The 103,121-nt window shown below is 36.8% G+C and overlaps 1 protein-coding gene across 4 annotated transcripts; it reads right to left on the reverse strand.

Moving 5' to 3' along the window:
• Positions 1-5,783: 5,783 nt before the first annotated feature.
• LOC149776759 (polypeptide N-acetylgalactosaminyltransferase 5-like) lies at positions 5,784-91,259 on the reverse strand. 4 transcript variants are annotated; one of them, XM_089941433.1, is made up of 11 exons: positions 91,116-91,259; positions 86,503-87,015; positions 45,475-45,628; positions 38,091-38,257; positions 37,176-37,340; positions 27,412-27,628; positions 20,270-20,573; positions 17,976-18,104; positions 17,238-17,342; positions 6,458-6,589; positions 5,784-6,069 (listed from the first exon to the last, which is right to left on the reverse strand). In XM_089941433.1, exons 2-11 carry the CDS (start codon positions 86,957-86,959, stop codon positions 5,920-5,922), a joined length of 1,980 nt encoding a protein of 659 aa, XP_089797559.1. In that variant the 5' UTR covers positions 86,960-87,015; positions 91,116-91,259; the 3' UTR covers positions 5,784-5,919. The 4 variants fall into 4 exon arrangements, with proteins under 4 accessions (XP_089797559.1, XP_089797561.1, XP_089797558.1 ...); XM_089941435.1 differs by lacking the exon at positions 27,412-27,628 and adding an exon at positions 31,994-32,210; XM_089941432.1 differs by lacking the exon at positions 27,412-27,628 and adding an exon at positions 24,480-24,696 and having other exon boundaries at positions 91,116-91,258.
• Positions 91,260-103,121: the final 11,862 nt, after the last annotated feature.

A 103,121-nucleotide genomic window follows, 5' to 3' on the forward strand; every position in this document is an offset into this window, starting at 1 on the left:
GTCAGATCAATATGGGGTTTTCACCAGAAGATATCTAGTTGGTTCAAATGAAAATAGTGCTGAATGGACATCTATTATGGCTGCCACTGCTTGATATTTGAAAAGATGGATGCTCGTGTCAGCAAGGGGTTGTCATTAAAGTATCTCTTATGATGTAAAGTTAGTCCTAACTAAAATACCAGTAGGCCAGATTTACATCGAATATGGTGATCATCTTGAAAATCTTGTTATTATTAAAATTAAAGAATATCGGATATAATCTCAACATGCAGCAGTAACCAAAAATGGTCTCTGTTGGATTCCTTGAAATTATATTTGGCCAGGAAAGCACCAGTTTCTTCCAGGGAATCTTATTTTGTATGCTAAAATTCTATGCATTTTTAAAACAGAAGGTTAGTTAAAAATTAGTAGATTATGTGGGACAAAAAGACCCAAGGACACACTGCAGAAGCTGACCAAGACTTGCCTGGGTGGGTATCGAAGCTATGGCCATTGAGTTATGAATCCAAGACTCTACCAACTGAGCTAGCCTCATGATTCCAGTTATCAAACCAGAATATCCACTGTATTCATTTACATTATTAACATAGTTCAGTAACATGCTTCTTTGGGAATAAGAGTAAATGAAAAATGTTTCTTATGGGTATTTTTTTTCCATATAAAAAGTTATTCAGCCTAAAATTAGGATCAAGATGCACAGGATCAAATGACTTGGACACATAATGATGAAGCCCCAAGAACAGATACCCAAAGTATCCCTCAGATGGACACCAGCTGGTAAGTGCAAATGCAGATGGCTACAGATAATATGGTGAAGGACATTTATGATCAAGCTGGAAGAGGTGGTACTTTCCTGGGGCAAGGCTCGGTTCCAGCCTGACCTATATAGCAGAAGATAGCTGCAGCCTTATGTCCCAGATGGGATGAAGAGAAAAAACAAACTAGAAGTTGGAAATAAGAGCAAATTAACAAAGTTGTTTCATATCAGTATGTTTTTTTCTGTATAAGATAATTACTCAGCCTAATATATTTTTATATGAGACAGGGTGAGACAAGGTTACAGTATTATTTTGGCCTTCATAAAAACCAGTTACCAAACAGTGATAAAGATTGCTCTCTTATATTTATGATGGAAATCACAGGAAAAAAAATCTGTTTTAAATAAGGATATTTAACTGAGCTTTTTCTGTCCATTATAAATCAAAAGGAATATGCACGAAAACTAACTTAAAATATACACTGCTTATCATGTGTGTAAGAGAGTGCTAAACTACATCAAGGTCAAGCAGTGTTAGTGTAAATTTAGTCTGCCCAGTATTTTTCAGTGTGTTGTTTGTGTAAAGCATAGACAAGCTGCGATTATGATCCAAGCCTTTCTTGTCTCTTTATTTTCAAAATGATCTTGATGCTTTACATTGCTGTCATCAAATTTTATTTTTGAATTGTACTTTTTTTAAACTGCTGATATTACAATGAATACCATAATAAAACTATTAGTCAGGCTTGGTTAAATGTTCAAGGAAAAGTATTCTCTTGTTCTCTAGAAGCCTAGTATTGACCATTAATTGTACTAGTATTGACCACTAATTGTACTAGTATTGACCCTTAATTATACTAGTCTCAACCTTTAATTGTGCTTAACATGCTCAAAATGCCTTGTTGTAAAGGTCTAATAGACTACCTTAGGTTGGGGTGGGGTGCTCCCAGTATTATCTTTAATTATTACAGAAGACCCACCCTGGCTCGTTTTTGTTAGAAATTGAAGTAGTGATGGAGATGCAAAGCTCCAAGCCCCCAGTCAGCTATGCTGTCAGTTAAATTACTGAATACACAAAAGGTGAAATTCAAATAAACAACAAATTTAATGCCATTCAATAACAGAAAGGCCTTTCTCAAATGAAATTCAATATTCAAAACCCTATCACTCGTCTTTCACTTGACCAAGTGATGGCCTATTTCATCATCTGACTTAGTGTGATAGATTTTCCTCCTGTCCTGTGTTTCTACTCATCTGTAGTATTTCTTGACTGGTACCCAGTACCTCTTCAGTCCAAGAACCACATCCTTCACCTTTCCACTTCCTCCACTTTCGTTCTCTCCTTTTCTTGTCTCCCAGAGACTCGGGACCAACTGTACCAGGGTATTTCCCTTCTCTGTCTCATACAGCTCCTCCGGTCCCTAAAAGCTTCCTGTCCGAACACACACAAGGACATTAGTATATTCCTCTAGCTATCTAGTCTCACACTAAACAACAATCTATCATCAGATAAGCCATTACCTTCTTTGGTCATGCATTTGTGCACATCGAAATACCCATACTTTCTGGTATGGTATACACGGTATCAACTGCATATCATGCATATATCAATAGATTTCATCACATCAGTACATATAAATTCTCAATCTTATTATACAGAACAATATCACATAATCAGATGCATTTCTGTACATTACACTTCTACAAAGTCTACACAGATATCGACATATCCATGCGCTGATATATTCTTACACATTATACTCCTACAAAGTATACACAAATAGTCAAATACCCCATTTAACTAATGTTGCACACTGCAACCATTATACAAAGTTGTAATTCAATTCAACGTTTGCAAATCTAGAATATCACATGAATAAATGCAAGAGGTTACTACGAATTAACCAAATAGCGAATTACAATATTAATTCTTTACATAAACATTGCTCATATCTCAAAATATGCATGTAGATCAAACACTACAAATGAATCAAACCCTATAAATGGTAATTCTACATGCTAACGATTCTAGTAATGAAGTATACATGTTGCACATAATTAAAGTACAATTACCTTGCCGTAATAGATTGCGACAATCAAGCAAATGAGTCACTGACCTGTCTGAAGCTCCTTTGTAATTCCCAGAATAACAATGTTTCCTGCCAATTTCGAATGACGTCGGAGTAGCTTATAACTTCCTTATGTAATTCCCGCACGATGGTTTAGCGACTACTGACGTTTAGCTTCAAGACACTAGATTTAAACTTGCGTTTCCAATGATGGCCATGCCTTGCTTATTTCTGAGTGGATGTCGATTCACCCATGGTCTACATAATTAACAGACGTTGCCCCCTCCCTGGCAGTCTGTCAAGGGTGGATTTATGACCCCCACTTTATGTTCAATTGAGCTCAACAGTGGCAATTCATGCCACTTACCTGTGAATCGCACGCAGCCAAATAAGGCACCAGTAGCAAGTTCCTATGGCCATGTTATACACAACTGGCTTCCCACCCGTTCTTCTGATGTCAGTTTACACTATCATAACATAAGCCGGCCGGCCAGCTGTGTACACATCACTTTGACACTCATTGTTCGCAAGGCTGACACTCGCAGCATTTATGAAGCAAATAATTAGCCTCAGGGTCTAGCATATACATGTTGCAATCTGGCCATTGTTCCTTACTTATAACGTGACACTTTATTTGTATTGATCATCAGCTGTACTAGTACTGACCATTAATGGTACTATTATTGACCATTAATTGTACTATTATTGACCATTAATTGTACTATTATTGACAAGTAATTTAACTATTATTGACCATTAATTGTACTATTATTGACAAGTAATTTAACTATTATTGACCAGTAATTGTACTATTATTGACCGTTGATTGTACTATTATTGACCATTAATTGTACTAGTATTGACCATTATTGACCATAATTGTACTAGTACTGACCAGTAATTGTACTAGAATCAACCTTTAATTGTACTTGTGCTCAAAATGCCTTGTATTAGTATTGACCATCAGTTGTACTAGTATTGACCATTAATTGCACTAGTAATGACCATTAATTGTGCTAGCATTGACCAGAATGTGTACTCCATATGGCTAAAAATATAATAATTTAGGTTGGTATAAATTTAACAAATGGGAAAATGTTCAACACATTGTTTTAAGTATGGTCGAGTGAGCATCAGAGACAAACACCAAATGTAATATAATTTCTTAAAGAAGCTAACTTTCCTATCATAGATATTGTTTTTAATTGATTTTCAGAAGCAAGCAGCTCCAAATCAACTTCATTTGGATCAATGTCTAAATATTGGAATCAAATGGTTCACAGTATAAAACAGTACAATATTGTTTGACAAAGTTTATTTTGGCTGTTAGATCTCTATAGTTTACCCTATTATTTCTTGTGGACTTAAATGTCTTTAATCCAGACAAACCCCCAAAAATTCGTAATTAATGTTTGATTGCATCAATTATAGCACTATTGCTGGTTTATACAAAACATCAAGAAACTGGTTGTTTTGGTGTCACGTGCTCCAGGGGGTACTGCCGTTCCACAAACAGGAAGGGGAAGTAATACAATATTTGTCTGGTCATATTTCCCAAACATGTTGAGCTCAAATGACCTTAACTAGACATTTTGACCATTGGTTCAAGGTGCCTGTAATTAGACTATGTATGTGTTTGACCATTGTATTTTTCCTAATGCTTAAATACTAGTTGCAAAAAAAACAAGCCCAAAGAGTGTAATACTTTATCTCCTAGATTTAGCAAAATCTTGTAACTGAAAATTTAAGGTGTGTACTAGGGGTCTGTACTGCTGTTTAGACATTAAATCAGACCATCATTCCATGTGCTTTTTGGTTGTTATCTGAGTTGTAGTAACACATTTCAAATCTTAAAAAGAAAATATTTGTAGCCTAGGCAATAAATGAAACCAACAAATAAAATAAGAGAAACCACAGCAAACAGACGTTATCCCCATCCTTCAAGACTTGTTTATGAGTCTTGACCTAATGAAGTATATTGCTATCTGGCTTCATGAAGTATTATATTGCTATCTGGCTTCATGAAGTATTATATTGCTATCTGGCTTCATGAAGTATTATATTGCTATCTGGCTTGACTGGAAATGCTCATCAGTTAAATGTTTATGAATTCTGTGAAATCAGTTTAGTGGAAAGAAATTCTATTTTTGGGTAAAATTCTATAATGTAGTTTTATAAAGGAAAAAAAATTTAATTTTTAAAAATAGTTTGAGAGAAAACTAGTGAAGCACAGGAAGATAATGCTAAACCTCAAGCTAGAGCAAATCCTAGAAGGGAACATTCGTAAGCGTCATTTATGAGAATATTTAATAATTATGTATGTTATTAACAAAATACTATATATATAATGAAAGATTAATTTGACATATGAGGACAACCCGATAGATGAGGCAAATGTTTCACTGCTAATCTATTTATGTCATTACATGTATTTAGATTCCTTTTCTCTCATTGTATTGTTCCTGTAATTATCTACAGCCAAGCACAATCAACCTTATGTAAGGTAATTACTTTTTGTACTTTGTTTTTTTCCCCATCTCTGTAATTGTGTAAATCGTCCTTTGTATCTGTGTGCCCCCAAGAAAGAAATTGGTAGATATCAAAAGTTTGGACTAGTTTTACACCAGTCTTGCACTGCTGTTTGTAAGTTTCTCTTCATATATATATATATATATATCTATATATATATATATATATATATATATATATATATATATATATATATATATATATATATATATATATATATAATTACTAAGCATTGATTTAGGATCATTTGGAGCCAGTGTCCTTCCACATTCCCCTCTGTAACAAACTTTGAACATATTTGTACTGGAGCTGTTATCATATGTATTATTGTATCTCAAAATACTCATAGCAGTCTGTACCTACAGATATCCAATCTATTGTAAGGGTTATTGTTCAATATATATATCTCTCCTGAAGTCACAAATTCATAATGTTTAAGATTTTATTTTCTTGATAGAATTTCCATAATCATAATATGGGATGGATAAATTAATTGGTGACTCGCAACTGAATGATGCTAATCAGAATAAAACTCTGTACATTTTATATTTTTAACATTGCAGTCTATTCATATCTCCTTGGTCCCTTTGCTGAGACTCTTTTCCACAGCCATTTCTGTCGCTCATGATTGTTGCATTCATTCATCGTAATATTTTTGCCGTCCCAGCTTAATTCAACACATCTTCTGGAACCGGGGTGGTATATGGTGTCATCCTGAAGCAAATATTTGTATCTAAACTCGTATTCAAGTATCTCAGATAGGATTTTGAAATTTGAATTAGTCTGATTGAAATAGTGGACAGAATGATTTTTGCATGCCTCTTCAAATGAAAAGATTGTAGTGAACTTGCAAAATAAATTTTCAATGTTCAAAGTTTGTCTTGATATAAAGTATGGATACTTTCATACATTTTGACACAAAAGTACTCATATCTGAAGGTAAATATTAATTGTATGTGGAACTCATTAGCACCATAGAACATTGCATAATGCCATATATATATATATATATATATATATATAATTTCAGGATTGTCTTAAAAAATGTGTCCACATTATTTTTTTTTAAGTATGACTCTGAGTGCCATTTTCAAATACTTACGTCTCTGTATATCCACTCTTGGTTGCCATGTTGTCCATGACAACCATAAAGCTTTATTTCTGCTATTCCTCCTACATAATCCCAACATCCCGTGTCTCGCCGAATTTCATTCTCTGTACTCAGCAACCAGTACTGTAAATAGGAATAGGACTGAACATTGTTCTTGTTTGTTTTGTATTGAAATGAATGAAGGCTATAAGAGATAGGTGCATAACAAAGGGTCCCTCTTGATAGTAGTTTTACAGTAGGATTTAAGTAGGTTTTTTCATGTTAATAAATTGTGAGGTGTTCTGCAATAATGGATGATAATTCTGCAGAAATGATGATGTAAAATGCTGACAATCTTACTCATGCAAGAGTTCAACAATTTAAGTTACATAAAAATTTATTGAAATCTCGGACAATCCTGTTGTAAAAGACTAAGTTGGAAACAATAGGTGATCACTCCACTAACTAATGGAATTGCTATGTAACAATTAATTCCACAGAAGCAGACATCTGAAAAGTAAGCCTATATGAGGTCTCATCAATATAAAGGTACAAATCAAAAATGATTTTAATCTGACAATCTTAGGTAAGATTATGCTGCAGGAAAAAGATTAGAATGACAAATAACTATGAACCATAACCTTTGTAAATTATGGCATGTAATGCTTGAAGACGAAAATTAAATCAGTCCTTAACTCATCAATAAAACTTAAACTCTAAGGTAAGGACCTTAAGACATGTAAATGATATTCTGGAATGCTGAAAATAAGACTTGTAAGGGCCTTACATAATGTAAAAGATAGTATGGAATGCTGATAATCAGACTTGTAAGGGCTTTATGTCATGTAAATGATAGTATGGAATGCTGAAAATCAGACTTGTAAGGGCTTTATGTCATGTAAATGATAGTATGGAATGCTGAAAATCAGACTTGTAAGGGCTTTACATAATGTAAATGATAGTATGGAATGCTGAAAATCAGACTTGTAAGGGCTTTACATAATGTAAATGATAGTATGGAATGCTGAAAATCAGACTTGTAAGGGCTTTACATAATGTAAATGATAGTATGGAATGCTGAAAATCAGACTTGTAAGGGCCTTACATAATGTAAATGATAGTATGGAATGCTGAAAATCAGACTTGTAAGGGCCTTACATAAATGTAAATGATAGTATGGAATGCTGAAAATCAGACTTGTAAGGGCTTTACATAATGTAAATGATAGTATGGAATGCTGAAAATCAGACTTGTAAGGGCTTTACATAATGTAAATGATAGTATGGAATGCTGAAAATCAGACTTGTAAGGGCTTTACATAATGTAAATGATAGTATGGAATGCTGAAAATCAGACTTGTAAGGGCCTTACATAATGTAAATGATAGTATGGAATGCTGAAAATCAGACTTGTAAGGACCTTACATAAATGTAAATGATAGTATGGAATGCTGAAAATCAGACTTGTAAGGGCCTTACATAATGTAAATGATAGTATGGAATGCTGAAAATCAGACTTGTAAGGGCCTTACATAAATGTAAATGATAGTATGGAATGCTGAAAATCAGACTTGTAAGGGCTTTATGTCATGTAAATGATAGTATGGAATGCTGAAAATCAGACTTGTAAGGGCTTTATGTCATGCAAATGATTGTATGGAATGCTGAAAATCAAATGCTTTCAAGGTCTCATCACTACCAAGATGGATGCTAAACTTGGATTACTTTAAACTGACACACTAGCGTAAAGACTCGTACATATTTTAGAAATATTTAACTGTAAACATTTGCTGGCTATTCCTAGCCTGTTACTTCTCTGTTATGGAGATTGCCATGGTTGCTCATTTCATGAGCAGATGACTGGGACAGTAATGTATGTATGTATGTATGCATGTGCATGCATGCATGCATGCATGTATGTATGTATGTATGTATGCGTGTATGACTGACTGACTGACTGACTTTATTTCTCTTAAAAAAGAGATTACATCAGAATAAACAAATTCATGATAATACAAGATCATAAAATAAAACAGAAAATTGACAAAAATACAATAGTAATACTGTGTCAGCTACCGTACTGACAAAACGAAATATCTCAATACCTGCAATTATGCAAATCTGCAGTCATTTGGCAGAGCAAGGCACTAATCTTTTAACAGTTGCTTGATGATGATAATATTTCGAAAAGTTAATACGTCTATAGTGTTATGTGCTTAACATTAAGTTCGAGATAGTAACGAAAATGAAATGAAAAACTTATAACAGTGTAATTCTATATGTAGTTTTTTTCTTCATATGACGCATGTATTTATGCATATATATACTTGTTTGCACGTATGCGTGCGTGCATGCATTTATCTATGACTGACTGTCTAAATGATTTAGTTACCTCTTCAACAAAGAGTATATCAGGTTGCTAAGATACATATTATACATATCATAGAATTATGAGACACATCATCGACGAGAACGCAAGCATGATATATACATCGTCAACTAATGCATTTACAAAATGAGATATATAAATACAGAAAACCATATAGAAATCTCTTGGAAATAAACATAAACAAATACATAAACAAATACATAAACACACACACAAACAGCTGTCATACAACAAAATTTATGGATTTGACAAGAAGACTTTGACCTTTAATTGTTTATATTTAATGTTAATTTACTACTTACTTTTAATATCATGTTAGGGCATGTTAGTTGATAGTAGGGCACACATTTTATTGTAGAATGAAGCTATGCTGTTTGCGGTCACCAACATGAGCCTATCTGATACGTCATCGTCAATAGACGACATGCAGTCAACCCTGCTTCCAAGAAGTGTCTCCAACAATATATCGTCTTCTTGATTGAATAAGTTAACCCTGTCTCTCACTTCTAAAGAGTCAATCACTCTCTCAAAGAAAACGTTTCGTTCCTCAAGCAGCATTTTGCAGCCTAAAATAAGATGTTTCGCTCTGTCGTCAGTCTCTTTTCCAGAGTTTGCATACCATAACTTTACCAACAGGCATGATATATAGTTTCATTACTTCAGAGAGAGGCCATAACATGGATGGAAATTTACGCCCAAGAAACCATATATTACTTGGTTTTAAGTCCAAATGAATGTTTCTGAAGTGAATTAAATCACCCCTTAGTTCCATATTTGCTCTCCATGTACTTTCTTCATGGTTTTGGATAATATCAATAATATGTCGATTCCAGATGAGTTTTTCTTCAGTTTGTACTCTTTCTGCATAGTCTAAAAGAACACTTTCCCATACCATATTTCTTAGTTATTCTGTCAATATCAGGTATAAATCCTGTATGTATGTATGTATGCATGTGCATGCATGCATGCATGCATGTATGTATGTATGTATGCGTGTATGTGTGTATGTATGTATGTATTTAATATGTGTGTATGTATATATGTAAATATGGTATGTATGTACATGTATGTCTGCATGCATGCATGCATGTATGTATAATGTATGTATGTATGTATGTATGCATGCGTGTATGTATGTAAATATGTATGTGTGTATGTATGTATGTTAATATGTATGTATGTAAATATGTATGTATGTACATGTATGTATGTATGCATGCATGCATGTATGTATGCATGTATTTATGCATGTATGTAATTGTATGTAAATATGTATGAATGTATGTATATATGTATGTATGTATGTGTGTGTGTGCGTGCATTCATGCATGCATGCATGCATGTATATATATATATATATGTATGTATGTATGTATGTATGCATGTATGTATGTAGGTATGCATTTACGTATGCATGTATGTATGTATGTGTGTGTGTGTGTATGTATGTATGTATGTATGTATGTATGTATGTATATGGCACACATGCACGCGAGTGACTTTATGGTGCCAACTAAAGATAAAGTTTATAAAATTTAAATATGAAGATCTGCACAAAACATTAAGGAAGATAAAACCTTCCAAAAATGTTAAACATGAAGCATATTGAGATAAACAAAAATATTTAAAGTGTTACAATTCTGTAAAAGGTATCTGAAACAAGAAATAAGGGTAATACATGTCAAATCCTTAGCTCATGTGGTCCAGTTGTTAAAAATAAAGGGCATTTCTCAGAAAGTCCTAGACACAGTTCTGCATTGGATATCAAAAGATTTATATTTCACGGGGTAAAAGTTGACATACTCAAACATAAAAATGTGTTCCCCATTCAGCAAACACTGCAATGATATGTAGTCTGGTCGAAGTTCACCCTTCAGAATGCATGCTGGAGTTGGTTAATGTATAATACGCAATCGGTATAATATAATCTCGTCTCTGCGATTCACTCCGTACGAGGGATGCCATTATCCAGTAGAGGGTTTTGATGTTCTGAAGTTTGAATTCCTGTACTGAATTCATTAACAGTTAATAAAACTTCACAAATTTGGACATCATTTAATGAACAAGTGCATGAACATGTTTGTGAACAGTTCCTACAAAAATGTGATTATCTGAGGAACCAACAAATACAGATAGTAACATTTCCTCCTGAATCATGAAACATGGGCAGTGGGGTTCTAAAACAGTGAAACAATGCAACATATATATATATATATATATATATATATATATATAAGTCTTCTTTAATTACAGATAAATTTTTAAGATTCCACAAAAAGAACAAGTAAATTGACAGGTGATATTTATTTCTGACTCTTTTCGCAACATGTTTTGTATGTTCTGTAACTTTTCTATGACATTCTTTTAAAGAGATATTGAGGTGTATGTGTTTAACCAATTGTTCAAGCATATTTAATTTTGAATATCATGGGGCTGTCTTGGTGATTTCTTTTAACTTTACAGGTATCTTTTCTGAGACTGATGTTTTGGATATCTGAACCATTATGTCTTGACTGACATGGGTTCTCTACCACTTCTGACTGGAGGGTTATCTTCTTCTGGCATCGGGGTGAGGCGAGTTCAGTGTTACAATATTTAAAACATGAAGTCATTTTGGCAAATACTGTTTATATCTAATTACACATATACTAAAGTTCTATCCACCTATCCAAGTTCTACACCACAGTTTAGTTACATGGCTTCTTGATATAATTATCCACTCTCGCAATATATATCACTCCATAATATCTATTGGGTATTCTCTCTCTTCTATTAAGTTCCCATCTTGTATCTATTTTTGCATCTATTTCTTGTTCTATATGTCTCCATCTTTTTCTTGTAAAATCTTCTTCTCTTTGTATCCTTCAGTATATATTTACTATATCATATACCAACCCCACTTACTTTACATCCCAAATGTGATTGATTAACTTACTAAATAAAGGACAGCCCTCTACCTCCACAGACCATACCCCAACTAAATGTGCTGAAACAGCATTACATATGACCAGGTGACCCAGATTTTTCAAGATGCTGACCCATTTACTCAGATTTGTCATTGCTTCTTCCACAACCATCCAAGATAATGATATGTTTTCCAGATTCTCACATCCAACTTACTGCTAGTTAGAAACCTGATATTGGTACTCCTAAACTTTTAAACTGCCTGCCCATTCAAACTTGTATAATTTAACTTTTTCCACACAATAAAAATCCCTTTGGTCATAGATAACTCATCGTTTGTGAAGATCTTCTTGGCCATCAATTTAATCAAATCCCGCCAATTTTTACTACTGAATGTCTCTGTCTGTGTTATGAGATGTTCCATCTGATCACTGTTTGAATCCTTCAAGTTGCTGCAGCCGTCACTACTTAAGGTCTCTTGCACCTTCGTCACTTAAATTGTCCATTCAGATTTTCTTCCATAACCTCTCAACTTCATCCTCTAATTATTTTACTTTTCACTGTCTGATCTGAAGGAAAGATAAAGTTAGTTTGTTAGTACAGTTATGTATATTGAATTTAATTGTCTGTTTGTTAGTTTTACATTTCTTTATTTCATTACATGTTATTGTAATGGAACATTGTTTGCTGGACTTGACCTTGTCCAAAATTGAGTTCATTTCTGCTTGACCTGATTGACTTTTTTGAAATTTAATTTATGTAAACAACTAATAATAGCTTCATTATTCTCTATGTGTCTGAGCGTATTAACTGAATTATTATTCAGGTAAACAAGTGGTAAATATTTTGATCAGGATTTGGGTTTTGGAGATTCCTAAGTGAATTTTATAGGCTAGTGTGTTGTAGATAAACAAGGCTCATTAGATCATTCTAGAAGGTTATTTTCCATTGAATGTTTTTAGAAAATGCTAATGTGACCTGAGGTCAAATAGAGAACTATATTATCTTGTGACTGTGAGGAGTTTACCAGTTGTGCTTGAAAATCTAGGACTGTAAGTTGTAAAATGTTGTGACCAGTTTGGTCTGAATAATCATTTGTTAAAATTATTGAATTGAGGTGATTATTTTCTCTGGAAATACAAAAGTGCTCAGGTCTGACAAAATTCTTGGATAAAGACATTTATAGGAATTTATACTGAATTCAAACCTGGAATAATATTTCTGTGATTCAACAAGATACTGTTGACACATCAGCACTTTGCAGACCATAACATATACATCATCGCCTTCAATTTTGGATCTCTTCGGACTTGAACTGACTTTTATTCAGGACATTTTATTACTAGGACTTGTGTCTTTAAGTCTTGGATTATTTCTGGATATAAGTTGCAATACCGTAAGTTCTTTTTTTCCTCATTTTTCATTTTATATTGTAAGGAAATAAATTATTTGTTAAATTTTACAAAGCTTGTTGTCTTCACTCTTTTCTGTTACTTATTTCAAGAGCATATACTCGTAACACTACCTGTAACATGAGTTCAACATTGTCTTCAGCTTTATACACATTATTATTGAACCCCCACTTTATTTATTTGGAACAAGTAAGATCCAACTCATGTGCGTCTGCACCCATTTCGCCTCTAAACATGTATTGGCCTACATCCTCAAAACGTAATCGCTGACCAACACATGATTGCCCCACCCACCGACCCCCAAGTATTTTTAAGGGCGACCTTGATCCAAGTCAGAATTATTAAACAAATTTCACTTAAAAATAAGGAATAAAAAATCTATACCCGGGTTTCCAGGCGTTTACATTATTTGGAGAATTTTGCCACTGTTTTCATTACCTTTTTATTTTAATTGTAGCATCCTAGCCCTAAGTGAAGTCACACGAGTCTGACGTTTTATCAATATAACAACTGTGACAATACCGTTACACAAAATAGCCGCATATGTATAACACATACAATGTTATTTCGTGTTGTCACAATTTTTTCTCTCCATATTTTATTGATGAAACGCGTTGTAATGCATATGCTCCGATCCGCATGTAACGGGTATTGTTCCGGTTTAATCAGGTTGGTATTGGTGCTGTATTGTTGTATACAATTTGATACCTTAATTAAGAAGTTAGTGCTTTCATTTACCAAACCAAACATCTTATTATAAGAATAGTGATGTTAAAACGGAAAAACCCCCAACCCCCAACCCCAAACATCTAAATTCCTAGTATATGCATCAAGATCGAAATGTGGGATGTCAGGGACGTCATTTGTGTGTGGGGGGGGGGGGGATGTGGATGGGGGGGGGGGGACTGGATTTGCATGTGCTGTAAAATTGCTGTAGCCTATTTACGAAAATTAACAAGCCCGTCAAGATTTGCCCCCACCCCCCGAAAAAAGTTGAAATGACGTCCCTGTGGGATATAATATAGAATGAGGAGGAAGCCGAGTAATGTTTAGTGGTTTTCAAACAATTCTAAGATGAACTCTAAATTGGGTCCAAAAAATCACTCCCCATGAGTTACAATTAATATATAATATCTACATAACTTCTAATGAACTCATGAATGACCAAGTATACTCACCGGATGTTTTGATGATCCAGGCTGGCAATGCTTTCCCCCGAATTTCGCTCATACCAAATTAGCATCTTTACATTGTTCACAATCTCTTCTCGGCATTAATACTGACTTAAAACAATAATACTGAATAGACTATCCTCTTTCCATTCAAAGAGAGTCGATACATTTTGTTATAGGTTTTCACTCCATTCCGGAACCGTTTACGCGCTCTTTTGTTTGTGGGAAAAGGAGTTTCGGATGCAGAAATTACGCGCATATATTAAGGACTCAATGTACTAATTCAACTCCAACAGTAAAGATATGGAAACACTATCATATTCAAAATTCAATAATTTAAAATTTCTGGGTGCTGTTGATGAGACCTATAATTATCCATGCACATATAGCCTTGGTGCAAGCTTATGTTTCGAGAACACCATATGAGCCGCGGCATTTTGTTTATCTACATGTACATGAAACACATGTTATTGATTCTGCACCAAATGAATCAGGTGCTACTTTCATTACTGAGTACTCCTAAGTCAAGCCTGTAAAAATACTAAAATTGCATCAGTAGAAATTTGTCTATATTTAAAAAAAATTACATATAGGATAAGCTCTCAAAAGATATTTATACTAAAATTTCAATTTTCATTATTAACCAATTATGGGCCACCAAACCAGTAAATATTCTATTATTTCTTACCCATTTCTAGACTGGTTCACAGTTCTTCCGTATAATTAGTACCGTGTGTCCTTAACCAGTAATATCGCGTCTTCTTTCACTAACGCCGTCATGATAATGGATGTTTGCATGTTTCGATTTGTACGGTAAACAGTCAACAGAGTATGCTGTAGTTAAAGACAGTAATCGATGAACACTCTTTGAATGCCAACAATGTGATAGACTTCTGTTTCTAAGAACTCTGTTTTATACCATTTTTATTCTGTATAGAATATATCTGAAGACGTTACAACGAAATCTCTAAAAGCTATAATAGCAAGTACATTGTGTTTATGCTGGCAAGAAAATATTTACCCAAATTAATCTAAATTTCTCCGGTTAAGAACACAAGTATCAGAATAAAAAAAATTATATGAATTTCTACCTTATTCCAATATTTAAAAAAAATTGTTTAACCATTAACTTATTTATTTCCCAAACATTGTAAGTCTGTATAATGAATTTTCATGAACATTTTATGAATATAATGATATAGTAATGTCTTCAGCAGACCGCTCCGGTGGCCTAGTGGTTAGAACGTCCGCCTCGTATGCGGGAAGTCGTGAGTTCGATCCCCGTTCGAGTCATACCAAAGACTTACAACAATGGTACTAACAGCTTCCTCGCTTGGCGCTCAGCATTAAGAGATTATTGTTATGTATGGTTGGCCTGGTGTATAATGTGACTGAGTGAGGCATCATGCTACATGTCTGCGGTATGATACCCCATTGCTAGAGATCATTATGAACTGGCACACTGCAGACATCGTAGCGGTATGACTAAAAAATTGTTAAAGCTACTTAAAAATCCAACACACACACACACGTCTTCAACATTCTCAATAAATACCATAGTCACGCATTAAAGTTCTTGAGTTGTTAATGAACCTGGCTCATTACATTTCAAGAACTTGTAAGTTATTATTACAGTTCATAAAAGGTCGTCATTATGTCATGAATTCCAAGAATGATTCATCAAAATTCTTAAATTATTTTTTCATTGGCCCAAATGATGAACTGATCATGAACATTTGAAGAAGAGTTTATGCACATTCATGAACAGTTCATGAGTGTTCATAAAGTCATTAAATTGTTCTCGTCGCGGATTAAAGCTTTCGAACTGTTTGCATACAGAAAAATATGACTGTATCAGGTAGCTATTGTTTCACTGAATTTACTCTGAAAAGGGCATTTTGAAGTGGTCAGATCAAGTAATATTTTTTTAAGGGCGGGAAGTTGGTAACTATGCCGACAATTTTGGAACATAAAATTAAAAAATATTTCCAAAATAAATTTAAGCGATGTTTAAGTAAGGACGAATTTACATACCAAAAGTGGAATAAAGTATTCTTTCTGAGTTGACAGTATTTTGCATTTGGAATTAAAGACTTCATCACATATGATATTAAATGGATTTGAAGACTGTTTTGTAGTATACTCAAAAGTCAGTTTCGTTCGTTTACATAAAATGGTGGTTCATTTGCCTTGGCATAAAAGCTTTATCACATGAAAGTTCTAAAAGTACCCATAAAAACATTATGTTCCTGAGTGTGTCAATCGTCTGGAGGTAATATTTTGAAGGCTGATCCATCCACAAAAAGGTGAGCCATATTGAGGTCTGCATCGTATTAATGACATGTAAATGGAGAAAGATATTCAAATTTGCTCCACAACGCGTATTTGCCAGTGCGCTTATTAAATGCAGTATTTTTTTTTTTTTTAAATAGTTGTTCTTGATGTATCTACGTTGTAGAGTGAGAGTAGTTAACGCTTCAAAAAGGCCTTAAAATTTGGTCTCCTCCACAAGTGGATTTCGACATGCGTCAAGATAGAGCTCTAAGGTATTCAATAAATTGATGTAATCGATAAAAAATTACTCACAACAGGTTTAAGTTCCGAAAATGTGAACCATTTTATTCTACATATATCTCAACATCGTTTAGATTTATTTATAGTTGACGTTCAATAGCAAGGATACTTGAAGCCAGAGAGAGAGAGAGAGAGAGGTGTACACTTTTAGGAATGCCATCAATGCTTTTCGTAAATAGAGCTTTTTAAAGCTTGTATTTGACATGAATTGTGGCTGTATCATTTACGTGCTACTGCAATGGCTTCCTCTCCCATATATATATATATATATATATATATATATATATATATATATATATATATATATATATATATATATATATAGCACCAATAATTTCTTACCTGATTACCACCATCACCATGACAGGGATACGATATTAAAGGCTTGTTCAACTGATTTGCATCCACATTTCCATCAGCACACATTGGTTTTACCTTGCTTCGTATCTGTCATTAGAAAAGAAAGAACGTTGAGAAACTCTAAAGTCTATCTCTGTCAATCTAGTTCTTTTTCTATATAAGCTTACTGCCAAACAATAATAATCATTCAGTTGTACTGGAATGTATATGACGTCCATGTCACAGGTCAAAAGCTCACTCCTTTAAGCTTTAGGAATTTGTGAAGAATACATTTAATATTTTCCTTTAAAATGCAAGACCGAATGGGGGAACCGGAATTAGGAAATCGATAACTCATTGGAGGCAGAAGGAGTGGGCAAGTGTACACAATTCATTTGAACAATAATAAAGGATAATATGCGACATTTTAATCCTAGTCAAAGAAAGACACAGCAGTCACGAAGACATTTCAATTTGTTGCAATCTGTACGATCAAATCTCGAAACGTGAATAGTATGATATAGATTTAACTATTCTTCCAAGTCACATTTCCGTGCTTCTTCCCTCTTTTTACAGATATATGCCATAGTGTTCTTTGAGCATCATCATTTGTTTAAATGAAAGTTCTCTTTCTAATTTTCGATATTGTTTACTTTCTGACATCATTGAATCATATATTTATGTTGTTTCTTCTTTGACTTCAATCGAAGTAAAATCACTCCAATGATGAAACGTATTTACCTCCCCTGATGCTATTGAGTCCGATGGTATAAACAGTTCCGGGTAGACGTTGTTGAGGTACCATCTGAAACTCTTGCACTGTAAGTTGTCGCGAAGAGCTTTCCTGTCACTTATATCGCCATAGTCGCCCTAAAAAGAAGAATGTAAAGTATGACATCAGAGCCGGATTAAGGTCATAATGGGTCTAAGGCTAATAGGTGGTAAGGGACTAAGTATGCACTGCATATTGGCAACAAAATATTTAGAGTCATGTTTATTTAGTTACCTATGCAAAACAATTTTTTTTTATTCCACTCGTTAAATTCATCAAAAAGAACTTGAATATAGACTGGAGTACCCTAAAGAGGGTTTACAAAATATGAGGGCCTAAGCAGGACCGGTTTAACTCAACAGGCGAACTAGTGCGACGAGATGTGGGGGCGGGGGGGGGGGGGGGTTTGGGGTGGGGGTGGGGGGTAAAAAAACGAAGTACACTGTCATATTATTTCTTTATTATCATTAAATATATAGACTAAATAATCAAATTAATAAATTGTCAAGTCTGACACGTAGTACCAATAATGGACAGTTTAGAGACGCATAATACCCATGCAACGGCCCTTGACCTAAGGATGTAAGTTTATTAGCTTATGAGTTAATACAGCCCTGTATGACGTAATCTTCATGCTTCTTCCATTGAGATATAGTTCCGTTGAAATGGCGTAACTAGTCTGCCTCTCTAAGTATGGAAAAGATTTAATGGACCAAACGGACCTTCTTCAGCCTTCTTCCCATCTCTCTCCCATGTATATATTACCTAGAGTGCCGTTTTCATGCCTTTTCCGTAATGATAAAGACACTTGATTAAAATGGACATAATACACTTGTGCTAATTCGTCACCGCTGCGGATGTAAAGCCGAGCCAGGAAAATGTTACTTTGGACATAAGTTTTTCCTTTTCCACCTACACGGTAGTTTTATCTGAATTATGCCCAATTCAACCAATCTGTCTATGCTATCAGGCGCAATTTGTAGCTCGTTATTGGAGCTGGCAACACCTATTTCTCTCTCTCATAAATAAGATCTCTTAGCATTAGAAGAGTTACTCAACCAGACATTACTCCTAAGGATGGCGTATGATTAGGATGGATCTTTTGGGCTACTTGATTCAGAAAGTTTACTAATGAGCAAGGCCGTCAGAAACAGAAAACCAATTTCAACTTGGCCCAGCTCAGTCCGACAGTGTACTAATACCTCTTACGCCAGATAATGGTAATGAATATGTTTCGTATGGATGAGATAAAGAGAATAAAACAAAAAAGGAATGAATCAATTAGGTTATGAGTCAATTGGATTTAACAACTTGTATAAATATACGAAGATGGACAGCTCTTATGATGAAATCAAATGCATATAAAAGAAAATAAATGAACGATGGCAAGCAGAATTATACAGATTACAAGTTAAAAAGATTACAATTATGTTGGGCATTCTTCAAACATCCTGACAGCATTTCGAAGGGCTTCAGTTGTGAAGAAAACATTAACATTCTTTTCTATACCACTTCTAAGCATTTTGGCTTACTAATGTAAAGTACGTTGCGTCGATTTAAGTTCGCGGTTGTGGTTCTTTTTGTATACATGTCTATTTCACAAAAATGTGTAAATTTATGGTTCGGTGATGCTCCTAACTTTTAAACAAATTTGACTAAAAATAAGAAACCTCGGTAAACATTAACTAAACCAACTTTGACAGAGAGCTACATTTCATAGAGGTTCCTTAATGTTGGACAAATAATTCTAACGCGCCATAAAATATGCATAAGACACCATAACATCCGGTTTTTATTTGTTGATTAATTTGAACTAATTTTACCCACTAAGTGCGACCTTCTAGCCGTCCCAACATGTACTGATTTTCCTTCAAGATCCTGGCTGAAGAATTGCATCATGAAGGCCGTCTTCATAACCGGTCAGTTACTGATTCAGACTAAACAATGGGTGAGTACTTTTGATTATATTGTTGATTATTAATATTTGCATAAATAAATATTATCCGAGTTCTAAAATCCGGCTGATTTCAGCCACCATCATTTCAGAGAAAAGGAAACAAAATGGTCAGAATTTCTTAGAATTTCGGAAAATGTGCTAAATAGGTATTGTAACACTGTTGAATAGGTATGGACCTAAATCATACAATAGGGAAAATGGATGTATACGAGTATGGAAAGAGAGTTCAACAATAAAACAGATGAGAAACTTCTTCAAAATGTTCCGTACTAACTCAGGGAACCATGCCTTGCTCTATCCTCTTACCAGATTGTGGTTGATTCTGTCGTAGTAATATTCCTTAAATTCATCCAACCACACTTCAGCCAGTCTGACGGTGTTCCGTTTCAGGACGTTAACGCCGATTCGCCATTTGTACGGGCTGCTCTTCCGAAATATATGACCAACGTGTGAACATGGAACCGTCTCCAATGTTCCCCCACACATCCAGGTTTTGAAAGAGAGTTCTAAATTCTCTCCTCCCCAGATATCGAAGCCAGGATCGTACTTTCCTAATTTTTCGAAGAATTTTCTGCTGATGGCGAATAAACCACCAGCCATGGTTGGAGTCCTAGGTCATGAAAGACAGGTACTGAATATATATATTTATATATATATATATATATATATATATATATATATATATATATATATATATATATATATATATATATATATATATATATATATATATATATATATATATATTTATTTATTTAGGAGGTCTGCGGGAAGCATTTCAATCATCTCTCTGAACATCTGTCGCTCTCTCTGTCTCATTATTCCACAATCAGCCCCCCCGTGTGTGTGTGTGTGTATATATATATATATATATATATATATATATATATATATATATATATATGTGTGTGTGTGTGTGTGTGTGTGTTTGTGTGTGTATGTGTTAGTGTGTGTGTGTGTGTGTTAATTCCATTATCATGCCATGCCTCAACAACAACTGGTTAACTACACACTCAAAGGTTTCTCCATTTGCAGCAACATATAAAACATATTTACTTCTCTAGAGGTAATGGGAATCTAATCCCTGAATATATATTTCATTCTTCCTAACATCAACTATGTTTAAGCCATATAAAAAACACATCAACGAAAAACATTAGACCGATGATTCATTGCACTTTTAACTGTTAGATGCCATCATTCTAGCAAAGTATTTACCATTTGCAGCAAGCAGTTAATCTTTACATATCGATATTTTTACAAGTATTACTTTTGAGTACATCCATGGTATTAGAGGATAATATTGTTTAGAATAAAATGCAATATTCGTCATCGACGTTTAACTTTATCATTTTCTTATCATGAATAAGAATATATTTAATATTTCAATATGTTGCCATGATTTAAAAATGAAGACCATTACTATATAGTATATAATTTAATTAAAACTATATGAGGTGTGTTGAATTACAATTTATTGCAGTCAAATTGAGTGAGGAAAAAGCTGTATAGTTTGGCGTTTATCAGTTGTAAATTATGGTGTCATAATATCGATTATGTCAACATTTTCACAATGAGATAGAAACTTATCCGTTTAATGTAAACATCTCTCAAAAGGTAGAGGAAGTTTGGCCGGTTGTTTCCTCGGACTGTTATCTGCAATTTTGTTTTGATATCGAAAGAGCCTAGTTAACTAAATCTTTGGTCGTGCGAGGCTTATATCGTTATGAACTAGAGAAAAACTTAAAACACAACACCACGATTTATATTTGACAATAAAAGGTTTGGAAAAATTAAATATAATGACGAAAAGAGTGGGAAAATGGTAAAAATTAAAATATGCAACAAATATATTGTACCAAATATTACGATCATTATACTTGGGAATAATCATTAATTAGAAGCATACAGTGTATAAAACGTTCGTGAGACACGTTATGATCGTAAAGTTATCAGTCCATGAACATATGACACTTTTTACGTTACCCAACGTTCTCAGAACAAGGAATCGAATAATTTCGAAAAATTGAATTAGAACAAAACATTTTTCATTATTAAAGTTAAGAAGACTAATTCATACAATAGTAATTGAAAAAGGTTATAATTCTGCATTTTAGCTGTTTATAATCCAAATAGGGAAACTCAGAAATTTATCAAAAACTGAAATTATCTCCCGGTCAGATTGCTCACGTAAACGTTTTGAACAGGATGAATGAACTGCTAAGATACGTTCAAAGGATGTTGTAGTAAATTCATAATGTAGCTGACTGTATAAATAAGTTCAACTATAATATTAAGAATATAGTTATGAGTGAAGAAAAAAGCATCTGTGTTCAAAATTGAAATTATAGTAGAAACTGATTATTAAGAGACGAGATTTAAAGAGCTGATACTAGAAAATAAAATGCTCGCATTGACTCCACAGGTCTTTTTGCTACGTTGCTCTCAGAATGCTACGGCAATTACAATACCATGAAAACTAAGAAACTGAAAATAGAACATCAGAATCGAACTCTACGTTCCATATCTATAACTATCTACAGTGGCAAGATGCAGAATAAGATCATGGAATGCAGTACTGATTACTAAAAGACAAATAGTGCTGCAAACATTTGCAAGAGTTCACACAATACAAACACCGCATGCAAGAAATTTATCATCTGAAAATACTATTAGCAGTCGATCTAATGCAATCAAGATATACGTACTAAGGAATTCCTTATCTCTTTTAGAAAGTATAGCTTTCTTTCTGTGATTACCAAACCGTAACAAGTGAATGTCTTAAATAGAGTTTAGATTTGTTACATGTAAAAACCAAATACAAACTATTTCATTTAATTTCTTTTAGCTTTAATTTATTTATAGACTCTACTATTTAAATCAAGTCAGTTAAAATACGGTTAAACACCACATGGTGCAAAATAGGTATGTGTAACAAGTTTCCTGCTATTTTAGAAAATGTAAATAAATAATTTTTTTCGATAAAGGAACTAGATCTTTTTTTTAAAGACTAACATTGCTTTTTGGATTTTCGTTCCTTGAACACACTAATCTTTTGTAAATCACAACGTCATCAAGTGTCAATTTCTTTTCAAATTTTCATTTGTTGGATTGGCATTTATTTGTTTGAGAACTTTTTTTCCATTTCCTGCCAGTGTCTTTGCATGCATCATCAAATCATGACTTCTTGACACGTCCATGAATCGCTAATAGTTTTGGTATTTTATTTCCACCAACATCATGGAATATCTGTGTAAGTAAGTGCATTAGATCCACTGCACTGTCAAAATGAACACCTAATTAAACTTCTCCGACAAAAATGTAAATCTTGTTTTAGTGACTAAAATTTTTATGTTCCTTATTACTCTTTGTCCCTTTAGTTGACCTTTCCTATTGTGCAGTCATGACAGCATAAAGTGTCTGTTTTATACTAATTATTACATGTCAGGTGTTAAAGCTATGTAGAGATTTATGACATTTGATTGATCAGTTTTAAATCAAACCTTACTTTCAGCCAATCAGATCACTGGATTCTATACAAGTCTAGGTCCAGCGTTTACTTATGCTGTTGAAATCCAGACCAGGTCATTGTTTTGTCAGAGTCATATAATTTCCATTTAGTAGTAGAAAATGTAGTTATGATTGTGTATCTATTGCCTCTTTCATGCTTTCAATTTATTCTCTGCAACCAAGTTTATTTATTCAATGTATTTTTCCAGACACATAGCTTGTTCGAATCTTCCATGATCGCGTATTTTTACTTTATTTATTTCACAAGCATCGTTTGTTTCGAATTTACTTGTAAGAAACACCTTAAAACTGTACAATTTGTTTCCATTCATTCAACGTTGATTTCTTTATACAACGCTCGTTTGATTGTCTAGGTAAAAGAGACAATTATTATAAAGATGCTAGACTACAAACTACATCTACCTGCCGATCGATCGGAAATATAAACATTCTAGTGTATAATCCCTCACCATCTAGACTAGTAAAGCCTTTATAACGCAGAATACTTTCCTTAAAAAGGAGCGATATGCCAACAAAGAATTATAAAACGGATCCTGTTATTGTATGAATAATATGGGTTAAAATAGAACAACAATTTTGATATAAGGATGATAGGTATGATTGACTTGTCATGCCATCTTTCTTTATCATACCATCTTTCTTTGTCATTAAATCTTTATTGTTTTAACTAAGTGAATGTCATAAGGAAATGAAATTGTCTTTATAAATATGTTTTCCAATAGAACGAAGCCTGGCGTTCTGATGAAGAATTCATATTCGAAAAATATACTTTACAAAGACAACAGTTAACAATTTGTACTAATAATGTAATATCACATACACTCTCCTTAATCTAAATTTATATAGTTTCTCCTTATGTAAAGTGTATTGTTTTGATAATAAGAAAAAGAGTTTTAAAATGTTATAATATTTTCATAAATATGTTGGTTTTTCTTATCTTGAAAATTACTTTAGCTCTAATTTGCATGTTACAGTGGAACCAAACCTGAAGGGAGTGTAGTCCAAATAGTTTCGCCTCTTTCTCTCATTGTCAGGTACATAATGCCAATTAAAAATAAGATTCCAATCAAAGCCTCCGGCTTGTGTATGTTTAGCGGCGCTGTATCGAATTTGAAAGTTTTCATCACTGATTACATCGATTACTGGAACCACAACATTTGTGTAATTTCTACCGATTGGATCAAGCAGCGGTTCGAGCCAACCTGGGAAACACAACAATAAGAAAATAAAATAACTTAAGAACGAATGGCGCATATGTATAACATATGAATCCAACTCACTTGGTAGTTCCTGAAAATTGTTTTTGGTTGGTACCTAATGGATACTGGTTGCACGATGAAGAAAGAATGATATATTAGGGTAGTAAAACAACGCTGGAATAACCATTTAGGAAACTTAAAAGGTAAATATGTTCTCTTTCTGCAAATGAGATCAGCTAAAAACATGGACGTAATTCAGCCGTTGGATTAAAGAAGATGCATTCCAAGGGTCTGATAGAACAACTTAATACCTTTCAATTGATACTTACTGTTTGCCAACACTCTGACACCTAACCCGAATCTTGCAGCTGAAAAAGGTCATTCCACCGAGACAGATCCACACAAGATGAGAGAGAAGAGTCGAAAACTAAGATAGAAAAATTAATGTATCGAAGAACTGTAGATATGCCAAACGCAGCAAAGAAAAAAGTCATGCTGTAAAATTGAAAATAATTTTTTTATCCAGCCACTCAGTCTTTGTTAGTGCACAATGAACGTTTCAACGGATACGCCAACAAAACAATGCAACATTTTAAGTACTGGTTGATGTCAATTTTTACAATAGCAAAATATTAGATAAATAATTATGGTGATTTCATACTAAAACGTAATGGATGCACAAAACATGATATTATTTACCCCATAATTGTAATAAAATCCATTAGAACTCCTTACATTATATAACATTATAGTTCAAGTGAAAATGTATATGAATAGGGATTTAATAAACAAATAATTAGTTCCTATCTAAGACCAGTCACTTCAGTCCATTTGTTATCATAAACAACAGTTCATCAAATAAAAGGAATAATTTGCTTAAAATATTCGTTGGAACTAGTATTTGCTCATTGACGTGGATAAAAACATTATTTTAGAACTATGTTAAACTCATTCAAAGATATTCTGGATTGCATCACTGAAGTACAACAGGACATTCATGGTTATTGGTATTCGAACATTCGATATATTTGGAATTATAATAGGACAGTTAGGATTATTTGGGGGCTTTAATTCATAATAATGTAAGCTTCTTTAGAATGTTGGCTCTGTATTGTAGATAAATAAATAACTTGGTTGGTTTAGTTTAATTGTTAGTTTGACTTCTTGCTGTTATGTAATGACTAAGACCCGGAATCGTAACATAATATGGGGGGGGGGGCGGGCTGTGATTTGCATGTCTTTAAAACATTTCAAAGATCCTAAAATTGTCCTTTAAATTGGATTTGTTTCGGAAACTTCATTCTCCCTGATAAGGAATTTCATTTCACACATTTGAAAAATCTTTATTGAAAACAGCAAGCCTTCTCAGTGTCATCTAAAGTCTAAACCTCAGTTTGGAATTCTACACAGGATGGATTAGAGGCCATTGAAAAAGACGAGTTGCCAGACATAGTAACTTTGCTGAGGCAAAAGCATCTTTAACAAAGCAAGTGATAAATAATTTGATTCAGTATTTTTTAATAACGGAAATTGTAGATAATAGTGCCTTGAGTTTGATATGTAAGTTTTATCTGGTTTTGATAGGAATTGAATGGGATTACAGTTTTTAAAAACCCCCAGATGGAATTGGAAATAAGGAAGTTTCAGCTTAGGAATGGAATTATGGAAGTGTAAATTTAGACAAAGGAATGGAGAGGCAGATACAGGGAGAGAGGGATACAAGAAACATATATATATATATATATATATATATATAGAGAGAGAGAGAGAGAGAGAGAGAGAGAGAGAGAGAGAGAGAGAGATAACAGCATATGCATAAATGGAAATGTAATGTAGAATCAAGAATCAAAACTGGCTGATTGAGCTGTTACCTCCCCTTTATACACCAGTTCATCTGTACAAAGAGAATTATATTTTCCATCTCTGACTGACATGCTTGTATCACTACTCCAGCATTAAATTTGATTTTGTTGCATCCACTTATTTCAATAAGAAGCCTTATTATTGCATTTGGCACTTTGTTACTGTAACAATTGGAGTTGTTGAAAATATATGTATTTTATTAGCCACACCTCAAGTTAGAGCTTTGTGTTGTTTTCATGGTGTAGCAAAAAGACTTTAAGTGCAGTAGATAGCAATGGGTCCCTTGTCAGGTGGGGAGGAGGGAATCAACATACTTTCCAATGTTGCAATGTTTTTTCGATGCGAAGTATCAAACATGCATCAATAGAAGACACATACCTGTGTGAAAGATAAATACATAAGACAGTTATGAAATGCACCATCTTGTGGCTTGAGCACACACGTAATAAACTATTATTTATGTCCAACGATGTGGCTGGAACCGAGAGAAGATGCTATCGGAAAGCAGAACGATTCACATAGATTTTGACTATGCCTCTTAAAAAAAGAAAATATGAAAGCAAGACACTTGTTATTAAAATGTTGAAATAAACCACTTACATCTGAAATTAATCTGGCATGTGACAAAAACTATATTCATAATAGAAGGTAATATTTTATATGACATACAAATTTATCTGTTCAGAAATGAACTGGGCAACAAGTACTTCAGCTCTACAGCTCTTAATAAGCTTTCCTTGCCCGGCTTTCTAGCCTGCTACTAAAGAAAAGCAAGATACCTTTACATCTAGCCAGCAGATAGCGATCCTAATGTTTAAGCTCAAAGCGTGTCACAGCCAATTCCCACAGACCAACCTGAACGGGAGATAGTCTAAATAGTTCCTTCTCTTCCTCTCTGCTTCCGGAACCGGGTGCCAATCAAACAGAAGCTTCCAATCAAAGCCTCCAGCGTGGGACCATTTGGCTGGCTGAAAACTTATCCTAAGATCAGTGTCACTTATGGTATCAATGATTGGTACTACCACGTTGGTTTCATTCCTGGCAATCCGATCAAGTAATGGCACTAACCAACCTATGGTGATGTATAAGAGCAGATAAAGAGTTGGTTGCACTGAAACGGTTTTTATGCTAGCTTTCGGAAAACGGTTTAAAGAGTGTCTTCGATTATTTTTAATGTTTTCATTTGCGTTTCTGTGCTATAAGATTCACCGATGCCTGAAAGAATCTTAACGAGGATCGCCTTAAGCAAATATGATGGAGACGTGTACATGTCTTATAAACAAAGAATACACAAAAATTAACAGTATGTAAATATATGTCCCATTCTGTTAGGAAATTAGACATACACACTCACATATACACACAGACAGACAGATACAGAGGGACACGCTTGTAACAATAAGTTATAACATTTTGCAGAATAGAAATAAAACCATCTCGAAAAAATGCGGAGGTTTCTTCTAAATGAAAACAAAATCAACATGGGTGCATTATAAATTAGTATATGGCTACAACAGGAGCTAGCATCGTCCAAAAAACCCACAAAGCTTGCAAGGAAGGGTAGGATGACCGTCTATACGTGCCGTTCCATCTCTGCCACCAACCCGCAATACCTTATCAAGCTTTAATGATGAATGTGTCTTGTGTCCGGTATTATCACTCCACTAGCCCCTAATTTTTGATGATGTGGCTAACTGATACATAGTAACACAGGGCAACACCCCATTCATTTGAATTTGCTAAATATTTCCACCATCCCCCTCATAAAATTTATGTTTCAGTCATTGGATACCTGATTCACATTGCACGGGAAAACACAAATTGCTGACTTATATACCAGACCGACCAACTCCAGTCAGTATCTCTAACCTATAAGTCATCCTAAATACGTAATCATAAACCACACATTCGGCAAACGTATTCGCAAAAACCTACTTGCTTAACCGAGGATGAGCTCAGCAAAAGACTTGGAAAACTCAAAACGCACGTACAAAACATAAGATAAAAACAACTCAAACGTTATGGCTATATGAAAATATAAGGCCATTCACAATAAAAGTCGACTCAGACACAAAGCTAAAACTGACAACAATCGCATCCCATTTGTAACAACATACTAGCCAGACACCGAAAACACAGGAAAAAGTATCTGCACACACTGGCACATTATTGACTCGAATGCACATCTGAAGGAGATTCAGAAAGAATCCTATATGGTAACTTACGGACCAAAAACACGTTTAAAAGTCCGCCTGTTGCTTGTCCGGTTCACCTAAAGCCATGGTACGTCAGTAGTAAGATAGAGATGTAAAGACATATGCTGTCTAATTTTAAAGGAAATGTCAGCGACTGCTATTTTCAAGAGTTCTTAATCTCTTTGTGATTTGTATCTGGATGATAGTATGTGTAGATTGAAAGGCATGACATATCAGAAACACTAATGCAAATGAAGTGCTTACAATACTGAAACAATTTTGAAGCCTATGAAGACACGAATACACAAATAACTTGTTTCTTAACATTTCAACCATCAAATTTCCATTTGAGATGGGCGGAAACAATCCAGATTATACTCACAAAATCCATAAAAGACATTTTAACACAACGCTTGCTAACCATTTTAATAAAACCGGACGGACGCTCTGTCATTCTACGTGATAGGCTGCCCATTGAGTCACATCCTTGATGGACTGACAATAAATGTGCCCCGAAAAAGAAATGTTTAAAACTGGAGATGCAAGCACATAGTAAAATTGGCAGAGACTCTTGATTAAAAGTGCCCTTTTAGCCCTCTCTTTGTCAACGTTTTTAATGTCATCTTAGACAGTTTTACCCTTCGTTAGCCGAAACAGGTCGTTGTTATGGTCTTCTTCTTTCGTCGTTACTCCATCTTTCTTGGTAATGTAAATGAATTCGCACTTCTTTTTCCCGAAGCAGAAATTATATCAGAGACGTAAAGTTACAATCAAGACATAATGCACGGGTACCGATGACATGCTAAGACACCGGATGACATTGCTATGAGGTTGCTAACCAGGTCACGACCAGCAGCATAACGCTATGGTGATTTTAGCATGCATCATTGTTATTACGCCTTTCTGTGAACATAATAGCTTCTTTCCAAGGTATGTAACTATTTCTTATATAATGATGTCATTTTCCTTAACTAGACAAGTTTGCTTCTCTGTATAAAAATGTTAATGCCTATTACTGTATTATATTATTTATTGTTTTTTGAAGAAGATGATACACTATGTGTGAATGTGGGGAAACTCATATATATATATATATATATATATATATATATATATATATATATATATATATATATATATCGATTTCATTGATTAAAATGTGTATTCCAAGTTAGAATTAAAATAAACATACAATTCTGCTCCATACATAAGGGATTGATTCCGTATATAAGACTGACTCGGGACTAACAGCATGCCATCGGTTCATGTAGGATTGTACTCTGTTTAAATCAAACATTCTGCCTGTCTGTAACGATTAGAATCATACACTGCTTAAATAAAAAAAGTCTGTCTGTCTATAACTTTTAAAATGGTACACTGCTTACATCAAACAGTCTACCTGTATGCCTTTGCTTTCTTTACAATATAATGATAACAAGAGTTACTAATTTACGTAAAAAATATCTGAAACTTGTTAAAAAAAATTGGAAAGTATATATCTATAGTTTGCGCCACTGTATTAATATAGATGTTCTATGTAGTTAATCCGTATACTTGTATTTATATAGATGTTCTATATAGCTAAACCGATTACATCGCGATTTAATCAATGCTAGTTGACGTCTGTCTCATACTTGATATCTTACCATGTATCTGTAAATTTAATGTAGAAGTTCTCTTCTGCTCCATCTGAGTGTGTGTGTCGTGTTCTTCCATCATAGAATATTACAGGTATATTTGAATTATGTATAACTTTTAAATTAACTTGGATGAAACAGATTACAAAAATATTAATATCTTTTCACGTTTTTAGGACTTCTTAGTAGCAAACGAGCGAATTACAAAAATAACAATAACACACGATAATACAATAATTATATACTGGGGGTTTACAAAGTGACACAACCACAGACAAATCAAAGTTTCCAAGGTTTAACACTGAAAGTATTGTACAATGGTAACATATAAAACAGGACGAAAGTAAGCACAGGGTACTAGTCTTATAGATAGGAATCTATATTTTCATTATTACGCATTATAGGAATCTATATTGTTATTATTACTAATAAAAAATGGAATCAGACACCAATGATGTTAAGGTCAAATGCCCACACAGTTATATACAAACAACCAAAGATGGACGGGTTCAGGGAATAAACGCTACCTTAGAATTGAAGAGACGCAACGATAGACCAAGAAGTTATTCTAAGCCACTTTTTCATTACTAAGTTCTGACATCACTGGTGTACTTCAACAGGTTCTATGAATGACGGTCCGACATGCTGAATTTCAAGGATACTGTTAGTTCACTACGTAATGATTCATTTATATGAACTGAGCAAGTGGAATCGTTAGTACCTATACAGTAAGTGGAATCTATTTGTACCTAGACAGCAAGTGGAATCCCGTTGTACATATACATCAAGTGGAATCCTTAGTACCTGGACAGCAAGTGGAATCCATTTGTACACAGACAACAAGTGGATTCAATTTGTTCTTATCAGTAAGTGAAATCCCTTTGTTCTTATATAGTAAGTGAAATCCCATTGTACCTAAAATGCAATTGGATCCCTTAGTACCCAGACAGCAAGAACCTCTGTATCTAAGCATCAACTGGAAGTCCTCTATACCTAAACAGCAAGTGGAACATTTTTTGTACAGACTGCAAGTGGAATTCATCTGTGCCTAAATAGCAAGTGGAACCATGTTGTACCCAGCAGCAAGAAGAATTCCTCTGTACCTAAACAGCAAGTGGAAACTTTTTGTACCCAGACAGCAAGTTGAATCCCTCTTCTGCTGATTTATTTCTTCATATTTGTTTCCAAAGCATTCTATGTTCATGATCAATTCCTCTCTGAATCAGCCTCTATCTGCTAAACGGCTTTTGAATTCATATGAAAACACTTAACGCATGCGTGTGGACTGTAGACCATCGAAATTGCCGCTATTTTGTTGTTTTCGCCACGGCCAGTAATGTCAGAAAGGTTTATGAAGAAAATTAAAAATGTAAATGAAGTGGCAGAGAAGAACTTGTCGGTCGAGACACAAAGGTTAGATGACTGGGATACAATCAGGAAAAGAAAAGAATTACACAAGTATTTGCGTCTCTATTCCACATTACCGTAAGCCACTTTACTCATGAGATAGCTCACACACGTCACAAAAGCATAAAACACCAGGATGAATACATTCACTGCACCAATGAGGATTCGCTTGTCCTACAAAGTGACTTGGTTACACACCTGAAGGGAAGACAATCGTTGTAGCCCCTTCTCTTCCTTTCAGGTCCTGGAATAACGTGCCAATTGAAAACAAGGTTCCAATCAAATCCACCCGCTTGACTGTACTTACAGCCTCTCAGTTCGAACTCGAGTGTGTCTTCAACGATTGTATTAATATCCGGAACCACAACGGTTGTGTTGTTTCTGGCAATTCTATCGAGAAGTGGCTCCAACCATCCTATGGAAGGTTATAAAGAGTCAAGTACTGAGTGATTCTGACAAAATGATACGTCCTGTCACCCAAATGATGGAAACAACATTGATAGATTTGACGATTCAGTTTAGAGTTGATGATTTGCTTTGGAAACGGTTCTTGTGGGCAGCTGTCACAGGTTTCGAGCAAGCTAATGCAGGACCTCAAAGTGTAAATGCACAGCACGACGTATGCCAATAAACTAGAATATGTATTTGCGATATATCTGCTATAAATATCACTTTAACTAATAATGATTTTCCGTATCTATGGATATTTTGTATTGAAGATTGGTTCAGCACAACAACAACAAAAAAACCTTGGTAAGTATATCAGTCGTAAACGACCATCCAAATAACGGAAAGAAGACACGTAGAAGTAATTCAAAATGACAAACGCATTTAGTTAGGAAACCCGAGTCTCTGTGCAGACTTTATCTAGTGAACAGTTTAGTATCAACATGAAGAATACCAAATCATTCAGCCCTCTTTGTCGATTGTTAGCAAATATATTTCATTTATCAACAGTTTTTTTTGACTCAAAATATATCTTGATGAATATATTTTCCTTTATCTGAGGCAAGTACTAGAATATCGCATCAAGGCATGCAGAGAAAAAGCGCCATATCAACTGACGACATTCTCTTCGAAAAATAGTTGGATATCTTTCATGAATTAGCGTTGGAAAAGATTATGATTCGCAATATTACTATAAATCAAGCATCACTGGGTGCAAATTAAATTCATATACAATTTCTTGTTACAGCACTAGTTAATTTAATGATGCTTTATTACTTTTCAGATCCTTTAATCATTCTACGCATTGTTTGATGTTAGTAAAACAATATCCTATTGAATCGAGCACCTGTAAAAATGCATTGACACAAAACTAAAATAAAGGATATAAGCTATATATCGACTAAGAAATCAGAGGAATAAAAGAAAGAGAGATAATTTCGAATGATTTTGTGTAAATTTGTTTTTGGATGATAGCAGCTATGGATAGAAAGAGCTGACATTATTTGGGTCACTAGTGTAGTCGAAGACACAACTCTCTTGTTGGCGCCTCAAAATTGTCATTTGTAATTTGTTGAAACAATCCAGAAAAGACACGAACTATCAACATTTAAAACAATGGCAGAGACTGCAACAGGTAAGGCATGTGGTAACATATACAGTGAGTGACAGAAGGACAAAGTAAGAGTCTGTTAACCACCAATGACAGCACTGATCCACTATCATACGCTACATGAATACCACCCAAATAATTAAAGTTATTTGGATATTTGTAATTAATTTGTCAGTTTCGAATTCACCTTCACCCAGATATTTTTTTTATTATGTTGGGGAGTACAGGTCTTGCAGCTAATATGAGCACAGTACCGATAAGTCTAAAAGTAGACAGCGCTATAACCATAATTACTAACATCTATCTTAGGTAACCATTACCAAAGTACTCCTGAAATGGATTGATATTGACGTTTATTGTCAAATCAAGCGCAGTTTAATGCTAATCACGGCCATATAATTTGCTTGTGTTTTATATGCACAAAAATAATAACAAATATGCTTGTGTTTCAGAAGTAATACAATTTTAAGTTTAAATTTGCCAACTGTGATTTTTATTGTTTCATTTTCTATGTTTTAATGCAGTGACTAGCACGTTTATCGGCAGCTGCTTTAAGAAGGCAGAAAGATTAGAAACGTGTCGGATAAAATTAGATTCTAACAAAAAGTCTCTCAAATTATACAAGAACTGTACAATTAAAAATTGCTTACCGGTACATTGATCACAATATCACATAAGATTAGGAAACATAAACATGCCTAGAAAAGGTTTGGCTGGAAGGAACCCTCATGCAAATAGAGGAGTTGTCCAGAATTTAAATAATAATAATAGGTTACAAAGAGAAACTAAACCTGCGCGATTTCTAAGCTCTCACCACAGTCATGATTCTAATGTGTAAATGTGCGGCAACATTGTCGAAGAACCGAGTCCTTTAGAAGAATGAAAGCCTGTTAGACCAATCTAGGATGCCCACCTAAATGAAGTACTAAATACAGATGAATATCCATGATTATTGAAGACATACGGTTTGGTGGCCCAAGAACAAACCTCATCACGTGGTAACTAGGTATATACAGTAGGCTGTGAATGTAGTTCAAACTGATAATAAAGCGGTATTGATACAGATTTGTCGCACTCCCCATTAAAGGCTGCCAGAAATTTGCCGTGATGTCATCCCCAATATATACTTAATTGCCTCTGCCTGTGACAACTTTTCAACCACCATGCTTGCAGTCAAGTGGAAGGGAAGACAAAATCATTATAATTTCTTATTTTGTTTTCATTTCTGGAACTGTAATGCAATAGCAATTCAAATTCCAAATGAATCAACCCGTTTGATTATATTTACATCACAGCAGGTAGGATTCGAGTGTACTGAATACAAATGAGTTTGCATGCGAGCATATATGTGTTTGCGTGCGTGTATACAGGTGTACTTTTGCTAGCGTCTCTGTCTCTTTATATATATATATATATATATATATATATATATATATATATATATATATATATATATATATATATATATATGTGTGTGTGTGTGTGTGTGTGTGTGTGTTGGCGAACATGTTTGCCAAGGCTTGTGCATAATAATTTCGTGCAATATCTTAAATTGTATTGCGTACTTTTCTATTTTAAAGACAGTTTCCGACCATTTGGAAAACATAAACATGATGGCATGCTTAGTCCCTATGTCACGACTTCAAAGTAATTACAAAAACATAAACTTCCTTAACTGTGTCTCGCTACACACTCGTTACGATAGAAAGTTATAGGCTCTTAATTGTTTGCAAGTGGCTGACCTCTACCAAACACCCAGACAGGACGGAAACATACCGCCACTTACAAAAATAAAGAAGGAATTTTTTATATATAAAACTTACAGGGTTTCTTTACAATTATAGAAAATTAATGACCGAGCCCATTTGCTTCCCTTGAATGGGATAGGTGGCGCCACCAGAAAATCTGGCTCGACCAATCAAGACAGGCCGTTATCTTTTCTTTATCTATATAATATTACTGTAACTACCATACATCATTCAATCAAACTTGAACTATTTAAGTTATATAATAATTAATTTCAAAATCCATTGTTTACAAATAAGACATGAATTTTAAATAAACCAGAGGCGTTATTAATCAACCGCGGTAGATCCGCTTGTAGAGCGTCGTAATCCAAAGGTCACGAATTCGATTGTTACCTAGGCTTGATATAGCCAATAATGTACTAAACATGCCATTAAAACCGACAATAAAAAATATTAAATAAATAAATATCACCAGAACGTATGTGTTTCCAGGCATTCACTGACATAGTTATATCAGCTATGTAATTATTTGTTTTCTAATGATATTTTAATTTGATTCATCTCTTGTTCTTTCATACATGTTCTAAAACCAAGAAAGTTATCAAATTGTGTATAAAAAAAACATTTTTACAGTAACTATCATTCTAATTTAAAAATATAATATGTACTTATATACTATGTACTTATTATTATTATTATTATCGTTATATTTTGGCTGTTATGGCAGATAGCATTGGTGTCTATTGCATTTGTTGCTCTAACACTTAACGATGATAACAATGCTGTATTTGATTTTTTAATTGTAAAAACACCCCGAACTATTACTAAAAGATGATATCGATCATGTTATAACGATACAATCTTCTTTCTCCATACTTTTTAACAGTTTGATATTGCATGCTGAAATAATTAATCAATTATTTTCATCCAATCAAGCACGATGAACTGCTGCAGTTTGAAATTAATTTCAAGCATAAAGAAACAAACATTTAACTTTATATTTTTAAGTTTTAAAATGTTACATATTTATTACATTAGAAAGCCAGAAGTGATTCAAGGAAATAATCTCCAAGATAACGAGGAGATATTTAGACACAGTGCACTTTCCAGCGCGCTAACCATTTCGGTTCGACAGATGTCGTGTTGAATAAGTTATAATTCTACGTTCATTAGCACTGCAGTATTATCAAATTCAAATTTAGATAATTTGAAAATACAGAAAATTTAATATATGAAATTATATTATTGATGACTGCAAAATTAGTTGCAATCCTATTGTTAATTGTGGAAGTTTACATTAAATTAAACGCAAAAGAAATTAAACCGATATCCTCCATTTCCATATTAGTAAATAATGGAAATGGGAGGATACACAAGACAAGGATCCATACTTTCCGGTAGCGCCGTATAGTGAGAGGAAACTGAACACAGAAGACAATTTATATATAAATAGAAACAATACATCATTGCAATTTTCCAAAGAACTGTATGTGTCCTGAAGATAACAAAAGCAGCATTAAATTCACTTGAGCTGGTAATTTGTATGCCTATAAGTTGCGCTGAAAATATGAGAAATGTTTAGATTCGATAATATTTTTAGACTAGACAATAAAATAGTTTTCATTAAATAGCCTACTTTTAAATGATCTAAATAAGTAATGGGTGACTTTTGGAGTCACAGTACTACATTCATAATGGATGCCAATATTTATGTTACAGTGATCTAAATTCATAAGGGATGACAATATTTATGTAACAGTTAATTAAATTCTTAATGAATGGCACAATTTTTGTTTCACTTGTGTCTATACTATAATACCATAAAACTCTCGAGGAACGAAGTAGCGTTCGTATTGTAATGCACAATGACACACACATGCATATATATATCTTAACAGTAACGTTACTTTTTTTCTTGGCTTCCTATAATGCTATATAAATGGTTTTTCCTACTCAGTGATGCATCAACTTAATCAATTTGTTCATGCTAAATAGTAATATTTAGCAACTTTTGAATTAAGGATTTGTTTGTTTTAATTAACATATACAGCTCTATTGTGACAAGACAACTGACCTTCGGTCGCTTCACAGTGAGAGTCAAGAAAAATGGCGACTTGTCCAGTGGATGCATCAAAACCTGCTATCCGAGCTCGAATCAATCCGGATCTCTGTTTCAGCCGGATAAGGGACACTTTTGGAAGTCTCGCAACATACTCGTCTAGAGTCTGTTTTAGGTGATCTGTATTTTAAAACAAATAGTAAACAGCAGCCAAATGTAGCCATTTTAGCTTTTTAACTTTCTAAGTCTTCTGTTTGTTTGTATTTTGGGATATAATATTTTTCACATTAGCACCTTGTTTTGGAGATTCAGGGTTTTATAAGCTTAGGTATCAACCTAATCTTCGTATTTTCATTTTGAAAAGTGTAAAATTATATTTAGACTTAAATTTTAGAAAGGAGTCTTAACGTCGATAAAAGCATGAATTATTATTATTTTATCTTTAAATTAGGCATTTGTTTTTATCATGCTTTACATCGTAAACTATGTAGAATTAATCTGCATCCTGGATTCTCCTCCTCCGTATCATAGAAATAACAATTGCTATACACAAATGTAAATTAGTTTGGATGAATCATTAAAATACACATATGTACAGTAGTTTCTATAAACCATTAAAGCACAAACAATGTACAGTAGTTTCTATAAACCATTAAACCACACAAATGTACAATAGCTTGGTAGGGTCATTATAATACAAATGTGCAGTAGTTTCGATAAATCATTAAAACACGCATATGTACAATAGTTCGCATAATCTTAAAATTTCTGTTTATCATAAGACAGTGTTAAAGTAAATTAAACATACCCTTTTTAAGCGTAGGGTGAGCCAATTGGTACTACTACTACTACTAGTAATAATAATAATAATAATAATAAGAAGAAGAAGAAGAAGAAGAAGAAGAAGAAGATGAAGAAGAGAAAGAATACCAAAATCTGAAAAATCATCAACTAGGACTATTTCTTTTAGCAGATGTGTTGGTGATCTGTCCAGCACACTATGTACTGTGCGAAGTAGTACAGACAACGCTTCGTTGTGGAAAATAATGATGACGCTCGTATCCGGCAAATCTTTCAAATATTCTATTTGCTTGCACCTAAAAATTATAAACAATATCAAAAGTCACATCTTTAGAAAGGATCCAAGCCATTTTATTTTATTGTAAAAGCTGCATAGCGGGTGTATACTTGTCCCGGAAAAGGAAGATAAAAATACGCACGTGCATGCATAGAGGTATTTCTCAGTCTGCAGTTCATCTTGAAAAATAGGGTCTCAGTGTTCATCGACATTGCTAATCTGTGTCTAAAATTGTCGACGTAGCTTCATGCAACTAACTTGGTGGCAGTTATTGTTCTCCCCATATAAAAGTATACGGATGTATGTATGTATTTATGTATATCTCTCTCTCTGTGTGTGTGTGTGTGTGTGAATATGCATGGTTGTATGTATGTATGTATGTATTGTTACGTATATTTTATTTAATTTATATTTGATTTAATATAATTGTCTGTTTGTAAGTTAAAAATAAATTGTTTTTAAATTTTATTACATGTCAATGTAATGCAATTTTGTTTACTAGGAATTTGATATTTTCCAGAAAATTCAGTTTGACCTGAATTTTTTTCATTAATACCTAAGAAAAGAAACACTGTTTATATTTTTGACTTAGTTTTTGACCTTGATTCAGAAATCGCTGAGAAAAGTAAACACATTTTTATTTTTATTTTATTCTCGGAGTAAAATGATTGGTTTTCATGAAGGTCATATGTAAACAGCCTCTATTTCGCAATTCTGGGTTTTCCGAAAGTGTACAGCATTCAGATTTTATACCGATGTCTATAAAGAAATTAATTAGTTGGGCTTCTAAACACTGGCACGTAAAGAAGTAAGCTTTGTTGTAATAGTTTGGAGTTAACACTTTAATTTGTATTTAAATCATTTGGATTCTAAAAGATCAATTCTTTTTCATGGAAATATTTGAGCGTTCATAAAGAATTCTTGGACAAAGACATTTATTTAAATTTTATTCGGAATTCAAACACCGGGATATTATTTTCAGTGGTTCACAAAGGACTATACACATCAGCTCTACACTGACTTCAGTATACGTCATCGCGTTCCATTTTAGATTTTTCGTCGGGACTCGAAATTGAATTCATTGAAACATTTCGTTACTAGGACTTCTAAAATTGAATACTTGGATTATTCTTGGATTATTTTTTGATTTGATTCTTAAAACCGTAAGGTTTTATTTGTTTTCAATTTTACAGTGTTTTTCCAGGGAAATAAATTATGTGTTAAATTTTTCAAAACTTGTTGTTTTCACGCTTTCTTTTGTTACTGTTTATTAGAACCTAAACACGTAACATAATAGTATGTATGTATGTATGTATGTATGTATGTATGTTCCTTCAATTTGTAACTTCATATCTAAGGATTTAGACAGTATACCACTAAGATTTAAAGTTTTGTCAGGCCCAACCATTAAGATCCATACTTAATTTGGTTACACGTAAAAAAACGTTTATCTTTAAGAACGTAAAGCACATTTCGTCATTTTTGTTAGATGGTAGCCAGAAGTGTAAGAGAGAGAGAGAGAGAGAGAGAGAGAGAGAGAGAGAGAGAGAGAATGGAGTCATAAATTCGTGAAATGGTAAAGCATTACAGTTAATATCTCCTCTTTTCCTTCTTCTTGAATTAATTTTTGTATTACTGCTCCAGATTACATAAAGATTTATTTGTGTATCCATTGTCTTATGTTACTGAAATGGTTTCTTCCCGTATGATATCCCATTATTGTTATATTACTGTCCAACCAGCCAGAGATGAGACACATAAGCTCCCAAAATCAGTTTATTTCGTTTAACGTCGTAATCTGATTTCCACTGCATCTGGGGCGGTTACATGTTTTGAAATATGAATCTAAGATGGAGATATAATTGTCTACTTGAGCAAATACGTTTGAATAACTCATTACACTGTATTGTATTTTTAATTTATATTCTTTGCTTGATATTTATCCGTAACTGAGAAGTGTGGATAGTGTTTTTGCACATCTAACGTTTGTCATGCTTGTGAATGAAGATGGGGTTTTTGTTTTCCTGAAGTGTGTTATGATTTAAAGTAGCAAACATGATTTTACAAGAATACATTTTCAAGAGTTAGTGAAATTTTCTATCGGAAATTTTTGTGTGTGCAGAAAAACCTTTTGCATCGTAGGTGCAATGGGTGTTTGCATTTAAAGATCATTGGTGAACAATTATTCATTCCGGTTTCGTACCAGGTTTTGGTAAGATTTTATCAGTGTTTGCAGTTATCTTCAAATATAATTGTAGAATAAGTATTTATTTAAATTATTCATTGGCATTACAAAGTTTGCATTGACTTGATGGTGTTATGTATTTTTGATTTAATTTATATTTGATTTAATTTTATTGCTTGTTTCTTAGTTTTAAATATTTGTTATTCCATTACATATTATTATAATGTGACTTTATTTACTGGAATAAAGTTCAGTTCTAAATGACTTTTTTATTTTCAAAATAAACAAGTAATAATATAAACTTTGTATATAATGCTGACTTAGTTCCCGGCCTTGATTCAGAACCAGTGATCGTTTCTAGTAAACAACATATGCTCTTTCTCAGAGTAAGATTCATAAAGTGGAAACAATGCCATATCTGGCGTACTTTTTAAATATCATGCATACATTTTTACAAACGCTAGTTTTTCCAGAGGACTGACCCACATCCGGCGATCTGGTTTGCGTTGTAAATAAATTTATTACTGTTGTCTTGAAAAATAATAGCCATTCTCGCTATAACACTGAAGACGTACAAGTGTTTTATGTTGTGACCAGTTTTTGGGCTAATTATTTTATTTTTCTTCAAATTATTTCGATTCCGAGAGATTATTTTTCACTGGAAATACTTTCGATCTAAATTATTCTTGGACAAAGACAGTTATCAAAATGTATACAGAATTCATACAGAATATTGTTTTCTGTGATTCAACAAAGAACTGTTTACTCATGCAAATGAAATGAACGGAGGGAATTTCAATTTAGAATACACAAAATAAAACTGGCAAGTGATATGCACGTTCCCATTTCGCATATAAATTCAAGTTTTGATTTACTTAGAATATGAAGTTAGTGCCCCCTTTCAGAGAAAAAGAAGCGGAGAAATATTTCCCTCGTTTTGAAAATATGGCGGATAATTTGAAATTGCCGAGGGAGCAATGAACTATGTTATTACAATGCGTTTTTACTGGTAAAGCTAGTGATTTTTACCATTCACTGTCACTACAGCAAAGTGCTGATTATGATGTGGTTAAGGAATGCGTCTTTAAGGATTATAAGTTAGCCTCTGAGGCTAATCGGCAAAAATTCCGAAACTATAAAAATAAGCTGGACAGACTGATGTCGAATTTGCAAGAAAAAAGTGCAGTTATTTGATAGATGGTGCTTAGCCAAGAAAGTTGATCAAGATTATGAAAGTGTCAAACAATTTGTATTACTTGAAGAAGTCAAGAACTGTGTCCATAGTGACATTAAGACTTATCTTGATGAGCATATAGTCGAAAACTTGGAAAATGAGTCTCGTGCTGCTGACGAGTATTTCGTAGCTCATAAAGTTCCTTTTGTAGGCAAGTCTTCCATACATCAGTCTTCTTGTAGAAACGTATTTCAGCCTAATACAAGACTTCTAAATCTCAATCTGGCATAACGTTTATAAATGTAGCTTCTGATACGCGTGATAACAAATCCTTGTCTCTGCCTATATGAACCTATTGAAAGAAGGAAGGAGACGTTATTTATGATTGCTACAAATTGAAAAATAAGCATCAGAATGAAGACAGACATAAGTCCAAGTCAGGTAACCAATACTTGTTGGCCATAATGTGTACATCAACAAGGTTTTCAGAGTCGATTCCTTTGAGGAATATTAAATCTAAAACCATAGTAAAAGCTTTGATGAAGAGGTTTTTGTTTAAATATTTAATTTGGCCTTCTCAAATCTGTCCAATCTGAGCAAGGGTCAAATTTTAGGTCTAGAATTTTCCAGCCTGTTATGCTTGAATTTGGCATCCAGCAATTCAAGTCAAACGTTAGTTATGGTTTGATAGAACAGCTATGGAGAAAACGTTTGAGTCTGGTAATAGAAGTCTGTCTCTCTTGCTCACTCGTCAAAATTTTCTTAAGATTAGATATTACGGCCCTTGCAAGGTTATGAAGAAAATGAATGAGTTAAATTATAATATTGGTACTCGTGGGATCTAAAGAAAGTATAGGAGTACTAGTATATCGCAAAAGATAGCCAGTTTAAGCATGCAATTAATTTAATTGTATATGTCCTCCCCCTCATTGAAGATTTAAGTGAAGGAATAGCATCAGATTCTTCTGATATTGACGTGACAAATCTTCAGAATTAAGAAACTATGAAAAATATGGACCAGAAACTTTCATATTTACAAGTGCAAGAAAGAAATGAACTTAAAAAGGTATTATTTGAATATGAGCACTTATTTCCAGATGTTCCTACAAGAACGATCAAAATTTTCCATGACGTTGAAATTGTAAATTCCAAACCTGTGAAACAACACCCATACAGGATGAACCCTTTCAAACAGGACTACTTGAAAAAAGAAATTTCAGTATTTACTGTAGAATGATTTTTAGGGCCCAGTAGAAATGACTGGAGTACAACATGCATACATGTTCCAAAACCAGATAAAACTTTCCGTAGGTGCACTAGTTATAAGAAGGTGAATAGAGTGACAAAAATAGATTCATTTTCATTATCAAAAATCGATGACTGTATTGATAAGATCGGAAATGCCAATTATGTCACCAAATTTGACCTTCTCAAAGGATTGTGGCAAATTCCAATAACGGAAAGTGCAAAGGAAATTTAAGCCTTTGTGTCTCCAGATTGACTTTATCATTATAAAGTAATGCCCTTTGGGATGAAGGGTCGCCAAGTACTTTTCAACGTCTCATGAATATAATTGCTTCTGGTCTAGACAATTGTGATGAAAACATCGATTATGCCATCATCTACAACGACACCTGGAAAGAACATTTAGCGAGAATTCGGAAATTCTTTGACAGACTCACTGATGCAAGTTTGACAATTAATTTAACGAAAATTGTGTTATGCCGTGCTAGTGTAACTTTTCTAGGACATACCGTGGAACATGGACAAGTTAAGCCTATATATGCAGAGGTCAAGGCTATCTCTGAATTCTCTAGTAAAAAGTAGCTGATACAATCTTTGGTATGGCTGGATACTATCGGAAATTTTGTTCCAATTTTTCCATAATTGCTGAACCCTTGAAAAATTTATTGAGTAATAAAACCTACTTTCTTTGGACTGAAAAAATGTCAGGATGCTTTTGGTAAGTTAAATCCATATTAAAAGCGCGCCAGTTCTTACATCTCCAAATTTCACTCAATTATTTAAACTGTCTGTTTATGCAAGCAGTGTTGTGGTTGTAGCAGTATAGACTCAAGAAAACAGTGTTAATCATTCAATGTGCTACATATTGAAGTTTACATTAGTTCAGCTCCTTCTTCGATTATTGTGTTTAGCGGTCACAACCAACTTACTTTCATCGGCAGGATGAAAAATGAAAATCAAAGACTATTAAGGTTGAGTTTGTTATTATAGGAATATATTATTGACATCAGGCACATCGAGAGAAAAGACAATTTAATAGCAGATGCACTTTCTCGTGTATAGAAATATTATTTAATGTACACTTTGCATATAATTCATAAGAGTTCTATTATTTATTTATTTTTGTTTTCAAACATCAGATAGATTTAATCTATGGTAAGAAAAGCTTTATCATATAAATTCTTTCTTTTTCTTTTATGGGGGAAGTGTTATCTATATTTGTTTTAATTTATATTTGATTTAACTAAATTGTTTGTTTGTTATTTTTCATTTTTTTTTTCAATTCTGTTACATGCTGCAGTAATATAACTATTTAATTGAATAGAATTCAGTTCTGACTGATGTTTTAATTTTCAGAGCAAGCAACTATTAATATAAACTCTGTATATAATGCTGACCTAGTTCCTGACTTGATTCAGAACCAGTGATGGTTTCTAGTAAACAATTTTGTTTCTTTCTCATAGTAAGATGCATAAAGTTTAATCAGTGCCATATCTGGCCTAAGTGTCAAATATCATGCATCAGTTTTTACAAACTCTAGATTGCCAGAGGACTGACCCATATCCGGGCATCTGGTTTGCGTTGTATATAGATTTATTATTGTTGTCTTGAAAACTAATAGTCATTCTTACTATAACACTGGATACGTCCAAGTGTTGTATGTTGTGACCAGTTTAAGGGCTAATTATTGTTTTTTCACTTCAATTTATTTGGATTGAAGATATCATTTTTCTTTGGAAATATTTGTGCCCTAAATTAATTCTTGGACAAAGACAGTTATCGAAATTTAGACTGAATTCAAGTTGGAATATTATTTGCTGTGATTTAACAATGAACTGTTGACATATCAGTATGACGCTGACCACACGTCATCGCCTTCCATCAGGATTCGATCTTAGTTTCATTTAGGACATTTTATTGTTAGGACTTCTATTTTTTAATTCTTGGATTTTTATTTTGGATTTGAATCGTAAAATCATAAGTTCTTTTCCCTAATTTTACATTGTTTTTCTAGGGAAATAAACTTTTTTTTAAATTTTGCAACGCGTTTTGTCTTCACTCTTAATTGGTACTGTTTGAAAGAGCATAAACACGTGACAATGGAATTAAATACTACTAAAGGATTATTGGGAATTCATTTAAACACATTCTTGATTGTATCATGCTTGTTCATCACGACATTGAAAAGATACTGGAATTCATTCAGTGGATTCTATAACACTGGAAGCGTAATAAGACATTAAGGATTATCTGGGATCGAATTCACAAGACTGTAAGTGTCTCTTGAAATTTCACTTTGTAACTTAGAGAAATAAATTATTTGTTGACTTTAATAAATTTGTAGCTTTCGCATGTACATAGCTTAAGGCCTACTGTCCTAACAACACTTACTATAAGCTTGTAGTAATGTAATGGTATCAAACGAAGAACAACTGCTCTTGAGGCATTCCTATCGAAATGCTAGAATCGAGTACTTTATTCATTCATGATTCATTAAAAAATGTTAAATTACCGAAATGTTTACTACATATATCATTCACACACACACACACACACACACACACACACACACACACACACACACACACACACACTATCAAATATATCGTTTTAAGTTGACATTCTTACTCACTCGGGATCCCGTACATCCGGTAAACTTCTATGTAGCGAGATCATGTCGCTTGCGTACTGATTAAATGAATTTCTCCTGATTCCCTCATCATATTTCTTACGCTCCTCAGGTGATAATTTGTTTTGATCAATAATTACAGGCTTCCCCATCTCTCCTGGAAAAAAATGAAATTAAATACGTTATATTGGTGCAGCAGTCATTAATTTATTATTCAATATGCGCATGCACAGCGAATAGTTTTGTTGCTAAGGGATTCAAACTCTATTTTGTACCCATTCTTTTAAATCCCACCCTTTGTGAATGCGATTATAGTATTGCTTAAAATAGGAGAATAGTGTAGGGACATTATATAAGATTGTAGAGGGGGTATATAATTTATCTTTATATGTGGGGAATAATAGGGTACCAGGATGGTAAGAGAGAAGGGGAATAGAGAGTTTAAAAAATTAAGTGGGGATCATTAGGATACCTGGACATTAGATAACATGGTGTGGAAATAAATAACTGATTTGGTGGACGGCAGATTCCTGTGTGCTGAATAGTAGATACCTGTACGCTAACAGTAGATAACTGCATAGTAGATCACTGCGTATTGGTACTAGGTAACTGTTTGTTGGATATCAAATAACTAGGTACTGCATAGTATATAACTGGTTTGTGGATAGTATATAACTAGTTTGTGGATAGTACAATAGCCAGGGCATTTGTTGTTGTTGTTGTTGTTGTTGTACGGTTTAACGCCATTTTTCAGCATACGATAGGGTATACATGGCGGCCAGTATTAATGGTGGAGGAAGAGCCAGGGTAAACCCCCGGAAAGAATCATCGATCCACGAGAAGCTACTGGCAGGCTTTCTAACATACCCACATTGCACATTGGCCGAATCTGAGACTCGAACCCACGCAGACAGAGGTGAGATGGCACTGTTCCGTAACGGAGAGCGTTATAGACCATCCAGCCACTCGGTAACCCTTCTGGGCATTTGTAGTAGGTAACTGGCCGGTTGATGGTAAAGGTACCGGACATTAGATAATTGCTCTGTGGATATGTAACTAACTGGGTTGCGGGTGTTTAAGAGATGATCATTTGGTGGATGGCAGATCACTTGGTTTCGAGAGTAGATAATGGTTGGTGAATAGCAGGTTCCTGGGTCTTAGCATATATCTTTTTGATCATTAGAAGAAAACTGGATGTTGATATGCAAATATTACGAGGAGGATAACTTTGTTTGGGCCATTTTAGTAGATAATTGAGTGTTGGATAGTGAACGAATGGCTCTGAATGGTATAAAACTGGGGGTTGATACTAGATCACTGGGCTCTGGAGAGTAGACATTTGGAAGGTGTATGGTTGACAAATGGTCGTTTGCAGGTAGGTAGGCAGTTGCTGGATAGTCTACAACTAAGGGTTGGGTTGTAGACAATTTGATACTACTATAAAGATCATGACGATGGTAGTTTTGTTTGGGCGCTGACGGAAGATAATGTGGTGTGGAATGGGAGATTAATGTGCCCTTTACAGTAGATAAAGTGATCTTGACATTATAAGACTTGGCTATGGATAGTAATTATTTGGTTGGTAGATATTATATAAATGGGGGTTGATAGTAAGTTACTGGTTGGGTTGGTAGATAGTAGATATTATGGGGGTTGAATATTAGACAACTAGGTGATGGATGGTAGATAACTGGGTTTTGATATGCTAATATTGTGAGGATGGTAAATTTGTTTTCTAAAAATAGGAGGGTAGGAGAGAGTTGGTGGATATATATTGGAATAGGGTACTGATTTCAGTTTTATTATAGATCTCATAAATCAAACCCTCTTCTAAAGTCTTCATTTGTCTCCTCGTGATTGAAAAGTAAAATTTTAGCCTTGTTTCTACTCTCCATTTAAGGATCACTTATCTTAAATTGTCATTTTTAATTTCGAATAGAAATGACATTGTTTTTGACGTGAATATCAGATAAATATAGTAACGAATGTATTTAGTAATTTGTTTTATATTATCAATATATATCCTGTGCATAACTTGAGACTTTTTGAACCTCAAAACTAATTTATTTTCTATCTCGAAACTTCCTGCTTTATGCACAAATATTTATAGAGAATAGTCAGTTCGATACCTTACTTTACACATTAATGTTAGATAAAGGATGGTCAGTGTTGTACCCTGCTTTGTACACAAATATGTAAAGGGATTGGTCAGTATTGTATACTGCTTTATACACAAATGTAAGAGATTGGCCAGTATTTTACCCTGCTTTGTATACAAATTTGTAAAGAGCTTAGTCAGTATTGTACCCTGCATTGTACACAAATGTAAGAGATTGGTCAGTATTGTACCCAGAATTGTATACAAATATGTAAAGAGATGGGTCCGTATTGTACCACGCTTTGTATACAAATGTAAGAGATTGGTCAGTCTTGTACCCTGCTTTGTAAACAAAAGTAAGAGACTGTTCAATATTGTATCCTGCTTTGTACACAAATGTATAAAGAGATTGGTCAGTATTGTATACTGCTTTGTACACAAATGTGCAATGAAATTGGTCAGTATTGTACCCTGCTTTTTATACAAATGTATGAGGTTGGTAAGTATTGTACCCTACTTTGTATGCAAATGTGTAAAGAGATTGGTCAGTATTGTACCCTGCATTTTACACAAATGTATGAGATTGGTCAGTATTGTTCCCTGATTTGAACAGAAATGTAAGAGATTGGTCAGTATTGTAAGTTGCTTCGTACACAAATGCGTAAACGATTGGTCAATGTTGTACCCTGTTTTGTACACAAATGTGTAAAGAGACTGGCCAATATTGTACACTGCTTTGTTCAAAAGTGTGCAAAGAGATTGGTCAGGATTGTACCCTGCTTTATGCACAAATATGTAAAGAGAATGTTCAATATCGTACCCTGCTTTGTACACAAAAGCGTAAGAGGTTGGTCAGTATTGTACCCTGCTTTGTAAACAAATGTAAGAGATTGGTCAGTATTGTACCCTGCTTTGTGCACAAGTGTGCAAAGTGATTGGTCAGTATTGTACCCTGTTTTGTGCACTAGTATGTAAAGAGATTAGTCAGTATTGTACCCTACTTTGTACACAGTTGTGTTAAGAGATTTGTCAGTATTTTATCCTGCTTCGTACACAATTGTTCAAAGAGATTGGCCAGCATTGTACCCTGTTTTGTACACAAATATTTAAAGAGATTGGTCAGTTGTGTACCCTACTATGTGCACAAATGTGTAAAGAGATTGGTCAGTATTGTACCCTGCTTTGTACTCAAATGTATAAAGAGATTGGTAAGTATTGTACCCTGTTTTTTATACACAAATGTTAAAAAAGAATGAGAAGAGTTATACCTTATTGTAGACACTAATATTAAAAGAGAATGCTCTGTTCTAATACCTGGTTCAGTATATGCATGTTTCAATATCTGTAACCAAGTTCTCAAAAATTAGTATATAAATAACATCCAAGCCTTTTACGTTTGCGTTTACCCCTCCAAGTGTATCTTTTCTCCACGAATTTCTCTTCAGACACGAAGGACCCCAAACTCTATACTAATATTTATCATTTCTCTCTTGATCTTGGATTGTTCAATCTGACATAAATTATATGTGTGATGTTGTTGATTCATACTAGGTCATAAAGATAGTCAGCTAAATCATTTCAATTGCTTTAAAAAATTAGGAGGATCTTTATTTAAACCAGACACATTAAATTTTTTTTACTAATTCGAAATGTACTCTTAGTGTAATTAGTCGACGTATGTTACATCACTCAGTATTTTCTATTACCAGATAGTACATCAAAAACTGCACGATTTGCAGCAGTAGCAGGGAGGGCGAACAACCTCTAATTGGTTCACCCGTATTTCGCCAAAATACGCCTTCCTGGGAGATCACAAAAAAATCCGAAAAAAAGACGCGATATCCAGCGTAAGACAATTCGGTCGATGACAAATTGTCTTACCCGGTTATCGCTGATGGTTTTTTTTCTTTGTTGTAACCTCGAAGGAAAATACGCGATAGTGTCGGTGACAATTTGGAGGCTCGCCCTCCCTGCTGCTATTATCCAAAAATCGTATCAAGACCGACTCGATATCGTGCTCGAGGATCATGTAAATTTATTGTTATAAATCCGTGTGGAGTTAATTGAGCCTGACTAAATACATTTCTAAACTTATTTATATCCATATCACCGCTACACCACGTTTGGTGAATATTTCTCAACGTGTGAATATTGACTCCGTTGAACACAGCAAGGGTATTACAATTATCTCTGATCACTGATCACTTTAGGAATTTATGTATACCGTTGAGTAACATAAATCACATCAGCGTTTTTGTGTCTGCCCCTGGAAAATATCCGAGCGGGGTTTGTTTGTCTATCCAGCATGACATCATCGTACACTACTAAATTGTTAATAAACCCATCAAGATCTTCTACAGATGGAGCACCATTGATGTCGGTTATAAATTCAATGACGTCGTCGCCGTTTTCATTTAACGATCTGGTCATCAACTGATGGTGCTACCAAATAAAACTTATCCCACTTGAGCCATCTCATTATCAGGTTAAGAAGCAATTGTGTCTTACCCAATCCAGATGGTCCAATTATGATCATACGAACAGAATTGGGCAACGCAGCATGATGCTTGATCGGTTCTTGCTTTCGTGTTGCAGAAAAATCAATTACATTCATGTTATATCTAAAATAATTATGGATTTATATTGCGTGAAATGCAGGACGCGCACCCCAACAAGTGATCTAACAACTATTACAACAAGAAATAACAGATCAACGCTTACGGGTAAGTCTGAACGATGTGGTACAAAGAAATTTAAATTTATCTCCGCGCAGTCAGGTGACAGGCCAAAGCCAAAGCCAAAGTCAAAGCCAGCGTCAAGTAAAAAAAAGCAACACGGAGGTGATATTGCAGCAAAATTAACAAAATTACCCGCGACTCCGTGGGCTAAATACCCAGGAGAAAAACATCTTCCAGGATATAATTACTGCGGGCCTGGAACTCGACTTGATATCAGACTTGACAACCAAGAAAAACCAAAACCAGGCGAGGAACCAATAAACGCTATTGATAAAGCGTGTCATGCTCATGATGTAGCTTATAAAAGTAAAAATCTACAAGATAGGCATCTCGCAGATGTGAAATTAATACACGCGCTAAATTCCATCACTGACAAATCTTTCAAGGACAGGTTAGTTAGTTGGTTAATAAAATCCGCAATGAAAAGTAAATTAGCGCTAGGTGCTGGTAATTAATTATAATGGAATCGATTTATTATTCCCCAAGAGGATACTGGAAGGGTACCGCAACGATTAGTAAACTCGCTGAAGCAGCAAAAGTTACGCGTGTTACTGCTAAAAAGTGGTTATCCAAACAGGCAATATGGCAAATTTACCAACATCCGCCTAAACAAATTCACTTTGCAAATTTTGATGTTAGTGTTCCTAATGAAGTTCATCAGGCTGATATTTTATTTTTACCTCATGATACCGTTAAAATACAAAGACGTCAAATTACATACAAGTATGCGCTAACTGTAGTTGATGCTGCAAGTAGATACAAAGATGCCGAACCGTTGTCAACGAAGACGGCTGCTGAAGTTGCTTCTGCTTTTGAACGAATTTATCAACGAGGTGGTCTACGATGGCCACAGCTTCTACAAATTGATCCTGGCAAAGAATTTCAGGGTCCAGTATCATCGCTGATGAAGCGACATAATGTCAAAATACGACGAGGACATACTGCAATTCATCGTGATCAGGCAATTGTTGAGCGATTTAATCGAACACTTGCTGAGCGGTTATTTGGATATCAGTAAGCGAAGGAATTCATTCAAGACAAGAGATCGCGCGAATGGGTTGCAAGATTACCAGGTGTGAAGCTGCATTAAATAATGAAATAACTCGAACAACGAACATGAAACCTATTAACGCAATTACCAAAAAAAATATACCCGTACAACGACGTGATTTTTCAGCACAGCCAATACTGGGCAATGTGACCGTGAGATATTTATATGAACCCGGTGAACTTGAAGGTGGTACAAAAGAGCGACTGATCCTATCTGGAGCATCACGACACACAATATATCTGGTATAACTAGATCTACTGGTAGACCAGCAACCTACAGGCTGGATTCGACTGCTCCTCAACGTGGATTTACACGCAAGCAATTACAAGTAATTCCCGAAGACACACAATTACCGCCGAGATCACTTAACTAGCACCCCGACGTCGATTACATTCAAGACAGGTCAACATTGTATTTTCTCGTGTATGACCGCGACTGTTATCTTTTCTATCTACAGTAAATTGTCTTGGATTATTGCTCAAGTACCGCCACAACATTACACAATTACAGCTCGCACAGTGATTATTCTGCTGTTGTTTCAGCACGTTAATAAATTAAATTTCAAGATCAAAGTCGCGATTATTTTTTTTGACACTTTGTTTAAAACCAACCAATTTTTTTCTTATTATATCGTTGTCAATGTCATGATTAATGGTTTCTGACGAGTCCATGACGATTCTCCGTAAATGAGATATTTTTCTAACTCTAGACACTGCAAGATAAGCTAAGTTCGACCATTCGATGCGATCATCAACAATCCAAACGACTGTATCAGCAATAGTCAGTCCTTGAGATGAATGAATCGTCATTGCGTATCCTAGCGTCCACGGGGATTGGTCAGCGTGCAGCGCATCTTCAACAACACTGACATCAACTGCGACAATATCATTCAACACAAGATTCTGTTTCCCTGACTGTCCTGGTATATCAACGTCAATATTCTGTAACCGCGAATCAGCTGGTCTATAACACAACGGTACACGTAACGCTGAAATTTTTTTCTTGTGTAACTAAAATAACTGTGTTGAAGTGTGTCTCTGACTATCTTTCTACTTGCCACTATCAAATCGTTTGGTTTCCACGTTTTCCAAAAGTCGTTCAAGGAAGTTTCTAAAATCACCTTGCGCATAATTTCACATTGAATTTTATTCGGTTGTAGTCTGATTAATGTTTTAAATTCCTTTAATTCTGCATCAAGAGATCTATAATCATCAGTTATCTCCGAATAGTAATTAACAAAATTCTTCAACCAATCGTGTGGAGATGTTCCAACAAACGGAGGTGGCTGACCGTGATCGCCGCACATAACCACTGCAGTATTTTTTGTTAATAGTTTTTAATGTTTCTAACGGCACTGTGCACACTTCATCCCAAATAATAACTTTTGGAATATATTTCTCTCCCATTCGATCTGGAGCCCACACACCGCCGCTGTATTTGAAAAAGCTGTGATAAGTACAAGAATTAACTCCTCGTTGTTTCATCTCCCTAGCAAGACTGTGTGTTGGTGTTAACACAATCATATCTGAAATCTGTCGAAATAATTCGATCATTCGAGTTGTCTTAACAGAACCTCCCGGCCCTTTCAAATAAACGGTTTTGTGTCTGGATACTGGATCATACACAGACGGCGACAACGACAATTCTGATAATTCTGATTTGCAATAACTATTTTTAACCGCAACATCAGCGGATTCACAATAACATTTCTTGTTTTATTCTCCACGAACTCCTTGATTCATACTTGCTTGTAAAACGAGCCAATAATTCTGAATATCTTTTATCGATATAAAATGAATCCGTTGCAACTCTAACTGCAGTGTCGGGAAATCTATTTATCATCGGTAGCAAATTTATAGAAACATAAGCAACCATTGAAGATCTTAGATGTGTGTACTGAGGAGATTCTCCATCAATGTAACTAACAATTGTACCCAACTGTGTTGCGTCAGACAAGTAAGCATCTTCCCGATTACAAAATATATTTCTCGCAGCGGCATCAGCAATTATAAAATCTAATTCAACATCATCCATAATCAATCTGGCGTGATGCCGTTAATGATCATATGCACCACCCTGAGTAAATTTACCGATTTTTCTTCTACCGAGATCCTTTGCTGTTTTTTCACTGGCGCTGAGTTTAATCTTAAGAATATTAGGAGGATCATTAACAATGACATCAACAGGAGTATTTGGACATTCCCGTGCATATTCTACGATGACTTCATTGACACTGATACGCTCCGGTGTTTGTAACTAAACCGAAGTCTGCGGCCGATATGATATAATTGCTTCACTGGCAACCAACGATATCAATATTTTATTGTCGATCATATATCGTAATAACACTATTGGTGTCCAACGTTTCTCCGAGAAGTGTCTGCCAAACCAAACATAACAAGTAACATGGAGATTCATAGCGAATTCAAACGACACTACACGAGCGAATCCTGTCGGATCAAAATCGGGTAATGGACCATTAATTGAGACTCTTACCATCTCATGGCAAGGCTGACCAAATCTTTTAAAGTATTCGTTACACTCGCCTATCCCGAGAAAACTTCCCGGATAACTTGCGACCATGTCCACGGAAATAACATCCTTGTGGTCATATTCGGTATTCCACAAACCGCCATGTCCATACTCACTACAACTTAATTGAACATCTTCGAGGAACTCAGCGCGTGTTGGTCTCCATGACTTTCTCTCTCTCGCGGCGTGGGCAGCAACTGACAGAACTGTAAAACAATTAGTCAATAATTGCTCAGTATTTTCTGAATATCTCAGTGCGAGATTTCTCATTTCTTCATGCAGAGATTCTTTACGATATAATTCGCCGTTAGGTCTTACAAATTGAACATACTCGCCATCTTCGGAACTTTTAAACAACCACACTGACACGGGATCGTTTTTGCTTATCCGGCTGATATCATCAAACATTCCGCCCCAAGAGTTCTCTGACGAGTAATATCTTACAACACAATCTCGTGGAAATATTGTTACTGCACTGGTCCAAGCATGAGCGTTACGGTCAATATTTTAAATTGGTGTTCCCTTTCCATTATTCGCTGATTCATATAAACCTGTCAAGTTAACGTTTTTACTACCATTGGAACTTTTAATTTACTTGATAACTCAGCGACATCGTTTATTGATGCTCCTGTATCCTTAACCGATTCAGCCCACTTCGCTATTTTTTCCAAAAATATTCCATTACTCGCTCGGCTACACAATTCAGCTTTGAGAATCTCATCGGGGCAAGATCATTAATGTTGGGTCTATCATTTAGCTGATAAATTCCATAAACAACCACGGTCACAGGATACGCTCGAGCGTAATATGGTCTGTCATTCCCAGTTAACATTCCTGGTTTGGAATCTTTACTTAACACAGCGGTTTTTCCATTAGCAAGGACAGGGTCACGTTTGTCACGGATAATCCACGTATCGGAATCTGCTTGCACAAAAAACTTTATTCTGACATGATATTTCTGATTGAGGTAATCGATAATCTCTTTCGCTCGTGCATCGTTCATTGTAGCATCAATAACTTCGTCGTGGTGTACAATTTCGAATGTAGACCACACGTGAGATGCCCCATCATCACGAAATTCTTTTTTGGCATCCATGATAATATCAATCAGATCAGGCAGAGCTCGCCTCCGCGAGTTGGGGGGTTAGTCTGTCAAGATCGAATCTAGAAGCTTTCCAGGGCTTGATTGCAGATAATCTCTCAAACTCCTCCATATGATATTTAAGACAAACATTTAAATAAAAAATGTTATATATATATATATATATATATATATATATATATATATATATATATATATATATATATATATATATATATATATATATATATATATATATAATGTTTCAGACCAATGAGTGCAAGTGGCTTAAAGTGGGATCTGTAACTCCTTGTAACAAATTCTGCAGAAAAGAATTCTGCGGGGAACATTCACAAAATGTTCGAAGAGGGAGTTTAGGACCAATACTATGTCTGCGATGTGGTGTTGGAGTCAGGAGAAAAACACAGCAGTGTGCGAGTTGTGCTGGTAAGCGATACAGGGAACTCAAAAGAAATTATGATAAAAAGAAACCCGACTCTGTCCCTGACAAAATCAGGGTTGGAGTTATAGCGTGTGAAGAGGATTATTTAGATAAGTTTTCAGACAAATTATAAATTAGACAAATACATTATTATATAACATGAATCAAGAACTTGTCAGACATCCCATCATCAAGGATTATGAAGCGTCTCGTGATGGAATAGTTAGATTTCGTCTGCTGAGGGAACAGTTGGTGTTGTTAATAATTCTGGTTATCTTAGATTTACCGCTGGGAAGAAAAGTTATTACTGTCATCCTTTCATATTCGAATGTTTGTTTGGAGAGATCGAAGACGGTCTTGTGATCGATCACCTTAACAGAGATAAACTTAATAACTCTTTACAGAATATTCGATTATCTCACAAAGGGAGAATTCTCTACGAGGAAATACTGGTCGGTTTAAGAGCATTGGAAAGAGAGCGGTTCAATTTTTAAATATAGCGACCGGCGAAGAGAGAATTTTTCAGTCAATGGGCACGGCTGGCAAGTATTTTGGCATTCACTCGCGTTCGGTCCAACGTATTGCAGATAAAGTGTCCAAATCATCGTTTTCATACTGGTTTGAAAGCTGGATTTCGTTTTCCTATGTAGATACAGATAACGGAGATAACTCTGCAACGATTGTGTAAAAGTCAATTATGGATTTCTCACCCTGCGCAACATACGTCATTACCTTTACAGGTGATATATTATCAAGAAAAGGTAGAAATAAATTCATGTTTTTTGGTGAGCTAAGATGAAGTATTCTCTGGGTTTTTTTTGGTCAGAAAATTCTATTAACATACTACTTCTTTTTTCGACTTGAAACAAGGGAGAAAAGTTTGTAATATACGGAAGTAAAGCATCTCCAATTACTTCCCCTTGATTTTATCAGGGATTTTATCAAAGACTGTCAACACGGGCAGGCGTAATCGTTTATTTACAGTAAATAATATTTTTTTTCACAGACAATATACTTGTTTTATGAAATTCGTTTGGTTTCTTGGTTCATCTGCATTTTTTCTGCGATTATATTTAAGAAAAAGAAAAATACAAAAACAGCAAACTAAGCTACGCCCATCGTGTGAGCTATTTTTGAATTTCCAAGTATCAGTCAGTTTATATACTGTAGCGTCCGAATTATATACTGGGGTTTCAAAACCCAACAAAATTGCACACCTTCCGCGTTATTACCACGACGCGGTGACATTTTGCACCTCGCGGGATTGATTTTGGGGTCAGATGTGCAAACCTGTTGAGCGTAGAATATAGCCCCGTATCTGTCTGTGCTGTCCTTAGTATAAGTTATCTGTCTATAACCTCAAACCTACTAGAATGTCATAAGACAATCTAGTGGGAGCACGGTAAATAGTGTATGTATATGTCTTTAGTGTAAAAAAACACACCATTCTGGACTTGCTAGGACGTCATAAGACAACCTAGAAGTTCACGTAATGGTGTAAAATATTTTTCTTTTAAGTATATAATTATAATATAATGAATTACGAAAATATCAATGATGTAATTTCTGCGATTAAAAATTTAGAGGAAAACGGAATTAATATACCTGATGAATTAAAACCTGAAACAATTATTACTGACTTTGAAAAACTACAGCAAAGAAATGAATACGGAGCATACACGCTGTTGGCTCAGTATAGATTTATAAAGAAAATTCAGACGGAGTTATATAAATCACTGGCTGCAGTAGAAGAACAGCGACTAAATGAGTTTGACTCTCTCTGCCGTGTGATTGAAAAAATTAGATCAGCATTGCCTCAAGAATACGAAGCCAGGAAGGTAATTAATACTAGTGTAAGACAATTGAGAAAAATTAGACTCATTGATTTCATCAAGGATTTTATCAAGCAAGTAAGTACTTGGAAATGAAATCAAGTACTTGGAAATGAAATCGAAGGTAAAAAAATATTATATTTTTCTTTTTGTTTTTCACGGACAGATCTCTGTTTTTCACTGAAAAATGTTGGATTTGTATGATTTTGACTAGTAAACACCCTTTCACAATTAGCAAATCAGTCGATGCGCATGATTTTGACTAGCTAAATACTTTCCGAATTAGCAAATCGGACGATTTTCATGATATTGACTAGTAATTACCCCTTCAGAATTAACAAAATCGTGTGATGCGCAGTAAAAAATAAATTTCTTATAGTGCACTTGCAGATTTCAATATATTTTTTCACTTGTATAAATCTGATGAGTTAGATAATATTCCTTTAGTCGATCAGATTTAATGCAAGAGTGCGCATAATTTAGAATCTGATCTTTATCACACGTGATCATAGAAATACGTTCTCGCTGTAGTTTATCCAGCTGCGATTGTGTCAATAAAAAATCCTCTTTACCTTATACATTAATAACCAAATCAAATGGGCCGACTAGAAACTGTGTAAATATTTTTTGATGTAGTTTTCAAGTACTTGCTTGTCGTGTATGAAAACCTTCAAGTGTTGGTACATTATATAATACTCGCTTGATTAATTAGAAATCAGGGTCTGTCAGTAAAAAATAAATGTTTTTGTGCACTTGCAAATTTCTTTTTTTATTTTCGTTTGTGCACGATTTTGACTAGTAATTACTTTCCGAATCTTGCAAAATATAACATCAGCCTGAGAAAATCTAATCGTAGATTTTTAGGATGAGATCCTTGAAAATCGTAGATTTTTAGGATAAAAGTCTTAAGACAAAATCCTTAGTATTTCATAAGCAAATTGATATTTAACGTTTTATTCCTCAAATCCAGAAGGTGGCCGGACTGGTCAGTTAGTTTGAAATTTATTCTTGATAACAGCGGATTATGACATCGTAGATAGACTGGATTGATCGGCTCTTGCACAATCAGATATCCAGGTGGTATATCTTTTGGAGTGAATGAATAGAGAACAAATCCTTGCTGTGCTTGATTTGATACTCTCGTGTCCGTGCTATAGCTGCCATCAATGACATAAAACACAAGATTGAACGCGACCACAGGGGTTATATTTACGATTTCCGGAGATACATGTCGGCCTTGCCCCGTTTGGTCATTGTTGTGCTGGAGAATAGTTGCCGGTGGTAATGTTTTACTCCATTGTTCAAGTATATCAGGAAAGAACTCATCAATGATATCATTGACTGATTTTCTTAGCTCGGTTGCGTTGTACCCGGGAAATTTAAAATTCGGCAATTCAGCCTCTGTTAACGAAAATGCAGTTAAAATTCGTTGTTTATAGACACTCTTGTCATTAATTATTACCTCTAATACTCGCCGGCGAAAATATTCCATATCGGATACAAGCTGGTTTAATATTTCTACGCGCCTGATGGTTTCACTACGTGAACTTGATATATCAAAAAGATGTTCATGAAAACCGTGGCGTAGTTTTTCCTGTTGTGTTTTGTGTTCTTGATTAATAATTTTAAAATATTCAATGATTCGACTTAAATCAATCATAACACCGCCTTCTCCTGTGGGAGCTTTCTCAGAAGTAAAATACCATCCCATATTATCCTTGTCGAGAAATCTAAACCTATCAGTCAACTTTGATCTTTTTATGTTAAGTAAACGATCTCTATATGACAGGGCAACTTCGTACTATGATTGTTTGTCCTTGACATAATCAGACTTTTTCGGTTCTGATAACGATGGAGGCGCCTCGGGTGTGATTTCAGGCCATCCTAACACTGTTTAGATAGAACTTTGATATATATCCACGGCGTAGTCTGGAGAGTTTATCTCAATTGCAGAAGACAGCGTTGGTTCATGAACGGTTATTGCTATTTTAGATTCTTTCCCGGTGATATTTTTTATTCGACGTTGTAATTCCTCATTGATTTATTCGATTCGATAAGACCCGGTTGGTATCCCAATGACGTTCCAGTCGGGTGTACCATATGGTCGGTTTTTATTTGCAAACATAAACGAGTTATTCGTTGGTAATCCACCAAATGATTTTGATCTGATATTGGGCCAGCTGTAATATACTCGTAATTGTGCTAGTGCGATTTCTTTCACCGGAATCGCAGTTGGAAAATTAATACTGAATTCAGGTTTGGTCGAGCTTACTGTTATCATCGAAGTCATCTTGTGGCTTGAATTTTCGACTATCTGTTGAAGTAATTCTGTCATTATTCATTTTCGTTTCCTTCAAAACATGGATTTGTTTGTAGTCTTCGTATATCTTTGCCGTGCTCGTGAATTCGGAATCTGATATCGTTTCGTCGTTGAGGCTTGATGATATCAACGACGACAATTTTGAGTATGCTGCTGTTGCTGTGTTTAATCTTGTAACCGCTTGATGCAGTTCTGTGCTCGTGCACGTGAATATCTTTTTCGCGATTATATTAAATACACCAGCCGCTCCCGCTGATGATGAAACGCATATTGTTACTGCGATTGCAGTTGTTACTGGCGTTAGCGCTGATAATTTTACTCCAGTGGATGGAACTAACGCGGATACCGAGTACACTAACGCATCCAGGATAATTACACGTCGCTGGTATTTTTTTTTTACTTTTGTTGTGTAAGTATCGATGATAGATTTTAACTCTGACAGCCATTCGCACACTTGATCGTATCTATATTATTGCGCATCTAATGTTGTTGTTGATGCTGTCATTGACTTTGTCAACACCATTTATTATTTTACGCAGTAACCAATTGAGGTGTTTCAGCGACAAATTCCAAACACCACCAGTAAGATGTTGCGTTTAATGTTTTATCAGCTGCTTCCAGTATAAACGTTTCTTCGGTTCCGCTATTTAATATGATAGTCACAACCCCGGAAAACTTGTTGGTGGCAAGTCGCCAGGGATATGTTGTGAAAATCTCAAATTTTGCAGCACTGAACACAGACAGCCTGTACACTCCAGTGACTGTTGCGGTATATTTGATAGTATCATTTTGTCTTGACCATGTTGCAAATCTAGATGACACCGTGTATACGACATTGGTAATGTGCCCGGGAGATATTCCGGGTGGAATTTTAATCAAACTAGTTTTATTAACGATCTCAGGAATCCCACTTACAATATCTTGCTGTGTTTGTTTGATCGTGTCAATGTTGGTTTTGATATCAGAAAGTTTTGCGTGAACGGTGAGCGAAGTACCAAAGAATTCTTCTGCTGTTTCGTTAATTTTTCTAAAGTTTCTACGGAGATTTGCAAACGCGTTTACGTGAACGTCATACTCGTTCCGCAACTTGGATATTTTATAGTCAAGGACACCGTAGTTAACGTCAACATATTTTTTCGTTGCGGCATCTTCGTCGGACGTTGGATCTCTTAAAACCACTATTTTGTTTCCGTTCATGTTGAGTTCACCTGTCATTGTGTCACCGGTATTTTTTAAGCGATTAGCAACTCTTTGTATGATTTCATCTCTGATGGTTGTAAACGATATACTTGAGTCTCTGATCTTTCCGCTGTCAGTAAACACAAGGGGATGTTATCGGGGTAGCTACAAGAACCCTACGAACTACGTCATTTTATTTGGTATTGCTGGTTTTTAGCTTGCCATGTCCGTATTGAAAAATAATAACCTCATCTGGGTCTATTCCGGATAACGTTAAAAGATTGTCGATTTCATCTTTGGTCGCATATTTGGTAAATCTACATCGCCGCGTTTTTTTATTATCTTTGTTTCGATGAGAGATTTTCTGTAAATATCAACCATTATTCTTTAGGGATTGTTTAAAATGTTAAATTGGTCCTCGGTATACTCGTGCACGACTTTTTGAGGCGGTTTGGTTGATTTTGATAACGCGTCAAGCACATTAATTACTTCACGGTCGCATATTGGTGGATCGGTTAGTGTTTGTGTTGGTAGCATTGAATACCAAACTGGAATGTGAGTGCTTTGCACGTATTTTAGAAATTCAACTGGCGGTGCTAACCCGTACGAATCGAAATAGATAATTCCACGTGGATCGATCGCGTAAGCAACCCAGTGAGTTCCAGGGTGTTCGCTGTTATCGAGATTAATAATACCAGTTTCTGGATTATTCGGTTGTTTCGGTAACTGATCTCGCATGAAGACACCTCTGATTTTTTTTATATTAAATCGTTTAGCAGCATTGAGCAAATCAAAATTTGACATCGGTAAAACACTGTGTTTTCAGTGGCGTTTGGGGTACCATGAGGGCGAAGTTCCTGGAAGTCTTAGACCCTTTCCGTACCACGAGGGCGGAGTTCCTGGAAGTCTTAAAACCGCTCCCTTTTTTGTATATCCCTTCCCAGTTGCTTTCTTTAATGCCATTTCAGCAGCTGTTCCAACAGCACCTAACGCGGCTGCTTTTGCTACAGCTGGGGCAGCAGCAGCTATTAACGCTAGTATTGCTGCGAGGAGTGGAAATATATCACCGGTTTTAATCATGTTGCTGATGGCTTTTGGAGCGAAATCAAGTTGAACTCCTGTTTTTGCTTGCTTCGCTTTTTTGAAATGTTTTAGTTGGGTTTTAGTTAGCGATAACTTGTTTGGGCCACCATTAGCAACTTGATCATTTTTTAGTGTTATCGTTGTCCCACACGCGCTCGCGTTTTTCGATTGTAATTTTTTCACCTGACCAGGAGTCAGAGTGACTTTGACGTGACTATATGACATTTTTATTATAAACGCGATTGATCTAATTGTCTACGTTTTCCACTGGCGCATCAACGACCCTCATTCGCCCACCAACACACTCAAGTAGCATTGCTTTATTGCTGAGTATAACAGCAATTGCTCTGTAATTATCTATAGCCCCTCTTGCCACATTAGCTGGAAAGTGTACATCAACGACAGATTGTCTAGTTAAATCAAGATGCTCTAGTGAAAAGTAATAGATTGGATAATATGTCATGAAATCCAATTGTGATATTTGCAAGCCAGTAACGATATTTATATCACGCGGTAGATATTTTGTCAAACGATAACATGCACGTGCAACATGATTATTAGCGAAATCCAACAGTGTATTCTCAGATGGTTCTTGATGTCCGTTTATTCTTAAAGAAATTTCAGAGACACCGAGTTGATCAAATATCATATGACTCCGCGTTTGTGAGTTTATTCGTGTAACATCTTGAAGAGCAATGAAAATATGTCGCGGTACAGAAACTCCCTGCTCTGATGCTATATGCCATGTAAATAAACCATTATTATTACTTAGAATACTATCTGTGGTTACTGTAAGCCATGATAACAACAATTTACCACCTTGATCCATAAAAGAAAGCAGTCGCTGTTCTTCAGCAATTGCCGGAGTCATTACCGGCATCCACAGTGATAGTTTTTTCAGCACTACTTTACCAGCGTCACCTATGGGCCGCCATAAAGCATCATTGTAATCAGATTTTCTAAAAAGCACAACCGTATGTTTTGCTCCGAAAATTACATTTCGGACATCTCTACAAAATCCAAATATATGCGACAGTGGAATTGCACAAGAAAAACGTCTACGATTACCACCCAACATTGATCTACGTGTATTGAAACCTAAATTAAGTTCTGTATTAGCACCATGAACCACCGGCCACACATCAGCGTCAGCGTTGTTGGCAAAGTTCCTTGGTCGTCTAATATTGTACTGATCACTGTTAGGAAAATCAGAAGTATCCTTAGCAAACATCATTGATGGACCAGCTGATCTTGTATAATCATCAGAATATCTTGCCAAACCTATTATTGTTGTAGCCACATGAACATTATTCTCAATTGACTCAATTTTTTTCCGTCAATGAGATACGCAGCGCTTTCAAACAAGGCCATAATTCCGTTATTGACAAAACCGACTTTAACCGGGGCTCCATATTCTGTGTAATCTGTTTTTATAATTTCACCTGCTACTTCAATAAATGCTTCAGCAGGTAAGAAATATCTACTTGTATCTTGAACTTGCAATTCAATTCGTCCTCGTTGATTTGGTTCTCGTGCGTCATAGGAATAATACTGATAATCACGCACTGATTCATTTTTAAGAACCGGTTCGTCTATGTCAAACGCTGTGTCGGATTCAAGTTTAAATATTTTATTATAATTTGTTATCGTCTAAAAAGAAGACCACTTCCCGTCACTAGACTTGTATTTATTTTTTCAGCCCATTGATTCATCAGCGCTGCTAGTTTTTGATTTGCAGCTTGATTTATTACTTTACTGACATTTGCGGGCATAACCTCAGTACTGGGTAATTTCACCGGTGGTGGTGGTTTACGTATTAATCGTGCTAGTCTGTCCTTGATTGCCAAGAATGCTTTACTGGCAACGTTACCAACAGCACCAGTAGCTTTATTACGAACAACGTCAGTAGTGAAAAGGGATCCTATAGCGACAATGGGACTTACCATTAAAACACCCCTGGGAACATATAGCGACTATGTAAATTTAACATGGAGAAAAACCCTGGGAACATATAGCGACAAGGGAAATTGAACATGGGAATATGGGACTGTTGAGCGTCAAAGGGAAATGGAACAGGGTCGGGACCCTATTTTAATAAGGTCCCGACCTGATGGGTCTCTATTTTTTTTGTTTTTGTAAAAAATAAAAAAATGGGGTAGGCAATTGAAAGTCGATCTCTTTTCGAGAGATTGGAGTGGCCCTGAAAAGGGCCTTTGGGTTTATATATGCCCTTAACATAAAGGGCATCTGTGACTTCTTCTTGTCCTTAGGCTTCGTCTAATGGTAGGACCATACACTAACACTCTTTTGAGGCATCCTTGCCTCTCCACGTAAATCCTACGTATCCATAGGCATGTGGCAGTCCTATGGACAACTGTCCATTTGGATTGGACATACATCGGTATGTCCGTCCTAAACATCATTGTTGACACAAGGGTGGAAGATTCAACGTCAGTCCACATGCTGAGGCGCCGAGAACAGGTGAATCAATGCAGTGAACTGCGCTAATTTATAGGTAGAGGAAGGATTGAAACGGATTGAGTTCATTGACCAATCCAAACACGCGTTACAAAATTCAGTCAGCCCGCATCCAATCCGAAGAGAGCAGTCTGTGACGTCACGTGGCCTATATAGATTCGCTAGCGCCTGTGCGCAGTCAATTCATGCGACAGTTATTCAACATGACGGAAACTCAGAAAACGATCTATTGGGGTGCACCAACAGTGGAGACCACCCAAGGGAACCCGGACTTACTTTCAGAAGAGGTAAATTGGGATTTTGTGGATTTTCTTACCTCGCAAGAATTTGTTCTGGAACCTTTCTCACCTTCTTCATTACTGCACGTGGAGAATTTTAGACAGAGACAGAAAGAAGAATTGGAGACATTTATACAACAGCAAAAGGAAGCGGAACAAGCTTTTCTCCTACAGCAACAACAGCAAGAAGAAGAGGTAAGAAAAAAACAACAAGAAGAAGAAGCAGCAGCAAAGAAATAAGGGTGTGAAAATCAAACGGTCACGGTACTGTTAGACATTTTAGCGGAGTTAATAAGTCTGAAACAAATGTATCAGACTTCTTTATTACGACCGAAGAGAATACGACCTTCCCGAGCTAAACACTCCAACCCTGTGACTAAGCCTACCGTGCCACCCTTAGTGATTTCAACCAAATCATCATCATCATCAACAGTACGCAGTCCAGAAGTAGGCCTTGGCCGTGGCAAAGGCTTAAGACAGCTAAAGTTGATTGCTTAAACTCACCCCTACGCCAAAAAAGGCCCTTTTCAGGGCCACCCACGTCTCTCGAAAAGAGATAGACTTTCAATTGCCAACATCCATTCAAACTAAAAAAAACCCCATTTTACCCCTATAGTACGTGTGTGTGAGTGTACGTTCTTATTTTAAAATCAAAACTCAAAGACACTTACCTTTTCATACCTAATTTATTCTTTTATAAATATTTACAATCCGATTCACAATTCACAATTCTCAACAGAACACTTTAAAAAGTTCATACACTTCTTCTGTCTCATTGTTTAGTCTCTCTGTTTGTTAAATTTCTTCACCGTCACAGTCTTTTCCTCCTCTTCCCCCTCACTTTCTTCCCTTCTTCTTTTCTTCTCTTGTTTCTTTTTCTTTACCTGGCTGCTTTCTTCCTCTGAAGAATCCCTCTCTTCTTCTGAAGAATCCCTCTCTTCTTCTGACTCCTCTTGTTTCTTTTTGGGCAATCTGGAGACCAATGTCCTTTTTCTTGACAATAATAACAGGTATCTTGACGTTTGTCTTTTCTAGCCCCTTTTTTTCTTTTTTGACGGTCTGGACACTCTGAAGACCAATGCCCTTTCTTCTGACAGATATAGCAAGTATCTTGACTTTTATCTCGAAAGGAAGGAGAGTAGTCCCTCGGCTGGTCTGAAGAGAATTTTCCAATGACCCCTCGCAAAGCTCTGATGAAACGTTCGATTTGGCTAGTCTCTTCCATCGTCGTGCTCGGTTTGAGAGTGAAATGAATAGTGAAAGGACAAGACACACACCCTTTTATATACGCTGGTCTGCCATGACTATAAAGTAGCCCATGGTGTTTAAACTTTAGTCATTTGACGTTTTTCACTCAAGATGAAACGATCCAATTCATTTGAGAAGAAAGACGAAGAAAGTAAGAGGCAGAAACGTGATCTATCGCCTCGTATCAGAGCTGAAGTCTTGGCACAAATTCATGCCAGTGATTTTGAAGAGGACATGAGTGAACCAGAATCCAAACCCTCTAAACAAAGTTCACCACCCTTAGTTAACCCTGAAAAATACCATTCCATTCGAGAGACAGAAAAGCGCTCCTCTAGAAAATTTAGAACCACGGCTTACAAATACACGGTGAAATTTAAAGATTTCAAGTCCGAAGTACCGTTGGAGAAAGCAGAAGGGTTCATCACTAGGGTGTGGGATTCTTTACTTACCACACTCAAGCGACAATGTCAACCCAAAGAAGACGATCGTTTGAGACTTTCCATACAACACGACGGTTTGAAATCTCCTGTTTGGATCGAGTTTAGCACCCCTGCAGAATTGACTGCTTCCAAAGTCATGGACAAAATTCAACACGTACAACAATCTAATGACCAGTTTGACATCACCGATGGAAAAGCCACACTGGACATGACCCACGTCTCTCCTCCTCAAGGGACTGGACGCAAAAAGATGTTATTGGTGAACGAGCTTCGCAGCATTAAGCGTAGCCTCGTCCAAATTCACAATTCTCAAGACCAGATGTGTTTAGCCAGAGCTATCGTGGTGGGACGAACCTATGCCAACAAGAACGACACGGTAGAATGGAAAAGAACCTGGAAAACTATTCAACGATCCGACCGAACGAAACAACGAAGTGAAGCAGAACTCCTGTTACAACAAGCCGGACTGTCCAAAGACAAACCCTGTAGCATTCCTGAGATGCAAAGATGCAAGATGTCCTAGCTCCACTCTACACCTTGAAAGTGCACCCTCAAGAAGTACGCGGACCTCTGTTGTTTCGAGGCCAAGACTTTAAGGATGGAAAATACATTCACCTCTATCATCACGATGACCATTTTGATACCATTACACTATCGCTGGATTCCTGGGATACGGTTATTACTGTGAGAAATGTGACTATGGCTATAACAATCGAGAGCAACACAAGCATTGTGAATCGAAATGCTCAGGATGTTTGGCCCCTCCACCCTGTCTGGGCGAAGGGCAAGAACCAGTGCATTGTCCTGCTTGTCTGCGCACGTTTGTCAGCCCTGCCTGTTACAAACAACATTTGAAAACACAAGGTTCACAGAAGAAATGCACTTGTCAACTGCTGAGATTGTGCCCCGCGTGTGGACAAGGCATACGTACCAACAATACCAAGGCACACGTATGTTCAGGAAAGAAAAAATGTCACATTTGTCACCACATCGTGGACTTGGAACACCAATGCTACGTGCAAAAATACCAACCCCAACAAGAGAAAGAAGATGGTCAGAAGAAAAAGAAGAAAGGCAATTTGATCTTTTTTGATTTCGAATGCATGCAAGAGACTGGCATTCACATTCCTAATTTCTGCGTGGCTCATCGAGCGTGCGAGAAGTGTATTCAAGAACCTATCGTGAGTCATTGCCCTCACTGCAGCAAGATTCCTGGAGGATGTGAAAAAATCTTTCGGGGACCGAACAGGCTAGCCGATTTCGCACAATGGGTCTTAGACCCCACTGACAAGACGTGGAGTCAAGAGGACATCGAACGTTACGGAGATTGTCATCGTTATGCCTCGGTGATGGCTCACAATTTCTCCGGATATGATGGACAGTTTCTTTTGAGGGACTATACAGAACATGGCACCGAACGTCCTAAAGTGACTTTGAACGGAGCCAAAATCATTTTCATGCAAGTGGGACAAGTACAGTTTAAAGATTCGATGAGTTACTTGGCCATGCCTTTGAGTCGAATGCCTAAAACGTTTGGAATGACAGAAATGGCTAAAGGGTACTTTCCTCACTTTTTCAATACGGAAGCCAATCAACACGCCGTTCTACCCCATTTGCCTGAGGCTCACTATTACGACCCCGACAACATGCGTACCGAACAACGAGAAGCTTTCTACGCTTGGTACCAGGCTCACGCCTCCGGCCCTTTCGACTTTCAGGAAGAAATGCTAAAGTATTGTCGTCCCGATGTGGACATTTTACGGCGATGCTGTGGAAAATTTCGAGAACTGTTCATGGAACACGGAGGGGTCGATCCTTTGAAAGAAGCTTGCACCATTGCCAAAGCGTGTTCCTTAGTGTACCGCCAACGATTCATGCCTCAAAACACCGTGGCTGTCATCAGTCCTCAAACGACCAACTATGTCAAACGTCAATACTCGGTCAAAGCCCTACGCTGGTTACGTTACTTGTGCGACAAGGAAGACAAGTGGATTCAGCGTACCCGCAACGGAGGAGGAGAAAAGACCATCGGAACGCATTCGGTCGATGGCTGAGACTTAGAAAACCCCAAGATCGTTTACGAGTTTAATGGTTGCTTATTTCACGGATGTCCCGTCTGTTACCCTGACCGCGGCACTAAAAATCAGTTTTTACAACGAACCATGGAAGACTTGTACCAAGCCACTTGTCAGCGACGCCAAAAGTTAGAACAGGAAGGATACCAAGTGGTGGAAATGTGGGAACACGAGTACGATCACGGTTTTGAAAACCGATCCCGAGTTTGAACGACTCGTGGAAAGCTACCAGTTCATGGACCCCCTGAACCCGAGGGATAGTTTGCACGGAGGAAGGACCAATGCCACCTGTTTGCTGTACTAAGCCGACGAAGAGAAAGGAGAAGAAATCAAATACTTGGACGTGTGTTCGCTGTATCCTTACGTGTGCAAATATTGTCGCTTTCCTGCAGGGCACCCACAATTGTTCACCGAACACATCGACCTGAAAAACATTCGACAATACGAAGGCTTGATCAAGTGCAAAGTTTTGCCTCCCACGAACCTATACCATCCCGTCTTACCTCACCATTGTCAAGGCAAACTGATGTTTCCTTTGTGCCGTACTTGTACCGAAACGTGAAACCAAGACCAGCCTTGTCAGCACACGCAGGAAGAACGGGCCTTGACGGGGACGTGGGTCAGCGTAGAATTGTTCAAAGCTCTGGACATGGGATACCAACTGTTAGAAGTGTACGAACTTTGCCACTTTCCCAAGACAGAACAATACCACAAGGATGACCCCAGTCAGAAAGGCATTTTCGCAGACTATGTGGATGCCTTTTTGAAACTGAAGCAAGAACCCAGCAGCTATCCTTCCTGGTGTCACACTCCCGAAGACCAAAAGACATTCAAAGAGAAATACCGGGAACAAGAAGGCATCACTTTAGACCACATCGAGAAAAACGAAGGCAGGCGATCGTTTGCCAAGTGATGTCAAATTGCTTGTGGGGCAAAATGGCACAACGCCCGTGTTTACCCAAGACGGAATATTTGACAGAACCTTCCCGCTACTTCCAGACGATTCACGTCAAAACCAGATTCATGAAACACGTGGATGTCGTTTGCGAAAATTTGATCTTAGTGAATTACGAAGAAGATCTGGACTTTGTATAAGACGACCCTTTTGGAAATGTCATCATTGCGGCTTACGTGACAGCTCATGCTCGCTTAAAATTGTACGAAGCTTTAAAACTGTTAGGGGAACGCGTCCTATACTTTGACACAGACAGTTGCATTTACATCGATCACCCTAGTCAACATCACCCTGACATCGAAGGAGACCGTTTAGGAGCCTGGACAGACGAGGATCCCGACGACAAGATTCTAAGTTTCGTCAGTGGTGGTCCAAAAAATTACGGCTACGAATACCGGGACAAACAAGGAGAAGTGCACACGACGTGTAAAGTGAAAGGATTGACTCTGAATTATCGTACCAGTCGAGTGGTCAACTTTGGGGTATTGAAAGAAGCCTTGCAGTCTAGAGAGGATGAACACTTTAAAGTGACCACCTATCAGCCCAACAAGATTGTACGTTTACCCACTCACCACATCGTCAGTCGACCCTTGGAAAAAGTCTATCAAATCGTGTACCAGAAGCGAGTGCGGCTTCCCAATCACTTTACTTTGCCGTATGGACATGTCGGTATAAAACATTGGCTGTAAGAGGATAGCCACCCACTAGAAGGATGACTTCGCCACAGCAAGAATCGAGTGAGAAACCCGATGAGAACTCCAAGTTCAAACCCTACCATTTTCCGGTCTTCTTACCTGACTATTGTGATTGTGCCCGTCGATTGAAAACGTTTCAAGCATGGCCTACGGATTGGGAAGGATTACCTTCTTCGAATGTTTTAGCTAGAACAGGATTTGTCTACTTGGGACCGGAGTCTGGATTGGGATACGAAGTACAGTGTTTCGCTTGCGGACTGAAGTTACGAATGGATCTATGTATCTATAAAGATTCAGCTATTTTGTAACATACTCGATGGTCTCCGCACTGCCCTTACCTTTCTATGGCCTTTCCACCCATTACACTACGGTACAATTATGACGGTACCTTAGAGACGGTACCTTCCGAAACTAGACATAAAAAAGGAACGATGTACAAGCTTGAGACTGCATTGCGACTAGTATAAAAAGGGGCTATGGTCAAGATCGATAGTTCATTGTGACTACCAAGACCAAGCGAACAAGATGAATACTTTCAGAGAAACACAAAACAAGTTCAGACAGGCACAATTCAAGTTTGGGGCCTCTGAAGTGGAATGCGATTGTGAGCCTTGCGATGGGAACGATGCTGTACGTTGTGTCCTTAGCGATTCTGTAAAGCATCATGGGAACTTTGTTCTCACTACCCCTATCATGGAAAGTGATGCTGTGCGTGTCAAACCTGAGGGATGCGAAAGCGATGCCGCTCGTCCTCTTGGACACTTTACTGGGTTTCGTTTTAAAGCTGGATGTCCACCTTCACGTCGAACTCCCTACGGATGTGATCCAGCCCTGAGCAAACTCCTGTCCATGTCATCCAACCCTCATCGAAACGAACCTGTGAAACACGAATATTCGTTCCCTGTGCGTTTGTCAGAATACTGCGACTTTGAAAATCGTCTTCAATCGTTCAAAGGAAAATGGCCTAAGTATCTGGGAGGACCGACCCCCGAAGAATTAGCCAGAGCCGGATTTTATTACTTGGGCGAAGGGGATAAAGTCCAGTGCTTCAGTTGTGGTGTGTCACTTCACCACTGGGAACCGCAAGATTCAGCCTACCTGGAACATGCTCGATGGTCTCCCAGTTGTCATTACTTACCCTTAGTAGGACAATATATTAAATGGATACTTTACATGAGAGCATTCGTGCTTTGCCTGTGGAGTTGAGAGAACGCAGTTACCGAGAGCTGGTCAAAATACAAGTCAAACGTAAAGAACAATTGCATCCGTTACGTCACCAATTTTTAAATCACTGGTACCTGAATGCTATACAAGGACTGATTCAGTTGAAAGTGTTCCATTGGACAGACATTGATCAACGAACCCCTGGTTTTAAAAAGGATTGGTTTGCTATTGATGGTTTGGTATGGACGATTCTATCTACTACATTGTAAACTTACTGCATCGAATTCCAGAGGAAGAGTTAAAGACTTACCAACATCTTTTACACAATGTCAACTTAGTGAAAGAGGAAACTTCTGAACGAATTGTGATGTGTAAATTAGTGACTAAACGATTTAAATTCGACACTGAAGTAAAACCAATGTCTGTGCAAACGGTACATTTCTTGTGTCAGAAAGAGGATTTAGTATGACCTATTCATGGATACTTTGCTAGAGAACATTCGTGCTTTGCCTGTGGAGTTAAGAGAACGCATTTACAGGGAACTGATCAAAATACAAGTGAAACGCAAACGCATCCATTTTTAAATTATGCTCTGTTCCAAAGTATAAGAAGACTGATTATGAGTGGATATTACATCAGGCACAAAGGTAAACGAGGCTATTGGTCTCCACCCAAGGATTCCAAAAACAGTGTATATACTTATGGATACTTTACAAGAGAACATTCGTGCTTTGCCTGTGGAGTTGAGAGAACGCATTTACCGAGAGCTGGTCAAAATACAAGTCAAACGTAAAGAACAATTGCATCCGTTACGTCACCAGATCTTTAACCACTGGTACCTGAATGGTATAAGAGGACTGATTCGTCAGAAATTGTTTCAGTGGTCAGACCTTGTTCATCACTTTCAGTTAGTGAATGAACTAAATGTTCGTAATTTTGGTTACTTCGAGATTCACCTAGAGCAACGTATTGAGGAAGACGAGTTAAAGGATTACCAACATATGTTACGTGGAATCTGCTTAGCGGAAGACGAAACATCTAGACAAACTCTGAAGTGTAGGTTACAGTATGCAAGATTTAGATTCCCTACTGGAGAACGAAGATGTCTAGTTAGAAAGTACCTTTATTGCTTCCGAAATAAAGTGACTATAAAATCAGGAATCCATGCCACGGCTTATGTCACAAGTGATTGAACAGATTCCGTGGAAGGAACTGAATGACCATATTCAAACCGTGGATCATTACCATCAATTATTACAAGAACTGTATCCATTCAATTTGGGGCGACGCAAAGTGTGTGTCTTAGTGACTTGTTTTCTGAGATTTCGTTTACCAGCCGATTCCTTGTGGACTCTTTACGATCAGTACTTACCACCCCAATAGCCTTAAATGGTCACGAAAGACTCCTTTTGCTCAAAGCCTTGCGTTTTCATCTTAATACTTCTCGACCTCAACAGGAAAAAAAGATTCGTGAACTTTTAGATACCGAAGACGTGTATGACGATGTGTGTGTAGCTTGTGACTTACACCCCCATTGGACAGATGTTCGTGACTGGAAAAAGGGGGGTTTTGAAGCTTGGACCCAAGAAGTGGCCCAATATGCACAAGAGTTGTTCAAGGAAAAAAGTTACTTTTCAACCTGTGTTAGTGACAGTGCCAGAAGAACCTGTCACCGAGAACAACCACTCACTTCAGGACAGGACTGTCATGGACGTTCCTGAAAGGTCATTCCGAGAGGACACTTGTGTGACAATACCTCATGTAGAGGCTGTAAGAACATTACAAACTGTCCCTAGGACATCTTGGTTACCCAAAACATGTTGTACAGGGACTTGTTTATATTCCACTTTGATCGTTTTGATGTGTTTTTTATTCCTGTACATAACTATTTGGCTTTTATGTATTTTTGTCTTTCGTGTTGTTCATATTTGAAACATTAAATAAACGTGTCCTGAAAAAAGTATATAAACTCTTGTCTTGTCTGTTTTCGTGTCACAAGTGACATTCCTAACACTATGGCTACCTCTGCTGTCTCTGCTCCCTCTTCCTCCACTGTCAAAGTCATCGACGAACACTTAGATCGTGCCAGCTGGGAGGCGTTGTATCTTCACCATCCCTTTAACATGCTCATTGCTGGACCTAGCGGTTCAGGCAAAACCGAATTCGTCAAACGTTTGATCGAACATAAACATCATTTGATCGATCGACCACCTCAACGTATCGTGTGGTGTTACAAAGAGTGGCAATCGGCGTACAGCCTCTTGCGAGAAAGTCAAGGCGATTCCATCGTGCTTGTGGAAGGCATTCCTAAAGAAGACGACGGCATCGTCTCTGACTCCCGTCAAACCCATTTGGTCATTTTCGACGACATGTTAGGAGAAGACGAAGAAGAAATTAAACTGTGGTTCACGCGCAAAGGGCATCACCGTAATGCCAGTGTCGTTTACATCACCCAAAATTTGTTTCAACAAAGTAATGTCCATAGCACCATCAGTCTCAATGCGCATTACGTGGTCTTGTTTAAAAGCCCTCGAGATAAATCGCAAGTGCAAGTCTTAGCCAAACAGTTAGGAACGCCTTGGCTGACTCAGGCGTACGACGATGACACTCAAACTCCACACGCCTATTTACTCGTCGATTTGAAACCTACGACCCCCGATGATTTGCGATTTCGTACCCACTTGTTTCACCACTGGTGCCAAGACGGAGGGCCTGTCCTGTACACGTCTCCATCCTCGACTTAACTTCACTCAACAAAAAAAATCTATGAAAACGTCAGACACTTTTCGTCTGTCTCACACAGTTTGAACATGACGTCCCTTCAGTCGCATCTTCCCGTCAAATTGATTCGTGCCTTGTATGGCATCAGTCGAGAAAAAAATCCACAATTACGGGCTCGTGTCTTAGAAGCTAGTCTCAAAGAAGTCTTACGATGGTTCACGGTGACGGCACGTCAATTACTCCAAGGGATCATTCAGATTCCTCATCAAACCAAACGCTTTTTTGATCGAAACAAAGTCGCTTTGACCCAACTGGCCGATCCTCGCATCGACAATCAAACCAAAAAACAAATCATTTTGAAACCTGGAGGGAGCGGTACTCTTGGAGGGGTCATTATTCGGTCTCTCTTAAGATGGGATCCTAATGCCCCCAAACTTCTCCCCAAGACAAAAGTCAAACGAAGCTCCAAGAAGAAGAAAAAGAGCCACGGTGTCAAGACCAAGTCCTCAAGGAGACCAGTGTCTGCAAGAACTTCTCCAGTGGCGGGACCCTCCTCTTACCAGACACCACCCCGGAAAAAGAAAAGAAGCCCCAGAAAAAGAAACAGAGAAAAAGTTTCAGAAAAAGAAAAGCCCACAGAAGAAAACTAGTCGCAAGAGAGGCACTTCGGCCATGACACAACCTTACACTCGCAAACCACGACCTGAAAAGGCGGTGACCACGTCTCCGGTAGCCTCAGGTTTATTCACTTCTCCGTTGATGACACCAATAACTGAAAAGTACTTGGAGACGTTGATCACACCAAGAACTTCTCCGTTGATAACCCCAAGAACTTCCCCAGTGGCAGGACCCTCCAATTTAGTAGCAGTGGCCGCTGCTCACAAAGTACCTTCTCCCAAAATCAAAGTCTAAGAGAGATCGGGCATGTTACAAAGTTTACTGGATTTGTCCAAGCAAGAACTGGCTCGATTTAGTCCGTTGCGTACCCCTGCACGACGTGTCATGCCTGTCCTGAAGTTGATACGCCGTAAAGACAACCAGTGGCGACGCGTTCCAGTATAAAAAAAGGCCTGTGACTAAGTTGGGGTATCAGTGTTTTTGGTGCTGAAGACTCAAAGATGTCACCCTCCAGAAAACATCCCTGTTCTAAAATCCAAGGAAAGAAAAGGAAAGGACTGCCTCCTCGTTTAGTCAAACATGGGGACATGTTATCTGTCCTGTCCAAAGCTTCTCCACCCCTACGAAAAAACTCATTCAATCAGCCTCCAAAGAGGTCATCGATACCGTGTGCGAATGTTGTTTGAACGTCTTGAAAGGCACGATCCCTTTGTCCAAACACCAGAAACAATGCTTAGGCAAACATCGTCACGTTCTTCGCCAAATGGTTCAAAAGAAAATTCGCATTCGTTAAAAGAAGAAGATGTTGGTCCAACGTGGAGGCATTTTACCCCTCTTGTTAGGTCCATTGCCCATGGAAGGACGAAAACTAGCTTTAGTGACTTACAAACGATGGATGGAATACCATCGTTGGCAAGAACAACGCACCTCACATTTACCTCCCAATCCCATTTTGAGCGAGATGTCCCAGTTACAACACGAATTGCAGTCCTTGATGGATCGCCAAGATTTGTCCGAAACAGAAAAATCGCAAAAGTACGGTCAACTCTTGCAACGACTGCAACTCTTTCACCAGAAAGCTTTAGACGAAACAGCTCTACCCACTCTGAAAGACTTTAAGACCTTGATGAAAAGTCCAGCACCATCACCAGCACCAGCACCACCACCACTACCAGTGACCAAGACAGAAAAAGGAGAAGAAGAAGAAGGGTTTCAAACTCCACCAGAAGAAGTACGCAAGTTAACAACACCACCTACCTCCAGAATTGGATGGATTAAAAAGATGATGACCACCCCTTCTTCATCACAAGAGAAAAAGAAAGTGAAGACAGAAGTGAAACAAGAACCGATATCCCCTGTTCAGACATTCTCCTCTTCGACACCTATTGCCGGTCGCACACGCAAAGCATTGCAATCCAAGAAAATATCCCAAGAGAGTGGGTACCTTATTAACAAACCAACACAAAAAATGGAAAAAGTGTTAGCCAGCATTTACTACGATCCCTCCCATCCTGCAGGTTACGCAGGAGTTCAAAAATTGTATCGTGCTGCCAAAACGCAACTGAAAAGTCTCCGTTTACCTCAAGTGCAACGATGGTTACAAGAACAAGCTACCTACACTTTGCACAAGCCCATTCGACGCAAGTTTTCCAGAAGTCGCACCCGAGTGGAAGGCATCGATCATCAATGGCAAGCCGATTTAGCCGATGTCTCTCATTTGGCCAGCTACAATCGTGGCTACAAATATTTGTATTGTGTCATCGACGTCTTTTCCAAATTTGCCTCGGTCGTGTCCTTGACTTCCAAATCGAGCAGCGAGTTAGTGCGAGCCCTGCAACGGGTGTTGAAACAAAGCGGTCATCACCCTCTTCGATGGCAAACGGACAAAGGTACCGAGTTTCTGAACCAAGCTTTCCAAAAAGAATTAAAGAAACGTGACATTCATTTTTTTGCCACCGAGAATCCCGAAACCAAAGCCAGCATCGTGGAACGTTTTCAACGCACTTTGAAAGAACGCATGTGGAAATATTTTACGCATCACCACACTCTGAAGTACATCGACATCTTACCGCGCCTGGTGCAAGCGTACAACCAATCTTACCATCGAAGCATCGGACGTGCCCCGCAAGAAGTGACTCCCGACAACGAAGTGTTGGTGTTTGAGCGCCTGTTTGGTACGTCCCCGAGGAGGGCTGTCCTCAAGAAAAGTGGAGTGTTGGACGTAGGAGATTGGGTGCGCATTGGCAAAACCAAACGCACTTTCGACAAAGGTTACTTACCTAACTGGACTACCGAATTGTTTCGTGTCACTGGACGAGTGCATGGCCGTCACCCTGCCGTCTATAAATTGGAAGACATGAACGGAGAAGTGCTCAAAGGAACGTTTTATTTGCCCGAGTTACAACGTGTCACCAAAAAAGAAGACGACGTGTACGACTTCGAAAGCATTCTCGAACGCAGAACCCGTAAAGTGGGCAAACGACGTGTCAAAGAAGTCAAAGTACGTTGGAAAGGATATCCACCCAGTTTTGATTCTTGGATCGACGCTTCGCAAGTCATCGACTATAAAAAGAAGTGACCATCATGCCCTTTCACGCAGACGCAGCTACTACGGCTACCAATCCTTCACCCAGTTCTTCTCTGTAAGATTTACAAAAACAGCCTTTGTGGGTGTGGTGTGGAGAACGTGTGCCTAAAACGCAAATCGTCTTTTTCTGCCAAATCTTCATGATGTATTGTGTCATCGGGGCAGCCATTGCCAATTTGAGTTTGCAACAAGGAGACAAACAATTGTGGACCATTTTATTGAGCAGTTGCATCGGTTACCTGCTTCCCAATCCCTCCCTGAAATTCTCCTCGAACGGGAACCACGGGAACCTTGTGTCCAATGCCAGTGTCAGTCACCACTCCAATAACAACCACAATCAGAACCCCATTTTGGGCGGAGACACGCCTCTGACGTCCAGTAACCCCTCGGACAGCCACAAAACTCTGGAATTATGAGTCAGCAAAACCAATTTTACTTAACCTTACCCAGTGACAGTTCCATGGAGGTGTTTCCCAACAACACGTTGTGCTGTTACACGGCCAAATTACCTCAGGCCATCCCCTTAGATCACGAAGCCCGTTGGGAAGTGGCTTTGGTAGAAATGATTTACCCAACACAAATCAAAAACATCACTGAAACTCAAAATACTTTTGACGTCGAAGTTCTGGACCAAACAGTACAGCAAACCATGACGACCACTCATCAACATAAATCACTTCCGAAGACAGCACTAGCCCGCAGCAGCAGTGACACTTCTCCCCCTTTTTACGTTTATCACTTTAAAATTAACTCAGGCCATTATTTTAGTAGTCAACATCTGGTGGAGGCAATCGCTTACAAATTCTATGCAGCATTTGACAAAGTTCTGACCGGACTGAAAAAACGTGTCACCATTGAATACCATAAACAGTCTCACCTTCTACTCATCAGATTTGAAAGTGAGGAAAGAAGTATACGTATTAAATTTTGCCCTGAATTGTATGACATTTTGGGTGGAGACCTCAATATGGTCACGGATAAGGACGCCAAAAAAATTAAAATGGCAGACATTGAGAACAACGGGCATTTTGCAAGGTATTTTCGTTTCCCGGTAGAACTGAACCAGGGACTGAATTCGATGTTTGTGTACTCCGATGTGGTGGAGTACAACGTGGTGGGACACACCTCCGTGCCGTTACTGCGTGTCATTCTTTTCAAAGTGAATTGTGCCACGAACGCTGACGAGGAAGGTGGAAACATTTATCACGTTCACCGCGAATTTGTACATCCTCATTATTTGCCTGTCAGCAAGTCGTATTTGGACACGGTCAACATTGCTATAAAAGGAGATTTGGGACAAAATATTCCATTTACCAAAGGAAAAGTCACGGTGAAACTCCATTTTCGAAAACGGTTCTCCAGGACACGGTTTAGGAGATATGTTGAAATCAGCCTTTCGTTCGGTGGCTCCGGTGTTGAAACCGATGGTGACACGCAGATTGCATGCCTTGAAAGATGCCGCACTGACGCAAGGCAAAGAATTTCTCCAAAATGTCATCATCGACAAACAAAACCCGAAAGAAGCCTTCTTGAGGGCAGGTAAACACTTCAACGTGAAGAAAATCGAAGTCAGTCGCGATGGCAAGACCTTGTGTACCCGACCTTTCGAACCGGACTTTGATCTCACGAAGATGAATTACTTGAGATCGTACTTGTTCCTGTACGAAGCCACCGGTCAGTTAGGAACCAACACCAGTCACGGCATTACGTACGAAGATTACGCAGGAGGCTATGCTTTGTGGGTTTTGGATTTCACCCCTGACCAGGGCAGCGACGAGGGACATTTCCACCCTATAAAATCCGGCCAGATTCGTGTGGAACTTCAGTTTGCAGAACCTTTACCCAAGACAGTCAACGTTATCCTGTATGCAGAATTTGATAATACCATAGAAATCAACAGTTTGAGAGAAGTCATTCTAGACTATTAGAAGCTATGGAAGACTGTTATCCCTCTTTACCTAGTGGAGAAACTTTGGACATGGAATGTGAGGAGACCGTGGAAGAATCCCAAGACAAAGAAAAGAAGTTGTCATGATGAAGTCGAGATGGCCAGAACAAGAAGCGCATTTAGTCTCCTGTTTTGCCAAACACTTGGTCGAAAAAGTGACGGAATTGATCAAGAAAGATTGCTATGGATGTCAGAACGATCATCCCAGTCAAATTCAACACGATAAATGCCTGATGCTGAGTCAAGAAGAAAAATTGGACGAGTATCTGGACGAAGCTTGGAGTCTCATCTCGGAAGAAGTCGTGTTGCGTCAGTGGTATAAAGACTTGCGTGAACATTCTTGTCCACCATTAACCACTCAAGAGATTCATCGTATCGAAGCTGTCCTGAATCAGAGTAGGGAGACGAAGCTAAACGCCTTTTACTTGTCAGACATTTTCAAGCAAAAAGTCAGGATCGAATTGATCACTTATTATTGCCTGTGAAGAAGAAAACCACACAAATCAATGGATACCTGGGAACTTTATTACCTTTTGAACCACAGCTCGTACACGGCTTCTTGGAATCCTGTCGTCTGTGCTAAAGATGAACTCCCTCATCGCAAACCTCAAGACCATCTAGCTTATGTGATCAACACGGACGACAGTCATCTCCCAGGAACCCACTGGGTAGCCGTCTACTTTCCTCAAGAAGGATGTGTGGAATATTTCGATTCGTATGGATTGCCTCCTTTGGAAGACGATATCATCGACTTTATGAGAAGAAATGCTCAGACCACCCGATTCAATAATGTGAAATTACAAGGCACAGATTCCTTGGTGTGTGGACAATATTGTGTGTATTTTCTGCATCATCGCAGCCTGGGCTATTCCTTAGAACATTCAGTGACTCATTTTGATCCTCGTTGTTCTTCAAGAAACGATGTGAAAGTAGATCAATGGTTCTGTGACCATTGTGCTTATCTTTTGTCTCACGCTAGGAAAATGAATTGTGTCCATCAATGGCTTAATGACTTCCAACAATGGAAATCTCAATTTCATTCACAACGTTGTCAACCCTGTTTAAAGTAGAGAGTTAATTGAAAAAAATGTTTGTGATTTGAAAAAAATGTTTGATGTTATATTGTTGAATTATTATTATTAAAAATGTTAGAGTTGTTTGTTAGTGTTAAGTGATTTTTGAATAAAAAATGTTGTGTTTTGAAGAAAAAATGCCTTTGTGGTTTGTTTGACTATAGAAATCTTGATTCATGCTCTTTGACTTCTTACTATCCCTCTCATGACACTCATTGAACGTTGCGGCTCGAAAACCGTGGAGGGATGTTTTCCTTCACGTCCGCGCTTTGACTTTAAAGCCGGGGGTAGCCTCCAGTCTAACCATCCATTGTCGACTCATCCTCCTACGAAGATGTGCTCCAAACTAGCTCAGCTAAACGAAGCCTACGTGAATTTGCATAGGGTCAGACACAGTCTGATACCGAAGCCAGAAGAGATAGAGAATGTGAGAATGTTAAAAATCACTGAAGACCTGATAGAAGAGCTCTTCAGAGAAGACGTGAACAGGGAGAAAGAAGAATGGACAGAGAAGTACAGACTTCAGAAACAGCGGAGAGAGCAGCAACAGCAACAACAGCAGCAGCAGGAACCTGAACCTGACAGAGGCTTTGTCGATTGTCGTATCGACACCAAAGAGTTCTTCTTCTCTTTCCGAAGAAGCAGACCTATCGTCAGAAAGTCTATCATCAGAGGACGTCGCATTCTTAGAAACTAAAAGATGGCCCTAGCTTCAACTTCACACAAGCAAAAAACCCAGCCCTTTTCTGGGCTACCCAATACTCTAGAAAAGAAATAACAATCGATTTGCCAATGTGTGTATGTAGAGTAGTGTGAATATAAACACTGACTCTTTTCTGGTGTGATTGTATGTGTTTGTGTGGATAGTAGATAATGATCATATTTTATGCTGTTTGACGTGCGTGGAGAGTAGATTTGGGGTTTGATTTGATTGCTTTGCGTATGTGAATAGTATATTGAAGTGATTAATGAACATTTTTAAATTAGTAATGGGTAGTAAAAAAGTGAGTGAGTGTTTCTTTTAGGTCCGCGCGTTGTTTGGTCATGATCTAGGTAATATAACTTTGGTCTTAGGGGGATGTTTTCCTTCACGTCCGCGCTTTCACTATAAATTGAAAATCGCTCGGCAATCTAGCTACCTTTGTTGATTGATCAAGAGAATGAACACCAGACTAGCAAAACTGCTTAAACTTCATGTACACCTGGAATATGCCAGGCGTATAGTGAATGAGCTGGCTGCAGAGGCCATAGTAGAAGAGGGAAGAATGAAAGAGGAGGAGAGAAGAAACAAAGAAGAGGAGGAGAGAAGAAACAAAGAAGAGGAAGAAAAGGAGAGAGGAAATTTCAGAATCCCAGAGACAGAAGATTGGGATTCTGAAGCCACTTATCCCGCCTCTGCTCTCCCCTCAAAAAGAGTGAAAGGAGACTGGGGAAGAAGATGTGTGTGTGGTGCCAGGCCTGGAAGGTGCCATCATTAACCAGGTGTCATGGAGTTCAAAAAACAAACAGCCCTTATCAGGGCTACCCAATACTCCAGAAAAGAAATAGTAATAGATTTGCCAATGTGTGTATGTAGAGTAGTGTGAATATAAACACTGACTCTTTTTTCTTGTGTGTTGTGTTTATTTGTAAGCGCTCAAGTACGTTTGTGTGAATAGTAGATTTGGGTTTAATTTTAATGCTTTGCGTGTGTGGATAGTAGATTCGGGTTTCATTTTAATGCTTTGCGTGTGTGGATAGTAGATTTGGGGTTTGTTTATTGCTGATTAATATATGTAGATAGTAGATAATATGAAATGAGAAAAGTAGGGGGTGTTTTCCTTCACGTCCGCGCGTTTTAAGTAATGATCTAGGTAATATAAATTTTGTGTCTTAGGGGGATGTTTTCCTTCACGTCCGCACTTTAACTATAAGAGCCCACAACGTTCGTCATTCACACCATTCTGCAAAGAATAAAAAAGAAGATGGCTTCGAACCAGCTTGATAAAATGAAAACATTGCAAGACGTCCTGGACAATTTGGGCATGATGGAGCAAATGTTAGTTAACTTAAACGAGGATCACTATTCTTATAGCCCCCATCGAGTGAAGATGGAGATTAACAACTTGCGAAAAGTAAAGGAAATGATCAGTGATCTGTTGAAAGAAATAGAAGGAGGAGAAGGAGGATGAAGAGGAAAGGATAAGGATGAGAGCATGGAACGAAAAAATTGAAAAAGAAGAAGAAAATGAGAAGAGGAAGAAAGAAGAGGAGGAGAAGAAGAAAGAAGAGGAGGAGAAGAAGAAAGAAGAAAAAAAGAAGGAAGAAAAGAAAGAAAAGAAGAGAAAAAGTGTAGGACAGAAAATAAGAAGCTGGTGGAGAAATATAAGAAATTAGAAGAAGAAAACCAAAGGCCCTTTTCAGGGCCTCTCCAATCTCTCGAGAAGAGATCGACTTTCAATTGCCTACCCCATTTTTTTATTTTTTTTGTAAAAACAAAAATATAGAGACCCATCAGGTAGGGACCTTATTAAAATAGGGTCCCGACCCTGTTCCATTTCCCCTTGACGCTCAACAGTCCCATATTCCCATGTTCAATTTCCCTTGTCGCTATATGTTCCCAGGGTTTTTCTCCATGTTAAATTTACATCGTCGCTATATGTTCCCAGGGGTGTTTTTAATGGTAAGTCCCATTGTCGCTATAGGATCCCCTTTCACTACTAACGTCAATAGCTTTCATTGATAATTGTTTTGCGATCGGTATTGCTTTAGGGGCCATCCTCGCGAATAAACCCCGAACAACATCACCGAATCCATTTCTGTAAGTCATCCTGTATACTGGCAATTGTGAATTTACCACCTTAACCATAACTGGTCTACGATGAGAATTGTGTACGATCATTTTTATTTAATTATTCATTTATCTAACAACTAGTCACTATGATAGTCATCAACGAGCTCATCGATAAGTTCTCGTAGATACTAGTATCCATGATACCGCCTTGAAATTATGGCCCACAGATATCAGCTGCTTCATTAATTATTTCTGTTGAGTTATTCCCAGCTTGTTTTCCTCCTATGAGAACTTCTAACCGTGACACGTCATTGAGGATATTATCAGGACAGGCAATAAGTCCACTTCCCAAACCACTTCCGGTTGTTCTCTCTTCCGTTGTCTCCGTGCTTTTCTTAAACAGTCTTAAGGGTGATCTTTCTCCTTTTGCTTTTTTAAGTAGCTCCTCAGACCTTTTAAGTTCCGACATCAACTTTTGCTGTGGTGAAGAAGACTGTTGTTGTTCTATCTGTTGCAGAGGTGGAGGAAGTTGATATGAAGGTTCCTGCTGGGAGAGTTGTTGTTGTTCTAGTTGTTTCAGTGTTTCTTTATAAAGTCTCTTTACTTCTTCATCAAGACTTCTATATTCTAAATCATCATCTCTGGCCTGTTTTTTGTTTTTATATATGCGATATGTCCATGTATTAAGATTATCATCAAGTACTCCTTCAAAACCGGGTTTTAAGATACTAGATTTATTAAATATACTAATTAATATTTTTTCAGGCAATTTTTCTCTTTTACTATTTCTAATATCTTCGACAAAACCCTCCCTAAATTTTGCAATCAGTCCAATATTTTCTTTTATTGGTTTAGATGCAAGTTCTTTTTTCACGTCGGCAAATTCAGTACGAATTTTACCAATACCCTCAAGTATTTCTTCGCCGACGGGTGGAGGTTGAGCTGCAGCTATATTAGTTGGAAGATCTCGTAAAATCTTTTTTGTTTTTTTAGTTCTCGCTGCTATTTTTTCAGTCTGCTCAGCGGTTTGTTTTAATACTGGAATAATACCCAGCTTTTTTCTCTCCTCCTCATCCTTAATATCTCCCCATATAGCTCTTTCAGTAGTCGCTGCAACTTTTTCAGTAGCTGTTGTTACGGGTTTAGATAACTGTTCTGTACCCGTAGCAAATTCAACTTGTGCTTGCTGACGTTCTTGAAGTTTTTGTCTTACAGAATCACGAACAGGAAGAAATTTTTTGATTGCTTCTAGTCGCTCTCTAGCTAGTCTAGCGGAATGTGCTTCTCCGATATTTGCCATTATTGACATAATAATGATTTAATTCATAGCAGCAGGGAGGGCGAGCCTCCAAATTGTCACCGACACTATCGTGTATTTTCTTCGGGGTATCTCAAAGAAAAAAACTTATCAGCGATAATCTGGTAATCCAATTTGTCATCGACGGAGTTGTCTTACGCTGGATATCGCGTTTATTTTTGGTTTTTTGTGATCTCACAGGAAGGCGTATTTTAGCGAAATACGGGTGAACCAATTAGAGGTTGTTCGCCCTCCCTGCTGCTGCAGCCCTTTTCCCCTAGCTTTTCGCTTTATTCCCCTTGTAGATGAAATTTGCATTGAGTATAATCTACGATTTTACTATCATATTGGACTGTAGTAATTTATTTAGAGTTATATTTTATATGCATTTGCTCTCTCACACCCAGACAAACACGCGCTTTAACAGCGAGCGCTTGACACTCATGTTGACAATATAAAGCTATTTAATTTTTCCTTCTGTATTAAGAATAAGGTTTATATTAATTTGAATACTATGGTCATACCCATGCATCAACAATTACAGTCATCCAACGTCGACTCAAACGTTGGGTTCTTTCGCGGCCCGAAACAGTAGACCAAATAGTTACTATTGTACAGATTAAAGTCGTGTAATAATATAGATTTTGTAAATTGATTGATCTATATAATGACTTACATAAAACCGTATGATTCAGAATTCTTTAAAACAAGTAATTAGTCCCTTTAATTACTTCCGGACTAAGAACTAACTCCAGGTGTTAGTGCCGGCTGTGCATGTGTATTGGCATTTTATGTCCATCAAATGTATTTATCGTTTTAGTATTTCGATATTGATAGTTATGACCAAGGATTAAGGACCCGTGTGGGCGTAGATCAAGGATCCATGGCTCCTTGGTGTATTTTCATGTATAATAAGTGTATACACTGTTACAAGATTAGGGTCAAAGTATCATCCATGTTATGTCAAAGGGGAGGAATTCTGGCTTGGAAGGGGTGGTGATGGTGGTGGGGTGGTGACCAGGAGATATTGTCACATCTCAATTCTCCTTTTCATGTCCACGTAGTAAGTTGCATATGTGAAACGTCATAGCCATGGCTGATCATTCGATCTATTAAATTCATATTGATATATTGTGGCATAAATTGCAGTTTTGGCACTCAAGGAGGATGGAGGTGTGGAATAGTAGTCATTCCACTTTTACTTCACGGGGAGGCTATTGTACTTATTTTCCCGAATGTACTTCTAAAAAGAGGAGGGGGTCACTTGACGGTCTGAGGGATGGATGGACGGATAGATTAAGGAAATCGCAATATGAATAATTATCCAAATCATTTGCCTATTCATCATTAGATCATTCTTGATATGTTTTGTCACATTGAACCACACGAAAGGCACGTTCCATTTAAAAGCAATAATTTTGTACACTACAATCTCTCTATGCTATTTTTTAAAACCAGAATAATCGAATGATGAAATAACCTGCATCATACCACAGTAAAACAGATGTACGCGAAAGATTTGACAATCAAAGCGTCAACGCAGAAATTGTCTAAATGCATGGTTTCTTGTGTACACAGAAATGCATATATGGAGATAATACACTAATTACTGCGTAGACGCAAGTGCCTATATGTAGATAATACACCAGCTACAATGTAGACACAAGTGCCTATATGTAGATAATACACTAATTACTGTGTAGACACAAAAGCCTATATGTAGATAATACATTAATTACTGTGCAGACGCAAACGCCTATATGGATTTAATACACTAATGACTGTGTAGATGCAAATGACTATATGGAGATAGATAATACACTGATTACCGTGTAGACGCAAATGCCTGTATGGAGATAATACACTAATGACTGTATATTCACAAATGCCAATATAGAGCTAATACACGGCTTATTTTGTATATAGAAATGTTCAATATAATTAACAAACAATTTACTGTGCACACACAAAATCCTATACGTGCTTGTATAATACATAAATAGACAATATAATGTTTACTCTGTACATACAGATACATATAATTCATGATAACCAAGAATGAGATAAAATATCCCCAGCCAGACAGATCGATTACTATATTTAACTTTTTTACATGATGTAAGTATGACACGTACAATACAGATGCTTATATATATATATATATATATATATATATATATATATATATATATATATATATATATATATATATAGTTGACCTTATTTGATATCATTCTATCAAATGGTATTAACTGTACGTGCATTGAATTAAATTTTATAAAAATCTTAATTTCAACATAATTGTGTCTAGTTAACACGACTTGCCTGGAGCATTGGGGTCTATCAGAGGTTTATCCGGGTGTACAGGGGCCATAAGTGCAGCCTTCTTCTCCCTATCTTCGGCTTTCATTTCCGTTTCGTCTTTCTCGTCTGCACCATGTCTTGGAGCCATCTCTTTCCTCTCTCCATTTTCCGTTGCAGCCTTTTCAATTTTATTGTCAATTTCTTTTTGGAATGGTACAATATTCTTCTCAGCTTCAACTGGAACAACTTTTACCGGTATATCTAACTCATCCTTGTGTTTTTGAAAAACCAAAACCTTTGAACCTGGTGGTTCAAGTGGCAATTTGTTTTGACTATTTTCATTGAAACTTTTAGGTTCATTGTAATGTACATCGGAATGTGTACTGATGGCAGAAAAAAATATATAGACAAACCACACCAGTGGAACTATCCATACCAGGCGAAATAACAGTCTTCTTGCTGACCTAGGGAAAACCATTGTCCTGACAGGTATTAACTGTAGAAAAAGTGTGAATGGCCGCAAGTGCTATTGCCCTGAAAATAAAAGTATGTTCTGAATGTAGATTTTTATGACTGAAAAATAGCAATTAATTTAAAAGTTCATGCAAATGCTTTGATGAAAACAAATTGCCATAACCAATACTACCCACCTCACCCTTACAGGATTCAGTAACTGAGACTTATACCTGTAAGCCAATTATTCAACAAGCAGTAACGTAGCATAAGCAAGCCTTTAAATATATGAATAAATATATAACCCTTCAGATTTTACGATATAGGATGTGTAAGTATGTGTATACGTCACATTATATATATATATATATATATATATATATATATATATATATATATATATAAAAGAGAAAGACAACCATGCACAAACAAAATTATCTTTTGCAGCCGACACATTTTCTTTTAAAAAATTCTCTAAATTTGCCTAATATCCTATGACCTACTAAAACAATGAAATATCCGGGACATAATCTGCGCTTACATAAAATTACATAAAATAATAGATGTCGTAATGGCTTTTCAATTTCTATGTCAATAAAAATATGTTCCAGTATCAGCAACAAGCTGAAAGAAATTAGCTGACACATAATGGAGTTAAAAGGTTGAATTCCTGTAGTAACAGCTATGTATAGTTTCGCAAACCGTTTGTCTGTTTTATTTGTTTGTTACCGCGCCGGTGGCCTAGTGGTTAGAGAGTCCGCCTACGTAGTCCGAGTTTCCTCTGACCCTTGCCACCCCATTTTTGATATTTGGACATTTATGTTGGGGAGTAGGGTCAGAGCGCACTTCCCTATCGAAAAGTTGCAATTTGCCGACACCATTTGGTGTCGGCATGGGGTAGCCGCTTACTAGCCGGCCCAGCAAACTTGAACGACCTTTCATCGAGATATACCTGCATGAAATCGATAGGAATATGATTTATTTTCTCAGAAATTGCGATCATAGCATTCTTTATGTCTTTAATCCGCTGATACACAAGACGAAATTACATCGTTGCTAACATTTGACCTGGATCTGGCCATTTGTATTCCTAGTCACGTGACTACACAACTCTCGTAACCTACATCTCAATGACATCAGCGGTCACACAGTCACGTGATATCAACAACAGACATTTCTAGCGTTGCTGTAGGAAAACAAATCGAACATATAAATAAAAGTCATGTAATTTTTATACAAAAATGAAAATACATGAACTTCTCAAAATATTTATTGTGAAACAATGACGAAAATCTGTAAATGTTGCAGAAATTTGAAGAACACCAGATACACTACGAAGAACACGTGTCAATGTGGTAGTCACGTGACACCAACAAAAAAACATCACTTCTTGAAAATGGTTTTCTCCACCCTGCTGCGATACCGACAGGTTTCTGTTCGTTGTTTTAAGAATAAATATGTTGAGAATTAAGTGTGCATTCTATTTATTTACAAACATTAAGTGACCTTTATATAATATGTCAAAATTCTATGTACAACAACTTGGGAAATTTGTTTATTGTCGATATCACGTGACTATATCACCTCTGATGTCATTGACATGTAGGTTCCGAGATTTGTATAGTCATGTGACTCGGAATGCAAATGGCCAAATCCAGGTCAAATTTCAGCAACGACGTAATTTCGTCTCGTCTGTCAGCGGATTAAAGACATGACGAATGCTATGCTCACGATTTTTGAGAAAATAAATCATATTCCTATCGATTTCATGCAAGTATATCTCGATGAAAGGTCGTTCAAGTGTGCTGGGTCAGCTAGGAAGCGGCTACCCCATGCCGACACCAAATGGTGTCGGCGAATTCCAACTTTTCGACAGGGAATGCGCTCTGACCCTACACCCCAACATACATGTCCAAATATTAAAAAATGGGGATGGCAAGGGTCACAGGAAACTCGGACTACCGCCTCGGATGCGGGAGGTCGTGGGTTCGATCCTCGGCCGAGTCATACCAAAAACTTACAAAAATGGTACTAACAGCTGCCTCGCTTGGCGCTCATGTCAGCCTGGTGTCAGGATAATGTGACTGGGTGGGACATCATGCTACATGTCTGCGGCATGATGCCCCAGTGCTAGACCTCACTATAAACTGCCACATTGCAGACTTCGTAGCGATATGATTGAAATATTATTAAAGCTACGTTAAAATACCAAAATCACATCACACATCAAACACATTTGTTTGTCTTGTCTATGATTTGTATTTACCTTTGAAAAGGACTCTTTAAAGGGTCGAAAGCACTCAGGCTAGCTAGCTTACTAGTTTCGCACTGTTCATTGTCAGTTTATTGCATTTATCTTAATCAATCCCTGACACGTGATCCCTAGCTGGATCCAGTGCACTTGAAAGGATTGTTATTCGCCATCTGATTTGTATTATATATATATATATATATATATATATATATTGGAGATTGACGTTTCGCAGTTCTGAATAAAACAGAACATTAAAACAAGCAAATTCTGATATATACACAGATCCTAAATTATTCGGCTTCCTGAACCTGATGTATATCGAGAATGTCCGATTTGGACCGGCAACAGTTTGTACTAAATTGTCTTGACCAACGCTGATATCTAGTGCTAATGAACAAATAACTGACCCCTCAACTGATGATGCCATATCTAAGTCAAAATTGCAATGTCCCGCAATTTCTCAATTGCAGACTGAAGTTTAGATGAGAACTGTTTCAAAACAGGGTGGCCGAAATAAACGTTTCTAAACAACACATGCAAATTCAGCTCTGTGAATTGAATCGTTTTCATTCACCTTTCATTTAGTTTTCATACTATACGTATCAACTATAGTTCAATAAATAGGAAACTGTTCTAAACGATCAACTCCGTATTGAAAGAAACTAACACGCAAACTCATAGGTGGAGCATTCCCTGTTTTTCAATGGGATCAATTTGTAACGTCAACCCCCAACCCTAAGAGGGATTGTATCAGATATATAAAGAGTGAAAACGAATGGCATTGCTTCGCTTCGTATATTAGGTTTTTATGCCTCAAAACTGCAGTATGCTTCAAACCCTCCCCCGCCTCCACTACTATCACCACCACCAAAGAGTATGGAATGCGAGTAGGATATGAATTTATAATGTATAATTACCCCATATTTAAGATTAAATATTTAGCCAGAGTGGGGTGGGTTCATGAACATTTTCAAATGACTAAAGTATATGGCCGTTCTTTTGTACAGTTTAATGCTATTTTATAAAAATACCTTGACCGTAATGACTTACTTTATTCAATCTGTATGCAGTATCAGAAATCTGTGAAGCGTATATTTACTGTGTCTTCGCACATAGCAGATGCAACGATTTCATGTGTGTGTAAAACAAGAGAGCTATACAGATTTACTTTGAGAGAAAAATAGATTTGTCATGTTAAATATTCACTTATGTTTAGAGATCCACGCCTTTCTAATATTCGGCAGCAAGTACTTTCAATAAAAAATCAACAGACACACACACACACACACACACTGAATCAGTGGCATTCAAATCTACTAATGTTGACTTTTGGGATAATTTAGCACATCATATAATATGCCTCAAATTCGTTAATTTTTGAAACTACAGCTTGAAATTAAATTATACACTTCATAAATAAACTTACGGTGGAGAATAATCACGGCTACGATAAGAATGATAACTTTAGTGGCAGCCGTTTCAGATGGCTACATTGTTTGACTTTGAGATCGTTACTTGTGATTTTCACGGTCGTGACTTCCAACTTAAACTTCACTTTTACTGAATTGTTGAAAAGCCAGTTCCAATGTCCGCAACAACATGAATAACCAACACATCAATCTCATAGACGTGTGTGGCTGCGAAGGATAAATGGAAGTATATGACTTAAAACTCTGTTGGAGGAGAGAGTTTTACAAAAGTGACGAACTTCCCAACTGTCCAAAGTCCCAAACTATATAGCGTCTGTAAGAACCTTTAGAAATTATCATATTCAAATTACTATGAAAAATAAAGAGTCTGCAATGAAATACAACAAATGAAAATATAGATATATTTCTACAATTTAAACATGGAATTCTCCATTGTATGAAATTAATTTGGCTTAGTTACAGGTACAAATTTTGGAATGATTATGTAAAATACTTACCATAAACTGTGATATTTGCCGTTAAAACTCCATTTTAGGTTTCTAATGTTTACCTGTCATTTACATACACCCAACTTTTCCAAAGCGACCAGCAAAACTTTACAGAAATATACATTGAATGTACACGTGTTATTTGCAAATGTATAATGCCTCATAGCTAACTAAAATATAACGATAAATCAATATGTTGAGGATACATCTGCTACCCTTTGAATGCTTTTTTGTACATGCAGGATTTAAACACAAACAGGTAGCGAATCTGTTTTACAGTTTATCAAAGTAAAACAGATGTTACATACCTTACCGAGTGCAAGAGTGACTCATCACCAGCATTGGTAAAGGCCCTGAAATGAGTGCAAATCTGAGATTTGGTATGTCACGTACTTTATAGTCTTGCATCACACGCACACACACACACACACACGCACACACACACGCACACAGCTGTTTGTGAGCGTCACAAACAGCTGTGTGCGTGCGTGCGCGTGCGTGTTTAGATGGGTGAAGGGGGTATCGATACTGGTTGGATGATATATAATAATGGTAAAATATAATTTCGATAACACCTTGTCTCATTTTCAGTCTTATCCCCCTCCCCACCATCCCCGGTTTCCTCTTCCCCTATATTTTCTGCACAGTCAGGCCTTTTCATCAACACTTAGCAGTAAATAAAATCAAATAATGATTCCCTCTATTATTACCGAAGATAAGGTGGACATTGTACTATTGTAATTAAACGGAACCGCGTACGTGAGTCTGTTCATAGGTAGTGTGTGCGTGTGTGTGTGTTTGTGTGTGATTCAATTTTTTTATACGTAGCTTTAACCGTTTTTCGTTCATATCATTATGATGTCGGACTGTAACAGTTTATAGTGATGCTGAGCGCTAATCTAGGCAGCTGTTTATGCTATTTTTATAAGCCTCTGGGGTTTGAACCAGCGACCATATCCGAGGAAGACGCTCTAACTACTTAAGCCATGAGAGCGGTCTGCATGGGAAGTAAAGTCGCACAACTCATACTATCCAAGATAGACACTGAGAGCTTTGGAACACAACTATGTCCCGAATGTATGTATGTATGTATGTATGTATGTATGTATGTATGTTGTTGTTGTCGTTGTTTTAGGGTTTAACGCCATTTTTCATCACAAGATAGGCTATACATGGCGGCCAGTATAACTGGTGGAGGAAGAACCCTGGAAAACCCAGGGAAGAACCACCGACCCAGGAGAAGCTACTGGCAGGCTTTCCAACATACCCACTCAAGCAGAGCCTTGGACTCGAACCCACGCAGACAGAGGTGAGATGGCAATGATCCGGAACGGTGAGCGCTTTAGACCACTCGGCCACTCGGGCCCCCTATGTATGTATGTATGTATGTATGTACGTACGTACGTATGTATGTATGTATGTATGTATGCACCCATGCATGCATGCATGTTTGCATGTGTGTATGTATGCATGTATGTATGTATGAATGTATGTATATATGTATGTATGCATGCGTGTATAGATGGAGATAGATCGATAGATACAGACACATATATAGATATATACATAGATAGATAGATAGATAGATAGATAAATATACATGGTTGTTGTTGTAAGGTTTTAAGGCCATTTTTCAGTACACGATAGGCGGCTATACATGGCGGCCAGTATTAATGGTGGAGGAAGAACCCGGGAAAACCACAGAAAGAACCACCGACCCACGAGAAGCTACTGGCAAGCTTTCTCACATACCCACATTGGCTGAATCCAAGACTCGAACCCACGCAGACAGAGGTGAGATGACAGTGATCCGTAACGGAGAGCGCTCTAGACCACTCGCCCACAGGGGACACAGGTGTAGGTAACGCAGTTTTGTTGCAGGCTTATAATTGTTACCTGCTAGAATATCAAGTATGCACTGTATATATACGAATGCCCAATGGGATGAGTTGCTCAACAGCTGGATCAACAATACAGTCAACAACCACTGTTAATAATACTATACGTATGTATTTAGTAGTACTTTACGGTACCTCACTACAGCAATACGATCAACAATCACTGCCACTAATACTATATCTATGTACTTAGTAGTACTTTACGGTACCTCACTACAGCAATACGATCAACAATCACTGTTACTAATACCAAAGGTATGTATTTAGTAGTACTTTACGGTACCTCACTACAGCAATATGATCAACAACAACTGCTACAAATACTATACGTATGTATTTAGTAGTACTTTACTGTACCTCACTACAGCAATACGATCAACAACAACTGCTACAAATCCTGTACATATGTATTTAGTAGTACTTTACGGTACCTCACTACAGCAATACGATCAACAATCACTGTTACTAATACCAAAGGTATGTATTTAGTAGTACTTTACGGTACCTCACTACAGCAATACGATCAACAACAACTGCTACAACTACTATACGTATGTATTTAGTAGTACTTTACGGTACCTCACTCCAGCAATACGATCAACAACAACTGCTACAAATACTGTACGTATGTTTTTAGTAGTACTTTACGGTACCTCAGTGCAGAAGTGACTATATGGTGTTGGAAAGACGTAAAAATCAAGTTTAGGATGAAAAGCTCATCCCAAAAAATATAATCATCAAATACGACATGAAAAAATACAGACTTAAAATGTATATAAAATAAAGGATGAAATGAACAATACATACCAACAGAAACACAGCAATACGATCAACAGCGACATAGCAAGACGAAATAAAGTAGCACAGCAATACGATCAACAACACAGCATAAATATCAACAACAACATAGTATAACGATCAACAGCAACACAGCAATACGATCAACAGCAACACAGCAATACGATCAACAACAACACAGCATAACTATCAACAACAACATAGTATAACGATCAACAGCAACACAGCAATACGATCAACAACAACACAACATAACGATCAACTGCAACAAAGCAATACGATCAACATCAATACAGCAACATCAACAATGCTATTATAGCTATTATTAATTTACCGCCACATTAAATTAATGGTGGTTGTAGGAGTCTCAAAGAGTTGTTTTAATTAACAGATTAAAGAGAGAGAGAGAGAGAGAGAGAGAGAGAGAGAGAGAGAGACTTACTGTTCAAACTACAGCTAATCAGTTTGACTGTTATTGTTCGGATTCGGTAGATTGACAAAGTGACCTAAGAGGGTATTTTATTTATTGTACGCAAAGACCACTTTGTCCGAGTAAGGTGACGGTATCAAGTTTTACTTTATATTTAGATTACTATGCTGTAAAAGTGACAGTGATTTTGCTTTCGTCATGACAACACAGATATGCAACATAAAGCTATCTAATTCTATAAAAGCACTGATAAATCTCTACCGATTTTATTACTAGTGATTTATGCCAAACATATGTCATTTTACCATGGTTAAAAAGATATGGCTTGGTAAAATCTCTGCCTAACAAGATAGTATACATTAGCCCCCATGACGTCTCAATAACAATTAATCATTGAATCACAAGTTCATTTAAAGTTCTTATCGTTTATATACGAATTACTTTTCCCAAAATCTAAATGGGTGTGTAGACGAACTGTATGTATCATTTTTATCTCCCTGAGACAAATTATTGAAATTTCAATCTTTTGAATAGTAAATTTATTTTTCATACCAAGTTATTTTTAGTGTCGCAGTGAGCAAAAATAACACAAGTGAAACGAAGGAAGTAACCAAGATGAATGTGAGAATTTCAATTGAGAGTATAATATAGAATAAAAGCAAAAACCAAAAATGTAAACAAGAAATAATTGACCTTGTATGTATGTATGTATGTATGTATGTACAACCTTTTAAGAATTGACAGTGCACTGGTTCAAAACTTATTATTGGACATATTGTTAGAAGAAAAAGAAAAACGAAAGAAGTATATAGGCACCAGGAGAACAAAGGTTACAATCTAATACTAGTTCAAAGAAGACGAAAGATGTAAAGAAACCATATATTCCAACAAAGATTGTGCTTTCGGACGTTATGACCTTTAGGACGATAATGGCTGCAGATAGTTGACATAAACTGATTCAGAAATGGCAGTATTTCAGTTGATATAGGTCGGACATTGCATTGTACATCTGGAAAAATAAGATTTCATTCTTGAATTTTTGTTTGTCATATTGTCAATAATATTGGCCTATATTCATAGTTTCTACTAATATATTCATACAATACACATCAAATAAAGACGTTAGGTCTGGAATATGCCTATTATATTGTTCTCAATAGATAAGAATTTTCAAATAAACTATAATAATCATTGATTTGATGTTCCTGTGGTTTGAAATTTTATAGGTTACAGGTTCACTGTTTCTGGTGACTGGCAACTATGTGTTTCAAATGTTACAGGTATATTGTTTCCGGTGACCGGTATCTTTGGTGTTGAATATTTCTTGTCGATTATTCGTGGGAATGCATATAAAACTGACACGAACTGTTCCAGTGAGCTGGTACAAAGATATTTAATAGGGCATGTTACCTTAATATGTTCACCGAGATATGAAGTATCGATAGTCTGGAATATTCCATGTCCTCTGCTTATTGTGGAATCTACGTTGTAGATTACTAGAGTTATTATGGTCTGGAATATTCCTGGTACTCTATATGGTAGTATCAGGCATCTATGGTATGGAATATTCATAGTACTATATACGGTGACATCATGCTTATATGGTCTAGAATATTTCAAGAACTCTATACGGAGATACTGGCATATAAAGTCTGGAATATTCCTGGTACACTATACACTCGTATCAGGTATATATGTTCTGGAATATTCCTGGTACTCTATACTATGTTATCAGGCATCTATGATCTGGAATATTCCTGGTACATTATACGGTGGTATCAGGCACATATGGTCTGGACTATTCTTTGTACACGATACTGTGGTATCAGGCATAAATGGTCTGGAATATTCCTGGTACTCTATACTATGGTATCAATCATCTATAATCTGGATTTTTCTTAGGTTCTCTGCTTAATTGTTATGACAGGCATCAATAGTCATATATATTCTAGGGTTTCACTTTACGATTATCTTAGGCTATTATGATCTAGAATATTCCATCTTTTCTCCTAAAGGTATTGTCAGGAGTCCACCGTTTAGAATATTCTATGATCTCTGCTTATGGTGATGTGAAACATCTAAAGTTTGGAATGTTCCATGATCTCTCCTTGCGATAGTGTCAGGCATGTATCAAATTTGGAATGGTCTAGATTTTCTGCGTACGATGATATACGTCTAATGTCTGGACTATTCCGGGTTTTCTCCAAAGGCGGTGTCATGCATTTTTACCCTCGCATATTTAGCTTCTCGAATAATCCAGATTTTCACATTAAGACTGTGTTAGGAATCTAGTTTTGAAAAATGTCAGGTTCTCTGCTTACAGTTGTTGTTGTTGTTATTATAGTGTTTAACGCCATTTTGCAGCACAAGATAGGCTATACATGGCGGCCAGTATTAATGGTGGAGGAAGAACCCGGGAAAACCCCGAAAAACTCACCGACCCAGGAGAGGCTACCGGCAGGCTTTCTCACATATCCACATTGGCCGAGCCAGAGACTCGATAACACGCAGACAGAGGTGAGATGGCAGTGATCCGTGGCGGAGAGCGCTTTAGACCACTCGGCTTTGCTTACAGTAATAACAGGCATGTAGGGCCTGGAACATTAGCGACAAGTGACAACAACACTGTCATGCATTTTTACTTTGTTTATGGTGTTGTCAGGCATCTATGGTTTGGAAAAGGAAAGATAAAGACTTAAACAAACGTACAAGTAACAAGCTTCTCATTAATGAGAAAAAAGCCTCTACCCTCCCCCGAAAAAAAAAAAAAAACAACGAAAGAAACAACTGACACGTGTTCTATCTCCACGTAATTATACCTTGTATAATACTCATTAACAAAATGTGTGCTTAAGAGCGAGATACATTTGACTTCTGTCACCCACTAAAGAAATGGTGCTAGTTTTTATTTATTTATTTATTTATTGCTATGGCAAACTATTTTGCTGATTTCTTAATATTATTAGTTCACTTTCATATGTAATGTCCATTGCGATAATTTGTTTTGAAAGTCCTACACATGTCTTAGTTACGCATTGATTTCAAGTCCATACGTGTATCGACATCAATAAATCATGAATATTTCTTCACATTTTAATGTTAGATAATATTTATGGAAATTGTTTATTCAGAAACATTTCTTAAGATTTAGTATTAAGACTGATTTTCAGTTATTAAATTCCAATCAACGTCATCTACATATTTTAACATGTGGCAATTAATATAGATGTATTCATCCATTCATCCATTCATCAATCTAACTAGTAAAAGATCTTTCCTTTGCATTCATTTGTACGTCCACCATCAAACTGGCCCACCACCATTCTACCCTCGTTTAATCATTTTAGAATCAACGATAATAAGAAAAACCCAAAACAAAACACAGATAACACCTATGCTACCACCACCAACACCACATCCCCAAAACCCCAACAAAGTAACAATAATAAAACAATATTTGTATATTTTCCTGGCAGATCTCAGAAATGTTAATTTTTCTAAGCTAAAAAGACATATCGCTCAACTCCAAGCTCTCAATTCCTCCCAAACCAATAGCCATCGTCACTCCTTCATCCAAATATTCGTTTAATAAACTACATAAGAATCTATCCTTGATTGTTGTGTTTATGGTAAAATGCCTATGACAACAAATCCAGCCAATTTTGTTTTTTAAAAAATACCAGCTCTCTACCCACTTACACTTCAAATTTTACAAGACAACAAATAGACCACCCACTCACGTATCCACCGAACTAAAACAATGCCTTGACAATCTGCCTTCAGCCCATATTTTTAATAAACATAGACATCAACACACCAAGTTTATAATGAGCACACCTAGTCACCATATTGCATCTCAACCCACCCACAAATAAAGCTTTCAAGTTTAATAATCCTACCACCATAATCCAAAAAACTAATTTTTTGTGTGCATAAATACACGAATTTCCAGTCTATTTCAAAAGGAAAGGGAAAAAACAAACATAAAATAAATTGCCCACACAAACGTACGCGAACACATACAAACACAAGACATACTATCCACCCAAACCTACGCAAACGCGTACAAACACAATATTTACTATCCACCCAAACGTACGCGAACGCGTACAAACACAATATTTACTATCCACACAAACGTACGCAATCGCATACAAACAGTATCTACTCTCAACAAAAACGTACGTGAATGCATACAAGCCCCAAATAAACTATCCACACAAACGTATGCGAACGCTTACAAACACAATATCTACCATCCACACAAATGTACGCGAACACATAGAAACAGATACTCTATTATCCACAAATTCGGGAAGGAGAAAAAATAACTCAGATATCTACTATCCACACAAACATACTCGAACACGTACAAACACAGACTCTACTATTCACACAGAAGGGATGGGAAAAAAACCACAATTTCTACTATCCACACAAACGTACGCTAACCCATACAAACACACACTTTACTGTCCACACATGGGAAAGAGACTCCCACACAATTTCTATTAACCACACACGGAAAGAGGTAAAAACTAACCCCAAATATATTATCAACACACAGGAACAGGAAAAAACAAATCGCATTTCTACTATCCACCCAGGGTAATGAAAAGAAAAACCCCACAAATATACTATGCACACAAATTACGCGAACGAATACAAATAAAATATTTACTCTCCACATATACGTACGCGAATGCATACAAACACCTAAATATACTATCCACACACGGGAAGGAGATAAAAACACCCCTAAAATCTACTATCCACACAACCTACGCACATGCACACAAACCCCAAATTTACTATCCACACAAACGTACGCGTACGTGTACAAACACAATATCTACTACTCACACAAACGTACGCGAACGCATAGAAACACACACTCTACTTTGCAAACACGGGAAAGAGAAAAAACAAACAACAATATCTACTATCCACATAAACGTACGCACACGCATACAAACATACACTCTACTATCCACACAGAAGGGATGAAAAAAGGCCTACAATATATGTTATCTACACAAACGTACGCGAACGAATGCAAATACACACTAGAGTATCTACATACGGGAAGGAGAAAAAAACCCAAATCTACTATTCGCACATTGGAAGGAGAAACAACAAACGCAAAATCTACTAACCACACAGAAGGGAGGGAAAACAAACCCCAAATATACTATTCACACAAGTGAAGAGTAAACCCCAACCCAGAATCTACTATCCACACCGAGGGAAGAATATAAGAAACAAACAAACCCAAGGCATAATTTCCACACACAGGAAAGCGAAAAAAAAAAAAAACACCAAATAAAATATAAACACAGATGGGAGGGAAAACAAACCCCAAATATACTATATACACAGACGAAGAGCAAAATAATACCCCAAATCTACTATCCACTCAGGGGAAGAGGAAATAACAAACCCTAAATCTACTATCCAAACACGGAAAGAGAAAAAACAAATACAACAAACAACCAACAATCCTGTATCTACTATCCAAAAAGAAGGAAGAAATAAAAAGAGACCCAAATCTACTATCCACTTAGAGGGGAGGGAAAACAAACCCCAAAAATACTATCCACACAGGAAGAGGAAAAAAAAACAAAAACAAAAACCCATTTAACCCGTTATTCTATGGCGTTATGTGTGATTTTAGAAAAAATAAAGACACAAAATGATAGATGAACAGACTAACTATTTTAGTACTCACTTCCAAGTGGGTGCATGAAGAAAGTCATTCCTTCCATTTCAATTCTAACTAAAACATGACACAGAGGGATAGAGAAAGGTGAAAGAGCACATATTCATGCAGTGTCAATAAAAACAAAACACACAATCCTTATTATTAAAAGTCAAGACCAAGAGACACTTACGGTTTCTTTATTGTCTATTCCTTTTTAGAAGTTAGAATGAAATTTCACATCAGGGTCAACGCATCGGCTCACATTGTCTCACATTGTCAAGTTTTCAATTTCCATCTCCTTACTGGCACAAGTTCTTCCTCATCATCAATTTCGTCTTCTTCGTAAACCCTCTCCGCTTTTTCCTCTTGTTTCCGTTTCTTCTCTTTCCGCTTAGGGCACTTTGAAGACCAGTGTCCTTTCTCTTGGCAACGTTAACAGGTATCTTGACTTTTGTCTCTCGGTCTTGGATTAAGCAGGTATTCTGTAGACAAATACCCATTTACATTGCAGATGTAGCAAACTCCATTAGAACTTATGCACTTTCGTATGACTCTCATCAAATCTACGACCAGAAGGGTAAGTTTTGTTGCCACCTTTGCCTGCTAATTATGCTCTTAGCAAATCTTTGACCAGCAGGTCGATCTGTGCTGACTCTTTCATCTTCTTGATCGTTTGAGATTTGAATGAATACTCTGACTCTAAGACACTATCCGTATATACAGGGACCTGCTGCGTGTGAAACCTAGTCAAATGAAATTTAGCAATAAGATGAAACGAATTCATTGAAACAGTAATCGGCAATGACGTGCCTTGTCGCCCCACACAAGAACTGAAGTGTTAGCTCAAATCCGTGTCAGCGGTTTCGAAGACAACATATGTGAGCTCGAATTAATGCTCTCCACTTATGCCACAAAAAATCAAGAGTCCTGATTCACGCCAAAACAAATTCGTTCGGTTTATAAAACATATTACCACATTTTAGAAACGCAAAAGCGAACTTTCAGCAAAAATGAGAACGATGGCTTACACATACAACGTGAAATGTAAAGAGTTCAAGTAGTGTGTAAAACTAAGTCAAATCAAAGTTTTATAATTAAGACGAAACGATCTATTTTCCAAGGAGAAAGCAGATAAAGCAAACACACACATACACACACGCACACAAGTGTTACTGCATTGGGTGACAGTACAGCGGGCAGTACTTTAGTCTGTAGTGTTTTGAAAGATGGGCAGACGGACTTAATATTACATAGGAGAGAGAAAGAAACAATGTTAAAGAAAACAAATAAACGTAGGACGCCACTTTTGGCTCTGTTATTATTTGCGGTATTATAGAACAAAGATAATTATGAAAACTATACATTCTATGTGAAATATGTTCATTGTTTTCATTCATTCATTAATTTCATAAACAGATAGTGTGATATTTATTGTCGACTGACTGTTTTCACAAATCTAAGGGCGGGAAAAAATAAGAAAGCAGCACCAACAACGCGTCTTGTTCTATCGACAGTCTAAACTGAGAGAAAATAGGTCGAATATTGTTACATTGTTTTCCGAACGTGTGTTTTGGTTTTAGAATTCCGAGTTAACCATAGGCAGGGCTATACAGTGCGGTGTCACTCGCGTCGTTCTTGAAAAAGCCTTGTGTTTGTTTCCGTTCTGAAAAACGGTAGATCTAATGTTATAAATTTATTACGTGACACATTGCAGTGGCAAAATAAGGATAAAGCTGAGATACTTGAATTGTACAAGCTCAAGTCAACTCAAGATTTTATTTCATCCAACGATTTACTGATAGAAGAAAAACATCGTTCTACAATTGTCAGGGTGTAAGGTTTTGAAAAATAAATACTAGACATACAGAACAGTTCACATACTTATTGTAACTACTGATCACAATTTTGGGGAGGTATCTTCAAACGAAACAAATACCATTAGGATATTAATTAAACTTATTACGAGAGAGAGAGAGAGAGAGAGAGAGAGAGAGAGAGAGAGAGACTCTGTTATTCCTACTTTTAAAAATTATCACATCTTCGTTTGTTTTTTATGGTATTTTTCTCTTAGCATGTTTCAAGGTAACAGTGTGAACTGATGACGAATGCGACTAAAACGTTCTCACAGAATAGTTCAGTTAAATATTCCTTGATGTATTTTGCAGTAAGATTGACACAAGCAAGTTCCATAGGATCACCCATGACACGATTGTTCGTGCATTAGCTTAATTTTTTAAAATATTTTTTTGTTGATCGGACTTTATATTCAAGAGACGTAGTGATTTTCACCATCCGTTTAAGGCAAACGAGACCCTGGGATGAGTTTTCTGTCTACTTTTCATGGCCTCCAACGACTTTTTGCTAATTATCAGACATAACCGTGGTAGGGAAATAAGTCTAGCCAATGAAATGGCTTGCAACGGGTGATGTATTGTTTTGTTCTCAGACAGTGTGGAGAAATGATGCCTACTCTCTTGCGTTGTTACCATTGCAGTGCAGACTGACTTGAATGTGAACTTACAATCCCCCTGTTGTGTATTGTACAATTTCGTCTTACCATATCAAATACTGAGCATTCACAGTGTTAATTCACGTTTTCGCGTTTTCAAGCTGACAATTTAAAAAAAAAATCTCACCTAAACATTTTGAGATTAACATTAATACTCACACTCACATCGGTAGAGTCAGGAGTGTTACAGTACTGAGTGTCATGTTTTTTTCTTCATTTTCTTCAGACTAGTGAATCTGTGGTTTGTATGAAGCAAGGAAGCTAACGTACAATGAACCTCAAGGATGATGACCCAAACTGTATGTCTATTGATGTGTGTATTTACTGAAGAAGAAATATGATCTCTGAAACACAAAGATATGCTTTGAATGAACACAACGACATTTAACTGCAATAACAAAGTGGGTGTTTTCCTTCAAGTCCGTGTAACCTAGAGTTTCAATGCTCGTTCAAGACAAACTTGGTATCCTTTTGAAGGGGCTTGAAATAAGACAAATGAACAAACTTAAGCATTTTTCTATAGATAATTTAAAAAACAGACTAAACAGCATAATTACCGTTCCAACAATAGAAAGCCATAGATCTTCTATCAAACATAAATGCATACATTTTTAAAAATAAAGATTGACTATGATTAACGAACAAAACCGAATTTAAGAAAGGCAAACACACGTATAGA

Source organism: Sinohyriopsis cumingii, chromosome 18, assembly GCF_028554795.1.
Source record: "Sinohyriopsis cumingii isolate HCF-2022 chromosome 18, ASM2855479v2, whole genome shotgun sequence".
NCBI classification, from domain to species: Eukaryota; Metazoa; Mollusca; class Bivalvia; order Unionida; family Unionidae; genus Sinohyriopsis; species Sinohyriopsis cumingii.

Bases quoted from the DNA above. Each gene is read 5' to 3' on its own strand.
- LOC149776759 (XM_089941433.1), bottom strand. From the start codon at position 86,959: ATGGTTTTCCCTAGGTCAGCAAGAAGACTGTTATTTCGCCTGGTATGG. The intron at 18,105-20,269 runs GTAAGAGGATAG...TCTTCTTTTTAG, and splicing joins ACAGAATCAACCACAATCTG to GGCGACTATGGCGATATAAG. The intron at 17,343-17,975 runs GTAAATACGTTT...TTCTAATGACAG, and splicing joins ACTCAATAGCATCAGGGGAG to ATACGAAGCAAGGTAAAACC.